At 47.9% G+C, this 121,896-nt stretch overlaps 6 protein-coding genes across 25 annotated transcripts; 4 read left to right on the top strand and 2 right to left on the bottom strand.

The window, feature by feature from the left end:
- The first annotated feature begins 1,359 nt into the window (after positions 1-1,359).
- On the top strand, positions 1,360-20,195 carry PLCD4 (phospholipase C delta 4). 3 transcript variants are annotated; one of them, XM_019445965.2, is made up of 15 exons: positions 1,360-1,426; positions 1,569-1,727; positions 3,016-3,244; positions 4,376-4,505; positions 5,334-5,565; positions 9,820-10,021; positions 11,558-11,702; positions 12,589-12,741; positions 15,493-15,687; positions 17,259-17,415; positions 17,756-17,872; positions 18,087-18,259; positions 18,797-18,932; positions 19,275-19,424; positions 19,503-20,195. In XM_019445965.2, the coding sequence occupies exons 1-15, from the start codon at positions 1,405-1,407 to the stop codon at positions 19,607-19,609; spliced, it is 2,307 nt and encodes a 768-aa protein (XP_019301510.1). In that variant the 5' UTR covers positions 1,360-1,404; the 3' UTR covers positions 19,610-20,195. The 3 variants fall into 3 exon arrangements, with proteins under 3 accessions (XP_019301510.1, XP_019301511.2, XP_053760815.1); XM_053904840.1 differs by lacking the exons at positions 1,360-1,426; positions 1,569-1,727; positions 3,016-3,244 and adding an exon at positions 17,022-17,117 and having other exon boundaries at positions 4,095-4,505; XM_019445966.2 differs by lacking the exons at positions 1,360-1,426; positions 1,569-1,727; positions 3,016-3,244 and adding an exon at positions 17,022-17,117 and having other exon boundaries at positions 4,093-4,505; positions 19,275-20,195.
- Positions 20,196-20,888: 693 nt separating this feature from the next.
- Positions 20,889-37,469, bottom strand: ZNF142 (zinc finger protein 142). 8 transcript variants are annotated; one of them, XM_053904805.1, is made up of 9 exons: positions 36,826-37,469; positions 34,952-35,264; positions 31,619-32,218; positions 30,609-30,803; positions 28,874-29,698; positions 27,037-27,214; positions 23,376-26,292; positions 22,725-22,830; positions 20,889-21,794 (listed from the first exon to the last, which is right to left on the bottom strand). In XM_053904805.1, the coding sequence occupies exons 2-9, from the start codon at positions 35,229-35,231 to the stop codon at positions 21,325-21,327; spliced, it is 5,571 nt and encodes a 1,856-aa protein (XP_053760780.1). In that variant the 5' UTR covers positions 35,232-35,264; positions 36,826-37,469; the 3' UTR covers positions 20,889-21,324. The 8 variants fall into 8 exon arrangements, with proteins under 8 accessions (XP_053760780.1, XP_019301494.2, XP_053760777.1 ...); XM_019445949.2 differs by having other exon boundaries at positions 36,853-37,469; XM_053904802.1 differs by having other exon boundaries at positions 34,952-36,977; positions 37,244-37,469.
- A 48-nt stretch (positions 37,470-37,517) lies between these two features.
- On the top strand, positions 37,518-41,359 carry LOC109265064 (mitochondrial chaperone BCS1). Of its 4 annotated transcripts, none has more exons than XM_019445970.2 (8): positions 37,518-37,617; positions 38,833-39,200; positions 39,305-39,444; positions 39,647-39,841; positions 40,104-40,167; positions 40,406-40,575; positions 40,790-40,907; positions 41,054-41,359. In XM_019445970.2, the coding sequence occupies exons 2-8, from the start codon at positions 38,881-38,883 to the stop codon at positions 41,304-41,306; spliced, it is 1,260 nt and encodes a 419-aa protein (XP_019301515.2). In that variant the 5' UTR covers positions 37,518-37,617; positions 38,833-38,880; the 3' UTR covers positions 41,307-41,359. The 4 variants fall into 4 exon arrangements, with proteins under 4 accessions (XP_019301515.2, XP_019301518.2, XP_019301516.2 ...); XM_019445971.2 differs by having other exon boundaries at positions 37,601-37,674; XM_019445972.2 differs by lacking the exon at positions 37,518-37,617 and adding an exon at positions 37,746-38,239.
- A 456-nt stretch (positions 41,360-41,815) lies between these two features.
- RNF25 (ring finger protein 25) lies at positions 41,816-48,310 on the bottom strand. 2 transcript variants are annotated; one of them, XM_019445968.2, is made up of 10 exons: positions 48,162-48,310; positions 45,834-45,908; positions 45,488-45,590; positions 45,328-45,395; positions 45,166-45,235; positions 43,945-44,016; positions 43,718-43,855; positions 43,271-43,363; positions 42,647-42,781; positions 41,816-42,454 (listed from the first exon to the last, which is right to left on the bottom strand). In XM_019445968.2, exons 1-10 carry the CDS (start codon positions 48,200-48,202, stop codon positions 41,876-41,878), a joined length of 1,374 nt encoding a protein of 457 aa, XP_019301513.1. In that variant the 5' UTR covers positions 48,203-48,310; the 3' UTR covers positions 41,816-41,875. The 2 variants fall into 2 exon arrangements, with proteins under 2 accessions (XP_019301513.1, XP_019301514.1); XM_019445969.2 differs by having other exon boundaries at positions 43,271-43,360.
- A 40-nt stretch (positions 48,311-48,350) lies between these two features.
- Positions 48,351-74,513, top strand: STK36 (serine/threonine kinase 36). 6 transcript variants are annotated; one of them, XM_019445958.2, is made up of 27 exons: positions 48,351-48,460; positions 49,052-49,226; positions 49,916-50,056; positions 50,167-50,244; positions 52,047-52,177; positions 52,408-52,657; positions 54,311-54,404; positions 54,804-54,973; positions 55,390-55,577; positions 56,090-56,189; positions 57,867-58,010; positions 61,979-62,158; positions 62,985-63,184; positions 63,573-63,678; positions 65,183-65,333; positions 65,525-65,652; positions 66,201-66,305; positions 66,653-66,751; positions 66,838-66,926; positions 67,206-67,269; positions 67,456-67,566; positions 69,189-69,263; positions 69,704-69,866; positions 70,083-70,230; positions 70,460-70,607; positions 71,170-71,916; positions 72,988-74,513. In XM_019445958.2, exons 2-27 carry the CDS (start codon positions 49,143-49,145, stop codon positions 73,129-73,131), a joined length of 4,038 nt encoding a protein of 1,345 aa, XP_019301503.2. In that variant the 5' UTR covers positions 48,351-48,460; positions 49,052-49,142; the 3' UTR covers positions 73,132-74,513. The 6 variants fall into 6 exon arrangements, with proteins under 6 accessions (XP_019301503.2, XP_019301500.2, XP_019301504.2 ...); XM_019445955.2 differs by lacking the exon at positions 48,351-48,460 and adding an exon at positions 48,542-48,644; XM_019445959.2 differs by lacking the exon at positions 48,351-48,460 and adding an exon at positions 48,551-48,670 and having other exon boundaries at positions 63,087-63,184.
- A 3,815-nt stretch (positions 74,514-78,328) lies between these two features.
- TTLL4 (tubulin tyrosine ligase like 4) lies at positions 78,329-116,263 on the top strand. 2 transcript variants are annotated; one of them, XM_053904797.1, is made up of 19 exons: positions 78,331-78,583; positions 96,996-98,640; positions 99,728-99,837; positions 100,194-100,257; positions 105,657-105,778; positions 106,214-106,324; positions 106,683-106,759; positions 107,458-107,649; positions 107,743-107,825; positions 108,050-108,178; positions 109,841-109,963; positions 110,263-110,361; positions 110,683-110,817; positions 111,241-111,378; positions 112,802-112,904; positions 113,579-113,789; positions 113,930-114,000; positions 114,403-114,488; positions 114,965-116,263. In XM_053904797.1, the coding sequence occupies exons 2-19, from the start codon at positions 97,094-97,096 to the stop codon at positions 115,221-115,223; spliced, it is 3,660 nt and encodes a 1,219-aa protein (XP_053760772.1). In that variant the 5' UTR covers positions 78,331-78,583; positions 96,996-97,093; the 3' UTR covers positions 115,224-116,263. The 2 variants fall into 2 exon arrangements, with proteins under 2 accessions (XP_053760774.1, XP_053760772.1); XM_053904799.1 differs by lacking the exons at positions 113,930-114,000; positions 114,403-114,488; positions 114,965-116,263 and adding an exon at positions 112,205-112,253 and having other exon boundaries at positions 78,329-78,583; positions 113,579-113,691.
- Positions 116,264-121,896: the final 5,633 nt, after the last annotated feature.

The raw sequence follows: 121,896 nt of genomic DNA, 5'->3' as shown, positions 1-121,896 counted from the left end.
CCAACTAAACAGAGATACGGCACTGATAGGCCATGTGACCTGAGACAAGTCACATCACATTTCTGGACTTCTGCTTTTCATTTATGAAATATAGGGAGTTGAACTTCACGATGTTTTAATGGAGCACTACCTGACTGATTTTAGAGATGCTTTTCAGGTTTTAGATACTCACCATTGTCAAAACTTTTAACTTATCAATTAAAAAACACAACAATTCTATTCAAGTGCAGCTCCTTTGCTTATACAAAGCATAGAGCTTTATGCTTCATGAACTTTGCCAGTTCCAGAAAGATTTCGTCAAGAGTTGATAATTTCTTATAGGGGCTACGTATCAAGTCTTCTAGTTCTTTTCAAGGGAAGTTTGTTGTTCCCTACCCAGGTCCTAAATTAGCATAGATCTTAAAGAAGGTTATCTTTTTTAGTAGGTAGAGAGGACTTGAAAACGCAGTTCTAGGACATCTGGGTGGCTCAGTCGGTTAGGCGTCTGACTTCAGCTCAGGTCATGATCTCACAGTCCTTGAGTTCGAGCCCCATGTCGGGATTTGTGCCAACAGCTCAGAGCCCGGAGCCTGCTTCAGATTCTATCTCTGTCTCTCTTTGCCCCTTCCCCACTCACGTTCTGTCTGTCTGTCTGTCTCTCTCTCTCTCTCTCTCAAAAATAAATAAACATTAAAAAAATGTAACAAAATGCAGTTCTGAGACTACATAACTTACCTGGTCCATTAAACTGAGAATAACTGTTAGGCCAAGGAGTATAAAATATGCTTTACTGTGTGAAGGCAGAAGGAGATGGCTTATTTTGCAAGTATGGCACTAAGTGTCACAGAAGAGACAAAAGAGATGCTCTGCCCTGGTCCCCAGGAGCTGGTTGATCTGTACAGGAGCGTGGAGAGGGCTCCCAAGATAGAGAAGCTGGGGTGATTCCATCTGGAGAAGAGAAGACTAGGATCTAGAGAGATTCCAGGTTCTTAAAGGGGGCAGCCAGCTTGATGGTAGTCCCTAATAATCAGGAGCTAAGAAGGATGATGCAGGTTACCCAGCGGAATACCCCCAGCGGGGTATTGGGCAGAAAGCTCTGGTGTAGCCCTCTCTGGAGCTGGCTATGGGAAACAGCAGAGGCTTTGGAATCAGACATATTTGGCTTTAAATTCTGAATCTTATGTGATCTGATGCAGGTTTCTTAGCCTCTCTAAGCCTCAGAGTCTAACAAACTCGAACTGGAAGTAAAAAGAGCTGAAGGGTCTGTAGATGAGGTACCTAGCACATAGTGGCCAGTCAGGGCACACTGGTTTCCTTCTCTTCCTCCTTTGATCTATTATTCTAAGACCACCAGTATTAACCCAAAGCTTTTTGTTCCTCCTTTCTCCTTTAGGTGACTGGCACCAGCTTGTGGAGCAGTAGGTGATGGTGTCCTTGATGCAAGGCCGTGAGTACCCCAGCAGGAGAGGAGGGCTTGGGGACACAGCCCAGGGAAGGGGAGGAGTCTGGACCCCTGTCCCAAGAGCTCCTCCTGGGCCCTCCACCCTCCCTGCCAGCTACCCACCCAGCCCCTTCTTCTCCTGGCCCAGGGCTGCCCATCAATCAAGATGTGCTGCTGATGCAGAAAGGCATGCTGGCGCGCAAGGTGAGGTCCAAAAGCTGGAAGAAACTAAGATACTTCAGACTTCAGGATGATGGCATGACAGTCTGGCATGCCCGGCAGGCGGGAGGCAAGGCCAAGCCCAGCTGTGAGTCACGTGGATAGCTAGGGGTGGGCGTGCTGGGTAGACAGGACTCTGAAGAGGCCAGCAGCTAGAAAGCAGGGGAGGGACCGGGATCCTACAATGTGTCCTTGTGCTGTCCCTCTTGTGTCTCTCTCCTAGCCTACAAAGTGGAAATTATAACAGCACTTGCCTCGTAAGGCTATTTATGAGGATTCAACCAGTTATTGCATGTAAAGGGCTTAGGAGAGCCCTAGCATATAATAAGGCTCAATAAATCACAGGTTATATTTTATTACTATTAAATTAAGGCATGATCTCAGGCATCGGGCTGCTTGGATTAAAACCCTTGCTCTGCAGCTTTCTAGCTGAGTGGACAAGTTACTTAAATTAAGCTTCAGTTTCCTCATCTGCAAAATAGGGATTAAACACTACCTGCCTAGATGGTTACAGGGACTAAATGAGTTCATGTATAAAGCACCTAGCATGGGACCTAAAGCCAGGATGCATTTAATGCATTAGCCACAATGATGAATATTTTTAAAAATCATAAATGCAACATAGCAGTGTGCATCCTATTGGCCAGAGATGCCTTATGAACCCTCTAAAAATCTGATCACAGGACACATCTAAGAGAGTCTGCTTTAGAGATATAATCAAAATTCACCAGCCACACCACCTCCAGCTGAGGAAAGGGGGTGGAAGAATTTCTCTGGCTCTCCCCTAGACATCTGGAAAGAGGAAGACCTCAAACCTGGAACAGGGGAATTGAATTTGGGCACATCACAATTCGGTGTAACTGCTACTATGTATACTTCAAGAGTGTTTCCTTCTGTCAGCCCTGACAGTCCTCCTGTGATGCCTCTACATGGGAGCTGAAATTCAGACAGGAGATAAGGCAGGATGTTGGTAAAGGGGGTTTAGAGCCCTGTCCCCTAGAGTCTAAGGACCTGAGACATTCTGTGGCCGGGCCACGGAAGGGACCACCCCTTATTTCAGATGAGAGCACAGAGGGGTTAAGTCATTTTGGTCTGTGTCACACTGCCAGCTGGTGGCCAAAAGCCAGGTCTTGCCACTCCCAACACAGGCCCCTTACCATGCTGCCTATGAAAATGGCCGTGACTCATGGGGAATCTTGAATCCCAGGGGTCTGCATCTCCCTGTACTAAGGATTCAGGGGTTTCATCCTGTGGAGGTTGGAGTTCCTCTTCCCTATGGCTTCACAGAGAGGAAGGGAGTAGTGGTCCTTGACCCTTAGCCCCTGCAATTTGGTGGATTCTCTTCCTCAGTGCCCCACTCGTTTCTTCTCCGGCAGTCTCAATCTCTGATGTGGAGACAGTGCGTGAGGGCCATGAGTCTGAGCTGTTGCGCAGCCTGGCAGAGGAGTTCCCCCTGGAGCAGGGCTTCACCATCGTCTTCCATGGCCGCCGTTCCAACCTGGACCTGGTGGCCAACAGCGTTGAGGAGGCCCAGATATGGATGCAGGGGCTCCAGCATTTGGTGGACTTTGTCACCAGCATGGATCAAAAGGAGCGGCTGGACCAGTATCAGCAGGATGGAGTCAGAGTGGGGACCAGGGGTCACTGAAGGAGCTGCAGGGCTAAGGATGGGGGGGTGGGTGCGGGGCATGTAGGGATAGGGGGGTCTAAGAGTCCAGTTGGGGTGGGCAAGGGCAGCTCAGGCCAATATGAGGCAGAGGATATTGGAGGAGTAATGGAGGCTTGGGACAGCAAAAAACAGCCAGGCAGAGAGTGGGCAGAAGTTAGGCCCTTCAGGATTGGGACAGTGAGAGGCAAAAGGCCAAACAAGGTACTGATCTTGAGAGCTGAACAGAAGATCCCAGTGGCATTAGCTGGCATAGGACTGGGAAGCGGCTTTAGTGGTGTTGACTGATTCAGGTTTCCTAGATTGTATTCACCTTCCATGCCAGTTCGTTCATTCATTTGCTCATTCATTCATTCATTCATTCATTTGCCATTTATTAAGCAGAAGGTGTCAGTCACTATACCACACTTTAGAAGTACAAAGATCAGTGAGACTCAGGCATTGTTTTGGTCGTTGGAAAAAAAATGGAATTGTGTAAGTAACCTAAGTATCTTAGAAGTGTTAGGGGACTTAGATTATTTGTGGGTGTTCAAAGGAAGGAGAAATACTTAATTCTAGCTAAGAGAGTTCTAAGAAAACGTTAGGCAGGAAGTTGCATTTGAGCCGAGCCTTGAAAAGGAGTAGAATTTGAACATAAAGAAGGAGGGAAAGGCTCTCCTGCCTGAGGGAATAGCATGAGTAAAGGCCCAGACATAGAACATTGAAGAGCAGGAGGGAGAGTGGGACATCAGAGAGTGGGGGGGTTGCTAAGTCTGGCCAAAGTACAGGGAGGATAGAGGTGTGGCGAGAAGATGGGTGGGGGCCAGCTCATGGGGGTGAAGACCTTCATCTATGTTAAGAAACTTGGGCTCCTTTCTGCAGGCAACAGGGAGGCCCCTGCAGGCACCTAAGCCATGCAAGGACAAGATAGATCTCTGGGGAGATTATTCTGGCAGCTAATGTGGAAAATGCATTGGCCATGGAGGAGAGACTGGGAAGATGATAGGGGAGAAGGTGTCAGTGGATGAACATGCACACTCATCTGCACACACAGACACACACATGGTGCTTTTGCCTTGACTCACACCTGGGTGGCTGAGTGACTGGTTCCAGCGTGGAGACAAGAACCAGGATGGTCGCATGAGTTTCCCAGAGGTCCAGCGGTTACTACACCTGATGAATGTGGAAATGGACCAGGAATATGCCTTGCAGCTTTTCCAAGTGAGTCTTTTGGGGAAGGGTTTTCAGAAGCCAGGCAAGGCCACATTCTCAGTTGGCCAGAAGTACTCTGGCCCCATCCAGCATCGCTCTTTGTTGAATCTCTCCTATGCACCCTACCACTATGCCAGGCTCGATGGAAAGTGTCGGGCATGCTTCTTACCCTTCGGTCTTCTTAGAAAGATGATTCATGGGGCACCTGGGTGGCTCAGTCAGTTAAGCATCTGTCTCTTGGTTTCAGCTCAGGTCATGATCTCACAGTTTGTGAGTTCGAGGCCTGCATCGGGCTCCACACTGACAGTGTAGAGCCTGCTTGGGATTCTCTCTCTCCCTCTCTCTCTTTCTCTCTCTGCCCTTTCCCTGCTCACACTCTGTCTCTCACAATAAATAAACTTTAAAAATCTTTTTTAATAAATTAATTTAAAAAAGGAAAGATGATTCATAATCTTATGAAAGGCAAACAATACATTACTATGTCGTAGCTCAAGGACCTCTCTGTCCATAGCCAGAATTTCACAGGTGCCTGGTATCAATGGAAAACTCCAACTGGAATGTGAGCAAATAGGAGGAGGGATCTTTTGACCTTGTTGGGGGGCATTTCACTCTTTCTAATTGAAGTTTTTCTCTAGTAGCAAATGGTGTGGCTGCCATTTTGCTTTTTACTTACCAAAGTGTCTTCTATGAACACTAAATGTCAGGAGTTCTGTGGGCATACTGTGGAAATGTGTTTGTATCCATCTGTCAGTAAGATTGCCCTTACAAGGCAAGTTGAAGCCATAAAATTTGCTCTTAAAAGGATTTGTCCACAGTCCTCTAAACCCTCTCTTGCAGGCAGCAGACACATCCCAGTCTGGGACTCTGGAAGGAGAAGAATTTGTAGAGTTCTATAAGGCGTTGACTAAGCGCCCTGAGGTGCAGGAAGTGTTTGAAAACTTTTCAGCTGATGGGCAGAAGCTGACCCTGTTGGAATTTGTGGATTTCCTCCGAGAGGAGCAGAAAGAAGGAGAAAGAGCTTCAGATCTTGCTCTGGAACTCATCGACCGCTATGAGCCTTCAGATAGCGGTAAGAGGGCCAGAGGGTGGAGAGGCACCGGTCATGGGGCGGGGAGGGGGACCAGGATTACAAAGGTCCAGAGCCAAGCTGCCTTCTGCCTAGCTCAGGGAAGGCTGAGTCTACCCGTATGCCAGTCCCTGTGCTATCATTTTCCTCTCATTCAACCACTCCCTGGGAAGGAGAGCAGCGATTTCCTTCCCAAGTAAGACAGGAGTCTCCCATCGTGCTGGATCTCTCCAGAGGAAGACCCTTCCTTAAGTCCCCTCTCTTCCACTCTGCTCCTGCTTCACTTTCAGAATAAGTTCTTCCTGGTATCAACGTTTGTCCCCAGGGGAAAAGGGAGATCCTTGGTCCTCTTGCCTTGGCTTCTCCTCTAGCACATATGATTCCTCTTCCTCTAGCTCCTTCATGGTCCCTGTTTGTTGTTTCTTTAAGTGCTGGGTCTCTGCCCTTTCCTGAGCTCTCCAAATTCTCCGAGTGGTTCTTGAGTCGCTAAGCCCCTGGGGAAGGAAGCTAGCCAGTCCCTGGCTGAGGGGGCGTGATGAGGAGGCCAGTCACCTAGCTTTTAGTAAGCACCACTAACATACGCCCTCTCTGCCTTCAGACCTTTCTCCCTGCCCCTTCAGTGGACATCTCCCTGCCCTCCATGCCCTTCAGAATAGCAGGAACTGACATTAATAATAGGTGATTTACAAGGCACTTTCACATCACTTGCTTCATTTAGTCCTCCCTACAACCTTGTAAATCAAAAGCATAATCTTTATTCAGCTTCTGCTAAGTATCCCGTCATGTGCCAACATTGCTACATGCCTTTTCTCTCCTCATCCTTCCAATGGCCTGTTGAAGTGGGTTCTGTTACTAAGTCAGTTGTGCGAAAGAAGAGAACTAGAGTTTAGAAAGATCAAATGAGCTGCTCAAAGCCAACAGCTAATGAGAGGAAGAATCAGGATTCAAACCCGAGTCACTTGACCCTTTCCTCATACCTCTGTGGAACATGAGGATTAGAGACGAGATGAACGAGAGCTGGACAAGGGACCCACATTTCCAGGTCTCAACTCCCAACGCCCTTTCATTCATTCGTTCACTCACTACGTCAGCCAATGCTTATTGAGCACCTGTCATGGGCCAGGACCTAGGCTCAGGACCAGAAATACAGCAGGAGGAGGTTGGACAAGGACACTGCCCTCATGGAACTTAGAGTCAAACAGAAAGGTCTGGAATCGCTGATTCCAGATACCTGTTCATGCTCAGAGAAGAAAGGGGGCTATAAAGAAATCATTTCAGAAAACTAAACAGAAGAAGAATGCCAAGGCTTTAGAAGTGGGATCTTCCCTTTCCAGTGCAGGATCTGGTAGACATCAGTTACATTTATTCTACTGCCGGTCCTTCTGGATGTTCCCTCCCCTGCATTCACCTGGCAGTTACTATACTCTGGCTGCAGAGCATCGTATCAGCCAGGAGACCTGGGCTCAATTCCCCACTGTACTTCTTTTTTTTTTTCTTTTTCCTTTTTAAAAATTATTTATTTATTTTTAAATTTACATTCAAGTTAGTTAGCATATAGTACAATAATAATTTCAGGAGTAGAGTCCAGTGATTCATACCCTACATATAACATCCAGTGCTCATCCCAACAAGTGTCCTCCTTAATGCCCCTTGCCCGTTTAGCCCATGCCCCCACCCACAGCCCCTCCAGCAACCCTCAGTTTGTTCTCTATATTTAAGAACCTCTTATGTTTTGTCCCCCTCCCTGTTTTTATATTATTTTTGCTTTCCTTCCCTTATGTTCATCTGTTTTGTATCTTAAATTCTACATATGAGTGATATGATATTTGTCTTTCTCTGACTGACTTGTTTCACTTAGCATAGTACCCTCTGGTTCCATCCACGTTGTTACAAATGGCAAGATTGCATTCTTTTTGATTGCTGAGTAATACTCCATTGGATATATAAACCACATCTTCTTTGTCCATTCATCCATTGATGGACATTTGGGCTCTTGCCATACTTTGGCTATTGTCGATACTGCTGCTATAAACATGGGGGTGCATGTGTCCCTTCGAAACAGCACACCTGTATCCCTTGGATAAATGCCTAGTAGTGCAATTGCTGGGTCATAGGGTAGTTCTATTTTTAGTTTTTTGAGGAACCTCCATACTGTTTTCCAGAGTGGCTGCACCAGCTTGCATTCCCACCAACAATGTAAAAGAGATCCACATCCTCGCCAATATCTGTCATCATCTGAGTTAATTTTAGCCATTCTGACAGGTGTGAGGTGGTATCTCATTGTGGTTTTGATTTGTATTTCCCTGATGATGAGTGATGTGGAGCATTTTTCATGTGTCAGTTGGCCATCTGGATGTCTTCTTTGGACAAGTGTCTATTCATGTCTTTTGCCCATTTCTTCACTGGATTGTTTGATAAGTTCTTTTTAGATTTTGGATACTAACCCTTTATCTGATATGTTGTTAGCAAATATCTTCTCCCATTCTGTCAGTTGCCTTTGAGTTTTGCTGATTGTTTCTCTCACCATGTAGAAGCTTTTTATCTTAATGAGGTCCCAATAGTTCATTTTTGCTTTTGTTTCCCTTGCCTCCAGAGACATGTTGAGTTAGAAGTTGCTGCAGCCGAGGTCAGAGAGGTTTTTGCCTGCTTTCTCCTCTTCCCCACCGTACTTCTTACTAACTGAGTAGCCCTGGGCAAAGTGAGACATGGTTTGCTCATTTGTAAAATAATTGGTTACCGAATGAAATGATGAACATGAGAAGTATCTGGCAACTGTGGATTTACCCTCATGATTTAAGTTATTACTGTCAAGAAGAAAACTTCCTGCCTGACTTCCTGCCACTGCTTTTCTCCATCTCTAGGCCTTGTCAAAGCTGGAGCAAGGAAGCTGGGCATTAGAGTCAAGTTGTTTGGCCTCCCAAGAGAACCCCCCCTGCAGTGTTGTTAACCTCAGTGAGATGGCATAGCCCAGTGATATGGGTGTGGCTCAGACACCTGGCTGCCTGGGTTCAAATCCCAGCTCCTTCACTTACTAGTTATGTTACCTAACCTCTCAGGGCGGGTTATATTATATCTGCCTCATCATGTCGGTGAGAGCATTAAGAGAGATGCTGCATGGAACGTCCCAGGTATAAGTGCTCAGTATTAGTTGTCATTGTTGGTATTGTATGAAGCCCATGCTGAGATGGGTGAGGGCTATGGAAGGAGTGACAGGACCCTACCATCAAAGAAAGTGTAGTGTAAGGTGATATTGGACAAATACTTTTCAAAATACCATCTAAGAATTGATGATAGGAAGAAACCCTCAGGTCATGGTCGGCAGCAGCTACGCAGCCCAGGGAATAAACCACAGGTACCTCGGTCATGCCACTGAGTCTTTGACTTTGTTTCTCTCTGGTCCTCAGCTTCCCCATCTATAAAATTAACCCTTTGCACTGAATACTATGCTGTCCATTATGGTAACCATGAGCTCTGTGTGACTATTTACATTTAGATTAACTAAAATCAGGGTGCCTGGCTGGCTCAGTTGGAAGAGCATGGGACTCTTAATCTCGGGGTCATGAGTTCAAGCCCCACACTGGGTGTAGACATTACTTAAAAGAATAAATAAATTAAAACTTAAAAAATAATAATTAGCTAAAATCAAAATTTTAAATTCAGTTCTTCAGTCACACAACCACATTTCAGGTGCTCGGTAGCCATATGTGTTTAGAAGCTACCATACTGGATGGCACAGAATAGAACATTTCCATCATTGCAGAAAGTTCTATTGGATAGCACTGGATTAGAATGATTAAAATGATTTGTTTTTAACTAATACTTTTTTTTTTAAGCTTATATATTTTTGAGAGAGACAGAGAGACCATGAGTGGGGGAGGGGCAGAGAGAGAAGGAGAGAGAATCCCAAGCAGGCTCCCAGCTCAGCACAGAGCCCGACGTGGGGCTCAATCCCACAACTGTGAGATTGTGATCGGAGCCGAAATTAGGAGTTGGATGCTCAACCACCTGAGCCACCCAGGCACTGCTGGACTAGAATGATCTTAATGTTTCTCCTTGTAGCTTTAACTTTCTCTGAGGGTGGCGATGATCGAAGTGACAGTGGGTGGGGCACATTTTGGGATCTAGAGGCTGGGAGTGGACACCATCTATAAGTCAGGACTCTGGAAGAGGGGGTGGGGTGAAAGACGGGCTGGGGTTGTGCTGGGATGCTCTCACTCAGAGCTTCTCACTCTGGCATTCCCCTGCTCCCCACCTTAGGCAAAGTGCGACATGTGCTGAGCTTGGATGGCTTCCTCAGCTACCTCTGCTCGAAGGATGGCGATGTCTTCAACCCAGCCTGCCTCCCCATCTACCAGGATATGACTCAACCCCTGAACCACTATTATATCAACTCCTCTCACAACACCTACCTAGTGGGGGACCAGCTTTGTGGCCAGAGCAGCGTCGAAGGATATATACGGTGCAGCGGGAAGGGCTCCAGCTCATGAGAAGGGGCCATCTGTGCTCTCAGTAGCTAACAGGGATTGAGAAGATGTCCTGGGGGTGGGGGGGGGGGGGGGGCTTGGGGCTGAGGATCCATGGATCCCTGGGAGACTTGAAGGACATGTTGAAGACTGACAGGAGACTAGTATTGAAACTCTATGGGTATATAGAGCTGCTTTCTTTTTCATAAGCTGTGAAATGCTCCTGGAACCCAGAGGTCCTGACAGGTTTATTTTGAACAAATAAAGTAAATGTTACACAAAAGCAGTAGTGCATAGAAGTTAGAAACGTATGTTCTGGAGTCGGACCATTTGAGGTCAAATCCTAGCTCTCTCAGAGCTTGGTACTCTGATTCTAAGTACTTAACCCCTCTGTACTTCAGTTTCCCCTTCTATGAAATAGGGATGATAACAATGCCTATTCTGAGTTGTGAGGACTTTTAAAAATGTTTATTTATTTATTTTTGAGTGGGGCAGGGGCAGGGGCAGGGCAGAGAGAAGAAGACAGAGAATCCCAAGCATGCTCCACGTTGTCAGCACAGAGCCCGATGTGGGGCTCGATCTCACGAACCTCAGATCATGCATGACCTGAGCTGAAATCAAGAGTTGGACACTTAACCGACTGAGCCACCCCGGCTCCCCCTGAGTTGTGAGGATTAAATGAGATAATCCATGTGTTAATAGCTAATAAGTGGTATCTGCTTTTATTGTGATTATCTGTGGTTAGATTGAATAGTCAAGATATCTTGACTTACAGTGCCAGCAACTGAACTAGCAGCTTCAGGGTATACAAAGATTAGTGAAATATATTGTTTCTGCCCCAGGACATTCAGTAGAGAAAATAAAGTATAAATTTACTGAGAGTTTGAGGGGTGCTTGGCTGGCACAGTTGGTAGAACATGCAACTCTTGATCTTGGGGTCGTGAGTTCAAGCCCTATGTTGGGCATAGAGCTTACTTTAAAAACAAACAAATAGGGGTGCCTGGGTGGCTCAGTTGGGTTAAACATCCGACTTTGGCTCACGTCATGATCTCGCAGTTTGTGAGTTCCAGCCCCACGTCAGGCTCTGTGCTGACAGCTCAGAACCTGGAGCCTGCTTTGGATTCTGTGTCTCCTTCTCTCTCTGCCCCTCCCCCACCTGTGCTCTGTCTCTCTCTGTCTCTCAACAATAAATAAATGTAAAAACAAACAAACAAATTTCCTAAGAGTTTAAATAACTCAGGGGCTGCAGAACGGTACACAACCAGAACACCAGAAGCATCATGAGGCAATATGTGATGACTTGCTGAAGGCAGCCTGTGAGTTAGGTGGGCTGGGGGTGGGGGGGTGGGTGGAGGTGGTGAGAGCTGTCACAGTGTTCCAGTGGACAGAGAAAGGCCCACGGAGATGTAGCATGAAAGGGTCTTAACAGATAAGTGCCACCGAGCACTGTTCTCTCCAGAGTGGGTAAGGGTCCCTAGTCGGAAGAGGAGACCTTGACCTCTCTGTCTCTTGGCGTTTGGGGTTTTTTGCAGGGCCCTGAAGAGGGGGTGCCGCTGTGTGGAGGTGGATATATGGGACGGACCTAGTGGGGAGCCTATCGTTTACCATGGACACACCCTGACCTCCCGCATCCCGTTCAAAGATGTCGTGGCCACTGTAGCACAGTACGCCTTCCAGGTAGGAGCCCCGGGATGAGCATACTGGTGAGGGAAGATGATCTGAGGGAGGAGCGGCTGGCTCTGGATCTGCAGAGGGTAGAGGGATCCAGGGGAGGTCATATCAAATAGCATATATGTGTAACTGAAACATCGGGCGAATGTTAAGGGATTATGAATAAGGGTTGGGTATGTCATCAGTAATTAGTAGTCAGAGAGGCTATTGCTAGAGATTAGTAACTAGTACCTTGAATAACTGTCACCTATTTGGGAGAGGGTGGATAAGGAAGCAGAGAAGATGGTGGGTAGGGCTGGGGGACAAGAGGAATCGGGAGATGAGAGTGTCACATGAGCACATAGTTAGGGGAATGGCCTAGCCTTCCCACTCTGAGGCTAAACACTCAAAGGTCCCAGAGGGACCTGGGTCAGACCTGGTACAAGTCTCAGATTTGGGATCCCAAGAATGACTTTTTAATTTTTCTTCTTATTTATTTATTTATTTATTTTTATTTTTATTTTTATTTTTATTTTTTTGAGAGAGAGAAAGAGCATGCACAAGTAGCAGGGAGGCAGAAGAGGGGCGGGGAGAGAATTCCAAGCAGGTTCCAGACTATTAGCCTGGAGCCTGACACTGGGCTTGAACTCACCAACCGTGAGATCATGACCTGAGCCGAAATTAAGAGTCGGGCACTTAACCGACTCTGCCACCCAGGCGCTCCCCCAACAGTGACTTTTAAACATGGGGTGGGCCCCAGACCCAGAAAGACCTCCTTGACACCTGGAATCGGGTCAGAGGAGTTTAGCCATCAGGGTACTCCGCTGAGTGAGTCACCAGGGGAGGCCTGGAGATGCAAGGAAGTTACAGGCTATAGAACTCTGGCTCCAGCGTCCCCTCCCTTCCCTATCAGACATCAGACTACCCAGTCATCTTGTCCCTGGAGAACCACTGCACGTGGGAGCAGCAGCAGGTCATGGCGCTTCATCTGACTGAGATCTTGGGGGAGCAATTGCTGAGCACAACCTTGGACGGGCTGCTGCCCACTCAACTGCCCTCGCCTGAGGTAGGCGCCCTGTTCCCCGAGCCCGGGCTCTACCGTGGCTTCCATACCCTCCCCATCTCGGCTCCTTCCTCCATGCCCCTCCTTTCCCTTCTCCTCACCCTCAGATGGATTATCCTTCTCTTTAATATCTTGGAGACAACTTTTTTTTAATTAAAAAATTTTTATTTTAGAGAGGGAAAGAACATGAGCAGGGGAGAGGGACAGAAGGAGAGAGAGAGAGAGAGAGAGAGAGAGAGAGAGAGAGAGAGAGAGAGAATCCCAAGCAATCTCCACACTCACGTGGAGCCCAGTGTGGGGCTCAATACCATGACCCGATGTCCCAACAATTTTAATTTTTAAAAAATACAATTGAATACAGAATTGTTTATAGTTCTCTAAATTTTAAATCAATTATTTACTTATTTCTTTTTTCAATGGAAATATCTTTTTTTTCCTGATAGTTCATAATTATTGTAGACTATACAAATAATATACAGAAAGGGAAGTCCCCCACCATAATCTCAGCCTCTCCCAAAACAGCTGTCAATAGATTTTTAAGGTTCATTTATTTTGAGAGAGATAGAGAGAGAGAGAGAGAGAGAGAGAGTGAATATGAGTGGAGGAGGGACAGAGAAAGAGGGAGAGAAAATCCCAAGCAGACTCTACGCTCCACAGTAAGCCTGATCCGAGGTCGATCTCACGACCCTGAGATCATGACCTGAGCTGAAATCAAGAGCTGGAAAGCTTAGCCGACTAAGCCACCCAGGTGCCCTGTCAATAGTTTTTTTTTAATGCTTATATAAACATGTGTGTGTATATATATTTATGTTTTTAAAAACGTGCATGGGGTCCTTTTCTATATCCCTTTTATATTTCACATACCGTATATATCATGGATGTCTTTTCATGTATAATTTTGCTCCTTCTAATAGCTATTCTATTTCCTATGTGGTATTCTATTTTCTGTTATGAACCATCGTTTATTCAACCAGTAAATGGTAATCATTCAGGTTGTTGCTAAGTTTTCATTTTTACATACAGCTTTGTCCATTTATTCTTTCTGTGAGATGGGTTTCTAGAAGTAAAATTGCTGGGTTGGAGAGTTTGCATGTTGATATTTTGGTAATTATTACCAAGTTGCCCCCGGAGGAAAAAAACCAAATTGCATTCCAACCAACAGTGTAAGATAATGACTACAAACAACTCCAGTAGTGAGATGATTCAGAGTGGCAAATGTGGAAAAAAAAAAAAAAAGAAAGAAAGAAAAGTTCAAGTTTTTAAAAAAGAAAGGTCTATATTTTCTTCTTTTGGATTAATTTATATTATTTACCCACTTTTATTGGGGTTTATAATCTTTTTTTAAATTTTATTTTAGATAGAGCTCATACAGGGTAGGGAGGGGCAGAGGGAGAGAGAGAGAGAGAGAGAGAGAGAGAGAGAGAGAGAGAGAGAGAATCTTAAGCAGACTCATGCTCAGCATGGAGTCTGACTTGGGGCTCAATCCCATGACCCAAGCCAAAATCAAGAGTTAGACACTCAACTGACTGAGCTACCCAGGAACCCCAGGTCACCCTGGGTTTGTAATCTTTGTTGATACATAACAAATTTGTTTGTTTTACAGAGATGATTCCTAAGCAAGAAACTGTAGTTGCGGTTTTATTTATTTATTTACTTACTTACTATTTATTTATTTATTTATTTAGGAGAGACAGAGGGAGAGAGAGCATCAGCAGGGGAGGGGCAGAGAGAGAGGGAGTCACAGAATCCGAAGTGAGCTGCAGGCTCTGAGCTGTCAGCACAGAGCCCAATGTGGGGCTCGAACACTTGAACCATGAGATCATGACCTGAGCCAAAGTCTGATGCTTAACTGACTGAGCCACCCAGGCGTCCCTGTTTGTTTGTTTGTTTTATTATTTTTAAGTAGGCTCCATGCCCAATGTGGGGCTTGAACTCACGACCCTGAGATGAAGAGTCCCCTGCTCTCCCAACAGAGCCGGTCAGGTGCCCCTATAACAAGTTTTTAAATGTTAAAGATATAAATGCTTTGGAAAATATCTGTTTTTGCAGTCTTTGCTTTTGGACTATTGCATCTTCTGCCTTATTGGGGATTTTGTTTTTAATGTTTATTTATTTTTGACAGAGAGAGAGAGAGAGACAGAGCACAAATGGGGGAGGGGCAGAGAGAGAGGGAGACACAGAATCCGAAGCAGGCTCCAGGCTCTGAGCTGTCAGCCCGACGCAGGGCTCGAACCCACAAATTGTGTGATCATGACCTGAGCCGAAGTCGGACGCTCAACCGACTGAGCCACCCAGGCGCCCCATGCCCTATTGGGGATTTGAAGCTTTATGTAGTCAAATCTGCCAGTCTTTTTTATGTCTTCTGAGTTTTCATCTCCTGTTTTTTTTTCTTCTTTTTTCCACTTCCTGTTTCTAAAGGCTTTCCCACTGAAAGATTATTCAAAAAGATTCTCTATTTTTTTCTGATACTCTTAGTTCTTTACATTTAAATCTTTAATCTGGGAGAAATCTTCAAATGTGAGGTAGGGGTCCCATGTATTGTTTTCCAAATGGATAGGGATGTTACAAATTGGCTTAAGGATAGGGAATCCCTACTGTATGTATCATGCAGCGCCCCGCCCCCCACCATGGGCACTCCTGACCACCCACTTCCCCTGTCTTTGAGGTGGTCCCATCAGAGCAGTGGGCACTGCATGGTCCCCAGGAGGGGCCCAGAGCAGACAAGTAAACAAGTCCCTTCATTTCCACCCCCAGGAACTTAGGAGGAAGATCCTGGTGAAGGGGAAGAAGCTACAGACCCTTGAGGAGGACCTCGAGGAAGAGGAAGAGGAGGAAGTGCTGGAGTCTCAACTGGAGGGAGAGCAGGAGGCTAAGCCAGAGCTGGAGGCCCAGTTTGAGTCTGAGCCCCAGGAGCTGAGCCCCCGCAGTAAGGACAAAAAGAAGGACAAGGTGGGCCAGGAGGGTGGTCTTTCCGCTCTAGCACTGGGTCGGTCTGTACCATAAGCTGAGTTCGTGTGTGGAGAGACTAGAGCCAAGCAAGGTGGAGAGCCAAGGAGCAAAACGCCCCTTACCCCCAGAAAACGAGGTGTAGGGATGGCACCACTATATATGGTCAGAGAGAGAGAGAGAGAGAGAGAGAGAGAGAGAGAGAGAGATTGCAGTGGCTTTCCAACTTCTTTGGGCCATGAAATCTTTTTCGAATGAAATCTTATACGGGTGCTCCGTATACAAAAGAGATAAATGTGGAGCTGTCCTAGGTGGAGCACCTATTTGGCTCTCTCCTGGGTCCCCCCGCTGACTCCTGAGATATCTTTTTAAAATAACCATTTTTTAATGTTCATTTTTTGAGAGCAAGCAAGCTCAGGTCGGGGAGGGGCAAAAGAGAAAGACACAGAATCCAAAGCAGGCTTCAGGCTTTGAGCCATCAGAACAGAGCCTGACATGGGGCTTGACCCCACGAACCAAGAAATCATGACTTGAGCTGAAGTCAGATGCTTGACCGAGTCATCCAGGCGCCCCTCCTGAGACATCTTTGTACTAATTCTCAATCTTCTTAAAGGCCAGATTGAAAACCACTGGTGTGGGGAGAGCAGGGAGAGGAGAAGGAGGGAGGGAGGAAAGGAGGGAGGGAGGGAGAGAAAGAGGACAAAAACACGCTCTACTGTATTGGGTAAGTAGGGCTTAGTGGAGGGACGCCTGTGGCCTCATCTAAAATGAGCTTAGAGAAAGCTTCTTGGAAAAGGTGACTCTGAGAAGGGGCCGGAAATGACCAAAAAGAAGGAACAGAAAGTCAGGGAAGGTGAAAGCTTCAAGAAGGCTGTGCCAAGGTGGTCCAACTCCCTGTGGGGAAGGGGTGCCATTGGTGGGTCCGCCAAGATCCTGGTTTGAAGCCTGCATTTCCTTCTCATGCGCTTCCTTGACTTAGCTGACTAACTGCTGGCTTACCCTGTCCTCTCTGGGGCTGTGGTGTCTAACCTGCTACCATGTCCAGGGAAGGAAATGGGAATTCAGGAGACAAATGTAACGCTATTACTCTGGGACCCTCACATCCTTCCAGGTGTGACTTCCATGCCCATTTGCATACCTTGCATCTGTCTGGGTTTGACCAAAATTCACTATTGTTTTAAAAGATGAGAGGTAGGGAGGATGACACCCCTCTGCTTAAAAATCATTACAAACCTGTTGCCCAGAAAGTAACAGTAGAGCAGACCCTTTAAGCCCAGAAGCTGAAACCAGTCCCATCAGTGTATGTAGACTGCCTTTATTCCCATTCCCATCCCCAGGTTGTGATGTGTCCGCCGTTTTGTATGCCTATCTGTTGTCAGATTATGGTTCAGGCTCCTAGTTCCAAGCATGAGTCCCTTCTCTTTCCCAAGCAGGTGAGGCAGGAGGGGGAATGCAATGGGGAGGCAGTGGGCAGAGGCTCAGGCTGGGTGGGGAAATTCAGATCCTGGCCACCGGCCCCTTCCTCTCAGATCGCTGAGGGTTCAATTTCATCTTCCTATTTTCTCCTTTTCCAGAAATGCAAACCCATCATGTGTCCATCCCTCTCTGCCCTGGTTGTCTACTTGAAGGCCGTCTCATTCCACAGCTTCACTCACTCGAGGGAGCACTACCGCTTCTATGAGACATCATCTTTCTCTGAAACCAAGGCCAAGAGCCTCATCAAAGAGGCTGGTCAGGACCGAAAGGAAGGGCCAGGGAGGGAATTGGGATGAGTAGGGTCAGGCTGCTGGGCAGGCAGATGAGTCCCAAGAAAGAGGACAAAGGGACAAAGGAGAGACGAGGGAGCTACGAAACTCCTCAGAGTAGGCACAGGGACAGGAGTTATGAGTAGTGGGCTCATGGCTCCAGGGATAGGGAACCTGGGGAGACGGGTCAGGATGGAACAGAGAGTCATGGTGAAGCCTTCCGGAGCTGGCCTTGCGAGGTGCTGGGCACAAGAGTGAAGTACCTGGGGCCAGGGAAGTGGTGGAATCCACTCCATTGCCATCTCCCTACTATATCCCTTTTGCAGGCAATGCGTTTGTGCAGCACAACGCCTGGCAGTTAAGCCGTGTGTATCCCAGTGGCCTGAGGACAGATTCGTCCAACTACAACCCCCAGGAACTCTGGAATGCGGGTTGCCAGATGGGTGAGGGGGCAGCAGGGACAAGGAGGAGGGAGGGGAAGGGCCACAGGTGGCAAGAGGGCCGGGGAATGCTTGAAGTGTGCTAGGCTGAGAAAGATGCTAAGGGGGTGTTCCCAGCAGGCCCTCTTCTACCCAACACATTTCCTTACTCCCCTGAAAGAGGGCCTAGATGGTTCCTGAGATACATCCTTCCTTCCTATTCTCCTGGGGCTCTCAGTGGCTATGAATGTGCAGACTGCGGGGCTGGAGATGGACATCTGTGATGGGCTCTTCCGCCAGAACGGTGGCTGTGGCTATGTGCTGAAGCCAGACTTCCTGCGTGACACCCAGAGTTCCTTCCACCCAGAGAGGCCCATCAGCCCTTTCAAAGCCCAGACCCTCCTAATCCAGGTACCTTGGAGAGGAGAAACTGTCAGGCAGAGCCTAGGGTAGCTGGGATAGAAGCAGGGGGAGGAGATGGCTGGGCCTGGTGGGAGCGTGATGGGTGAATTCCTCACGAGGCGGCACAGCCCAACTGTGAACAGTGTGGTCTTTGGGGCCAGTTGCCTCGGTTCAAGTCCGTTCACGGGCTGTGTACCTCTGGGCAGGTTCCTTAACCTCTGGCTCCTCACCTGCAGAATGGGGGTATGATACCACCCACCTCACAGGGTTGTTGTGATTAACATAAAGTGCCTACAACAATGTCTGGTGCAGAGTAAATGCAGGAAAGGGGTTGCTGACGTTAACATACCTGCTTCCAAACCTTGTTAAATTTCTACTTGGATGCATTTTAAATTGCAGGTAGATTACTAGAAGAGAATGTATTACCCAAATCCAGAAGCCGTAGCGCAAGGTCCTGTGTATCCCCGCCCCCCTCCCCTGGGTGTAAGAGTGAGCTGGAGCGGGGCTGGGAACAGGAACTATTGAGGTTCCAAGTCCTGCTTACAGGTGATCAGTGGTCAGCAACTCCCCAAGGAGGACATGACTAAAGAGAGGTCCATTGTGGATCCACTGGTGAGAGTTGAAATCTTCGGTGTCCGCCCAGACACAACCCGGCAAGAGACGAACTATGTGGAGAACAATGGTGAGACTGGGCAGTGCTGGGGGGAGAGGAGGAACATGGCCGTTTTCCTACCATGCTGCCCTCCATGAAGCACAGTCCTGGTCACCACCCCTCTCCCACCCCCAAGAGGAGCAGTGTAGAACGGGACAAAGAAGGGCTCGGACATCTTGGGTCTGAGTCCTGGCCCCTTACTTATAAGCTCCGACAGTGTGGGCAAATTGCTCACCCACTCTGGGCCTCCATTGCCTCACCTCGACTCCCTCACACTGATCGCTCTGAAAATCACAGTGGCCCGGGATGGGGTTAAAGAAAACTGCCAATGATCTGTCCCTTCACTCCCACCGTCTTTCACCCCCTCTTCAGGTTTTAATCCATACTGGGGGCAGACACTATGCTTCCAGGTCCTGGTGCCTGAACTGGCCCTGCTGCGTTTTGTGGTAAATGATTACAACTGGAAAACCCGACACGACTTTATTGGGCAGTACACACTTCCTTGGACCTGCATGCAACAAGGTGGGCCGGTCCCCCAAGCCCTGGCCAGCGGTCCAGCTCCGGCTCCCTTCCTAATGCTGTCCTCCTGCCCCTTTCCAGGCTACCGCCACATACACCTACTCTCCAAGGACGGCACCAGCCTCCATCCAGCCTCCATCTTTGTGCATATCTGCATCCGGGAAGGACTAGAGGGGGATGAATCCTAAGGCGGGCACTTCTTGGGAAGGGTGGGTGCGCTGGCTTGAGACGGTAAGAAAAACCTGGAAGGATGCTCCAGAAGGCAAACAGAGGTGGTAAAAACCAGGTTTTGGGTTGTGCATTCCTAAGCACAAAATTACCTCACCTTTCCTAACAAGCAAATCTAGGACCTGATCTTTCACTCTCTCTCTCTTCCCTTTCTTCGTTTTTCCACCTGTGGTATCTTTTCTGCCCCTTTCTTCGCATACTCTCCGCTGGACTTCCTTCCTCTTGCCACAGCCTCAATCCCATACCTCAGTCCCAAAGGATGAATCTCTTTCATCAACCCTGGCTCAAACGATGGTTGCCACCAGAAACCCAGAGAGGGGCTTGGAGCAGAGAAACACCAAGAGGCATTATCCCCTCCACACTAACTTCCTTAAAGCTCAGAGCCAAGGAAAGGATAGACCAATCCTCCAGATTCCCCAGGCAAAGGCTGGGGAAGGAGACCTGACCCCAAGACTACACGGACTCTTAAGAGAACACTGCACAGCCGAGTCCCCACTGGACTGCTCTTCCCTAGTCCCACTTGTATAAACAGAGCTTTTCTCCCCAGTTGTGCTTGAGTATGGTCTGTCACTGTCGGGCAAGAGGAAGTATGAAGGTTGGGAGACATTCAGGTAGACAGGTGGGCTAGGGAAAGGGTAGGAAAATAAGAAATTTCCAGGGGCCCCTGCATGTGCTACATAATGTAGAAAGGTTCATTAGTATAGCTTCTAAGGGCAAAAGGAGGAGACAAAGGGTATGTGATCCCAACCCTGCTGAGGTTTATAACTGGAATCATCCTGGTTTACATCTGTTGTCCCAGCATAATTACTAAAAGTACCCTTTCATTTTCCCAGTGTGTCCCAGTGTAGATGATTAATCATCCAGTCATTGTAAGGTCTGGATTAGAGATTCACACCAGCCCCCATTCCCCCAAGTCATCTGCATTTCACACTACCTTGTACTTTAACTCTAGTGTCGCTGCTGAGCCAGGCTGAGGACAGATGCTGAAATAAACCTGCTTCTAGGAACAGGCTTAGTGGGGGGCAGTCCTCCCTCTATAGGTAGACCAAGGGACTTGGCAAGAAGGAGCAAGGTAGAGGCCAAGACAGGTTCAAGGACAGAGAGAAAACAGACCTGGCCCATTTCAGAATCACACAGTGAAAATGGAAGGAGACAAAGGAGAGGCAGAGGTCTGAGAGGGAACAGGGCAGATCAAGAGGACAACCTGGAAATGGTAAGTCAGGGACGTGGACGAGTCTATAAGCTAGTAATCACTCTGTTTAACATGCTTTAGAGAGCATCAGGCACAACAGCACATGCAGGTAGATACAACTGTTTTGAGGGCATTGAAAGAAAACAGACTTGACAGCAAGAAGAAAGGGGATGACAGAATGGGTAAAACCAGCATCTTAGAGCCAGGGACTTTGGGGGAGGGATGGTGAAGAAAGCAGGAACTCATGGGTTAAAAACACAGTGTGCCGCAACAGGAAATCAATTTGTGGTCCATGTTGCTCTTTTATATATATGGCCATCAACTTCAAAGTATTAGAGCCTGAGTCCCAGGAGGCCTGCAGCCCCCTCCCCGGGCGCCTCGAAGCTAGGCCCTCCTCTGGCCCTGAGCTCCAGGCTCGCTCTGCCTCCAGTCAGTCTGCACTGCACGTCTTGGACCACACCCTCCAAGAGGTGAGGTAGGCTCTCAGCCCTCTGGTCCAGTTGGAGAAGCAGCAGGAGCAGGGGGGCTGGGGTCCTCCAACTGCACGTCATGCAGGTGCACTGTGGGGGTGGTGGGGTCTTTGCCCACTCCTTGGTTTGGGTCGGCCTGGTCGGGGTGGTGCCTGCGCACATGCTTAACCACCTGGAACTTCTGCTTGGCCTTGTAGCTGCAGAGGCGGCAGAAGAAGGGGTGGCGGTCGGTGTGGGTGAGGGCGTGATGGCGCAGGCCGGCAGCCCAGCGGAAAGCACGGTGGCACACATTGCACACATAGGGTTTGGCCTCGCTGTGCTTGCGGAGGTGGGTGCGCAGTAGGAAGCGGGTCTTGAAGGCCTTGCCACACTGCTCGCACATGAAGGCCCGGGCTTCCCGGTGTCGCGTCTCCTGGTGCACACGCAGCGCATCAGCCCGGTTGGTACAGTATTCACACTCGGGACACTGGTATGGCTTCAGTCCTGGGGGACAGGGCGAGGACAAGGAACAAATTACTGCTGAAGGGAGTCGAACAATGCTCAGTGCGCCGGAAGAGTCGCCGTGATCCCAGGACACAAAGAACACAAGCAGCATGGTGACTAACGACTGCATCTTTGGAATGTTCCAGTCTCCTCTGACATTTCTATGCCCTTCTCCCAAAACAGCCCCTTGTATACAGCGGGTGCTCAATGGATGCTGATAACTGATTCCCAAGTAGCCACCTGACAGCAACGAATATTCACTCAAATATGACAGCGTTTCCAAATGGGAGATTCTAACCCCCTTTTGATCATGGGGTCCTCATGCAACTTGGAAATCCATTTAAATACAACTCCTTGCCCAACCCAAACAGGAAAATAAAATGTTTAAGAAGGAAGAGCTAGAGGCAAAAGAAGTGTCATTCATAGATGCAGAGTGCCTTGAAATGCATCTGGTTACTTCCTTTACATGAGGGGATCATACACAGTAATCACAAGCACGGCATCATTAAGTCTTTCCTGAGAAGCCATAGTTCATGCACTCCGTACCCAGAAGAAAAAAAAGAAGTTAAAACAAGTGAACCCTTCACATTCTCTTTGTTACCCATGACAGCCCATCGTGTCTGCAGGAACCAAGGAGACCTCCTTCAGTCACATGTTTGAGTTCTCAATGGGAGGTGGGTAACCTAGGGCCATGAAGCTTTTACACAGTGCAGACGCATAGGCTCCCAGGTTCACCTCTCTTCCGATTCTGATAGGTCTTCAGTGGGCAGGGAAGCTATTCTGGCCATTCAGCCTCCCTCCCTCCTACCACCAATGTGAAAAACTGATGTGCGCCCTGAACCTGACTAAGGACACCCACAACCTCAAGGAGGCTGGGTGTGCCAGAGAATGGGGGAACCCCTTGGGCCTGTGGAAACCGCACAGACTCACCTGTGTGCTTGGTCATGTGGTACTTGAGCTGGTTGACCCACTTGCACTTGTAGCCACAGTCAGGGCACAGATACTTGCGTTCTTCCTTGTGGATCCGCATATGGTACTGGAGGAGGGAAGAGCAGAGTGTGCCCAGAAAATGCGTACCCTTGACACTCAAAGGATGTGCTCCCATCCCGGCCATACTTCTGTTACCAAGCAGGCTCCCCAGTCTGGCCATGTGGACACCAACCTAACCCACTGGGCCTACCTCTTGGTCTGCCCTATCTCAGCTCTGCCACTTGCTACCTGTGTCTTTGGGGGCTTAACCTCTACCTCACAGTTTATTAACCTGTGAGATAAACTGCAGAAGAAATAGCAAAAGCAACTCTATCTTGTGTTTTGGAAGGACTAAAATTAGTATCCAGCATACAATAAGTGCTCAATAAATGTTAGCCATTATCACGGAGATTACCACCCAACTATTACCTGCCTTCATCACATACCAAGCACGTGTGACGGAATTTTATCTCTGTAACAACTCTGTGAAGTATTCTCTTCCTTTTACACCTGAGGAATCTCAGGCTTGGAGAAGTTAGGGGGCTTCACGAAAGTCCCAGAGCTCATAGCTGCGAGTTGGGATCAGGGAAGTCCCCAGGGCCCCAACCTTACCTTGAGTCGAGAAGGGTCAGCACAGGCATAGGGACAGAGGTGACAGCGGTAGGGCTTTTCCCCGGTGTGGATGCGGCTGTGCCAGGTGATCTTCTGCCGGTTCTTGGTGCTGTAAGCACAGTCGGTGCACTTGTAGAGCCGGGTACCCCCGTGGCCTTTCACGTGGTGGTCCAGCACGAGCTGATGGCGGCACGTAAAGTCACAAAAGGGGCAGCGCAGCGGGGGCTGGCTGGCACCTGCACCGCCCTCCGAGGCCGCTGCCGCCTCATGCTGTTCCAAGTAGTGCTTCACCAGGCCCGCCCGCTCCCGGGCAGCGAAGTCACAAAGCTGGCAGCGGTGGCTGAAATGCTGCTGTCTCCGGTGCTCATCCAGTGCCGGCCGGCTGGGGAAGGCCTCCTGGCAGGCCCCGCACTCCAGCCGCGGATGCTGTTTCCGGGTGTGTCCTCGCAGGCTGGCGGGGCTGGGGCACAGCAACCCACAGCGGGAGCAGTGCAGGGGGCCCTCGGTGGCCTCCGCAGGAGAGCCGGGGGCGGGGGGCGCAGGTTCAGGATGTCGGCGCAGGGCATGCTGCTTGAGTGCCGTCTCGGAACTGAACTGGGCCTCACACCGGGGGCAGGCAAAGGCAGGAGTGCCCCGGTGGCAACTGTTGACGTGGCGAGTGATATCATGGCGGAGGTAGCCACTGTAGTCACAGAGGGGACAGAAGTGGGTGGGTGTTTTGTCATGTACCCTTAGCCGGTGCAAGCGCAGTTTTGAGTTGGTACCAAATGTCTGGGGACAGGAGCTGCAGGGGATGCGGCCAACACCTGTGTGTCGCGACTGGTGCGCCTCCAACCGGTACCGTCTGGTGGTGGAAAAGTCACAGAAGGGGCACTGGTGCGGCTTCACTCCCTCGTGCTTGAGCCGCCGGTGCTGCTGTAGGCACCGGCCCTGCTTGCAGGTGAAGCCACAGTCCCCGCACTGCAGAGGGGGCCGGGGCCCGCGGGCGGGAGCCGTGCTAGGGTGCCTCCGCTTCTGGTGTAGCCTCAGGGCGGCAGCGGCGGCAGTGGTGAACGTGCAGAGGCCGCAGTGCAGCTCGCCGGACCCCTCGAGGGGGCAGCCCCGGGTCTGGTGAGTCCTCAGAGCCCGCTCCTGCTGGCAGCTGAAGGGACACGTGGGGCAGGAGAAGCGCGCCCCCTTCTGCTTTGGCACCGCAGTCGTGTCCCCATTCCCAGGGCTGCGCTCTGTGCTGCCACTGTTTAGGGGAGCGGAGCCTCCATCGCTCAGGAGGGATGCAACGGGCTGGGTCTGGGCGGCCCCCCGCTTTCCTCCCCCGCCACGTCCCCCCCGGCAGCCTTCGGCCACGTGAGAGGTAATGGAGGAGAGCCGAGAACAGAGGAACGTGCAGGAGTTGCAGTGAAACTTGCCCTGCTCGAAGTGGAACTTCTCAGGCGTCTCTGCGGGTGAGGGGTTTCCTGCAGGAGGGACTGCAGGGACACACAGTGTGCCAGGAGGCTCCTCTACTTCCGGCTCCCTGGGAGGCACAGAGGGAGCATCTTTTGGGAGCACCAGCTCTACTTCTAATGGCGCAGGTGGGGGCTTCCCACCTTCCGCATCCCCTGAGTCCTGGGTGCCCGGGGGCGGAGGACGCAGAGGGACGGGTGAACTTGGTCTGGGTAAGCCCTTGTTCTTTCTGAGCAGAACAGGGCACTTCTTCAGCAGGTGGGTGCTGAGGCCACGCTGTTGCTTGAAGCTAGCCCCACACTCAGGGCACAGCAGGGGCTCTCGGCGGCCCTGGCACCCAGTCCTGGAGTGCACACTCAGGGCCTTCTCCCGGCGGGTGATAAAAGGGCAGTGCGGGCAGCGGAAGGCCCGCCCCTCTCCCTGTATCACAACCATCTGAACCCGCCCCTCCAGCACCAGAGCCTCTGCTTGCTCTTTGTCCTGTCTCCGCAGGGCCTTGAGTAAGGACTCTGACTCCGGGAACTGGGGGAGGGGAGCGGTCTCAGCAGGCAGAGCTGCCTTGAAGGTTCCCACCCAGCTGTCAGGGGGCTCCTCTGAGGAAGGGGGGTTTCTGGGGCTTTCAGGGGCTGGCTTTTCCAGAACGGGCTCTTCTTCAGCATCCAAACCAGACGTCCCAGCACCTTCAAAGGTAGACAGCTCTGTCAAAGTTGCACCTGGCCCTTCCAGTCTCAGGGGCCCCGAGGGGTCCAGGGGCCTGAACTCCGCAGGGGCGGGTTCAGTGATCTCCTCAAGGGGCGGCTCAGCCACGGGCTCCAGCTCTACCCCCAGGGCCTCGAGGTGCAGCGTGCAGCCACCTTCATCTGCCTCGGCCGGACTGGGGCTGCTACCCAGGTCGTCCCCCCGCGGAACCTCGCTGCCAGCCGGTCTCCCGGCGCGGTCCTCCTCACCGGGCTCCGGCGGGGCCCGGTCCACGTTGGGGTCCACCACAGTCCCGGGGTCACGGTCTGGCGCCTCAGGCTGGGCAGACAGCTGGCTCGAGGGCTCTGAGTCTGGCGGGGGTGTCGGGCACTGCCTGGCCCCCTCCGGCTCCTGGCTGGCAGAGCGGAGCTGCCACACCTGGTCCCCGGGCACGTAGCCGTGGGCCTTGCGCTTGTGGAAGAAGAGGGTGGTGTTGCTGAAGGTGCGGTAGTCGCAGAGGGCACAGCGGAACTCCCGGAGGCGGGTGTGCTTGCAGTTCTCGTGGCTCAGCAGGGCCTGCTTGTGGCGGCTCTGGTAGCTGCAGTAGCGGCAGGGATAGAGCGGGGCCGGCGCGCCCGGGTGGTGCTGGGAGGCCATGTGCTTCTGCAGCTCATACTTCCGCTTGCAAGCGAAAGCACACACCTCACACATCAGGGACTTGCCCTGGTGGCGCAGCTTGTGGCTGCTCAGCTGGTCAGCCCGGTGGCAGCGGTACGAGCACTGGTTGCACTGGTATCTGGCGAGGAGGACAGGGGTGGGGGTGGGGGGCAAAATCACAATTATCGATCTCCCTTGACAGGTAAACGAGCACTTACTGTGGACAAGGCTCTACACTCGGTACTGTACACGCATCATTTATTCTTTTTTTCCACTGCCCTGTGACGTAGGTATCTATTTGCAAGTGAGGTCACTAAAGCACGGAAATTAATAACTTGCCTAAGGTTAAAAAGGAAGTGAAGGGCAGGGACAGCCTAGCTTCAGGGCCTGTGTTCCAACCCCTCCTCTGTATCGCTTCCCAAAGGGAAGAGAGCATAAATCAGCAACCCGCCGTGGACTCCGAAGGAGCTGACAGGGCTACAGCCTCATGGGGCAGGTTTCTGTGCCTAGGTCCCATTCGCCCGTGGAGGCATGGAAGCTAGGAGAAACCCCCTGGCCATCTGTGCCACAGCTCAGCGGGAAACATGCCTGGGTTGGGGTCACAGGTGCAGCCTCCCTACTTTCCCAGGACCGGACTCAGAACCCAAGGGACACTTTCGTGTGTAGGCCTGCGCTCCCTCCCCTGAGCCCAGACAGCTCTCACCATGCACACTGGGCCACAGGCACAGAGGCCAGCTACAGGCAATGGAGCTGAGGCGAGAGGAGCAGAGAGGGACAATAGGAGGAGTCGCTCTGGGGCCAGGAGAGCAAGGTGAGTTCAAGAGGAGGCTAGCCTGGCATAAGGTCCTTGGGAACAGGGACGGAGGCATGCGTGTGCTCATACCTGAGGTCCCCTGCATGTTTCCGCATGTGCACACTGAGGTAGTGCTTCCACTTGGTGACATAGCCACACTCGGTGCACATATAATCCTTGGTGTTGGAGTGGGTCAGCATGTGCTTGGACAGGTAGCTCACGTCTCGGCACGTGAAGTCACACAGCTCACACTTGTGAGGTTTCTCGCCTTATGGGGGAGTGGGGGTGGGAGAGGGGAGAGGACACAGGTCAGACATGGACCGAGCGAGCACAGACCATCTTCCCCAGCAAGCTTGCCCTGATGCCAAGCAGAACGAAAGCTTCACGCGCGGCCCGCGGCGTGGCTCACAAGTCAGTGCTGCTCCCCAGCCCTCGCAGACGATTTCTCCACTCTGACACGGAGCAAGCCCCGGAGGAAAGTGAAGACCATGCTTTCCAAAACCAGCTTGGAAGTCTACCCTTGATTTGTTGTGGAGCTTGTTGGCACTGGCTCCACTTACCCTAGTTCCTTCCAGTTTTGTGGAAGAGGAGAAAAAAATCAGGCAATACAAGAAGTAGTTAAGAATTTGAACTCTGAAATCCGACACAGTAACAAAGACGTCAATAGCCAACATGTATAGAATGCTCATTATGTACCAGGTCCCCTCGTACTGACTCCTCCCAACAGCCCCCGGAGGAGGACTGCCCCATTTTACAGAAAAAGAAGCCAAGGCAGAGAGAAACCACAGAGCTATCAAGTGGTGGTTCAGATCCCAGCTTACTACCGTATGGCTTTGGAGAGGTCATTTAACCCCTCCAAGTCTCAGTTTCCTTGGCTCCAAAGAGGGAGCAACAAAAATACTGACTGCTCATGGTTGACAGAAGATTAAATGAGATGTCCCAAAGTCCTCAGCAGTGCCCAGCAAGGACTCAAGGAAGAGCTGTCTGTGTAGTTGGTCAAGACCAGGTCCTTCAGGACCCTTCCCTGTGATCCCTGCCTACCCGCTCAGCCCATTTCCCCGCGGACAAAAGCAAGCAACGTGGTGGTCTGGCTCTGGTTCTGATACTAGCTGTGTGATCCTGAAACAGGCCATTTAAGTGTTCAGTTTCTCTTTTTCACCTGTCTTCCTTACAAGATTGTTATTATGAGTTAAATGAAGTAATCTATCTAAAAGAACTCTAAACTATAAAGCACCGTAGAGATGAAGATTTTAGGAAAGGCCGCAGAAAAACGAGGCTTGGTGACCAAAGCATGCGTAGAAATGACCTGTTCCAAGGAAACAATGGCTTTACCCCAAGCTACCTAAAAGCTGGCCTCCCAAAAATCTTTGATGAGATTTTTTTAATATCTTGTCAACCCACTGATGCTTGCCTAGAGAGCACAAATGGGGTGATGCTGTAGGAGGAAGCCTGATGTGGCTGTGTCACTCAAAGCATCAGCAATGCTGGTAACCAATTTAGACTCTGAGTCGGCTGCCAAGGCTACAACATATGTAGATGGTTCAGTCCCCTCGCCCCATCTCTCATAGCACACCTCAAAACTCAAATTGCAAAGGAAGGTATCTCCCCCCCGTCTGGGTTTCTTCGCTCTAATAGGCTGGGTACTGACCCAGGCAAGCCTGACGAAGGGCAAGCAGAACTGGACGGGGCCTTAACGGTGAGACACAGCAGCACAGCAGTGAGAGCACAGTCTTTGGCTCAGTGGCTTAACCACCGTACTAGCTGAGTGACACTCGGCTTAAGGCTTGATTTGTATCTAGGAAGACTGGGTCCAACAAGACAATGCACGCAAGGCCCTTCCTGTGTCTTGTACACAGTAAAAGCTCACTTCTGCCGCCCCCTCCTCATCGCCACCCTTACGTTATGGGAAGCAGGGAAGCCAGCTCACCGGTGTGCAGCAGCATGTGGCGGATGAGCACCCTCTTGTGGGCGGTGGCAAAGCTGCACTCAGGGCACTGGTGGATCTTCTCGTGGGCGTGCATCTTGCCCACGTGGTCCTGGTAGGCCACCGGGTTGAAGGTGGCAAAGGGGCAGAAGGTGCAGCGCAGCTCTTCACTGCCGGGGTGGCCCTGCTTCTTGTGTTTGCGGAACAGGTGCTTGTTGGAGCAGGCAAAGTCGCAGTGTGGGCAGTGGAAGGCATAGTGGCTTTTGTGATGGGCCTCCATGGCTTCGGCCGTGGCGAAGAGCATGGGACAAGAGTGATGGCGGCACTCCACGGCCCGCACACCATGGGTCTCCTTCAGGTGCTTTATGAAGGCCTTGCGGTCAGGGGCCGTGTAGCCACAGCCTTCCTGAAAGCAGCGGAGGGGCAGCGGCTCTGCCGCCGCTGCCGCCGTGTGGCTCTTGAGGTGCTCTTTGAGGGCCTGGCTGAGGCGGAACTCCTCGCGGCACACGGGACAGGTGTAGGTGTCTGAGTAGAAGTTGGAGATGTCCTCGTGCATGCTGGCCATGTGGCGGTTGAGCGCGTTCCTCTCCACCGCACTGTAGTGGCACAGCGGGCAGCGGTGGGCTTTCTGGCCCAGCTCCCGCAGCAGATGGGTCTTGAGCTTGCTCTTGCTGGTGAAGAACTTCTGGCAGTTGGGGCACTGGAGGCTGGGGTCCGGGAAGTGGAGATGCAGGTGCTCCACCAGATGGGTCCGCTTCTTAAAGCAGCGCTTGCATTCTGGACACATGTGGGTCTTGAAGAGGGACTCGGTGCCAGAAGCCACATCCCCTGGGAGAGGGAAAGGCACAGAAGGTAGCTCAGCGGCTGGCCAGATAATGGGAGAACCACAATCTGCCCAGACACAAACATCGTGTGGCCTTTCCCGTTTCTCTCCAGGAAACCGAAACAGTAGCACTTCAAACACTGTGGTCTCAAAGAAGAGACGAGAAATTCAAGTATTGAAAGAAGCAATATCACAAGGATTTCTCAAGCCTTGTGGCAAACCTATTTGAAGTGCTTCACCCAGCCACCTACTGTTCCTAAGCCTTTGTCTAGAGCTGCTCGAGAGAACAATCCGGATGGACCATTCTTGTTCTTCCTTGTCCTCGTTCATGGAGGTAGGCAGTGGGATCAGCAGGGTTGGTTGGAAGGAAAAAAACCCCATGGAGTGTGGAGAAGGGAAGTGAAGAAGGTAAAGCACTCCCACTTCCTAACACTGGTTCACTGAGTTCTAGATCATAGAGAACTGGTCATAAATACAACCAGATCTTTTCTATTCCCTTGACAATAAATGTGCTCCCTGTGGGCTGGATGGGTTTCAAATGTTCTAGTGAGTTAGAAAACTGGGAAGTAGGGTTTCGGAAACAAAATCTCAGTGGGCCCAATGCCAGACATGTCAGGCTGCTGATCAATAACCTCTAGCATCTTTGTATGATGAACATCACCCTCTCCTTCCCTGCAAAAAAGCTTTCTGCCCAAGGAAAACCAGCCCAGGAGAGCAAACTCTATTTACCCCGGCTCTGTTTCTACAGTCTTTACTCATTTATCATTTTCCCACTAGACATGTCAAAGTGGAAGGGTAGGAACAAAGGGATATGAGTCAAAGCCCAGGAAACCAAACCCCAGAGCCTCAATGCCAGGCTCCCCTCAATCCATTCCGCCCCACCACCAGGAGGTTCAAGCCTAACCATGTCATTACCTTCTAACTGCTGAGCCCCCTGGGCTTTCTCTGGGGCTTTCTGGGAGTCCTTTAAGGTGCCACTCCCCTCTTCTTCCTCTACGTCCTCCTCGTCAGCTGACTCTCGCCTGGGCAAGGGCGTATCTGCTTGTTCTGAAGGCTCTCCCTCTCTACTGGGCAGTTTCGGAGCTGGAGACACATAACATTCGATGATGTCTATAGAAGCCAATGCCAGCAGTGAAGGCTTGGACTGCTCCTCTTACTGGCTGGCAGAATCACCCCCTCCCCATTTAGTGTAAGAGATCTCGGATTCTAAGTCTATACATTTATTATCACTCAAGACAAGGATAGGAAGACCAAGAGCTAAGCTGTCATTAATGCTCCAACCTAGAGTAAATCAAACCTCAGATAACACCATCCTCAGACCCCTGAAAGGTAAGAGCTTTGAGATCACTGCAGTGGGGGTAGGGGACTGAGAGGGACAGAATGGGTACAGAGCCCTTCCCTGGCTTGGGTTCCCAGGGCTAACGGCTGGTGGCTCAACGCAGGGTAACATAGTCTGTCCTCTTAACTGCTCTACTGAGAAGCCTAATCAGCAAGACAGGGTCACACCAATCCAGCCCTTCTATCCCTCAACAAAGGGAGATGCCTCAGGAAGGCAAAGATACAAGACTATTTCCCAGGAAAAAGGGGTCTTCTCTTTGGGAACAAAGCACCAACAGGTCTTAGCAAGCCTGAAATGGATCAAGAAAAGGATACTGGTTAAGTAACTTCAAGGCCACAGCACAGCTAAAGCCAAATATCACTCACTGTCATGGACAAAGACTTGCTCCTTGTCTTATATATTCTGACTGGTCCAGGGTTTCTAGATGCCTTCCACTGTCAGTCAGTAATACTGGCCTCCTGAGCCACTGCTCCACGATCCCTTGCATTCACATATGCATTCATGGCACTGGAATCAACGGCCTGTCCTGTAAGACTGACCGTGGCTGCATTCCAGGCAAGGCACTGCTGGGCCTTTGGCCTCATACCTGGCAGCAGCTCCTGGGATGGAAGACCCTGAAGGGCAGACAGTTCTCCCTGTGTCCCGGCCCCATGGCTCCGCTGATGCTGCCGGAAGAGTTTGACGTTGGAGCCCACGAAGCTGCAATGGTTGCAGTGGAAAGGGTAGTGGGCCTGCCGGTGCAGCTCCATGCCCTGCTGGCTCCCAAAGAGCAGGGGGCAGCCCCGGAAAGAACAGGGCACGGGAACCGTGGCGTGGGCCTGCCTCAGGTGGTGCTGCAGACCCTTGCGATCTTCAGCGGAGAACACACAGCCAGACTCTGGACAGGAGAAGATGTCGGGAGTGGCCCGGTGAATCTTGAAGTGGCTCTTCAGGGCCTGGGGTTGGGCAAACTCCTGTCTACACACAGGGCATGGCAGGGGGCTATCTGGTGGGCCCTGGCCCTGCAGAGGGCCAGAGAGAATGAGGTTGCCGGGGGTCAGCTCTACAGAGCATGGAAGGCTAGAGAGGCCCTGCATAGGCTGTATAAGGGTCTCAGTACACTGGTGCAGGGCCAGCAGAGTGGGCTCTGCGAAGCTCTGCTCACAGCGCTCACAGAAGTACACCTCCACCACCTTTACCAGGACACCTGCAGGCAGAGGACCGACAGAGAAAGGCACAGAATCAGATGGAATGAGACTCACAGGAGTTAGCTACTAGTAGAAAATGTAGGTGAATCTTTTAATATTAGTAGAGTGGAGATGGACCTTAAGTCTGGTTCTATCCCTGGACAGTAAGCTCCATAAGGTCAGGGACAGTCTATTTATTTGCACATACATTTGGATTCCCACTATCAAGTGCTCGCTTCGGCAGCACATATACTAAAGTTGGATTCCGAGTATCTGGCCCAATATTTGGCACAAAATAGGTATTTAATATTTGCTAAATAAATACAACAAGCATTAACCAATAAGGAAAGCATAGGAAAAGGCAATACATTTTGCCCAAATGAAAAATTACGAACTTCCAAGAGAAGTAAACGACAATCTGCGGATAACATGTACAGTATAAATGACAAAGTATTACTTTCACATTCTGTAAAGAGATTTTTCAAAGGCACAGTAATTTACAAAATGGAAAATATCTGTTTCCAAAAGACCCAAATCACGTTCACAGTAATCACTGCCATTTCTTAAGCAACGGGCAGGACCTTGACAAAGGTGTAGGAAACACTCACTTGGTGCTCCAGTTGCCCTACGAGAAGAGGGGCCTGGAGTTCTAAGGTTAAGGCCATGGTGCCTGTTAATGGTGGAACCAGGACTCAAGCCCAGGTCTGTGCCACGTCTACCCTGGGAATCCTTTTTTTTTTTTTTTTTATCATTTCTTTAAATAAAAGTTCAGTGTGACAACTCAAATAACATAGATGTATATAAAGAAAAAATAACCCCCCCACACTCTCACACAAAATTTGGTGTATATTCTTATTCTTTCAGGCCTTTTTCAGTCATTTCTCTGCAATTTGCTTCCCTCCCCGCCCCCGCCCCACCGCTTGCTATATATATCAGATACTTTTTTTTCTGAGTACCTTTAGCTCTACCTTGTATTTTTTTTTTTTGTCCAGTCCAGAGTACTTCCTGGCATGAACAAGTCAAAATGAAGTCTTGCCCTTACTGATGGACATTTGGGTTATTTGCAATCATTATAAATAAAGCTGCTCGGGACATCCTTTTACCCCTGTCTCCTTGTGCATGTGTGTGAGTTTTCTATAGGACAGAGGCCTAGAAATGGGAATGACTGGGTCAGTTTAAAGTTTGTTATATAGGGGTGCCTGGGTGGCTCAGTCGGTTAAGCATCTTTAAATAACATTTATTTAAAGTAAATACACATTAAAAAAAATTAAAGTTCATTATATAAAATGACCTTCAAAAGATTATGCTAATTTATACACTCTATAAGCTATAAGGCAGTTACCTGTTTTCCTACCAACACTAAGTATTATAAAAAACATTTAATTTTTGCCATAGTTGAGAAGCAATATGGGCATTTCATAAATGTTATTATTTTTTTTTAAGTTTTTTTTGTTTTTTTTTTTTTGGTTTTTTTTTTTTTGTTTTTTAGTAATTTCTACACCCGACGTGGGGCTCAAACTCATGACCCCGATATCAAGAGTCACATGCTCTGGGGCACCAGGTGGCTCAATCAGTTGAACGTCTGATTCTTGATTTAGGCTCAGGTCATGATCTCACTGTTTGTGGGTTCAAACCCCACATCAGTCTCTGCACAGAGCCTGCTTGGGATTCTTTCCCTCCCTCTCTGCCCTTCCCCCCATAGGATCGCTCTCTCCCTCTCAATAAATAAATACACTTAAAAAGAAAAAAAAAAGTCATCTGCTCTTCTGACTGAGCCAGCCAGGCACCCCTCATAATTATTTTTAACTGGAACTTATTTGTGTGTTAGTAAGATTATGCATCCTTATGGTTATTGACTATTTTTACTCTTCCTTATTGAAGTGCCTGTAGGTTTCTTTTTCCCTTTCTAAAAAAAACAAAACAAAACAAAAAAAAAACCCCAAAAAACACCGTTTCTTTTTCTTATTTCATAGCTCTTTGAATTTTAAAGATATTAACTCTTCCTCATGTATTGCAAATGTTTTTCCCAGGTTTGTTCTTTGCCTATTACTTGTTTCATTACACAGAAGGTTAGAAATACTCTACGATCAAATTAGCTAATCTTTCCCAGTAGTTGCTGTCACTATACTACACTGCCAAGGGAAGTTGTGACAGCCATAGCTGGAGGATGGCAGTTAACAGCAGGGAAGTTACCTAAAAATAAGAAGTTGTAGATATGGGAAGAATAGAGGGGAGAGTCTTTTTTCTAGAATAAATATAAACGTTCAACTCCCACTCTTGACAACATGCCTCGGATGAGTTAAGTATGTTATACACAAGAAACTAGGGCAAGGAAATACCAGATTACCTCTGGGAAGCCCTGCCAAGCCCAGGGTGGTGGAGGCGCTGGGCCTGTTGCCTAATCCCTGGCTGCAGTTCCCGAGTGGGAGGGTCAATATGGGGGAAAAACTCCCCGAGGGCTATAGGAGTAAGGATTGGGCAGAGGTGTCAGAAAGGTCTTCCCTTCTGGACTGCTGCCTAGCAGACTTGAAGCCCTCACAGGGATAGACTCTGCCAAGAGCTCAGTACCAGGTTGTGAACCACCCTGCCAGCCTTCAATCAACATTCACCAACTGCAAATCATATTACAACATCTCTAAGAATAAAAATGTTACCTTGTGTTCTCATCACATTTATATAGAAGGGTCAAAAATAGCACAGACAAAACCTCAGGGCTGACTGTCCCACTGGCCTGGTAGCAACTATGTTTGTACCTGGGGGCTCTCCAGGAGCACCTGGGGACAGGTTTCCAGCTACTGCTTCCACAATGATCTCCATGTTCCCTGTGTCCTCTTCAGTTGCTGTGGACTCTACCAGCAGGCAGCCTGGGTCAGCAGGCAAAGGTGTGGGATTACCAGCAGGACAGGGGCTCTGGACAGGCTCCAGGATTCCACGGTTAGACAGAGATGGGGGGATCAGCAATAGCTCAGGGCACAGTCCATCCATCTCCCCAGTGCTGTCGGTTGGCTGTGGGTCCAACACGGGGTCTGTCATCACCACTGACCGGTGTCCTGTGGTTTTTATGTGCTGATAAGCCAATCAGAAGAGAACCCAAACAAAATATAGTTAGAGATCTCACTCACTTTCTTCCCAGCTGATGTGGGTGCACGGCCCAGTGCCTGCCCACTTAGGCATTTCCTTGCATGGCAGCATGCCACACCTAGTTAACCTAGAAGTTTTTACAACAATGTTCAGAACGAGAAGTATACAAATGTTAATAGGGATCAATATTAGAAGAGAGCCAACAAGTTTTGGCCAATATACTAAAGACTGAAGGTTAAGTTTCTTGGATCTAAGTAACCCTGGTGAAATCATAAAGCAATCTGGGTCCCAGTTTTCTTATCTGCAACAAAACTTGGGCCAAGGGATCTCAGATGTCCCTTCCCCGCTTAACATGTTATGATCTCACTACTCCTCTGTATGGGTATAAGGCCCTTCCTTCATGACCTGGCCCCTGCTGACCTCTCCAGACTCATCTACCACCTCTCCCCTCAACAGATCTCTGATCCAGTCATACCAATGAGTTGCCATTCTCCAGGCTCAACAACTTCTCTTTTGCTCCCATACCCTCACACATGCTTCTCTCTCTCTCTCTCTCTCTGGGCTTGATGGGCCATTTCCCCTTCTCCATCTCTCGTCTGGCTAACCAACTCTTCACTGTCCTTAAGAATCTGCACAAATGTCACTTCTGCTGTGAAGACTTCCTGACACTGTTTATGTAAGTTACTCTCTCTGGGGTCCTCAGGGCCTTGTACCTTGTACCTAACTCTATCAGAAACTGTCACACTGCACTGTTGTTTAGCTATCAGTCTCCCTCCCTAGACTTAGAGCTTTCTGAGTGCAACTGACTGACTTATCACTTCACTGAACACAAACCACAACAATCTATGCAAGTAAGACAAATGAGATTCTAGTGGAGAACCGCAGACATGGAGATGCATCAGAGGGAAGCTAGGTCTGCTACAAAGATAAACCAGTGGTTCCTTACATATGAAGGAACACACCTGGAGAAATTTCAAACTCATTGACTATGGCCTCATATTGAAAACACTAGAACACAACTGAGAAATGAATACCAACTAAATTGCATATCCTGTTACACATGGCTAAAATTAGCGTAAGGTGAAGAATAAGTAATGTATGACAGTAATTACTCCATGAAATTGAGTCATGGAGGTCAAGTAAGGGCCTTAGGGATAGGAAATCAGGTTGCAGGTGTGAATCCTGCAACTCAAAACCTCAGATAGGGGGATTCGGAAGGTAGCTGGGAAGTGCATTTCCACGGTCAGAGGATTCTCTGGAAACCACAGCCTCCGCTCACAGAATTTTATCGCTGCTCTGCGGGGAGCCAAGGAGGACACAGTGCCTTCTAGATCAAGAACCTGAAAACCTGAACCTTCAGCGGCTGGAAAGCGGGTGAGGTGGGAGAGAGGCGGGCACAAGAGGAGAAATGAGCACATCTTTGGGGCAGAGGCAGTGAGCAAGAAAAGGGACAAATTAATGCAGAGAGAAGGGCTGGGGAAAGAATGTGACCCGGCGTGGGGACAAAGGCACCCGGGTTTCCATGTTTCTTTGGGCTCTGACTCACCGCGTGGCCTCTGACAGATACAGTCACCTCGCTTCCCAGGGCCTCAGCTTTCCTATCTGTAAAGTGGAGGTGATGACAGCGTCCACATCGTTGGGCGGGAGCGGCAATCACAAGAGCCAGCAAATGGGAAAGCCGTTTTGTGACCTGCAAAGCTTGGGATGGAGCATCGTCATGATTATGGTCCTGAGGAGAGGCAGCGGGCAACCGGGTGGGATCCAAAGCAGTGACGCGGCTGAGGCACCGGGACGGCTGCTGTGATGCGCCGGGGCCCCGACCGTCGGCGTGCTTCTTTCAGCACCTCCTCCAGGGGATTCCCACCGCCCAGGCCCACCCTCATCCTGGGGTTCGAGAAACTTTTGCCTCCGGCCCGCTCCACAAACACTCCCTACTAGTTTCCGCCCTGCAGCCACTAACTCACCTCCCGGGCCAAGGCCGGCAGGAGCTGTGTCTCTCTATGGTCCACCAGCTGCTGGAGCGGCCTCCCGGGACTCCTTTTGTGCGACCGCCTCCGGCCCAGCCGCCTCTAGGACTTCGGGCCGATGGAGGCCGCTCTCTCTTCCTCTCGTCGGCTGGCGGTGTACTCTATGGTTTTCTCCGGCGTTTTCCCTTTGCCCCTTTTCCCAGCCGTGCAGCCCAAGGAGTACCATCGAGAGTTGTGGGGCAGAGTGGCACGGCCCGCTAGGTGGGTGTGGCGGGAAGTAGGTGAAGGAACGCCGGGGCGGGGCCGAGCGGCGCGTCCCTGGAGTGCCGGGGGCTGAAACCATCGAGAGGGAGGGCCAGAGAGTCATGGCGGTAAGGGGGCGGAGTGAGGGGTTACTCTGAGCCACGCTGCTGGAGGCGCGAGCTGGGGTGTGGAAAGGGTTCGGGAAGGGGCTCCTGGGCGTCAGACAAGGGCCGGGAGGGGGAAGGGCTTTGTCTGTGGCCTTCCACGCATAAGTATTTTGGCATTCTGGATTCTACTCTGAGCCTCAGCCGTGGTCTCGGCTGTCAGTTCACCGTCCCGCGTGCCTCGCGCACAGCAAAGTGGCAGGGGTCGGGAAGGTGTGCTAGAAACGATGTGACTTCCAATCCCTCGGGACCTTACAATCTAAAATTAGACTGGGTCACGTTTTATTGGGGGAGAATTCGGGGAAAATGTCCGTGGAGGAAGCAGCAAATGGACAGGTGTTAAATTGGGGGAGAAGGAAGAGTCAATTAGAATGGGCATTCCGAGTAGAGAAGACCTGCCTGAGCAGAATTATACAACAGAGATTATTAGGCGCTAAGCAATGAAAGATAGGTAGGCCCTGTGTTGTGAAGGGTTTTGAGTGCCAGGCAGAGGAGTTTTTACCTAATTCAGAGATGTGTTCAGAACAAGCCATTGGATTGAAGCAGACTGTATGAAGAAAGATCTGGATCCCTGTGTAGCAATTTGGTACGCCAAAGCCAGAGGTGGAGGCCCATTAAGATGACGTTTTAAGAACTAAAATTAATTTTAAAGAGACAGTTTAGTCGTGAGGTAATAAAGGCTAACTAAACAGGACATTAGGAACTGAGCGTGTAAAGGAGAGGATATTTGAAGGGTATTACTCATGGTGGTAAGGCATGGGGTTACTGACAGGTCGGTGGAAGAGAGTAGCTTCATCCTCTGTTAACTCTGGGCAGTGGGCCCCTTTCTATCTCAGCTAGTCCCAGGGACCACAAAAATTCTGCCCGTTATCCTGATGAGAAGATGGTTACATTGTTCTCTCATGTTTAAGGAATCTTTAGACCTCGTCCTCTGGCAGGAAATTGAACTATGAACAGGATAATGAAGGGCAAAATGGGAAGAGGGGCCTGAAGTCTCAGCCCTTGCATTCCAGCAGGACCTCCATCCCACAAAGGGAGGATATGGAAACACACAGTAGAACTGACCTGTCCTTCCTGCACCTGGCCTCTGTGGGAAGAAGGGATGAGGGTGACGAGGAATTGCAGAGTCCTTTCTAAACTAATCTGCTTTGTCCCATCTCCACTGCTCTCCACCCCCAGGTTTGAAAATGCGTCAGAGCCTGTAAGGTTCAGTGTTTCCCTCTCAAGATGCCCCTTTCAGACTTTATTCTGGCCCTGAAGGACAATCCCTACTTTGGGGCTGGATTTGGGCTTGTGGGTGTGGGCACAGCCCTGGCCCTGGCCCGGAAGGGTGCCCAGCTGGGCTTGGTGGCATTCCGGCGCCATTACATGATCACACTGGAAGTCCCTGCTCGAGACCGAAGCTATGCCTGGTTGCTTAGCTGGCTCACCCGCCACAGTACCCGTACTCAGCATCTCAGTGTTGAGACTTCATACCTTCAGCATGAGAGTGGGCGCATCTCCACTAAGTTTGAATTTGTCCCCAGCCCTGGAAACCACTTTATCTGGTAAGGTTGGGAGCCAGGGAGGGCTCTAAGAGTAGAAAAGGAGAATGAGGGGAGCTGGATTTGACCCCCCATTCATTCACCTCATTGTGACCATTTTTATTCAGGTACCAAGGGAAATGGATCCGAGTGGAACGAAGCCGAGAGATGCAGATGATAGACCTGCAGACAGGGACTCCTTGGGAATCTGTCACCTTCACGGCTCTGGGCACTGACCGAAAGGTTTTCTTCAACATCCTGGAGGAAGGTGTGGGATAGCACGGGCTGCCTTTATGGCGAGGGGGGTGGGGGGGCAAGTTGCAAGAATAGGGGCATATGACGTCAGAGGAAGAGAAGCTTGGAGAGGAGGATCTTAGCCCATGGGACCAGAGGGAAGCTGTTTTGGCACAGGTCTGCCTAATAGCATGGCAAAGACGAATTACTGGCTTCGTCTTATTTCCCCCTCTTAGCTCGAGAGCTAGCCTTGCAGCAGGAGGAAGGGAAGACGGTGATGTACACAGCCATGGGCTCCGAATGGCGCCCTTTTGGCTATCCACGCCGACGGCGGCCACTGAGTTCTGTGGTTCTAGAACAGGGTCTGGCTAACCGAATCGTCCGAGACATCCGGGAATTCATCGATAACCCCAAGTGGTACACTGACAGAGGTGAGAAGCCGCTGGGGTCTTGGCCAGGCTGTTTTTGATGTGGTGCTATAGTAAGGGAAAACAGGCTGGTCTCTGTGGTCATATGGGGTGACTATGAAGCTCTAGCTTAATTCCCAGAGATGAAAGTTGGCCCCTAGGGTTAATTTCTTCCAGTACTGAGGTCATCAGGCCACTAGGGGGCAGGGTTGGTAATGAATGTGGACATTTGAAGTAGAGTACTTGAATTCATTTTAGGTCCTGATCATCTTGGCTGTATTCCTAGGCATTCCCTACAGACGTGGCTACCTGCTTTATGGGCCCCCTGGTTGCGGAAAAAGCAGTTTTATGTGAGTAGGGTCACATTTTCTCTTAATCCTTAAACTGGAGAAAAACTGAGCTGTGGGGTTGGAAAGGGAATTAAATGTGGAGACGCGGGAATATGATACACGTGGGACATGAGATGCCTTAAGATGGGGTGATAGAAGGGTTAGGTCTCTGAGACCCCACCCGTTATGGGGAGGACAAGTATTTGGGCCCAAGGACTGATTCCAGGTTGCCTGCCTGCTGTCATCCTGTCCTCCATAGCACAGCCCTGGCCGGGGAACTGGAGCACAGCATCTGCCTGCTGAGTCTCACGGACTCCAGCCTCTCCGATGACCGGCTCAACCACCTGCTGAGCGTGGCCCCGCAGCAGAGCCTGGTGCTCCTGGAAGATGTGGATGCAGCCTTTCTTAGCCGGGACCTAGCTGCGGAGAGTAAGTGAGGGGAGCTGAGGAAATGGGGAGCATTTCTAAGGGACGGTAAATGAGGTACAGGAGTGAGGAGCAGTGGAAGAAAGTGGAAATCCAGAGGGCTGATGGAGGACGCCTGAGTTGGCAACGAGTTCACAAGAGTCACTGATAAGTAGGGGAACGTGGTGGGGAGTAGAAGGTTTGAGTAGGGTTATGATCATCCTCTGCCTTCCTCTAGACCCAGTCAAGTACCAAGGTCTAGGTCGTCTCACCTTCAGTGGACTACTCAATGCCTTGGATGGTGTGGCTTCCACTGAGGCACGCATTGTGTTCATGACCACCAACCATGTTGACAGGTAAGAAGGGATAAGGCAATCTGAGACTGTGAGGCAGGACTCCCTGCCCCCTCGGTGCCTTGGGAGATCAGGAGGTTCGGAGAAACCATCATTTTAGGGGGTAGCAGTGGTACTTGTGCCTGTGATCCTGCTTTTGCTGCTCTTAGGCTGGACCCTGCACTGATCCGCCCTGGACGAGTAGACATGAAGGAGTACGTGGGCTACTGCTCACACTGGCAGCTGACTCAGATGTTCCAGAGGTTCTATCCAGGGCAAGCACCTTCCCTGGCCGAGGCGTTTGCAGAACGCGTCCTTCAAGTTACAACTCAGATCAGTCCTGCCCAGGTCCAGGGCTACTTCATGCTGTATAAAAATGACCCTGCAGGGGCAGTTCATAATGCCGAGTCTCTGAGGACGTGACAGGCTGGCCATGCTCAGCTCTTCTCTAGCTCAATAAACACCTGCCACACCGCTCTGGTCTCTGACCCCCTTCCTACCTCCCTGTATTGGTACTTGAATAAAAAGCAAGGACCTTCAGGCATCCAGCATACACAAGTGTTGGGGCATAAGCTAGAGCAAAGCAGAAAGAAAAGATACTATGGCAATCAGGGAAGTAGAGTCTTCCATTTAAAAGGCATTCAATTAAAAAGAATGCATATGCATAAAAATGTGTGTGTGTGTGTGTGTGTGTACGTAGTATATATATGTTATGTTCCCATATATTCTGCTTAAATGCTGGCTGGCCTCTACTAGTTTTCCTGAAGCTCACACTAGCGGAGACGTCAGACCTGCCTTTACTCAGACCCTGATCTCTTGGGAAAACAGACTTTAGAGCAAAGTTAGGGCTATTCTGTCACACTCCAGTCTTGCCAGGAAGTCAGAAAAAGCCATACTGCACAAGCTAGGCGCTACTAAACAAAGAAGCCAAACAAGGCCAGATCTCTTTATTGCCCCCTGCCGCCCCAAATCCCTGTCCCCCCACAGTACTGCTAGGAACCATCCTCAGACTCCAGGCTCAGGGGCTCCCTTCGAGTACCAGGACGATAGGCTCCCCGACCCCGAGGCAGGCGGGGGTAGGAAGAGCCCGGAGTCCGACCCTTGGAGCGCTCCCAGCGAGCACAGTCCCGAGTCCTGCGGGGTGGGGGACCCTGCCAAGTGCCAGGCCCCTTCTCTTGGGGAGGACCTTCAACCCCTTGGCTACAGGGTTCTGGCTTTAGGTCCATGGGCTCCTTGAGGGGCCCCTCGGGAGGTGGCAGTTCCTGGGTGTCATTGGTACCTTTGTGGGCATTGCACTCCCCTCCCTTTAGGTGCCTCCGTTCAGGCTGTCTCCAGGGGCCTCGACCGGCCCGGGGAGGATCTAGCATAGTTTTCGGGGTCTCGCCCAACCTTTGCTGATTTGGCCCAGCCCCTGGAATCTTCTCACACGTGTGCTGGGAGGCCACAGGCAGAGGAGCTGATAGGTTGGGTTGGGCAGTTGATGAGGTGGACAGTTCTGTGTCAAGGGCACTGGGTGGGTGGGATCCTCTGGAGGCATCTACAGCTGACTCTGGTTCCAAAGGGGCAGGAGGCTAGAAAGAAGTGAGCAGATACAGTGAGGGAGATGCAGTTCCCCAAAGCAGGGAACTGCAGGCCCCTTGCTCACTACTGGAGCTGACCACCATCAGGGTAGAAGAGAGCTCACCCTCAGGGCCACTGTGGCAGACGCGTGCTGGTGGGAAGGTAGGTGGCATTAAGTGAGGAATGAGAAAGCCTTTCCTCACCTGCTGGAGGCTGATGAAGTACCGATTACGCTCAGCCTCAAGGTCGATGATACCCCCCCGCTCCTGCTGCCTTTGGTAGAGCCGCTTGCGCTCTTCTTGCTGGCGCAAGCTCTCTGCGTTAGGCTGGTACAGCTCCTAGATGGAAGCGAGCAGAATGACAAGGAGGAAAAAATAAACAGTAGAAGGCAGACTTGAACCCCTGCTCTTTCAGGATTGCCTTAGGAAATCTGCACAAGGTTCCTTTTTTCTCTGAGAGATAGAGGGGATGCGAGCTAGAGAGAGGCAGAGAGGATCCCAAGCAGGCTCCACACTCAATGCAGTGCCCTGATTAAGGGCTCAATCCCATGACCCTGGGACCATGACCTGAGCTGAAATCAGGAGCCAGGTGCTCAACCGGCTGAGCCTGTTGCCGAGCCTGTTGCACCCCCTGTAGAAGGTTCTTGGGCTTGTCGCTCAGATGGGGCTCCCAAAGTCTTAGCCTAGTGGGGGCTACGGCTCTGCAGAGAGGTCCCAGGCTGGTCAAGCCCAATTCCCAAGATCCCATTCGAAGCAGACAAGATGCCATCCCTCCCTCCTTGGAGAATGCCATTATTTCTGGCTCAGATAAGAAGGGGGTTCCCTTACCATGGGCTGTTGAGGTTCAGGGGCTGCTTTCAGTGAGGCAAGATCATACACGAGGGGCTCCCTGCACACCGGACACTGCACACCGACTGCCTTCTAAAAACAGAGGAGCAATCAGAGCCCTGCTTCACAGCCCATGGTGCTCGCCAGCTGCCTAACCCAGTCAGCCAGCCTAATCCACACGGGGCTGGGACCAAGGGCAGAGGTACACCGTTCAGTAGAGAAGGATAGGACAGGAGTCGTCTCCCCAGATGGAGATGTGGGAACTCTCTGAAACTATAGCAGTACATTGATATGTTTAAAAGAATGCCCTTTTTTTCTGGACAGAGGTGAGCTTTCATTAATCTCAAAGGTATCTGTGACCCTAAAAAGGTGAAGAGCCCCTGGAGTGGAGAGACAGAAAGGGTGTGACGTGGGGGGTCAGGTGGGAGCAGGGGCTGGGGAGCTGACCTGCTTGGTTGCGGTATGCTGTCGTTCCTGCTCTTGTCCTTGTGCCTGGAGCTCATGCTCCATGTGCTGGATATACCGAGCAAGGCAGTGGCAGTGGAAGTAGTGGTAACAGGGGGTTTTGGTAAAGGCCTCCTTCTCCTGAAGGCAGGACAGACATCCAGCATGACATCAGAGCTCTCATGAGCCCTCCACTGCCCGTCCCAAGCAGACCCCAGAGAGAAACCCACCTGGAAACCGTACAGGCAGATGACACACTGGCCATGGGGGATGTTGTTATCTGTGAGAATTTCCTTCCCTTTCTGAAAGGAGAGAAGACACTGTTCAAACAGGGAGGCAGGGGCAAGAACTGTGAACAAAGCCCGTCTATTATTCCCAGGAGTGACTGGAGGGACTGTCTCCTACCAAGTCAATGTTACTTTGTGTTCATGCGTTTCTGTCTTGGTGAGGAAGGGAGGATTCACCAAGGGAGGAATCAATCCTCCGTGGCCCCGCCCATCCCCCAGAATCTACCCAGCTGCAAAATCCAATTTCATTATTTTTCCACTCATTAAATCACTTTTAATATGTCTCGGGGATGAAAGTAATACACCTTCAGAGAACAAAATGTTCAATTAAAACGTATCTTCTGGGAGGTGTTCCTAGGTTAAACCCCTCTGAGTATCACTCCCACCCAAAAGTCTGTTCTGGAGTCAGCCTTCGGAAAGAAAGTCAAAGCATGGACAACCCAAACAGACAGAGAACTCAGGCATCAAGTTAGGCAATGAACTAACACATCTGCACTGCTGTCTGAATAGCTAATACTCTGGAATTCTGCAAAGTTCAAAGTGGCATTGTGGAGGCCGGGCTCAGGAGCGCTACAATGGTCTAAGCCCACTCTCTGACTCTGGGCCGCCCACCTTCATTCTCTTCTAAACATTTTTTCTCAAAACTCGAAGTTAAGGAAAACAAGACTGTACTTATTGTGTGTTTTTAATCTCAAGCAACAGAAATTATCTGTGTATGTGAACGTGTAGCTCTATGTGTTCCCTGTGTGTTGTTAATTTCATCGGGGTAGAAACTCTGAACCATGATTTACTCAGTCAGTTCCAAGGGTAGGTGAGCCTTCAAATGTTCATTTGTGGCTAGATCCTCTAAGCAAGGCCCCTATCTCTTGCTACTTTCAGCCACCAATGCCAAGCGAATGCACTGAAATGGAATAAAAAAATCCAAGTTAAAGAGAAAAAGTAATTTTCAAGATACTGGCATAGGCAACTTGGGGAAGCTACAGAACTGTCGTTTTTTTGGGGGGGGGTATTCTCAGAAACAGAAGAAAACCTTATTTTTCTGGATTTAGGCCTTACCTAAACAAGGACTAAATTAATGACCCCAGACATATTTAAGATTCTAGGCCCGTTACCTCCCTTGAGAGAAACTGCTCTAGCAGTTTCCCAAGCCAGCACACCTCTTACCTCGATGAGTTCATAGAGCATAGCAGTACCCAGCCCAGCATTGGCCACATGGCTCAGTGCCTGCGAAATCCTAAAAAGGGCAAAGCAAACATTAGGCCTGCCCCTTCCCCTCACCAGACTGAGCTGTATCTCCTTTTCCCTCCTCTGAACTGTCCAACTTACTTGTGGATCTGTTCATCTGAGAGTCCTCGGGGGTTACGGATAGAGATCTGTGGCACCTCATTGGGGTACTAGTGGGAGAGAATAACAAGTTACTGCTAAAGCACTCCACCTCAGGGTCTCTCCCCTTCCTCTCTTTGCTACCATAAAGTAGGGGCCTCACCTGTGCTGGGACCTGAAGCACCAGAGTGAAGCAGACATACTGTGAATCCTGATCTTCTGCCGTGGCAGGGTGCAGGGTAATGTAGATTTCCCATGGTGAAGATCTGCAAATGGATAAAGTGGGGACCTGGGATGTGACTAGGCAGGAGTTTGAGGACTGGGGAAAATGGAGGTGAGACAGTAAAGTGGGTGGAGGAAGTGAGCACTGGGCTCTTTCTTTTGGAGATTAAAGGAATAGTCTTTGTCTCCAGGAGAGCAACATTTTCTCTGGATCAAGGCTCACGGATTCTCCACGGAATCCTCTCACTACTAAGGGGACTCCTGCCCACCTCTAGTTGAATACGTACCTTCCATTTCCTTTAACCACCTGTAGTTCATCCAGATAGATAGACTCTAACACCTCGACTTCAGAGGGAAGTACCCTAGAGAGACAGGGGGAGATTGACTCACCATTACAGCTCTCCCCGTTAAAGCCTGCTAAAGCCAATGAAGGCTGGCTTTGTAGAAAACTGGCACTCTACCTGAGTGCATTCTCTTGCTAACCTCCATAAAAATGGGGGAAATATATTTTAAGCTGTCAAGTGGCCAGAAAGGAAGCATGGAAGTTATCCTGTCAACAGTTGAGGAAATGGATTCCCAGGAAGGTGAAATAACTAGCTCAAATATCAAAGTTTAACAGAGGCAGAACTAGAACCAGAGCCAGGTTCCCTGACCTCCTTTTTAAGTTCCATCGCACTGTTGATTGGCCATCTATCTGACCCAGAAATATCACATCCATTGATTACCAATACCGCTCCTGGATTTCCCTACACCACTGTTCACATGGGTCCCAGTGTCTACACATACTGCCAGTATCAGTCACCCTAAGCCTATTCAAAAAGAGATACCAAGAAAAAGAGATAAAGGCCATGATACAAAAGAGCCACCAACTTTGGAGTAACAGGTACCAGTCACTTACCAGTTACATGATCTGAGTAATTATCTCTGTAAGCTTGAGTCAACCTACCGTATATAATACCACCTACTCTCTAGGGTTAGAGAATAAAAGGTTATTTATGTAAAGTATGTAATAATATTTTGGCCACAGTAGCTAGTCTATGTCCTCTTTTCTCCTATTGGTATATAACTTTCTCCCTTAAAAGGAAAGAAGGAAGGATGTAGTTAATATTCAATGTATTCATGACCCTTGTTGTTTGGCTGATCTAGATCAACCTGTTTAGGTCAGGATCTGGTGGTCAAATGTAAATGAGAGGACATACATATTTAATCCTAGAAACAGCAGTTGAAATGCCATTGAAGATGAGTGGCTGGGTTGAGTCCGTAGCTCTACCCAGGCAATGCATGTAAAAATGCATTCTTGGTTTCCTTTCTATAGTTATTGTTCCCTCTTCATCAAGAGCAGGTCTGCCCTAGCATGACCTATATATTACTGGCTCTCAAACTTTCTTTTTAAGTCTTAGAGGCCTCAAAATACAAAATAGGTAACAGTGGAGTACTTTGGTTGACATGAGTGTGGGAGTCTCAGAGCATCACAAGCCAGCTGTGCAACCACTGCTACCCTTTCCATGGCTCAAAGTGTCTCCTCCAAATCTTAAAGTTCTCCTGAAGAGGGTTGAAAAACCATGAGCCTAGATGGTCTCAATAAAGGCCAACACAGGCTGGGCTCCCTGAACCAATGAAACACTGACGTGTAACCTCCATTAAGAGGCCCTTCGATAATACTTCACCCCACCATAGCTGTGACTTGCCCTGGATGTGAGGGATGGGATGGGATGGTGGTAAGGTGGTGGCCAAAAAAAGGGCAGGGAGATTATAAGAGTGCTAGTCCTAAAAACATAAGATTTGGAGTCAGATAACTTGGATTCCTAGTCATAACTATGTACCTTTTTAGCAAATCGATTTGCCTCTTCAGGCCTCATCTAGTCCCACTAGATGCCCCATCTAGTGCCCACACCTCAGTTATTAATGAAAAGAATCCTCTCAACTATTCTATGAGGTAGATGCCACACCCACTTTTTTTACATCTGAGGACACTGACTCACAGAAGCTAGGTGGCCTGGTTAGCATCACCCAGCTAATAAAATGTGGAGTGAACCCACATTTATCTTATTTCCAAATCCCAGAGTCCTTCCAGGTTTTGGTCTCTTGTTGAGAACGTTTGAGAGAGAGAAGGACTAGGAGAGCATTTTGTGAGGTGTAAAGCTTTATTCAGACAATAGTCCTCATTAGTGCTGGCGGGGAGGGAGAAGGTCGAGGAAAGCCTCGGCGGAACTAGGCTGATCCAAGGGGAAAGAGGGACGTGAGCTGGAGGACATCATTCTGGGAAGTAAAAAGCGGCGGGGTGTGTGTGTGTGTGTGTGTGTGTGTGTGCTGATAAACAGGCATCCTCCGGGACCCTGGGCAAATCCACTTCAGGGGAGAAGAGGGGATCGAGCCAGACAAGGCGCAGCCCGAGCTGGCCTGGGCGGCGCAGATCCTGTCTCCTCTCCATCAGATCAGCGCCCCTCCACCCTCCCGCTCCCCAGTGCAGAAGCTCTCTGAGACATGTCAGCGTCTCTGCCATCCCTTATCCCTCTCTCCGCCCCACGCGCCCGCCATACGGACCGTCCGCGGCCACTGCCAGTCCCCCGGACCGGATCCAGGCAGCCAGCCAAAGCCCATGCCCCAAAAGTTACCAGTCCTCCTCCCCGGCAGCTGCCGACGCAGACGCCGCCATGTCTTCTCCGGCCCACAGCCGGAACCGGAAATACTCTCGGGGAAGTCGGAGGCGGCAAGTTAAGGGAGGGAACGAGGGAGGGTGGCTGCGGGCCGTTTCTAGGCAACCATAGACTCCAGGTCCTTAGTGGGTCCTGATGGCCAAGAGAGGGATCGGAAGTGACCTAGAAAGTGCCTATGGGTGGTCCGACGACTCTCCAATACTTCTGAACGCCTTTGTCCTCTGAACCTCTCTGACCAGTTCCAGCGAGCACATGTGGTAACAGTGGGAGTCTAAAGAGAAAGGCAGCGGGGGTGGAGAAGAATTATAAGTCAGGCAAAATCCACAGGCAGCCGGAAGGGGCGGGGCTGAAGGCCAGGGCCTGCATCCCTCGGCCTGAGGAGCTTGAAGCGCCTAGGCTGGGGGTGAGAGTGGGGCTCCGGTCTGCGAAGCGCGCGGGCAGGTGGCACTGGCGGGGGTATTGAGGAGGTTGGCGGTGGCAGGAACCTGGGGAGACTGGAAGGGGCGGGGTCGGTAGGCGAGGCTGGATGGAAGGGGCGGGGTCGGGTGGGCGAGGCGGGACGGAGGGGGCGGGGCCGAGGGGAGAAGCTGGATTGAAGAACAGGGGGAGCGGTCGAGTGGGTGGAGCTGCGTGGAGAGGGGCGTGGGGCACGGGTTTCGGTGGGAACGAGGTTGGGTTGGGGGCCAGGGAGGAGGTTGAAAAGGAGGGAGAACAAGAGGCGCTCTGTTTGCTCCCAAGATCTCATCTTTCCATCCACTCCACCCTACCATGTTTTTGAGGCCTGGATTATTATGAAAAAGGAAAAGGCAAGGTGGCTAACATAAACCTTTCTTTTATGCCCAACCCAGGCCTCCTAGATGTGTGGAGCTGTCCCTGGAGCTGTAGCCCTTCACCACCATCTCTACCTCCTTCCATCTGAAGGATCCTGAAACCTCTGTCATGGAGAAGTACCACGTGTTGGAGATGATCGGAGAAGGCTCTTTTGGGAGGGTGTACAAGGGTCGAAGAAAATACAGTGCTCAGGTGGTGAACAAGGAGGGATATCTCTTGGGTGGGATTCTACAGGGACCAGAATACGGACCTGTATTCCAAAGGCATTGATTCGGTCATTCCTCTTGTGGAGTGTGTGCTCTAATATTGGATTACTAGGTTCAGACCCTAGATCCACCATTTCTAGCCTTAGAACTGTGGATAAGTTACTTAAACTCTCAATGTCTCAGTTTCCTCATCTGTAGAATGAAGATAAGAACAGTATCTGATTGATGGGGCTTGAGGATTAAATATGATTCATGCTGAATCACTACATTAGTATAGTGTCTGGCACCTAGTAAACAATAAATTTTATTTTTATTATTGTTATTGTCTATCATACCACGCAGGAAGAGATAAACCACCTTAACTTTATTCTTCCTTCTTCATTTTTTTCTTCCTTCTCTTTCCCCTAAATCTCTTAAATTTTTACCCAGAGTTCTTTACCCAGATCAGAACACCTCTCCCAGATTCCACCAAAGGGATCTGTCTGGCAGAGGCTGTTTTCTCCTAGGGCAAGAGGTGGGGGGAGTCTGGATAAGGCCAGGGTACTGTAAGGAAGAGGAGTAGGAGACTAGCAGGTAATGAGAATTTGCCCAAACAATCTGAAGCCTGAGTTCTGGAGCTCTGAGGTGAATGTTTCAATAGCATGGTTAGGCCTTGACTCTTCTTACCACTGACAGGTGGTGGCCCTGAAGTTCATTCCAAAACTGGGACGTTCAGAGAAGGAGCTGAGGAATCTGCAACGAGAGATTGAAATCATGCGGGGTCTGCGGCATCCCAACATTGTGCATATGCTTGACAGCTTTGAAACTGACAAAGAGGTGCACTTCAGTTTTGGGTCACCTCTCCCCAGGAAGAAAGGTCCCCCAAATTTCCCAGCCTCAGAATGCATAAATCTGGAGCCATCAGTACCATTGCCTTCTCCCTGCAGGTGGTGGTGGTGACAGACTATGCTGAGGGAGAGCTCTTTCAGATCTTGGAAGATGATGGAAAACTTCCAGAAGACCAGGTATGTTTCCTGGCTCAAACTTGTCCCCTACCCTGACCTCTTTTCAGATTAAGGACTGGAAGCAAAAGCTGAGGGCACTGAGTTCTCCATTTTGAAAACTCCTGAGGAAACTATAAGAGTCTAGGTATATATAGAGACAGTGTGGCATGTCAGTAAAGTAGGTGAGCACTGGAGCCAAAATCTCTGAGTACAAAGTTGTCTCTGCCACTTTCTAGCTGGATCCTTTTGGGCGAGTTACCTTAACTTCTTAGCACTCAGTTTCCTCATTTAAAAATGGATGTCATCGGGGTGCCTGGGTGGCTCAGTCGGTTAAGCGTCCGACTTCAGCTCAGCTCATGGTCTCGCGGTCCGTGAGTTCGAGCCCCGCATCGGGCTCTGGGCTGATGGCTCAGAGCCTGGAGCCTGCTTCCCATTCTGTGTCTCCCTCTCTCTCTGCCCCTCCCCCATTCATGCTCTGTCTTTCTCTGTCTCAAAAATAAATAAACGTTAAAAATATTAAAAAAATTAAAAAAAAATAAAATAAAAATGGATGTCATTTTAATGTCTGTCTCATGAGACTATTGTGAAGATTAATGAATTCATGTAAAGCATTTAAATCTTTAAAAAAAATTTTTTTTATTTTTGAGGGAGAGAGAAAGCTTGAGCATGGGAGAGGCAGAGAGAGAAGGAGAGAGAGAGAATCCCAAGTAGGCTCTGCACCATCAGCATGGACCCCGATGTGGGGCTCAAACCCATGAACTGTGAGATCATGCCCTGAGCCAAAGTTGGATGCTTAACTGACTGAAACACCCAGGCACCCCTCATATAAAGCATTTAAAAGAGTGCCTGATGCACAGTATTCAACATTGCTGTTATTAATGCTTCTGCTGTCACCAGATAGCACATGTGGTGGTACCAGAGAGGGCAGGAAGGGAATAAGAGTTGTTGTTAAGGCAGAATTCACCACCAAGATCTGCTGGTTGGCAGTGGGATTTGGTGGAACACATTCTCCAGCCACACTCATTCTAGGGATTTCTCTGTACTCTAACAAGTAGCCCCCCTCCCCAGGACTTCCTGTTGTAGCAATCCATTTCTTTCTAAGCATTGTCATTTGTAAGTCATCATCGTACTTATTTTGTCTGTCTTATTTATTGTCTGATTACTTGTCTTGAGAAAAAAGACTTTGTCTTGTTTAATAACAGCTAATGTAGAGGCACCTGGGTGGCTCAGTCAGTTGAGCATCTGACTTCGGCTCAGGTCATGATCTCCCGGTCTGTGAGTTCGAGCCCTACGTCAGGATCTGTGCTGATGGCTCAGAGCCTGGAGTCTGTTTCTGATTCTGTGTCTCCCCCTCTCTCTGCCCCTCCACCACTTGTGGTCCGTCTGTCTCTCTCAAAAACTAAATAAACCAAAAAAAATTTTTTTTTTTTTTTAGTAACAGCTAATGTATATTGAAGGCTTACTAAATGCCAGGCACCATTCTGAGCATGGCATGCTTTGACTTGTTTAATCCTCACAATAGTCCTATAAAGGAGGTGGTATTATTATCATGAGCTTACAGATGATGCGTATGAGAGGCACGAGATAATTTGCTCATCCCAGGTCACAGCTAGTGAGACTCGATACATTTTCCTTGAACGAGTGAATGAACAAATGAAAGAATGAGTGAATGGGAGTCAAGAGCTAAGGAAGATGTGGGAAGCTCTGGAAGAAAGAGCAAGAAGAGAAGATCTCATCAGTAATTTAGGGAAATGTCTTTGGGCTCGTCAGTAGGCTCCTTCCTCTGGCCTCTCCTTTCCTTCCCCTGCCTGTTTGACCCCTAGGTTCAGGCCATTGCTGCCCAGTTGGTGTCCGCTCTGTACTATCTGCATTCCCACCGCATTCTCCACCGTGACATGAAACCTCAGAACATCCTCCTTGCCAAGGGTGGTGGCATCAAGCTCTGTGACTTTGGGTGAGGACCCTGACCTTCTGTCTCAGCTTCCAGTTCTGCAAGGAGTCTTCGACCATATGCCTAACTTACCTGGACCTCATTTTACAACCCGAGCTAAAAGACTGGGGGTTCCCGTTGGGTCTTTGGAAGGTGTTCTCTGTTTGAGTTGGGGATATCTCACACCATGATAGGCCTTGTTTTTACTGAATATGTTTTTTCTCTTCCCAACTCTGTTCCCTCATCTCCTGCAGATTTGCCCGGGCAATGAGCACCAACACAATGGTGCTGACATCCATCAAAGGCACACCACTTTATATGTCTCCAGAGCTGGTGGAAGAGCGACCGTACGACCACACCGCAGACCTCTGGTCTGTGGGCTGCATACTGTATGAGCTGGCTGTGGGCACCCCTCCCTTCTACACTACCAGCATCTTTCAGTTGGTCAGCCTCATTCTCAAGGACCCTGTGCGCTGGCCGACCACCATTAGTCCTTGCTTCAAGGTAATGAACGTCGAAAGGGAGATTACTTTTGCATTAGAAACCTGTCTTCCTCTGCCCTGGTTCCCTTTTCCAAAATCTGGGGCAAGACTCTGCAGTTACTGAACTAATGTGGGAGCTGGGCCAAGCTGCGTTGCTTTTCTGCTGCAGGGGCTTATTCTGGGAGGCTGTTCTAAACTCTGCAGAATTTGGGAATACCAGCCAGCCCCTCCTTGGGGCGGGCTATTCATATACATAGTGGGCTATTCATATGTATGTGTGTGTGTATATATGTGTATATATATTCGTATGTATGTATGTGTGTATATATGTGTGTGTTTTTTTAAGTCTATTTATTTGTTTTAAGAGAAAGCACGTACGCGCGGTGGGGAGGGACAGAGAGAGAGGGGAGAGAGAGAATCCCAAGCAGGCTCTGCTCTAGTGCAGAGCCCAATGTGGGGCTTGAACTCACGAACCTGTGAGATCATGACCTGAGCTGAAATCAAGAGTTAGATGCTTACCCCACCTAGCCACCCAGGTGCCCCCGGGGCAGGCTATTCTTTATCACAACGGTAAGGTAGTTTCAAGCCACCAGAGACAGAAACTGTCCTTTTACACATCCTCTCTTCCACTTACTTCCTATCAGATGCAAAGTCCTCATGATATCTAGATTTGCCCACAGACTTCTTAGTCTTCTTCCTGAAAGAAGGAATCTTCAGAAATCCAAATGGCCAGAGCTAGTGGGGCTAGATCAGCGATTAGGGGCAGATGATAGAAGTGGTATCTGTTGATTGCAGCTAAGTCTCAGGAGGTGAGGGAGGGAGGGAGAATAAAGAGTTGACCCTTTTTATTTCTTATCTAGGGCAAAATTTGGGCCCTCAATGGAATTTAAGTGCAACCTTTTCCCAGAGTGCAGTCTCATTATAACTTTCCCTTGGCCTGTCTAAGATGAAAAGGGACAAGTTTCTCCCTAACCTATTTAGTTGGGGAGGCTCAAATAATTATCAAAAAGAATCTAAGCAAAAGAAATTTAAGTGGGTGATCTACGTAGGATATTCATTCTCCCTTAGAGCAGACAGGCAGGCATCTTCAGCAAGAGCCACAATATACTAATCACCTTGTTTTAGAACCGTGGTCATAGTCGACCGGTACCTTCTATCCCTATTTTAGGCCCAACTGGGGATTTTCCCAAGGATACACCATAACAGATACACCGTTTTCAGAGGCAGTCTCCCTTCCCTTCTACCATCTCAAGACTTGCTGAAAGATTTCTGTTTTTCTGTGCTCCCAAACACATCTTTACACAATGACTTGTGTGTGAGTGTGCTTTTAACCACCAATGCTTCTGGTCCTACCCAGCTGCAAACAAACCCGCAATCAAAGGGAGGGCAAAGTGAGCAATTCGGACTCTTTTGAATGTTTGCTTTCTGAAGATGATTGTGAAGGTGACAGTAAGTCTCTGGACAGGAATTGGGGCTCTGCAGGAGGTGAGGCAGAGAAGTCTGTCTCTGAAGCCAGCTAAATGAGGCCTAAGGATAGGATTAGAGAGGGCATGATCAAGACCAGCTAGTTTGCTCATGGAACGGACTCAGGAGTCTTGGTTTCCTAGTTCTGCTGGTGAGTTAGAGGGAGTCTGTAGGAAAGCGATGACCCATGGGGTATTTTTTCTCTCCACAGAACTTCCTGCAGGGACTGCTCACCAAGGACCCTAGGCAGCGTCTGTCCTGGCCAGATCTCTTACATCACCCCTTTATAGCTGGTCGCGTCACCAGTGAGTCATTGGGATTCCCAGGGCTTTTACACTTCCCTGGTGCTCTTTCCAATCTACCCCCTTCCCCCAGTGTCTGGATGTAACATGTCTGATTTACCCTACCAGCTGGAACTTTCTTCCTAACCTTTTGCCTAACCTTTGGCACTTCTCTTGCAACCCCACTCCCTCTTTGTCACATTGTCAAAACGGCCTCCTTCCACAGAAGCCTGAGGACACTGAGCCTCCTTCCACAAAGCCTAACCTTTGGCACTTCTCTTGCAACCCCACTCCCTCTTTGTCACATTGTCAAAATGGCCTCCTTCCACAGAAGCCTGAGGACAACTGAAGTTGTCTCTGGCCAAGTGGAGATGGTGGTGCAGCCCCAGTGTGATCACATATTCTCCCTCTTCTTCCCTACAGTAATAACTGAACCAGCAGGCCCAGATTTGGGTACCCCATTCACCAGTCGCCTACCCCCAGAACTTCAGGTCCTAAAGGACCAACAGGCACACCAGCTGGCCCCCAAGGGCAATCGTTCTCGAATCTTGCGACAAGCCTGTAAACGCATGGCTGAGGAGGCCAAGCAGAAGGTATGTGGACAGAAGGGAATATGTGACATGACCAGCCTAGTGACTGAGAGAATTGGAGAAGGAAGGTTGAGAAAGGGCCATGAATAGGTTTCATTCTGCCCTCTGAGTAGGTACCATTCATACCTATGAATGATTTTGTTTTGTTTTTAAAGTTATTCATTTTGAGAAAGGGCATGCGCAGGGGAGGGGCAGAGAGAGAGAGAGAGAGAGAGAGAGAGAGAGAGAGAGAGAGAGAATCCCAAGCCGGCTCCACACTGTCAGCTCAGAGCCTGATGCAGGGCTCAAACTCAGGAACCACAAGATCATGACCTGAGCCAAAACCAAGAGTCAGATGCTTAACCCACTGAGCCACCCAGGCAGCCCACCCCACAACCAAATAGTTTTGATTCAGTGTGTCTCCTGCCCATTTCCCACAGAAACACCAGAACACAGGACCTGCCCTTGAGCAAGAGGACAGGACCAGCAAGATGGCTTCTGGCACAGCCCCTCTGCCCAGACCAAGAGCCACTCCTCAGGAACCAGGCCTCTTGGCTGGGATCTTGGCCTCAGAAATGAAGAACAGCTGGGCTGAGTGGGGGGCTGGAGAGGCCCCCCCTGTACCTCGGTGAGGAGGGGCTAGCCAAGGGTTTATAGATGGAGGTCCCTTGAAGATCTTTGGTTTTAGTCAAAACAAATACAAAATGGTGCCTATCACTAGCCACCACCTAAGTATGGACAGGGCCCTCGGAATCCAGGTCCTGTGTTCTTGAATTCCGATTCTGGATACTTTCCTGATTCATCAGTGGTAATGGGAATTTTCCTTTCTTTATGCCTCAGTTGTACATTAACTGAGAAGGAAAGAATTGTCTCCATGTAAAAGGGAAGATATTTGAGTTGAGAACTACAGGTGAAAACTGCCAAGGTAGGCTTGAGAGTAAGGTTCAAAGTGGAAGGGCAGTCAAGGATATGTGTAGTGGTCAACATCCTGTCCTGCCATATCCTAGAAGAAAGCTCTCTTTTATCCAGTCCTATGTGGCTCGTTTTTCATTCGTATCTTGGGCCTAGAGAGAGGAATATGTAGATGAACCCTAAGCCTCACAGGTCTGGAACTCTTCCTGTTCCCTGTTCCTCTGGCAGGGAAAACCAGATCAGCCAGGATTCTGAACCAGCTGTCCTAGAGCTGAGGCCAGAGGTGGTGAGCCAGCGGAGCATTGATGCAGTGGACCTAGAAAATGAGGTGAGCTGTGGGGGCCCCTCTTGGCCTTGACCTTGCCATCAGATGTTGGGTCTGGGTACATGTTTTTCTAGAACAGTGATTCCCAACCATCCAAGAACAAGCTCCCCTGGTGTTAAAAATTGCTTTCTTACTATTAATTTGTAGATTTTTAATTGCACAGTATAAACATGTAATTATCAAAAATTGGAACACATGGGTAGAAATGAAAGTCCTTCTTGCGTCTTACCCCAGTTCCAGAGGTGTCTGCCATTATTAGTTTAGTCTTTCTTTTTCCAAACGTTTGCACTTCTACATGTATGTATACGCATACATAGAAATCTGTAGTTTGACTATTTTAATGTTATTGAGTTCACACTACATGTACTGTTTTACATCATGCCTCTCTTACCAGATGATTCATTTTGGAGGTCTTTCTACATCTTAGCATATAATTCTACCTTAATCTTTTCTGGCTTTTTTTTTTGGGGGGGGTAGTTAACTTTTTATTTTGAAATAGTTTCAAGCTTCAAGAATAATTGTGAGGATACCACAAAGAATTCCTGTATGCCCTTCATCCAGATTCACCAACTCTTCAAATTCTGCCACAGTGGCTTTATGAGTTTCTCTCTGTATATGTCTGCTTATATAAGGGTGTATCCTCTTTCTTGAGTCCTTTTAGGGTAAGATGCAATCATGTCCCTTTACCCCTAAGCACTTTAGTGCACATTGGTTAAGAACAAGATCCTTGACCTACACTACTACAGTACAATTACAGAAGCCAGAAATTTAACATTGATATAATTCTGCTACTTGATCTATAATCCATATTCAAAGTTTGCCGATTGGTCCAGTACTATTCCTTATAGCAAAAAAAAATTTTTTCCTGGTCCATGATCCAATCCAGGGTTATGCATTGCTTTCATTGTTATAGCTCATTAGTTTCCTTTAATCTGGAAAGTTCCTAGTCTTTCTTTGTCTTTCATGACTGACAGTTTTGGGGTATACAGGCCAGTAATTTTGGAGAATGTTCCTCAAATTGATACTTTCTCATGATTAAATTCATTTATGCAGTTTTGGTCAGAATACTACATTAGTGATGTGTCCTCAGTACTATAATCTTTTTTTTTCTTTTTTTTTTTTTTGTTTTTTTTATTTTATATTTGAGAGAGAGAGACAGACAGAGCATGAGGAGGGGAGAGGCAGAGAGACAGAGACAGAATCCGAAGCAGGGTCCAGGCTCTGAGCTGTCAGCACAGAGCCTGACATGGGGCTTGAACCCACGAACCATGAGGTCATGACCTGAGCCGAAGTCGGACGCTCGGATAGTTAACCGACTGAGCCACCCAGGCGCCCCAGTACTATAATCTTTTTAATAACTTCATCATATTTCTTAATATGGATGTGCCATGATTTATTATTCCCTTACTGATTGCCTTTATGACATTGCCAATTTTTTTAAATTATAAATGGACGTATTGTAGGTACCTCTTTATGAACACATGCCAGTGTTCTCCAAGAGACTTTTCAAGACCCCTCACATACTGCCAAACTATACCTTTTTAAACCGGCGGTTGAAGCAAATACATCTGTGTTGAAGGATTCCCTGGTTCTTGCATTTACTCCATGATTCTGCAGGTTGAGGGCTACTACCCTTGAACCTTACACACTTCTGACCTTGTTCGTTCCCCTATGCCTCAGGAGCCCGACAGTGATGATGAGTGGCAGCACCTGCTAGAGACCGCTGACCCTGTGCCTGTCCAGCTGAAGGCCCCCCTCACTCTGCTGTGCAATCCTGACTTCTGCCAGCGCATCCAGGGTCAGCTGCGTGAGGCAGGAGGGCAGGTAACGGGCAGAAGGATACTGTGGATGGGATTAGACTATTTTAATCACAGATGAGGTATTAAAAAAACATAAGGAGAAAAAGAAAGCTTGTCCCTTTCCAATTCTCTTGCAATCATCCATCTATTTAATTCAAGATTTGCTAACCTCCTTTAGTGACACAGAAAGAACAGGCCTTAGGTTTCTCTTTCTTTCTTTTTTTTTTTAATGTTTATTTATTTTTGAGAGAGAGAGTGCAAGTGGGGGAGGGGCAGAGAAAGGGAGATATAGAACTCGAAGCAGGCTCTAGGCTCTGAGCTATCAACACAGAGCCTGACGTGGGGCTCAAACTCACGAACCATGAGGTCATGACCTGAGCCGAAGTCAGATGCTTAACCAGCTGAGCCACCCGGGTGCCCCATTGGGTTCTCTTTCGGAAGGGAAGAGCATTCACCTAGAGCAGGGGTCAGCAGACTGATGGTAAACGTTTTAGGCATTGAAGAGCAAGAGGCAAAAATGGAGGGTATTATTTAGTACTTCCATAGTGAGAGAAAGCGCTTTTCCACGAAATCTTTCCTGATTAAATTTAAAATCTTAATTAAATCAGAAAATTTTAAAAAGTTTAAATAAGTTAAAAATAAGTATACAATATTTTCTAGTATAGTATACTAATGAGAAGAATGAGATTCTTTTTTAAGGAATAATATTTTGCTTAATTGGTATTCATAGTGTTCTCTCTTACAAAGCCTTTCCTTTTTTTTAATTTTAATTTTAATTTTTTTTAATATGAAATTTATTGTCAAATTGGTTTCCATACAACACCCAGTGCTCATCCCAACAGGTGCCCTCCTCAATGCCCATCCCCCGCTTTCCCTTCCCTCTCACCCCCCCCATCAACCCTCAGTTTGTTCTCAGTTTTTTAAGAGTCTCTTATGTTTTGGCTCCCTCCGTCTCTAACCTTTTTTTTTTCCTTCCCCTCCCCCATGGTCTTCTGTTAAGTTTCTCAGGATCCACATAGGAGTGAAAACATATGGTATCTGTCTTTCTCTGTATGACTTATTTCACTTAGCATAACACTCTCCAGTTCCATCCACGTTGCTACAAAAGGCCATATTTCATTCTTTCTCATTGCCACGTAGTATTCCATTGTGTATATAAACCACAATTTCTTTATCCATTCATCAGTTGATGGACATTTAGGCTCTTTCCATAATTTAAGCCTCTCGTTTTCTGAAACACCATGATCTTCCTTCCTGGGAACTCGCCAGAATGTTGCCTGCATTTCTTTCCTTTTATTTTCTTTAAAGTTTTTTTTAATGTTTTTTTTTTTTTTTAATTTATTTTTAAGACAGAGCATGAGTGGGGGAGGGGCAGAGATAGAGGGAGACACAGAATCTGAAGCAGGTTCCAGGCTCTGAGCCATCAGCACAGAGCCCGACATGGGGCTCGAACTCACAAACTGTGAGATCATGACCTGAGCTGAAGTCGGACGCTCAACTGACTGAGCCACCCGGGCGCCGTTTTTTTTTTTTTTTTTTTTAATGATTTTTAGGAAATTTACCAAGTTATGAAACCATCACTATAATCTAGTTTTAGAACATTTTCATCTCCCCAGTAAGATCCCTCATACCCATTTACAAGTCATTATCATTCCCAAAGCCCTGGTCCCAGGCAACCCCTAATCTACTTTCTGTCTCATATATTTGCCTGTTTCAGGTAGTTCACATAAATGTAATCATACAGTACACAGTTTTGTTTTTTCTTTGTTGTTTTTTTAATGTTTATTTCTGAGAGAGAGAGCGAGAGAGCACATGCACGCACCAGCGGGGGAAGGGCAGGGAGAGGGAGACAGAGAATCCAAAGTGGGCTCCACACTGACTGCAGAGAGCCCAGTGTGGGGCCCAAACTCACGGAACCACAAGATCACAACCTGGGCCAAAGTTGCACACTCAACTGACTGAGCCACTCAAGCACCCCAATACCCAATTTTTACATCTGGTTCCTTCCACTTAGCGGAACATTTTTGAGGTTCCTTCTTCTTGTGACATATCAATACTTCATTCCTTTTTATTGCTCATTCTCATTAGAATTCTGTCATATGGCTATATCACATTTCGTTTCTTCATTCATCAGTTGATGGGCATTTGAATTGTCTCCACTTTTTGGCTTTTATGAATAATAATGCAATGAACATTCTTATGGAAGTATTTTTGTGGATATATGTTTTCATTTTTCTTCTGTGGATACCTAGGATTGCCGGGTTGGATGGTAATTTATATTCAACATTTTAAGAAACTACTAAACTATTTTCCAAAGTGGCTGCATCATTTAACATTCCCGCCAGCAAATGTATGAGGGGCCCCATTTCTCCACATTCTTGCCAGCTTGTATTATTGTCTTTTTATCACTGCCACTCTAGTGAGTGTGAAATAATGGCTTATTGTCATTTTAATTTGCACTTTGCTAATGACTAATGTGGAGTGTCTTTTCATGTGCTTATTAGCCATTTGTGTATCTTCTTTGGTGAAATAGCTCTTCAGTACTTTCGCTCATTTTTAAATTGGGTTCTGTCTTCTTGAGTTATAAGAATTCTTTGTATATTCTGGATAAGAGACCCTTATCAGATATGTGATTTGCAAAAATTTTTTCCAGTCTATGATTTGTCTTTTTATTTTCATAAGAGTGTCTTTTGAAGCACAAAGGTTTTGAATTTTGATGACATTCAATTACCATTTTTTCTTTTTGTGTATTATGCTTTTGGTGTTATGTGGAAGACATCTTTTCCAAACCCAGAGTCAGAAAGATTTCCTCCTATGTTTTTTCTAAAAGTTCTTTTTTGATGCTTATTTATTTATTTTGAAAGAGAGAGAGAGAGGGAAAGCACTAGTGGGGGGAGGGGCAGAGAGACGGAGAGAGAGAGAATCCCAAGCAGCCTCTGCGCTGTGCTGTCAGCACGGAGGCAGATACAGGGCTCCATCCCACGAACTGTGAGATCATGACCTGAGCCAAAATTGAGAGTCAGACACAACCGGCTGAGCCACCCAGGCGCCCCCATCTGAACTACTCTTTAGCTGTGTGATTATTGACTCCTTACTTAACCTATCTAGAAGCTTTAGTGCAAAATGGTTAATTGCATTTCCTGCACAGGGTTATTGTAAAGAGTAAATGAGCAAATAAGTGAAAAGATTTAGAAACACTGAATGGCATATGATAAAGCACTTGATGTAAACAATACTCTCTTTTGAAGAGTATCCTTTTATTTTTTAGAAATTTTTAATTTATTTTTGAGGTGGGGGGACAGAGAGACGAGAGAGAGAGAGAATCCCAAGCAAGCTCCGCGCTGTCAGCACAGAACCCGACACGGGGCTCAATCTCACGAAACTGAGATCATGCATGCCCTGAGCCGAAATCAAGAATCGGATGTTTAACTGACGAGCCACCCAGGCGCCCCTAAAGAGTAACCTTTTAAAGAATAGCCATTTCAAAGTATCATACTGACCCTACTTTGTAGGCTATATGAAAATAAGTGGCAGGCTAGATTTGGCCTGTAGGTCATACGTAGTTAGTCAAGTCCTGATCTAGAGTTGGATGATATTGCTTTATCTGTCTGGAGTTGAATGACACTGTTTTGCGTCCATTGTTTTTAATCTTTGGAAGTGCGTGTGGGCACGTACATATGTTTTTTAAAGTTAAAGGCTGGAGAAGGGAGGGAGGAGATAGGAATGGCACTGGGCCTGACAGATTCTGAGGGAGGTCCCCTGTCCCTTGGTCACCACTGTTGTAAGTCAAGTGACCTGACCATCTATATCTATATTCTTCTTCCTTGTTACTGCTTCCCTTTTTTTCTCTTCTCCTTCTTTGGGTTTTAGAGTCCCGAAGAAAGGAATGAGAACATTGGTCTGCTTTGCCAACTCCTTGGGGACAATTAGTATTTGTGACTCCTTTTCCCTCTGATAAGATCGATTACTCTCTCTTTCCCTCGTGTCGCCCAGATCCTGAAAGGCATGCTGGAGGGTGCTTCCCACATCCTTCCTGCACTCCGGATCTTGAGCAGTCTTCTGTCCAGCTGCAGTGACTCTGTTCTCTTGTACTCCTTCTGTCGTGAGGCAGGGCTCCCCGGGCTGCTGCTCAGCCTGCTCAGACACAGCCAGGACAGCAACAGTATCCAGCAGGTAAGCAGTAGGCCAGGAGCCTTGAAAGACTTCCAGGACTTTCTGCTCCTTGGATTTCTCTTCTTCAAAGTGCCGTATCTATTCGGCCCACTGCCTTTTCTTTTCTTTCCTCCTCTCTGGTTAGTAGACCACGAGTTGCATACCCCACTGCCTTCTGATATCAGGCAGATCCCGTCAGTCAGGGAGGTAGACTCTGTGTGACTGTATGAGAGTAGTGGGGAAGACGACAGACCGGAGATCTCGTGCCCAGTCTGAATGGGACATGCCCTCAGCTTCAGCTCACTGTTGCCACATGAGAACACGGGCCCCGTGTTGCCAGATCTTCCAGTTTTCCAAGAGAAGCTAGAAATCCAGATTTTTATGCTCAATTTCCCAATATTTAGAGCACTGTGGTTTGGAATATTAAATCCTAGGTTTTAATTGACCTGCTTTTATAGAACAGAGTACTGAAATTCAGGGATTAATCAACTTATACACCAGCATTAGCTTGTAAATGGCCACAGGGACAATAAATGGAGGAGGTAGGATAAACAGAGGAGGTAGGCATGAGGCTCAGGGTGTCTGAGGCCAGATCTGTGCTACCCCACGCTGCATTCTGCTGTGGCTGAGCTGAGAGGACAGAACACTGAAATGTTTAACGGGAAGCTGCATCCTGCTGGTGAGTGTTAACCTTGAATGTTTCTAAGGAATTTAGAAAGGAATTTGAGCTATTTGAAAAATAGAGCCTCCTGAACTCCTAAATGCTATTCTGGCCAAGCAAGATACAGGCTGTTTACAGCCCCCTGGCTGCCCCTTTGTTACCTCTAGGTTTCCTCTTTCTGTCCAGAAGCCTCCCTGTTTGGTCAGCCTGACTGGATATCTGACACCTTTTTCACTGTCTTTTCTCTTCGTCTACCTTGCCCTTATTCTCCGTCCTCTTCCCTGGCAGCAATGTTGGTATGGGACCTTCTTACGGCACCTGATGGCTGTGATTCAGGCCTATTTTGCCTGCACCTTCAATCTGGAGAGGAGCCAGACAGGTGACAGGTGGGATGAGAGCCAGCTTTGCTCTGTTGGCCACTTCGGCTTCAATTTCTACCCCCAATTCTTCCTTCCTCTGTTAGGAAGAGGCTAAGTAAGGAGAAAGCAACAGGTTAGGGATCCCCTGATTCTCTTAAGGACCGAGACCACTCTAAGTTCACCCCAAGACTTTGAGGTTCTAAGGGTCACCATACACTAAATGGAAGGGTCACAATTTAAATAACGTAGAGAAAATGGCAAAGAAAGGTCTTGGAGGGTATGTAAGACTCTGTGTGTGTTTAGTGGGGGGAGGGGAAGGAGCATTCTGATATATTCCTTTGCACAGATTCTCCTACCTGCAGAACTGACGTTTACCACACGTGGGCTTTTAGAGAGATGGGCTATTTTTTCCCAGCCTACAGGTGTTTCAGGAGGCCGCCAACCTCTTTTTGGACCTGTTGGGGAAACTGCTGGCCCAACCAGATGACTCTGAGCAGACTCTAAGGAGGGATAGCCTTATGGTAATCTGCTCCCTTGTCCAGATTTCTGTCTCTGATATCTTTCCATGTTTCTCCCTTTCCCTTTCTTATAACTATAGAGGGTTAGATCAAAGTAATAGAACAAACATTTATTGAATACCGACTGTGTGCCTTATGCCACTTGAGTACGAGAAGGTCCCCATTGTCAAGGGACTAGTAGTCTAGTAGGAGAGATGAAAAATGATCAAGGACAACAGCATGAAAAGTACATTAGAACTTGTATAAAACTTGTATAAAGTACAGAAGCACCACTGAAGAAGATATGATTAATATTACTTGGGGAGTCATAGAAGAAATCTCAAAGGAAATCATCTTTGCTAGGATTCGAAGAATGCATAGAAGTTTGCCGGGTGGGTGAGACAGAAAGTAGGGAAGACATTCTAAGCAGAAAGAGCAGCATTTACAAAGGCCCAGAGGCATTAAGGACTGTGGCCTGTTTCAGGGAACCACAAATAGAAGTATTTCTTCTTTTTTTTTTAAATTTTTTTAATGCTTTTTAAATTCATTTTTGAGAGACAGAGAGACAGAGCATGAGTGGGGGAGGCGCAGAGAGAGAGAGGGAGACACAGAATCTCAAGCAGGCTCCAAGCTCTGAGCCGTCAGCACAGAGCCCAATGAGGGGCTTGAACCCACGGACCATGAGATCATGACCTGAGCCAAAGTCGGATGCTTAACTGACTGAGCCACCCAGGCGCCCCTAGAAGTATTTCTTTTTGAAGAGACTTGCAGATGGACTAGTATTTCCCAAATGTATTTGCCCTACGACTAGCAAGCTAGTGTGTTCTCGCCCCTGGACTCTGGAAATGAGGGACAGGAGAATAGAAGATTGAATGAGAAGATAGCGGAGTTCTGACTGATCTCCAAGGAGACACTTAGGGAGGAACATGAGCAAGGAAATAAACAGTTGCCTAGCCATTGTTCAGACTGGCAATTGGGAACACAGATCTGGGCTGCATTTCTGCCTCCAGCGAGCAGTCCATTCGAACTCTTCTAGTCTGAGAGCCTATTTTAACCTCCCTCATCCTTTCAAGTCAGGAAGCTTTCAACGTCTAACCTAAACTTTGGCCATCAGTGACTCACATTATTGGCCAGCATTTGTCATATGTCACTGTGCAGTGAGTGTATAGGAAGTTTGGAATGAACACCCCACCTCCTGAAATTCTGAATCAGTAAGACTGGGTTGGAAGGGACCCAGGAATCCCCAGGAATTCTCATACTCATGGACTACAGATAACACTTTGAGAAACATCATCTAGGAAGCAGCTGATCAGAGAATAGGATTGATAACCTAAAATTGCCATCCTTGAAATGTGAAGGCAATTAATTATAATGCATTTTCTGTGTGAGGAATACTTAGAATGCCACAGCTGGTCCCCCTGGGTTTTCTCCTTTATTCTCAGGTTTTCTGGGGGGATTCTTGCTCCTTACCCTAAACCCAGTCAGTTTTCTGCTGCCCTAATGTTAATGCCGCCCTTGTCTCCCTTAGTGCTTTACTGTTCTGTGTGAAGCCATGGATGGGAACAGCCGGACCATCTCCAAAGCCTTTTACTCCAGCCTGCTGACTACCCAGCGGGCTGTGCTGGATGGGCTCCTTCATGGCCTGACAGTTCCCCAGCTCCCTTTCCACACACCCCCAGGTAACCAGAGTAGGGAGCGGAGGTTCTCTTGCCTTCTGAGTAACTCCGGCTGTGCCCTCCCGACTGCCATTGCCTCGAAGAGTGCCTGGCATTTAGTAAGGGCTCAGCAACTAACTATGCACTGAGAGAATGAATGGGGATCCGAGACAAACAATCAGACCCCACCCTGCGTTCTTTGCTTTTCTCCATAGGAGCCCCCCAAGTGAGCCAGCCACTACGGGAGCAGAGTGAGGACCTGCCTGGAGCCATGTCCTCTGCACTGGCAGCCATATGCACTGCTCCTGTGGGGCTGCCCAGCTGCTGGGAAGCCAAGGAGCAGGTCTGAGCTGCAGTTTCTGATTTCCTCTCATCCATGTTGCTGGAGATGAGGCTGGCCTCAGCTTCTCAGAAAGGCAGAAAAACAAGCATTTTTGCTTCCCCTTACTCTGTACTTCCAGAAACAGATGCTTCCACCTGGGTCTGGTAATCTGGCCACTTGTTGAACACGATGTCGCCAAAATCCCAAAACCCTTGGCCAGCTGGCTAGAGAGCTCATTGACAAACTGCCCATGTGGTAGGGTAGCTGACCCGAAGCCACCTGTGATGCTGCCTCAAGGGCTCAGGATTTAGATTTCCTGCTCCCTTTTGGCCAGCAACACTTTCCTCTATACCTGTCTCTACTAGGGCTAAACTAGGCCATGACTTTTGGTTCTTCTTTGGCATTCTTCTTTGGCCATGAAGACTGGGAATAGAATGGGATCTGAGGTTCCTGGTGAACCTGAGGAAGAGTGGCTAGCAAGGGGTTGAGAACCCTGAGTAGTTGGAGATATGAGAGGAACAGGATTGGAATATGGGAATGGGGTTGAGGCTTCAAGTATGTCCCTACAGATCTCTCAGCATTTGGCGAATCAGCTCACCAAGGACAACAACCAACTGAGACCGTCCCTTATCTCTGGCTTGCGGCATCCCATCCTGTGCCTACACCTTCTCAAGGTACTGCCTGTCCAGAACTCTTGGGACTTCAGATTTCTTTTTAACCCCCAAGACCAAGAGAGAAAGACACTGAGAGAGACAAGAAACCCCAGAGGGTCCCTTTCTGCTTTTCAGTCTGTTCAACCTGAGATGACCCCACTGTTGGCCAGTCCTCACTAGAATAGAGCAGTAGCCCTATCTCACCGTCTTATAGCAAGAAGAGGCGGAAGTTGGCCTAAACTTCTCGAATTGCCCCGGTGTGGACACTAGATCTGCGGAGAGGCTAGCCTGCTTCTCAGCTGAGCCTTCTGATCCAGGAACCCAGGGGCTGCTCGGCTTCACTGACAGACTCCTTCCCACTCCTTTAGGTTCTCTACTCATGCTGCCATGTCAGTGAGCGCCTGTGCCATCTGCTAGGGCAAGAGCCCCTGGCCTTGGAGTCACTGTTGATGCTGGTCCAGGGCAAGGTAGGCCAGGAACACAGGCAGGTATATCGTGGTGGCCCTACTGTCTCAATCAGAAGTTGCTCTGATATCTTTGGTTTCCTTTGTAGGTAAAGGTAGTAGATTGGGAAGAGTCTACTGAGGTGGCACTCTACCTCCTCTCCCTTCTTGTCCTTCGGCTGCAAGATCTGCCGTCTGGGTAAGCCTGAAGTAGGGTCTCTCGTCTGGAATCTTCCCTCCCGATAGCTCACCCTGATGTAGAATATGGGGAATGGCACCTTACAGCCTATCCTCAGAAGGGATGGGGATAGAAGGGATGGGGATGTTCTCTACACAGAACAGACCTAGATTCCTACCAACTTTGTGCCTTGGGGCAATGGTCATGCAGCCGTGTGGAGAGTGCCATCCAGCGGGGAGGGAGGCCACTCCCTAGCCTCCTTTCATTTGGTGCATCCTTTGATGAATCTTCTTTTTCCAGAATGGAGAAGCTAGGCAATGAGATTGCTACTCTCTTTACCCATTCACACGTTGTCTCTCTCGTGGTGAGTTTTCAGTTTTCCCCTTCTTCCCCTTTTCACCCTGCCACCCAGGCCTGCGGGGTGCACGGGCATCACTCTCATCAAGAGGTGGTTATGAGGCATTCTTCTGGGCCAGAGACATAAATCTTCTCTGCCTGTCGTGACTACTGTGCAGATTCAGACATTCCTTCTCTTCCTCTAATTCCCCAGAGTGCAGCAGCCTGCCTGTTGGGTCAACTTGGTCAGCAAGGGGTGACCTTTGACCTCCAGCCTGTGGAGTGGATTGCCGCAGCCTCACACGCTCTGTCTGCCCCTGCAGAGGTGAGGTATACCGGAGAGGGCACAGACAACATTTTCACTGAGTCAGACCCAGGACTCCACTTGGGGGCAAGACTGAAGCGCCAGCATGGCTGGGGCAAACTAAGCAGTCGTTCCTTTCCTCCCTGTCTGCCCCCAGATGACAGCTTCTCTGAGCCCAGACTGGGCTGGCACTTCCAAAGAGGGACAGAGGGAGGGGGGACCTGAGTTACCTACTGGAGGATGAGATCTTCCTGCCTACTTTAGTCTCCTCCCGCAGAAGCTCCTGCTCCTGTTGTTAGGGTCATTTCAAAAGCTTAATCTCTTCCCCTCTGACTACAGTTTGGCTTCCCTGTCCCCCCTCCTTCTCCTTAACTGAAATGGAAAAGGTGGCTGGCATCCTGAGAACTCTTGAGGAATCCAGTCCATTGGGTAGCCTCCTTTCTGCTTTCTCCTTTTCCGGGCCTTCCCCCCGCCCCCTCCCTCTCCTTTTTAGGTACTTTGGAACCCCTATTTCTTTCATTTTGATATAAGGATAGACTTCATATTCAAATGATCATCATCCTTATAGATGCAGAATTCTTTATAATTTGGAAAGCACCTCACATCTTATCTTACAACACACTTGAAAGAGAGACGCATGAAATGTAATGAGACTCACCTGCTTTTTCTAGATAAAGTTGAACTTCAGAGAGGTGGTACCAGTTGTGATGACACTCACATTCATCTAGGAGCCCCAGTCAGAAATCTGGGAGTCATCATAGACTGTGTTCTCTGCTCCATTATTCCCCCATCTAGATGGTTCCCCCAGGTCCCGTGTGTTCCGCCTTCCTGTTGTGTCAGATCTTTTTTTACCTGGCACCATCACTGCCCTGCCTTAGTTTGTGTGCACACCATCTATCTTGCACTGTGGCACTTGCCCGCTGAAGGATCTCTATTCTAGGCTCTCTCCTCTCCAGTCTATTCTCTTCACTGCCACCAGGGTGAGCTTTCTTAAAAGTCTAGTCATTTGTTCAAGTATTTAGCACAGAAGTATCTATTGAGTACCGAACACTATTCTGGGTTCTGAGACTACAGCAGTGAATAACAGAGATGAAAATCTTGCCCACGTGGAGCTTGTGGAGCTCAGTGGCTTCCCATTGCTTCCAGGATAAAGTCCAGACTCCTTTACCTTCTCCTCAAAGCTCATCTGTTACCTCTGGGCTCTATAATCCTGCTATACCAGGAGTTACCACTTCCAAAATTCACTATCATTTTTCATGACCTGCCTTTATTTATGCTACAAGGAATGCTGTCCCTTCCTGCCACCTCCTTCTCTTGACTGCTTTTTGAACTTTTAATTCATCGGTGTTCTACCTCCAGAAGGCAGAGTTAGGCACTCTCAACTGTGTCTCCACCCCCACCCCAACCCCAGCCTCTTGTGTGGCAAGTGTCTTCCGACCCTACCAGATGATGTGTCTTTAGAGCAGAGGTAGTCATTGAATGAATAGTCAGGAACCAGAACTTGTGTAAGTCCAGGAGAGCTTTCCCCACTACACCAGGCAGAGGACAAGCTCTTTCTGCCTGACCAGGAGTTGCAGGCATGGGTTTGTGAGGCCCCTTCATCTCTCTTGGGGATCTGCATTCTTCCTGCCTCTCTCTGTCAGGTCCGGCTGACTCCACCAGGTGGCTGTGGATTCTATGACGGCCTCCTCATCCTGCTGCTGCAGCTTCTCACCCAGGTACAGGTGCATCCTAGGTTGGATGGGAAGGCAGGAGAGACAAACTAGGCATTTTGATGAACCGCTAGACGATAGGAATGAAGAAGCAACCCACACTTGCCTCTTCTGTCAAATAAGGTGGCTGTGATTACGTTCAAAAGGGCCCCCCCTGCCCTCATCGTGGACCCTTTCTGGGGAATCCCAGCTGCATCCCAGGATTCAGTGGGGAGAAGAGCTGTAATTCCCTGGTTTCTAGCAGACACTTGGGTTAAGATGTGATAAGAAAGGCAACTAAGACAACAGGGAAATCCCACATTGTTGGGAAAATGGAGGAATTATTTCTGGGACTCCCTTTCCTTAGAGGTCAGGGATAAGAGTGAAAAAAAAGAAAAGAAAAGAAAAAGGCATTTTGATACCTGACTTTGACTTCCCTACCCACCCTCCTTCAATTTCATCTCCAGCCAGGGAAGGGTAGCCTGATAAAGGACATGGCTAGCTCAGAAATGTGGACCATTCTATGGCACCGCTTCTCCATGGCTCTAAGGCTCCCCGAGGAGGTGTCTCCACAGGAATCACAGCCATCACAAAGCCCAGAGCCAGACTGGACGCTGATCTCACCCCAAGGTATCTTTCCATAAGCATGGCCTCCTTTGATCCTTTTCAAGAGGAGGCAGCCTAGAACTGGGTTAGCCCACAGAGATTGCAGCCGCTGCCCCCTGGGGAGAGGATGGCACAGACTGCGCTGGATGGGAAGGGGACTAAATAGGTGGGGGCCCTGGAGAAGCTGGAGCATCCGGGGCCCTTCCTGCACCACTGGGTCTCCATTCTCGGTGTTTCCAGGCATGGCAGCCCTGCTGAGCCTGGCCGTGGCCACCTTCACCCAGGAGCCCCAGTTATGCCTGAGCCACCTGTCTCAACGTGGAAGTATCCTCATGACCACCCTGAAGCACCTGCTTTCCCCCAGCTTCCTGCGTCAGCTGGGCCGGGCGTGAGTTCGAGCTAGAGGAGGGAGACCAGACTATCCAGACAGTCTGCAGTGTGGCGGTGGGGAGGGGTGGGCAGGAGAGCCGTAGCTGACAGCTTGAGCTATGAGGCCAGAAATAGGACTGGTGAGGTTGGAGAAGGGGCGCTGGACTCGGGGATTTGAGAAGGGGGCAGAGAATAATAAAGGGTGGGTGAGTAAAACCGAGTAAATCCTTCCACGCTGCCCTCCTTAGGCCTCACGGGTCTGGGTTTCTGCCCGTCGTGGTGCTCTCTGTCTGCCAGCTCCTCTGCTTCCCCTTCGCCCTGGATGTGGATGCCGACCTCCTTGGAGGTGTGTTAGCTGACTTCGTGGACTCAGAAGTCACAGCCCGCCTGCTGCAGGTATTTGGGAAAGCCACCAGGCGTGAAGGTGGAGGAGGAAGATGGCCAACCTCGTGTATTGTAATTCACTTCCCAACAGCTCCAGGGCTCCCTTGAGCCCCTGGAAGAGTGGAGCATCTGGCTTGATGTAAGCGTTGGAGTGGAGAAAGCATTCAGGCCTGAGCAGAAGCACTGGTTGGAGCTGGGGCTGGCGCCTCCCGTCTCCATCTGTCCCTCATCTGGATCTGTTGAAGCTCTGCGGGGAGGACATCCCAGTCTGGGCAGGGAGACTCAGCTCCTCAGCCAGGAGTCACTTCTGTGCAATCCTTGGCATTCAGCAGTGGGTTTTTGAAGGCAGAGAGCCTGAGTCCTTGCAGAGCAAGGAATGATCCTGCACCTGTTCTCTTGGGCTCCACAGTCTCACGTGGAGGGCTCGGGTCAGGTCTTCCAGCTCTCTGTGGTATTTCTCAGCATAGCTTGGCTTTTCTCTTGGCCAGAGCTTGGGCCCCTTCTAGCTACCTCGCTGCGGTGAATTCTTCCTCTCCCTGAACCACTTTGCCTGCTCCTCTATCCCTTCTCCCAGGTCTGCTGCCACCATCTTCCGTTGACGCAAGTTGAGTTGCCGGTCAGCCTCCTCACACACCTGGCCCTCACGGATTCCACCTCTCTCAACCAGTTTGTGAACACAGTGGCTGCCTCCCCTAGAACCATCATCTCCTTCCTCTCAGTTGCCCTCTTGGGTGACCAGCCGCTGCTGACCTCTGACATTCTCTCCTTGCTGGCCCACACAGCCCGAGTACTGTCCCCCAGCCACTTGTCCTTCATCCAAGAACTCCTGGCTGGCTCTGATGAATCCTATCGGCCCCTGCGCAGCCTCCTGGGCCACCCAGAGAATTCTGTGCGGGCCCGCACTTACGGGCTCCTGGGCCACCTGCTGCAATACAGCATGGCTGTGCGTGGGGCACTGCAGAGCCAGGCTGGGCTGCTCAACCTTCTGCTGCTGGGGCTTAGAGACAAGGACCCTGCCGTGCGGCGCGGTGCCAGCTTTGCTGTGGGCAACGCAGCCTACCAAGCTGGTCCCCTGGGACCTGCCTTGGCAGCCGCGATACCCAGTGTGACCCAGCTACTTGGAGATCCTCAGGCTGGTGTCCGGCGCAATGCCGCGTCAGCTCTGGGCAACTTGGGCCCTGAGGGGTTGGGGGAGGAGCTGTTACAGTGCCAAGTACCCCAGCGGCTCCTAGAGATGGCCTGTGGAGACCCCCAGCTAAACGTGAAGGAGGCCGCCCTCATTGCCCTCCGGAGCCTTCGACAGGAGCCCTGCATCCATCAGGTACACCCCTGGGGACTTCCGGACCATGACGATGGGGTTGTATTTCATGACATTTTTCTGAGATAGCTTTAAGGAATTGGGATGCTGCGAAACCCATGGGCGGTGTCTTGGAGATGGGTGTGCCGTCTACCATCTCCCACCCCGGCAAAGGGAAGGAATGTGGGAGAGGGCTCTGATGAGTGGCAAATTCCCAGGATCTCCAAGCCCAGGGGTTCTCTCTTCTTGAGGCTATGTGGGAAGGAGGTGAGGCCAGATGAGGTGATGTTGAGGTCTAGAGGGATTTCATTCTGGGGGCTGGGAAGGGGCTATCTTTTTTCTTTTTTTTTTTTTTTAGCACTTACCATGTGAAAAGCACCATGCTAAGCATTTTACCTTTATTACCTGGTTTAAGCTATTATATTCCTCATTTTGCAGGTGAGGAAACTGAGGCACTAAGGATTTAATAACGTGCCCAAGTTACAAAGCTAGTTTGGGGGACTGGACTTCTGAGTTCAAGGGTCTGAGTCCTGAGCCCATACCTTAACCACTGCTTTATTCTGCTTTTTCTGCTTGTGACATAAGTAGCCTAATGGGAATCACACATCTACCTATGATAAGGCTAAACCTCCAAATTATAATAAAGCAGTGTGGGAACATTGGCTGGTTCATGCAGAACAGAAATTTTGACGGGATGGTGATGATGTAAATTATGGGATTTTCTGGCAATCCATATGGGGAAATAATATAAGAGACTCTTGGTGGTACTTAGGTTAAGACCCATTGGTCAAGATTCATGACCAGGAATCACACTTTTTGACTTACTGTCACTGCTGCATTTATGACCCCTTCCTGGGACAAATGCATGGATCCCTCGGTGCCTCAGTTTCATGGTGTGTAACCGAAGAGAATGGCAGTAGACCTCCGGTCTCGGTCTCGATGAGCCCTCTCTCCAAAGTTTCTCTTTCTCCGCAGAATGTATATTGATTCCCCAGGGGCCCATTGTCTTTTTCTTTCTTTACTAGAGTGGGAATTGCCGGGCCAAATGAGAGTCCTCTGCATGTCCTATTCTGTCATCTGCTCTCTGTCTCACAGGTGCTGGTGTCCCTGGGGGCCAGTGAGCGATTAGCCATGCTATCTCTGGGGAATCAGCTCCTGCCGCATAGCAGCCCCAGGCCTGCCTCTGCCAAACACTGCAGGAAACTCATTCACCTCCTGAGGCCAACCCACAGCACGTGATCTCAGATTCCTACGGTCCATCCACCCACTTTCGTTACCCCTCTATTGCCAACCTTTTTCTACTATTCAAGCCACCAACTCAACCAAGAACTAAAAAGAGACTAAAAAAAGAGATAAGCTACAAGTCAAATGATTTAAGAACGAGAAACTAGAAGAGATTTATGTATAAAGCTCCCTCCTTTCCCCAGACTCAGGATGATTTCAATCAGTAAACTTCATTGCTGTTGGTGCCAGAGAAGATTCCTTCCTTTTCTACATGCAGGGGTCCTTCTCCAATAATGTGCCTTTAACCCCAGGAGCATACCTCCCAGACCTCAGGGAGGTACCTTCTACCTGAGAGGCCGCTTCCTTTCTAGAGCTTGTATAATCCTCCCAACAGGTTCTTGCTTTTGTGCACTGGCCCTAGGACAGTGATGAAGACTGAGCCCATCTCAGCTCTAGGCTATGGGGATAAATGCTGCTGTGGATGGTTTCCTGACCCATAGCCCACATTCCCATCCATGGGTTATGGTAGAGAGTCTTTTCTTTTTTCTTTCTACTTTCCCCTTTCTCCCCTCCCCTTTCCTCTCCTTTCCTTTATTTCTTTAACTTTCTCCTTTCTTTCTTTTTCTTTCTTTCTTTCTTTTTCTTTCTTTCTTTCTTTCTTTCTTTCTTTCTTTCTTTCTTTCTTTTTCTTTCTTGTTTTTCCTTTCTTTCTTTTCTCCCCTTCCTTCCTTCCTTCCTTCCTTCCTTCCTTCCTTCCTTCCTTCCTCCCATCCACCCATCTTTTCTATGTAAACTCCTGTAGTAAAAGGTATACCTCACCTTACTTGGAGATGCCAGGGTAAGAGCTTGGGTGGGGGGTCAGCTCCTCTCTTGGCTGCTGGTTGGTGCTGCAGCTCTTGTGTCCCGTTCACACAAGACCATGGTTTGGGACCTTATTTATTTATATCTGTTCCTGCCTTCCAGCTTCCTGCATCTCAGCTGAGCTACATGTGGTCACCTACTTCCAAGCCAAGACCAGTGGAGCTGAAATAGGGAGAGATAGGATTAAACAGAGCCGTACATTGGATTGCTTTGTGATCTCAGGCTTAGTGATGAGTTTTGATGTTTGATGGAGTTTCAATGTATAGGGAAGCCCAATTGCTTGAGAAGGGCAGCTGTTTAGCACATCGTGCATTTCACCAGAAAGAGATGTTTGGCAGACCCATTAGAGTTGAGATCCAGCTGGAAACATACTACAAAGTTTCAACCCTGACTCACCGGATGGCTTGCGACAAGCTTCCCGGAGCCTTCCTTGGTTTCTCCATCCATAAAATGGGGGTATTACTTTTTGTCCTTCCTTAAATTCCAATTGTTTTTTGAAATGAAAGATGAATAAAGTGCCTTAGTTTTATAAGGAATTTTATTTAGCATTCATCTTCATTGTCTGTGTTTATATTTTAGCAAAAATAACATTTTTTTCTAGAGACCACTGGAATTTCCTCCTGTCCAGATTATGGCAGTTCAGTTCAACATTGAGTTCTTTCTCTGTGCGAGATACTGTTGTAGGCACTGGAGATAAAGCAGTGTTTGTTTGTCGTAGAGTTTCCATTCTAGCTGCGGAGTCAATGAACTTACCAAAATAAGTGAATTCTGTGCAGGATGTAGAGAGGTGATAAAGCTCTGGAGAACAATGAAGCAGAGAAAGAGGATGAGGAGTGCTGAGTTGGATGGTTAAGGTAGGCCTCACTGGGATGACCTTCGAGCGAAGACTTGATGGAGATGAGGGAAATGAGCAGTGTAGCTATCTGAGGGCAAAGTGAGGCAGAGAGAATAATCACTTCAAAGGTCCGGAGATGGAAGCTTGCCTGGTGAGCTTGAGGAGCTATGATGAGGCCAGTGTGGATGGCAGAAGTGAAGAAGGGGGAGAATAGTAGGAAATGAGGACAGGAAGGTAGTGAGGACCAGATGTAAGCCTGTAGTAGACCTTGTACTTCGAGTAAAGTAGGGATATATTGGAGAGTTTTGACAGAGAAGTGATGAAATCTACTTATGTTCTGAAAGATTACTCTCCATTCTGGTGTTGTGCATGGACTGTGAGGAGTGGGGGAGGCTGGGAAGCAGGGTGAGGGCTTAGGAGGCTGTGGTGGTACCAATGGAATGGTGAAAAGTAGTCAGATTCTGAATATATTTTGCACATGAAGCAAGTAACATTTCTTACCTGATTGGATGTGAGGGTGTGAACGAAGGAAAGCAGACAAGGATATTACTCCAAGGTTTTTGGCCTAAGCAATTGGAAGAATGGAATTGCCATTAACTCAAATGGGGGAGGCTATTAGTGGAGTGGTTAGTTCAGTGAATTCCATTACTGTTCCAATAGCTACCATATCTATTCTTTTTCTATTCAAGTATTTTAAAACACATCTTGGGAAATATATAATGTAACCCATATTACCTTGGTGTTTATCTTTAACAGATCAGAACTTCTGTTTTTGTTTTTAACAAAGCCACAGCTGGGGCACCTGATTTCGGCTTAGGTCATGATCCCAGGGTCATGGGATGGAGCCCCTTGTCAGGCTCCGTGCTGAGCGGGAGAGATTCTCTCTCCTTCTGCCCCTCTCCCCAACTTGAGCTCTCTCCAAAAAAAAAAAAAAAGAAAAAAAATTAAAAAACAAAAACAGAAACGCACAAAGCCACAGTATACTTCACTAAGACTTGTCTGGATTTAGACAAATAAGTATTGTGTTTTAAAATCTAGATTTTTTCCCCCCTAAAAGATAAACTAGAAAGAATTACCTTGGGAAAGAATTATTCTTTTTATTTTTTTTTTTAATTTTTTTTTCAACGTTTTTTATTTATTTTTGAGACAGAGAGAGACAGAGCATGAACAGGGGAGGGGCAGAGAGAGAGGGAGACACAGAATCGGAAACAGGCTCCAGGCTCCGAGCCATCAGCCCAGAGCCTGACGCGGGGCTCGAACTCACGGACCGCGAGATCGTGACCTGGCTGAAGTCGGACGCTTAACCGACTGCGCCACCCAGGCGCCCCTATTTTTTTAATGTTTATTTATTTTTGAGAGAGAGACACACACAGAGTGCTAGCGGAGAAGGGTCAGAGAAAGAGGGAGACACAGAATCCAGAGCAGGTTCCAGGCTCTGAGTTGTTAGCACAGAGCCCAACACAGAGCTCAAACTCACAAACCGTGAGATCATGACCTAAACTGAAGTCGGACGCTTAACCGACTGAGCCACCTAGGCGCCCAGGAAAGAAGTATTCTTTAGGAAACAATTATTCCTTCCCCCCCCCCCCCCAAATAATTCATTAAATACTAGCTAGAGATACCATGCTTGTCTGGCATATAAAACACTTGATGTAGAGAAATTAAATATACAGACTTTTTAGGTTATCACATAAAGCAATAGTTAATCATTTTATGAGGAAGCATAATAAGAAAACATATTTCCATCCTTGTGAGCATACAATCTAGGGGATTAAAAATCTATAAACAATCTTACACCATTTTATATCATTGCACAAAGTGCTGAGAGGATTAGAAGTGAGTGCTGTGAGAAGTGTCTGGAATTCACAGAACGTCTGGAAGGTTTGAGCACTTGTGCCTGTGTTTCATTTTGCGTATGTATGAGTGCATGTCTGCTTTAACTCTTTTGGTGGGAGAGGCAAGTTAACGTTTTCAAACATAAAAATAGAATAGCATAATAAGCTCCCAAACTCTGATCTCACAGATTCAGCTATTATAAACATTTTGCCACACTGGTTCTACCCATTTCATTTAAAAAAAAATTTTTTTAACGTTTATTTAGAGAGAGAGTGAGAGAAAGCACAAGCCAGGGAGGGGCAGAGAGAGAGAGACACACACAGAATCTGAAGCAGGACACTTAACCAACAGAGCCACCCAGGCACCCCAATAATGGTTTCCTAACATCTGTCTTTGTTCTTAATGTCCCCAGCCCATATTCAGATTTCTCCACTGTCTCAAAAATATCTTTTACAGTTGGTTTGTTTGACTCAGGATCCAAACAAGTTCCACTCATTGCATTTGATAATGTCTCTTAAGTCTCCTACAATCTAGAACACCTTTTTTTAATACTCTGAAGTCGTTGAAGAAATGAGGTCATTTGTCTGTACATTGGCCCACCTTCTGGATTTGTCGGATTGCTTTCTTGCAGTGTCATTATTTCTCTTTACTGGAAGTTGGAGACAAAAGCTTGATTAGATTCAGATTCAACTTTTAAAAAAATGTTTGTTTATTTTGAGAGAGAGAGAGCATGAGCAGGGGAGGGTCAGAGAAAGAGAATCCCAAGTGGGCTCCATGCTGACTTGGGCTTGATCTCATGACACATGAGATCATGACCTGAGCCAAAATTGAGAGTCTGATGCTCAACCGACTGAGCCACCCAGGCACCCCAGATTCAACAATTTTTTGACAAAAATTCACTACTTCCTAAATATTGTGTAGTTTAAATTGCATCACATTAGGAAACATAATTATAGCTGTCCCACAATACACGATCTAAGATTGGTTAAAATCTATAGGGGATCCCCCAATCAGTCCTCTAATGGTTTTAGCATCTGTCATACTGTTGCTGAAATCAATGATTTACTACGCATCCTTCCTCTGGTCCAGATTGTTTTCATTAGGTTAGTCTCACCTTTTATTGTTCCCTTTATTTCTGTAGCCTACTGTTTAGAAAAGATCTTTTCACCCTCCAGCTCTCTTTCGATTTTCAAATCCATTAAGTCTAGGGTCATTTGGGACTGAGGACATCTCGGGCACCGTCTGTCTTGCCTAGGGAGATAATGAATTGGAGTCAGTGTTTCCTAAAGTTCATACCTGAAGCTCATAAAGCAGGAGGTTGTAATAGTACTCTGAGTGGAATGGAGTTAGGGGAAAGTGGGTTGGAGGGAAACAAGGGATGTGGCCGCGTGTCCTTTACTGGAGTCAAACTCAAAAGGCTTTTGCTGAGAAATAAGAAAATTCTTCAATAAAGCCTTAATTCCTTGATTTTAGAGGAGCGAATTAAGGCACGGCCCAAGTGAGTCCATAGAGGTGAGGTGGAATCAGGGCCCAGAAAAGGAGAGAATCCTGGAATCCCAGAATATAGTCTTTCAGGGACTCAATCTCGGGACTACAACTCCCAGAATTCTGCTCTCCGGGTCTCACGCGCACTGAAGCGACTGCGCTTGCGCGAGGCTGGTGACGGCCGGCCTTCCCAGGTCCCACAACCCCCGAGATTCCGCGCGCCAGCCCTCCTCCCTCCCTGCCGAGATAGCCCCTTCCAGGCCCTCTGTCCGTCCGCTGGGGGCGCGCGCAGTGCGTGGCAGGCGGCCGCGGCGCCGGCGGCTGGGAGCGCGGGTCGCGTGGTGGTGTGTGGTTGCTAGGGGCGTCCGAGGCCGCCCGCTCGCCCCAGCAGGCCGAGGGAGGAAGCAGCGCGGAGCCGGCGCTGAGCCGGGGCGAAGCTCGGTCCGCTAGGTGAGTGTGGCGGTGAAGCCGGGGGAACGACCCGCCGCCGGCCCGACTCTCTTGCCCCTCCCTCTGCTCCAGTTCTTTCGCGCGGGTCCCCAAGCTCTCCGGCGGCTCCCGCCCCAGCCCTGCTTCCTGCCCGCCAGCTCTCCATCTCCGGGTAGGCGAGGGGGCTGCGGCCTTCCACCGGGCCGGGTCTTCGCGCGTCCTGGGGACCCTTCTCCCCCTCCGCCACGCCCCGTGAACTTAGTCAGCCCCGCCTCTGGGCGCCCGGACCCTGCAGCATCCCCTCACCCTGGGCCTCCGTGCCTCCTCTTTCCCGCCGCGCTGCGGTTTAAATTCTCCTCGCCTGTGTGAGCCCAAGCTACCTCTCAGGCTTCATAGGTGAAGTGAACACGGATATCCACTTTTTTAGTTCCCCACCTTCAGTAGGTGTAGAGAGATACTATTCCCAAACTGTAGTTTCAAATAGGGTTTGAGATCCTGTAAACGTTAACTCTTCATTTGTCCATCCCTTTATTTAATCATTCATTCAACAGTGTTTTACAAATATCGACAAAGATTTAATGAGCCAGGGACTGTGGAAGGCGCTGGAAGGGGGAATGGTGAACAAGGCAGGCATGTCTTCGCGGAGCTTGTAGTCTAGAGATTTTCATCAAGTAAACTAGCATTTGCCATACTGTGTGGTGTGTGCTCCGATAGAACGTTAGATATTTAACCCAGCCTTGCTCGGAAAATTATACCATCCCCGTTCCCTGGTCTTCACATTCTCTTTCTGGATGTTGGAAATGTTTGACTCCTTCCTCCTTTATTGAGTAATCCTTGCTCCCCCAGATACTGCAGATCACAACTTCATCATCTGTTGGTTTAGCTAATCAACAAATAGCTGGGGGACCCTTTGGGACAGTGTTCCCCCCCGTCCTTCATTTCTTGCAGTAAATATTGAGCCACTGTTTGCATAAAACCCACCCCCTTAGTGCCCGGAAGGCAACCAGCTGCTTATTGATTGGTGGAATGGAACCTTGAAAAGTTATCAAGTGTTTTCTGGGAATAAAGAAGTGAGAACACATTCCAGGTACAAAGTAACTTTAGAGAAAATACAGCAAGGCCTAAAAAGAGAACTGGAAGCAGTTTGACACGCCTGAGGTGCATTTGGAGGTAGCTATCCAGTGACAAGTAGGAAAAGGAAAATTAATAGGGGTTAGATCACAAAGGGCCTTGGATGTTTTGTTAAAGAGAACAGTATCCTCAAGAGCAGTGGTTTTTCAAGCAGGGTAATTGGGGCCCAAGACTACCAAGGGATACACCTGCGTATATAGCTTTAGAAGGCTCCGTTTCCAGATCCTCAGCTTTCAAATGAACTCTTCTGAAACTGACTTTACAAGAAAAGGCCGGTGGAGGGGGGCCTGGGGAGGGATGTTATATCCTTCGCACTTCCCTGTATTATCCCAAGTGTAAAAACCTCGGGTTGCCAAACAAAGCATTTGGAAATACTGATTTCAGGAAGGCCTCCTTTGGTGATTAAATTACTTTGAAAACCCAGAAGGCTTCCTCTCCCCCTAATACAGATTTGTGTTAGGGTGAAGTCTGTGATATGCTGAATTCAGAAGAACGCCACAGTTAAATGTGATTAGAATGTTTTTTGGGACCACGGGTTTTTCAAGCTATAGGATCAAACTTGGATGAAAAGCTTTTAAAGAGATTTCTTTTAATTTAGGTGTGTGTTATTCAATAAGATAGCTAAAAATTATTTTATTAAATCATGAAATGCTTATTCCAATTACGGTTAACTTAGTTCTTTTTATAAAATGTTTAGTAGTTTCTACCTCCTTTTTTTTTTTTTTAAGTTTAGTTATTTATTTTGAGAGAGAATCCCAAGCAGTCTTCTTACTGTCAGCGCAGAGCCCGATGCACCCAGCTCTATTCCATGAACTGCGAGGTCATGACCCGAGGCTATGCCAAGAATTGGAAGGCTAACCTACTGAGCCACCCAGGTGCCCCTCTGTCTCCTTTTAACAGAAGAATAAACTTGTTTAAACTTGTGATGAAAAATTTTAGAATTAAACTTTATTTATTTTTTAAATGTTTATTTATGTTTTTTTTTTTAACCTTTTTTTTTTTTTATTTATTTTTGAGACAGGGAGAGACAGAACATGAACAGGGGAGGGTCAGAGAGAGGGAGACACAGAATCTGAAACAGGCTCCAGGCTCCGAGCGGTCAGCACAGAGCCCGACGCGGGGCTCGAACTCACGGACCGTGAGATCATGACCCGAGCTGAAGTCGGCCGCTCAACCGACTGAGCCACCCAGGCGCCCCTATTTATGTATTTTTAAGAGAGACAGAGCACGAGCAGGGGAGGGGAAGAAGAGGGAGACAGAATCCAAAGCAGGCTCCGGGCTCTGAGCTGTCAGCCCAGAGCCCGATGTGGGGCTTAAACTCACAGCCGTGAGTTCATGACCTCAGCTGAAATGAATGCTTAACCGACTGAGCCACCCAGGTGCCACAAAGAACTTTGTCCTTGGGAGCCCTCGGGGGTGTTCTGGACAGACAGTGGTATTCTAGACCAGAGTGCTCAGACTTACTACTCTTAGGACTTCTTTATACACTTCAAAAGCTCTTTGGGATCTTCAATATATTTTTTAATTGGGATACATAATCTTGATAGTTACTGTATTAGAAATTGAAATATATATTAATTCATTTAGAAATAAAAAAGCCATTACAAGTTAATGTAGAATTTTTAAAATGAAAAATGATATTGTTTCAAAAAGATTAGAAGAGTGACATTTTTTCAAATCTCTTTAATGTCTGGCTTAATAGAAGACAGCTGGATTTTCATATCTCTTTCTGTGTTCAGTCAGATTTGTTGTTTTGGTTGAATTATTAAGAAAATCCAGCCTCACACGGACATTTAGTTGGAAGAGTATTTTTAATAGCCTTTTCAGATAATTGTGGATATTCTTCTTTGGTGTTACACACAAGTTAACAAGGGATGGTTTTATGAAAGTTATTACAGTGTGGTATCTGAAATGATACCAGTGAACTTTTCATACTTTGTTACATTAAAATCCATTGGTCTCTCATTTTGACTGCGTCTTTTACCCAGAGAGGATTCTGTAGCATTGTGTGATAGGTATCTGGAAAATACTGGTTTCACTGAGTTACGTGGCTCTTCCAAACGTTGACACATTTTATTAACAGTGTCAGAAAAATCATATCACCACACTCTCATCAGAAAAAGGGTTAAGTGTTGGGAAGCTGTCAAGCTCATGGCGGCAGATACAGTTTTGCCAAAATTCTAATTTTCTCTCGGAAGCTCAAATTTTATCATTGGCAACAAATACTGTCAGTTTTTTTCTTGAGTTGCCAGTCTCACTTTGTTGTATTTTCTAGAAAATGTTTGCCAAATGCCAAAGTCTGAATAACCCATCGCTTTTGTGTCATTTATTCTTCCAAGTGAGCATGATGTTCCACAGAAAAATTTTGCAATTCATACGCACAGTGCTTTCCTTAGAGGTAGCCATCACCTTCTGTATGCCACATAGGTGTTTTATATGTGCTTCTTGTTTTGTCACACAGAATATTAAAAAGATGCCCTCCAGAATTGAGCTTTAATAGAATTTTGACTCTGCCATCAAGGACATTCTTGGGTAAAGCTGGCATTCTTTCACTGTGTGGTGAGGAAGCGTGTGGTGGCGAAGGATCTAACTTGGCGTGCCATTGTCTCCCTTCTTGCTTCGGCACCAAATGTTGACCCACCATTGCTTTTGTACCGTCAGTGGGAAGGCCAGCACAGTTAAAAAGGCGAATCCCATCTTAGTTTTGTTAGGAAAATAGTTTCGGCAGCAGAACCTGTGGACTATCCCCAGAGGACCACCGTCCACCCTCAGGAGGAGGAAAGAGGTTGCTTTCTGGTGATAAAAGCGAAGGCTTTAGGAGAGCTAGTCACCCAATTATGTTAAGCCTCCAGCAGTTTTCACTCTTCAGTAATTTGTAGATTTACCTCCCTCAGCTCTAGGTGCTGTAAGCTAGATTTTTCTCTCAGGTTGGCCAACTCCTTTTGCATTACTGAACTGTGTTCTGTAAAAGCTGGCTTTCTTAACTTGTGGTATTGGCCCTCCCTTCTCATAGGGCTACAGTATTGACCTTCCTTTCTCAGGAGGCCTTCAGGAAGTTCATTGCTCCGCCACATTTTTTGAGGGAGACATAGCTTGGGATTTATCTCATAAGAGAAATTGAGTCTGATTCCTATATTCCTCCCCATTCAGCTTGGTTCCAGATAAGACAGTTCTATCTTCTAACATATCTACTGAGCAATTAAAGCAGTCTCATTAGAGAGCTTTCGAATTGTAGACTCTGAGCCATTTCTGATGTCCTGAGTTCCCCCTGGTGATGGTGAGAGACAACCTAGGTGGAGGAGGAAAAGGGAAGTGCAGGTCCCAAGGGCCACACCCACTTCTGTAATATAGGAGAGTGATTTGATCAGTGGGTAATGAATAATTGCTTTCTGTAGAAATTGATACCTTGTCCAAGTTGGTCTGGCCCTGGCCCTGGCCCCTGGAGACTTGATGGTTTGAAACAACAGCCATAGATTTTCTAGCGTAGGTTGCTCATCACTCACTCACTCTCAACTAAGGAGAAAACTTGAGGCAAAATTACATCTCAAAGCGTGGAAGGCGGAATGAAACGGGCAGTTTGTGGATGCCGGATAAAGATGACAAAGCAGATTGGTGTGCTTCCTGAGACTGCTTGCTCTAGAAGAGCAGAGGCTGCAGCCCCGGATGGCAGTTGGGGATCTACTGCAAGAGCCCTGCGTTTGGTGAGGTGGGTGGGTGGGTGGAGGGGGTAGATATTGGGCTAAGCTAGCTCTGTAAACAGAAAGAAAGGGATGTTTGAAGTCATTTTGTTTAAGAATGTTTTGCAGTTCTTTATCCTTTTTATTTTTTAAATTAATTAATGTTTTTATTTATTTTTGAGAGAGAGAGACAGAGTGTGATCAGGGGAGGGGCGGAGAGAGAGGGAGATGCAGAATCCGAAGCAGGCTCCAGGCTCTGAGCTGTCAGCACAGGGCCTGATGTGGGGCTGGAACTCACTAGCTATGAGATCATGATCTGAGCCAAAGTCAGTTGCTTAACCGGCTGAGCCATGCAGGCGCCCCCTATCCTCCTTTCTTATCCGTTTAGTCAAGTTTTTTTGTTTTATTTTTAACAGCTTTTTTTTTTTTTAATGTTTGTTTATTTATTTTGAGAGAGTGCAGGGGAAGGGCAGAGAGGGAGGGAGAGAAAGAATCCCAGACAGGCTGGGGACATCAACTGTGAGATCATGAACTGAGCCAAAATCAAGAGCTGGATGCTTAACCTACTGAGCCACTGAGGCTCACCTATTTTTTTTTAATTTTTTTAATGTTTATTTATTTCTGAGACAGAGACAGAGCATGAGTGGGGGAGGGGCAGAGAGAGAGGGAGACACAGAATCCGAAGCAGGCTCCAGGCTCTGAGCTGTCCAGCCCCGACGCGGGGCTCGAACATACTGACTGCGAGATCATGACCTGAGCGGAAGCTGGCTGCTCAACCGACTGAGCCACCCAGGCGCCCCTGAGGCTCACCTGTTTTTAACAGCTTTGTGGATGTATGAGTGACATTGAATGTACTCATCACCCCCAAGTCCATGGTTTTCGAAACCTTGTTCTAGGGAGCCTGGTGCCGGTGAGGTTGTTTGGGGAGGAGATGTGGGAGGCATTGCTGAGGAGGAGGTCAAACTAGGGCAGTGATCTGCCCCCTTCTGCCAGATTAGCTTTGCATTTGTCTGTTATAGGTACACCGGGATTCCCTATGAAGACCATCATGGAGCTTGTGAGGTATATCCAGGTGAAAAGAGAATAGTGTTGAGAGTAGCCTTTGCAAAGTATCACGTTAGAGGAATAAATACGCAAGAGATATTTATGGAGAGAGTGGGGCTTGAGTTGTGCCTGGAAAAGGTAAATAAAATATAAGGATTCAGAAGGAAGAGGCTTAGTGGAGTAAAGGCCTGCAGACAAGTTTGGAAGGTTTATTCCAGGAGTTTAGTGTTAAGACCAGCACAGTTCATACGGCAGTTCAAGGTAGAAGGAAATGGAAATAAGCCTTTCAAACCCAAGCTGAGAAATCTGGATTTTATTTATTGACTCATGTGAGAATCATCTGGAATGTTAAAAATGCAGATTCCTGGGTGGCTCAGTTGGTTAAGCCTCTGACTTGTGCTCTCAGCTCAAGGATTTGATCTCGGGGTCGTGAGTTCAAGCCCTGTGTTGGGCTGGATGTGAAGCCTACTTTAAAAAAAAAAAAAAAAAGCACAGATTCCTGGTCCTACCGAATCCTCTCTGAAGATGGGATTCAGGAATCTGCACCCCATGTTATTCTGATGCGGATGGTTGTTGGGCTACTGTGGTATTTAATGAGGACTCCTAGAAAATGTTTGAATCAGGAGTAACCCATTGAAGTAAAATCAAGCAAAGTGAATCTGGAGGCTGCCTGGAGGATGGAATTCAGAAGGGCAGGCCCTGGGAACACAGACTTCAGTCTGGATGTTATTGCAATGGTCCAGAACTGGGGTAGGGGTGGGGAAATGAAGCCTGCTAAGGAAGAGAATCTCTTAAATTTTATCACTGGTTTGGCCATGGAGAATAAGGGAAAGGATGAAGTCCGAGGTGACTGACATATTCTTAGGTGACTGAGAGAAAGAAAGTTCCACTGAAAGAAATTGAAGGACAAGTGAGCAGGGCTGGCTTAACAAGCTGGATTGAAGTGATTGGAGACGCATGATGAAAAGGTAGAACAGACAGTTGGTGACGAGGACATGAAGCTTGAGAGAGGTCAGGTCTGAAGAGTGGCTCTTCTGTAACTAATAGTTGAAATTGCAAGAGCAGATTGGTTGGATGTGAGGGAGGGGATAAAAGAGGAACTTGGAGGACTTTGGAGGGGGCTTCATGGGGAGAAAAGGCACTGGGGAGGAGTTGGGTGTGGCTGTGGCCTGGTTCCTGCACTGAGTAAAGAAGTAGCAACAAGGAGATGGTGGTAGGAGCACCTGTGTGACCTGAAGAGAGTAAACTCGTGGCTGTGCTGGTTTTAGCTGTTGTAGATACATTTGAATATTCAGCAAATATTAAATGAGCCCCGATTACATTTCCAGGGCTCGTCATAACACTATGTAAACAAGGTCCCAGTTCTCAAAGAGCTTTCATTCTGGAAGGGAAAATAGACAACAAAGGAATGCATAAATAATTGAAGTTTTTGTTTTAAAAATAAGGAATATGGTTTTTGACTACGTGATTCATTTTTATAGCCAGAAATTAAAATGATGGAAAAGATAGGTAAGTCTCACACCCCATTGGTAAACTTTAAAAAAAAGAAATCAGTTCCTATTTATTTTTCCACTATTTCTTTAGGCAGTTACAAGGAAATATTAACATCCAATTATTTCAGTTAGTGGAGGAGTGAGACTAAAACGAGGTAGTGTGATAGGGAAGGATCGGGGGTACTGCATCAGCGTAGACAGGCTTTTTGAGGTGGTGATATTTGCTGACCTCTAAAGATCTGAGTGTTTCAGAGAGAACAGTGGAGCCTCTGGGAACACAGGTGGGAACACATCTAGTGAGGAGGAAGAATGGCTCTCATAGGGTCAGAGATACAGGAGTCAGATCATGTAGGCCTTGGAACCACCAGATGGCTTTAAGCTACATTTTATTTTTTTATTTTTATTTAAAAAAATTTTTTTTAACGTTTATTTATTTTTGAGACAGAGAGAGACAGAGCATGAACAGGGGAGGGGCAGAGAGAGAGGGAGACACAGAATCTGAAACAGGCTCCAGGCTCTGAGCGGTCAGCACAGAGCCTGACACGGGGCTCGAACTCACGGACCGTGAGATCATGACCTGAGCCAAGGTCGGACGCTTAACCGACCGAGCCACACAGGCGCCCCTAAGCTACATTTTAAAAAGGGCACCATGACCACAGTCTGGAGAATTGATTATAAAGAAGGCATAAGAGTTAGAAGCAGGAAAACCAGCAGGTGAGAAGTGATAGTGGTGTGGACTAAGGTAATGGTAGAATTGGAGAATAGATGGCTCCAAGGGCATACATTTGAAGCTGGAAAGACTTGATGGTGGATTGAGTGAGTGGGAGTGAAGATCTGAGGTCAGGGTGAAATCATTGCCACAGGGCACGTTGGGAGTGTTGGTGTTGCATGAATACCAAAGGGACTTAGCCCCTTCTGCCTGGATGTTTTTTTTACTGAAGTCTTTTTGTGCATTTGAAGCTTATTTACTGCCTCTGATTCTATAAGGTCTCTAAAGGTGAGTCGGTTAAGTGAGGAATAGGATTGAAATGATTGATGGCATTCTGTTTTTTTTTTTTTTTTTTTTTTTGAATGTTTATTTTTGAGAGAGAGAGAGAGAGAGAGAGCGCGCGCGCGCATCATGAGCAGGGGCGGGGCAGAGAGAGAGGGAGACAAAGAATCCAAAGCAGGCTCCAGGCTCTGAGCTGTCAGCATAGAGCCCGACATAGAGCCTGGTGCTGGAACTCACAACTGCAAGATCCTGACCTGAGCCGATGTTGGATGCTTAGCAGACTGAGCCACCCAGGCACCCCTGATTGATACATTCTTATCTCAGCCCCGCTCCCATTGTCCTTAGCACGACTTCACTGAAATCTGACATTCCCATCTAGTTTCAAGAAGATTAACAGAAAACATGTTCCCTTCTTGAGTAACAGTGGTTATAGGAAAAAACAAGAACAAAAAACCTTAAGCTTCCCATTGTCCCCGTGGTCCTTCGACCCTAGCCAGCCCTTATCTCAGCCTCTAGGTTCTTGTTTCTCAACTGGTGCTGACAGCAGCTGCTTTTCAGTTGAAGTCGGGACCAGGCCTTGTGTTTTGTTGGACAATGAGGTTTTGCTTAGAATCAGGTTTAAACAGCATTTCTACCCTAAAAATCAGAGACCTCCCCCTACATGGTGTGTTGATGGGCCCCAGAGAAAGTGCTGTTGAACTTTATCTGCCAGGCTCCCGTGTTTGCCTTCTTCCTCTTACTCCCCTTTAAGCCAGGGTTGGCAAATTCCCTGGCAGGTTAGAGCAGAGTATGCTGGGTGACTAGTTCATATTAAGGTGGCTACCAGTGGCTACACTGAAAAGACTTATATACTGGGAGGCCCTTCTTTAAGGCATGTAACCTCAGTTCTTGCACCTTAGTGATGGATCCCCAGTCAAGCCTGCTTCAGGTAATGGAGCAATGAGTGAGTCTTACTTCATTGGCTGGAATCATTCACTGGTAAAATTCATTCCTGCCAGTCTAATTTCAAACAAAAATTGAAGTTGATTGTGCACTGCCTACCTCCTGGTCTGAGGACAACCAAGCTTCCCTTTAAGTAGTAATAACCTTTTTTTTTTTTAAGTTTATTTATTTTGAGAGACACAGAGAGAGAGAGAGAGAGAGAGAGAGTGTGTGTGTGTGTGTGTGTGTGTGTGTGTGTGCGCGCGCGTGCACGTGTGTGCAAGCAGGGGCAGAGAGAAGGGGAGAGAGAGAATCCTAAGCAAGCTCCGTGCTCTCAGCTTGGAGTCTGATGTGTAATGTGGGGTTTGAACTCGCCATGAGATCATGACCTGAGTTGAAATCAAGAGTCAGACACTAGGGGCGCCTGGGTGGCTCAGTCGGTTGAGCATCCGACTTCGGCTCAGGTCATGATCTCACAGTTCGTGGCTCCAAGCCCCGCGTTTGGCTCTGTGCTGACAGCTCAGAGCCTGCAGCCTGTTTCAGATTCTGTGTCTCCCTCTCTCTCTCCGCCCCTCCCCAACTCGTGCTCTGTCTCTGTCTCAAAAATAAACATTAAAAGAATTAAAAAAAAAAAGAGCCAGACACTCAACCAGTTGAGCTACCCAGGTGCCCCCAGATGTTTTGCCTATTTTTAAAATTGCCTATTTAAAAAATTTTAAATTGGGTTCGTTTTCATCTTTTTTTTTTATTATTTATTTTGAGAGACAGGAAGGAAGAGTGCATATGCACACACGCATGAGCGAGCAAAGGAGGGGCGGAGGGACAGGGAGAATCCCAAACGGGTTCCATCCTGTCAGCTCAGAGCCCCACTCAGGACTTTATCCTATAAACTGTGAGATCATGATCTGAGCTGAAATCAAGAGTCGGAAGCTTAACCAACTGAGCCACCCAGGTGCCCTTCATCTTGTGAGAATTCTTAGTATATTCTGAATACAAGTCCTTTATAATTGCAGCTATTTCCTCCCTGTTCATAGATTTTTATTTTTCATTCTCTCAGTAGTGTTTTTCTAAGTTCTTTTTTTTATATATGTGTGTGTAGCTTTTTTTTTTTTTTTTTTAACTTTATGTGTTTATTTTGAGAGAGAGTGTGGGTGACCGAGAAAGGGAGAGAGAGAATCCCAGGCAGGCTCTGTGCTGTCAGCACACAGCCCAACATGGGGCTCGATCTCACAAATTGTGAGATCATGACCTGAGTCAAAACCAAGAGTTGGACACTTAACTGAGCCACCCAGGTGCCCCTTTCTAAGTTCTTAATTATGATATAATCCAGCTAACAGCTGGACTGTTAACCATACTTTCCTTTAAAAATTTTCAGTCACGATTTTTGTATCATATCTAATAAATCTTTGCCTTGCCCAAGGTCATAAACATTTTCTCTTGTTTTTTTTTTACCAGAAGTGTTATAGTTTTGGTTCTTACATTTAGCTCTATGATCCATTTTGAGTCAATTATGGTCTAAAGTAAGAGTCTGAGTTCATGTTTTGTACATGGATACCCACTGTTCCAAAGTCATTTGTTAAAGATTATCCTTTTCCTCATTAAGTTGCATAGGCAACCTTATTGAAAATTAATTGACCGTAAATGTAAGGGTTTATGTCTGGACTCTGTTTGGTTCCGTTCATCTGTATGTTTATTATGCCAATACTTACATTGCCTTGATTACTGTAATTTTATACTAAGTTTCTAAATCAGGTAGTGTAAGTTCAACTTTTTTTTTTTTCCCCTCTTTTAATTGTTTTTGGCTGTTCTGGGTCTTTTTCATTTCTGTATAAATTTTAGGATCAGCTTGTCAGTTTCTCCAGAAAAGCCTGCTGGGATTTTGATAGGAATTGCGTTTACTCCATAGATCAGTTTGGGAAGAATCGCCATCTTAACAATGCTGAGTCTTCCAGTTTATGAACATGTTATATGTCTCCATTTATTTAATTTTAAATATCTCTTGGCAGTGTTTTGTAGTTTTCAATGTACTTCTTTTGTTAAGTTTATTTTAAAAAAATTTTTTTTTTAATGTTTATTTTTGAGAGGGAGAGAGACACCATGAGCAGGGGAGGGGCAGAGAAAGAGGGAGACAAAGAATCCGAAACAGGCTCAGGCTCTGAGCTGTCAGCACAGAGTCTGACGTGGGCCAGAACTCATGAACTGTGAGCTTAAGACCTGAGCTGAAGTCGGACATTTAACTGACTGAGCCACCCAGGTGTCCTAAGTTTATTATTATTTTTTTTAATATTCATTTATGTTGAGAGAGAGAGCACACACATGTGCATGCACAAGTTGGGGAGGGGCAGAGAGAGAGGGAGAGTGAATACCAAGCATGCTCCACGTTCAGCACAGAGCACAGTGTGGGGCTGGATCTCATGACTGAGATCGTGACCTGAACCGAAACCAAGAGCTGGATGCTTAACTGAGTGAGCCACCCAGGCACCTGTTGTTAAGTTTATTCTTAAGGATTTTATTTTTTCTAATGCTATTGTGAATGGATGTGTTTCTTTTATTTCATTTTTTCTTGTTAGTATATAGAAGTAAATCAATTGTTATATTTGATCTTGTATCCTATTATCTTACTAAATTTGCTTATTTAGAAGTTTTTTTTGTAGATTTCTTAGCATTTTCAATGTACAAGATTATGTCTCCTGCAAATAAGTATAGTTTTATTTCTTCCTTTGCAATCTACGTACGCTTAATTTTTTTTTCTTGCCTTATTGCACTGGTTAGAATTTCCAATGCAGTGTTGACTAGAAATGAGGAAAGTAGACATCCTTGTCTTATTCTCAATCTTAGAGGGAAAGCATCTAGTGTTTTACTATTAAGTGTGATATGAGCTGTTTCTGTGATCTTACGATGCCTCTATCAAATTTTGAATGTTTCCTTAGTTTTTGCAGCATAAGAGATAGTCTGGGCTCATCTGATGCTTTTCCTGTCCCAACTATTTTCCAAAGAGCTCTAGTTCCTTTGTTCTTTTTATTGACAAATGGTATGTAGTGATCAGGGTCTGGGCACTAAGTGAGTAACAATCACTTTTTAACTCTTCACCCAGTGTTTTCAGAAATCCCAACCATCTAGTTATATAAAAACTGTAAGGGTATATCCCAAAGCATTTTTTTTTTTTTAAGCTTATTTATTTATTTTGAGAGAGAGAGGAGAGAGAGAATCCTAAGCAGGCTCCACACTGAGTGTGGAGTCCGACACGGGTCAAACTCACGAACTATGAGATCATGACCAGAGACAAAATCGAGAGTCAGAAGCTTAACTGGCTGAGCCACCCAGGCACCGCCCTTCCCCCCCGACAAAAGCACTTTTCAATTGTTTTTTAGTGCCAAGTCACACCTGCAGGTGAAGAACCTAGTTACCAGTAATATAATAAATTGCACAGAAGTTTCCCAAATGACCAGACTACTATGTCTTTTTATACAAACATTATTTGTACTAGCTGAAATTTTGCAACGGAATACTTGTTGTGCTGCCTTCTCCATGTGTGTTTCCCCCTTCTGACCCCTCCCCCCCCCCCCCCCCCCTTCATTGATACTTGAGAAAAGAGCTGAGGGAAGAAGGTTTGACCATACGGTGCCAGTAATGAGCATGATAACTGCCACCCACCCCTTGAATGTTTAGTGTGGACTGTGCTTTATGTGAATTTTCCAATTTGATCTCACTGCTACCCAGTGGGGGTTATGATACTTCTTCTCTTGTCTTTTCTCAAACATTCCAGTTGTGTGAATTCACTATTCATCAGAGCTCTGTTTGATGTGAGTTATGAAGGGATGGTAACTGCTGACCCAGCATGTCTGTGAGGGATCATAGTGCCCTGGAGACTCTTGGAATACTTCCCACAAGTAACATGTGGTTGGTTGTTGTTGTTGTTTTGAAGGATTAGACAATACAGATGCCCATGAAGTAAACTGGAAAAATGTCCCCCTCCCTTCCCCTCCCTTGCCCCATCCTTCATTCCACTCTTCTCCCCAAGATACTTACCATGATAGTTTAGTGTATATTCTTCCAGCCCTTTGTTTTTGCTTAAACACATTCAAATGTCCTGAGAGCTGTTTCAAAGGGGCTTTTATTCCCAAGAACACGCTCCTCAGCTGATCTGCCCTAAACTAACCTTTCTTTTCAGCTGGGCGTGTTCCTGTTTGGATCTTGACTGAGCAACTTAATCAGAAACAGGCTTGTTTGCTTCTAAACTTGAACGCTTCTGGCAATAGCATAGTGTTTGTATCCCCTGTTCACCCCTTGAGTTCTCCTATTCCCCAGGGATAATCTGTAGGAGCAAGAAAGGTGTAAGATTAGTAGCTCTGTGAAATGTGTTAGATTGTTCAAAATCTAACAGATGAGGTCAGTTTATTGGTTCCTAAAGTAAGTTCCTCACAAGCTCTTGGTTGGAGGGTCAACTAATGGCGGACCCTTGAGAGAGAGTAAGTATGAGTGCCTTTACTTGTCTTTAAGTAGTGGATATATATGTGGCTAAAAAAATGTATGTAAATTGAATGAAAATAATGGGACTTGTGAATCCTTTTAATTTATATAATCACCAATTACTCTAAGTTTAGACTTGCTTGGGTTGGGTGTTCTTGTGTTTTGTTGTTGTTGTAGAAACAGACTCTTTTTCTTTTAATGTTTGTTTTTTCTGAGAGAGAGCACACACACGAGAGCACACGAGGGACAGAGAGAGAGGGAGAGAGAATCCCAAGCAGGCTCTGATGCTGGGGGTGGGGGTGGGGGGGGGGTGGTTTCATCTCAGGAACTGTGAGATCATGACCTGAGCCGAAAGCAAGAGTCGGATGCTTAGCCGACTGAGCCACCCAGGCGCCACCAGTTGGGCGTTTTTGAAACAAGGCTTTCATCAGTAGCCTTTGTGAGGCTTCCTACGTGTATAAATACCTTTCCTTCTTATTCTTGCCTTCGATGTCTCATCCTATAACGTTTCCTGGGAGATGGGCAGCCTGTTTCTGAGATTCTAAAGACACACATAGACACACCAGTGTGTATCATCACAGTGTGCTTAGGAATCTGAGGGAGTTGGGGCGGGGTGGGTGGTGTACATTGTGTCAGGAGCCCAGGGTATACTACAAGGGACAGGTTTTATGACCTCGTGGGAAAATGGCCTTCTGAGTATATGCTTTCTCTGGGGTCTGGGTACCAGACACTATTTGTCCATCTAGGCTTTGACTTTATGGCAGAAACCACTATTGCAATGTGTTAGATTTTGAAACTATTTCCTCACTTCCTCTACTTTTTTTTTTAAATGTTTTTATTTATTTTTGAGAGAGAGGGAGAGAGAGAACAAGCAGGGGAGGGGCAGAGAGAGAGAGGGAGACACAGAATCCGAAGCAGGCTCCAGGCTCTGAGCTGTCAGCACAGAGCCCGACGCAGGGCTTGAACTCATGAGCCACAAGATCCATGACCTGAGCCGAAGTCGGACGCTCAACCGACTGAGCCACCCAGGAGCCCCTTACTTCCTGTACTTATATTTAAGCCTTCAAAGGCGTTTTTTTATTTTTTGTTTGTTTTATGTTTATTTATTTTGAGAGACAGAGTGGAGAAGGAGCAGAGAGAGAGGGAGACACAGAATCTGAACCAGGCTCCAGGAGCCGTCAGCACAGAGCCTAATGCGGGACTTAAACTCACAAACTGCAATATCATGACCTGAGCTAAAGTTGGCCATTTAACTGACTGAGCTACCCTGAAGCCCCTGGAAGGTTTTTTAAAGTTTGTCACTTCTCATTCCTATAGTCAGATGAAGTCATTCTTTGGTACTAGAGTGGCAGTGCTACTGAGGGTAGCATATGGAAAAGGTGATCCATGGCCAGGAGTCAAAGGTCCCTGGGACCCAGGTTGCCTGAATTTTCTAGCTAGGTCTCTATTCCCCATCACATGGGGTTTTGATTTCATTAATGATCTCTAAAGAGAAAGAAGGTTGCTTTTAGCAACCATTATTTCCTGGTCTAAACCAGACACTACTTCTGAACCAAAAACTATGATACCAGGTCAGAACATTTGTACGTGGTACTGTTATGAGTGATACTGTTTACTTCATGTTCTTGAAGCTACTCTGTGTAGGTTATCTGACATGCCAGATCGGTTTTGCTTGGCAGTTCCTGACACCGTCATCTTCGCCAACCCTGGTTATCTCTTACTAGCTCTGGAGCTGTTTCCCAGAAAGGGATGTGCGGAACCATCTTCTCATCTGTTTGACCCCTGTGTCCGGATAATGTGTCCTTACAAAGACAGGTGGCTCATTTCTAAGTTGCCATCCTACACATCATGGGGACTACGAGAGGAAACAAGGAGTGGGAAACAGCCATTGCAAAGACATAGGAGATCTGGAATCCTGTTAGAGGAGAACCCACTTTACTCTGGCGCATGCCCAGCTGGCCTGCTTCACACTGTGCCTGGGAGCAGGCCACCCGCAGCCTCTGAAGAGGGCAGAAGTATATTCTTTGCTCCTTCTTCCTCATTCGGATTCGAAGTCAAGTCAGCCAGATGCCAGGCCACTTGGTTCAGTATTCCTGGCACTGAGGATTCATGTGACACGATGCAGAGAGGCAAACATTGCGTGGTGTGGGCAGAAGGGAGGAAGAAGGGTTCTCTTCACCCAGCCCTGAGGCAGCAGGCAGTGGGCATCCATGGCTACAGGGGGAAAACGGGATTGGCCGCGGTTCTGAGACGAGCACATGCTTTTACAAGCTTCGTCCACGAACGGACTCAATATAAACAGTGGGAGAGTGTTTCCAACCTGGGTTTTCTCTTGAACCTGAAGCTTAAGGATAATTGAGGGGACAGGGAATGAGTGTGTGTTTCATTCCTGTTTAAGAGCCATTTAGAGTCAGACAAACTCTAGTTTTAATCTAGACACCACTCATTATCGGTTGTTTAATTATAGAAGAGTTACTTAGCTTTTCTGATTTTCAGATTCATCACCAGTAAATTGAATATAAGGTTTTTGTGAGGATTAAATAAGATAATAGAGGTAAAATGCCTAGCACACTACCTGGCATTTGTTAGATGCCCAAATTAGTCTTCATCACTGCTAGCGTGTTCCCCTTCATTTACTGAACTTTTTCAGTGTATTCATTCATTCAGCAGAATATTGAGCACTTAACTATGTTCCAGACATAAGTGAGGACATGGGCTAAAGGAAAACATGCTTGTCGCTTCTGGTCAGATGAGTGGTCCAGTAGACCGTCATTAAAGTTCAGCATAATAGAAACAGTGACGGTGGCATGCACACAGATGAGGCATCCTTTGCAAAGCGGAGAGTCCAGGAAGGCTCCCAGGAGAAGGGGGTATTCGAGCTGATTACTTTTCAGTCTGGTGAAAAGAAGGAAAAGGCTCCAGGGAGTGGCACTTGCAAAGCCGTGAAGGTCTGAGATAGTGCAGTGCCCACGAGGAGCCACAAGTGGGACATTTTTCAGGCATACCAGTGACATTTCATTTCCTTAGCCCTTTTCTCCAGTCACTTTGGTGTGTCTGTCGGGTCGCATTGGTAGGGCAAGACGTGAGGACTACGTGAGTTGGGACTGTGAATCTGTTGAGTGTACACAACGCACACGTGTGTGGTCTTGTAAAGTCCACAGCAGGCTTTGATATTCCCTCGTGTCTGCTTCTGTACCATAAGTGCATACTGTGTGATTGTCCCCGGCAGTATTTCCATAGTTTGGACTTGGTGGAGGTCCATTTTCTGTCTCCTTAATATGAGGCTACTGGCATCAAAATCTAGTTTTAGAACTTAGGCTGTTTTTAGCCCACTGCCATTTTGAATGTTGGCAGTAATGAGTTGTGGTTTTTGTACTCTCTCTCCTTGAGAAAGAATTCACATAGGTCAGCCTTTGCAGGAAAAGAGGGCGATGTCATGTGGCTTCTGCAGGCTTTCTGTTGTTAGACAACACCAACAGTTCCTATAGATGTAGATAGGAATAGTGGGTCTTCCTTGGCCATTAGTCTCTTATCAAAATACAAGGACCTCTCCCCGTTGAAGTTTGTGTTTTAGAAGTAACTTGAGCCAAAAAATTCTCTGCTAATTCTTTCCCTCTTGCCATTGCAAAAACACTTCCTTGGTAAGGATGCCAGGATTCCATTCAGAATTATCCCAGATGAATGACTTCTTATAGAAGGGTCTTATTTTTTTCCCCTTTGGATGCTGTCATTTGTGAAAATTGGAGATTATTTTGTGACTTTGATTTAGAAAGTAAGTGACCATGCTTAACAGACTGTTTGGAACTGAGAATTACTGGCTGGTTTAGAGGTTTTGCCTTAGAGGAAACATTGAATGAGGGAACGTCTGAGACAGGCCCTCCCTCCCTGAGATCAATCCCCAACTGATTCCTGGGGTTTGATGTAAGGAAAGCTCTCCTACTTCTTCCTCTATATTCTGCCCCCTTGAACTCTCCTGTCCCACTGTGGCTGCTGGAAATGAGGTCACTTGAAGTAAAAATACCGTTGGTGTCCAGTTCCATTTTGTTTCTACTTTTTCCCACCAACAGCTGGCATGGGATTTAAGTCTATATAGTTGGCAAGACGCTTGAAGAGATGAAATCACTGTCTCAGCTTCTGAGCGAACTGCAGAGGTCAGCCCGGGAATTCTCTGCTTATATCTCAACTTGTCACACTTAACTATAAAATGCAGGCCACGCCAGGGGTGACTGAACGTTGGTCAGGGACTCCTAGATGTAAAATCTGTTTCTCAAGTGACCTTTGATCTTTCAGAATTGGTTGGTGAAGAGGAAGATACTGGCTGGTTTCTCTGCCACCCCCAGACTTGCCTTATTCCTTGCCACACTGGGGGTTAGGCGAGGGAAGGAAGCCACTCAGTGAAGTGGATGGTGACACAGAGAGATGTATTTTGCTTTGGAGAGAGAGGAAAGATCTCCCTGAGGGTGTGGGAACACGTGAGCAGACTCACTGGTGGAGTCTTAAAGTCCGTGTCCTTGATGAAGCCGGCTTTGATTGCATGAGGGTAGCAGGAAGACCACTGGAAGCACCCTAGGACTCTCGTGCTCTTCTCTCGGGGTTCTAAATGACAGCCACGGCCGGGTGCCCAGGAAGAACCGAAGGGGGGCTCTGTTGCCCGGGGTCTGTCCTTCTGGGACTGTGACGTTCCCTATGGCTTCTCTCCCCTTCAGGCTGACGGACTTCAAGGATGCAGCCACTACTACTGGAGGTGTGTGGCACCTTTTCCGAGTTGGGCCATGAGGCCACGTGGCCATGATGTGGGCCCCTCATGGCCTCAGCAGGAACAGAGCACTACAGCATTGGCCTCCGCCAGAGAAACAGCTTCAAGCAGAGTGGCCCCTCGGGCACAGTGCCCGCCCCGCCACCGGAGAAACCCTCCGAGGGCAAAGCCTGGGCTCAGGCCCATCAGCAGGTGAAGCCAATCTGGAAACTGGAGAGGAAGCACGTGGGGACACTTTCAGCAGGGTTGGGCCCAGGCCTCTTGGGGGTCCCACCCCCGCCAGCATACTTCTTTTGCCCCAGCACTTTATGTAGCTCAGGGCGCACGGCCGTCATTGCAGGCCACAGCACCTCCTGTTACCTGCACACCCTCCCAGACCTGTTCGGCGGCACCCTCCTGTACCGCCGCTCCGGCTGCAGGCACAAACCGTACCAGCAACTGGAGTCTTTCTGCTTGCGCTCGAGCCTGCCCGGAAAAACACCTTTTTCTCTCCCTCAGAAGAGCCTCCCTGTCAGACTCACTGCCAACAAGGCCCCTTCTTACACAGTCTCCCCCATGGCTCAGCCCATGGCATCCTCATCTACAGATCCATACCTCTCACTGGGAGCGGCTGGGGACAATCCTTCGGGGAAGAGCCTGGCCTCTGCCATCTCAGGGAAGATCCCTTCTCCATTCTCCTCCCCCTCCCCCTCCCCCTCCTCCCCCTCCTCCCCGTCCTCCCCGTCCTCCCCCTCCTCCCCCTCCAAGCCCACGCTAAATAACAACTCCTTCATGCGGCCAAATAGCACTAAAGTGCCTTTACTGCAGGCCACAGAGGGCCTGAAGCCAGTATCCTCACCCAAGATCCATCTTGTCTCCTGGCATCATTCGGGGGGTACTGGAGACTGTGCAGTGCAGCCTATTGAACACAAGGTCCCCAAGAGTACCGGCACTGTCCTAGATGATGCCCCTGCCTCTAGCACCCTGTCTGCCCCCAGCTCCTTAGACATGTCCACCACCAGTGTTGCCTCTCCCCAGTATAACCGGAGTAACTTAACCACAAGAGCAGAGCCACATCCCTGTGGCCTGGATGGCGACTTTGTTTCTCAGGCTCTGACTAAGGAGGTTCGGTTCACTGAGGCCGTGAGGAAGTTGACTGCAAGAGGCTTTGAGAAGAAGCCAAGGCAAGGCTGCCGGTTTGAACAGTCTTGTTTCATGAACTCCAGCTTGCAGTGCGATCTCCTCAACAAGAACAGGCTGTGGAAACCTCCCTCAGTAGGCCAGCAGTTCCCTCAGGAGGATGCTGGAGCAAACAGCAGGATCCTCCCTAGAGCCCGGGACACGTTGGAGTTGGACAGCACAGTCTTCTGTACCAAACGCATCAGCATTCACCTCCTTGCCTCACATGCCAATGCGCTCAGCCACAGCCCTGCCTGTGGGTCTACGATCGACTCCCCACCACTGGGAGAAGACAAAACTCCCATTCTGCCTTCTCCTTCTCAGCCCCTTGGCGTAGCTGATGTGGCCACCCGTCTCTCTTCCATCCATCTGGGCCAGCTTGGGACGGAGGGGCCTAAGGAAGCCAGGGAGCTGGACTCACCTGCTAGGGATATCGGGTAAGTTGGGGGACGTTTTTGATTGATTTAGAGCAGGAGAATGTATACAGCATAATTTAATGACACTGACCTTATGTCTTTGAAGGTGGTTTTATTTTTTGGCTGCCCCAGAATTTTGGTTTTCACTTTAGGGCAGAGGTTGGCAAACTAGACCAGTAGGTGGGCCAAATCTTGCCCACTGTCTGCTTTTATAAATAAAGCTTTATTGGAACACAGCCTTCCCCATTCATTAACTGCTGTGTATGGCTGCTTTCCTGTTACAATGGTAGGTTTGAGTAGTTGCAACAAACTGTATGGCCCACAAAACTGAAAAGATTTACTCTCTGGTCCTTCAGAGGAAGCGTTTGTTTTAGATTAAAACCAGGGAGAATAATACCAAACATCTTGTGTTGGGGCCTGTGACTTTTCTACTTAATTCCAAACCAGATCAGGCTCTTTGTCATTCCTGGTATGATAGCCATTAAAAAAAATTTTTTTTAATGTTTGTTTATTTCTGAGACAGAGAGAGACAGAGCATGTGTGGGGGAGGGACAGAGAGAGAGGGAGACACAGAATCAGAAACAGGCTCCAGGCTCTGAGCTGTCAGCACATAGCCTGATGTGGGGCTCGAACTCACAAACCGTGAGATCATGACCTGAGCCGAAGTCAGACGCTCAACCAGCTGAGCCACCCACGCGCCCCAATGCAGCCATTTTAGAGTTAGGGTATACACATGCTTGGCTTCTTCTCTTGTGCTTTGTTACCTCTCTGGAATCTTGGTCTACCAAATCCTTGTTCTGAATTCCCAGAAGTCTAGCGACCTTTGAAGTCAGTCACCAGGCATTCGTTGATGGTGTTTTTGTGTGCAGAATTGTGTACTTACGTGCTATGAGGGACTTCAGAGAAGATAGGAGACAGGGTAGCTGTCTACACCACAGGGGCTGTGGGCTTGAGGAACTGTGGCTAGACCTAAGTTCTGAGGGCAAGAGAAATGAGCAAGAGACAGCAGGTTGGTGAGTGGAGAGAAACACTGGGACATGATCAAGGAATGAGGATCTAACTGTGACCTGTCTTACTGACTGGGCTGGGGCATGATTCTTTCTTACAGTTCAGCTACACACCTCCAGGTAGACCTGGGTGAGGCTGAAGATCTAGAAGAAGAGCTGGTAGATGGTTTGGAAGACTGCTGCAGCCATGATGAGAATGAAGAAGAGGAGGGTAAAGGACCCTCTTACCTCCCACTGGGAAGTGGTCACCACCTGCAAGGGAAGGGGGCTGACAGCTGTATGCTGGCTCCTTGACTCCCTTTATCACCTACAGTAATCATTTGCTTCGTGGGTCTAAGGGTGGTAGTGGCTTCTGGGGAATGGGTTTCCTAGCCCTCCCATCCCACCAGTCTTGCTTTCTCTGTGCTGCTGCCCAGCTCACAAAAGGCCGTGCAAGGCAGCAGGGTGGTGTTCGTGGCTCTGCGGGAAGGCTGAGCCAACGTGTCCAAGGAAGAGCTGCCTAGGCTTGGTGAGTTTGTGTAGCAGCCTCTCCTAGTGGAACTTCTCTCTTTGCCCCACCCCCCCCAGGAGACTCAGAGTGCTCCTCATTCAGTGCTGTCTCCACCAGCGAGTCGGTAGCAGTGATCTCTAGGTGAGTATTATGTTGATCATTGGCAGAGGCTCATTTGCTGTCTCTTTAAGATTATAAGGAGATTAATTACCTACGTCATTAATGGCCCCGTTAACTGTAACTCATTTTTACCAGAGTTTTACATTTGCGATTTTAGTTTTCAAACAAGGACCAGAAGCATATTGTATCATTTAGGCTTAAAAATAGTACCATGTTTCTTAGCCTACAGTTTGGTCTTAATTTCCAAGAAATTGTTCAAGTAAAAAAATGATTTCAAGAAGTGCTTAGAAAATTGGGCTACCTGGGTGTCTTAGTCAAGTGTCTGACTCTTGATTTCAGCTCAGGTCATGATCTGATGGTCGTGGGATCAAGCCCCAAGTTTGGCTCATGGAGCCTGCTTAAGATTCTCTTTCTCCCTCTGCCCCTCCCCCACTTGCATATGCGCATGCTCTCTTTCCCCCCCAAAAGGAAAAAAATCTTCTAGCTTAAATCTAGGTTATTTTATTGACTACCCTTGGTAGAGTCTGAGAAATATCCATGTCTAACCAGGGAACCAAAAAGTCAGTCTCTTCATGTAGGCTCTTCTTTTACAAAACAGGTTGTTGGAGGATGCTGCGTAACTGAGATGGGGAACCCAGGGGAAGGAAGGAACGCAGGACTGTGAGGAAGTTATTATAAATGAGGGCAGTCATTCTGCTGAAGGTCTTTCAAGGACTTGCTGAAGGGTCACATATGCTGCCTTTCTGGGTAGAAAGTTAACACCTTCAACATAACCTTACTTGTTCCCCTCACCACTTACAACTTTGCCTTATTACATTGTTTTATTAAATATTATTTAAAAAATATTATAAAGAACCCCCCCGCCCCAAAGTACTAATTTCTTTTTTTTTTTTTAATGTTTATTTTTGAGAGAGACAGAGTGCGAGAGGGGGAGGGGCAGAGAAAGAGGGAGACACAATCCAAAGCAGGCTCCAGGCTCTGTCAACACAGAGCCCAGTGCAGGGCTCGAACTCACTAAATGGAAGATTGTGACCTTAGCCAAAGTCGGACACTTAACTGATCGAGCCACCCAGGCGCCCCTAGAGTGTTTTTCTTTTTAAAAATAACTTCTGGGGCGCCTGGGTGGCTCAGCTGGTTAAGCGTCTGACTTCGCCTCGGGTTGTGATCTTGCAGTTCAGGAGTTCGAGTCCCGCATCCGGCACTGCGCTGACAGTTCAGAGCCTGAGTCTGCTCCGGATTCTGTCTTCCGCTCTCTCTGCCCCTCCCCTGCTCATGCACTCTCTCTCTCTCTCCCAAAAATAAACAAACATTAAAAAAATTTTTTTAGAAAAATAACTTCTACTGAAAATGTAAAAGGAACAAAATACAAGTATTGACAGTTGGTGTTTTGTTTTTTGTGTAAAATTTCTCTGCTAATTTTAATGAAAATCAAGCCACGTGTCAAGGCTAACATATACCTACTGTACAGAGCGCCCACACTCAGCTTGCTTTTGTCTGTGTCAGCTGTGCCTCAAATGAAGCAAAGAAGACAAGGAGCCTTCCATGCCTTGGTTGGTGCAGACCAGGCAGGCTGCAGCTCTGTGAGTGCGATGGTGGCAACGCCAGCACCAGTTTTGAAGCCCCAAACTAGCAAGGGGAGAGAACTGTTTGGAAAGAGAAGACACAGAACTAGAACTTTCTGTGAAGATGGATAGAAATCCTGTCCTAGGTAACCCTGAGTCTAGTGTTACTCAAAGCCTAACTGGTCCTCCTTCCAGAAAAACAAAGCCACGTCTGGATGTTGACTTGAGGACCTCTGCTCTCCATAAGAGGAGGATAATTGACTTGGAGTCCCACCTTTTCCGTACTTAAGGGTGACCTGGGTTTGTCTTCAGGCCTACTTTGAGACAGCTGCACAGCCCTTTACTTAACCTTTCTGAATCATATACTGTAAAATTCACAAAAACAGTTTGCTCATAATTTGTTCACTGGTTAATTTAACTTCTACAAGATGTACAGACCTTCTTATCTATACAGGCTTAAAACATAGATTTTCAAACACATGGAGGTTGATGAATTCCAAACCACTTTGCATTTTAAGGATGACTAAAATCAGAAATACTTTGGGACTAGCTAAAATCATTTTTTCTGAATTGTGAGAGATTTATATATTTTATCTTATAGAAAAGTTGACAGTCATAGAAAGGTCATTGAAGACGCTGTCTCTGTTTCTCTACCTAGCAATAGTTAGTTTATTGCCTTTTCTGTTTCATATTCTTTTTTGAAGAATCACTTAATTTAATATTTTTTTAATGTCCATTTATTTATTTTGAGAGCAAGAGAGCGTGAGTGGGGGGAAGAGCAGAGAGAGGAGAAAGAGAGAATCCCAAGCAGGCTTTGCACTCTCAGTGTAGAGCCCAACATGGGGCCCAATCCCACAAACTACAAGACCATGACCTGAGCTGTAATCAAGAGACAGACACCCAACTGACTGAGCCACTCAGGTGCCACAAGAATCACTTAATTAAAAAAAAAAAAATTGGGGGGGCACCCGGGTGGCTCAGTCGGTTAAGTATCCAACTTCAGCTCAGGTCATGATCCACAGCTAGTGAGTTTGAGCCCCACGTCAGGCTCTGTGCTGAGAGCTCACTTGCTAGCTCGCTCTCTCTTTCAAAAAAAATGAGTACATGTTAAAAAAAAAATTTTTTTTAATTTGTTTTTTTAACGTGTATTTATTTTTGAGAGAGAGAGGCAGACTGCAAATGGGGGAGGAGCAGAAAGGGAAAGACACAATCGGAAGCAGGCTTCAGGCTTTGAGCTGTCAGCACAGAGCCTGATGTGGGGCTCGAACCCACAAACTGCAAGATCATGACCTGAGCCGAAGACGGATGCTTAACTGATTGAGCCACCCAGGCTCTCCAAGAATCACTTAATTTTAGAGCTGGAGGTCATTAAGAGTCCAGTGTGTGTATGTGTCTCTCTCTCTCTCTCTCTCTTTTTAATGTTTATTTATTTTTGAGAGAGGGAGAGACAGTGGAAGCAGGAGAGGAGCAGAAAGGGGGAGACACAGAATCTGAAGCAGGCTCCAGGCTCTGAGCTGTCAGCACAGAGCCCGACACGGGGCTCGAACCCGCAAAGTGTGAGATCATAACCTGAGCCGAAGTCGGATGCTTAACCTACTGAACCCCTCCGGTTTTTTTTTCAGATGTGAATATTGAGGACAGAGAAGTAACTGTTGCAGCGGCATAGTTTACTGCTAGCTCAGAAGCCAGGCCTCTTGAGGAGGCAGCTAACAAAGATTTTCTACCTTTTTTTTTTTTAATTAAACTTTTGATTTGGGGACAATTATAGATGCACATGCAGTTGTAAGAAATAATACAGAGAGATCCCCTGAACTCTTTACTCAGTTTTCCCCAGTGGTAATATTTGGCAAAGCTAGTACCATAGAGTACAATCAAGATATTAACCTTAGTGAAGATACAAGTATTTCCATCACTGCAGAAATCCCTCCTGTTGCCCTAATAGCCATACCTCCCTCCCTCCTGTGCCTGTTTCCTCCTTAATGCTTGGCAACCACTAATTTGTTCTATAACTTTTTCACAAGTTGATTTCATCTTGATTTCATCAAGAGTATCATAAAAATAAGATGATTGCCACATGTAACTTTTTGGGATGGGCTTTTTTTTTTTTTTTTAACTCCGCATATTCTCTGCAGATTTATCCAGGTTGTTGCATGCATCGAGGTTGTTCATTCCTTTTTATTGCTGAGTAGTGTTCCATGGTGAGGATATGCCACAGTACATTTACCTGCTGAAGGATATTTGTACTTGGGTTATTTCCAGTTTGGGCTATTGGGAATAAAGCTTCTGTAAACCATCACATACATCTATTTTTTAAATTATTTATTTATTTTAAAAACGTTTATTTGTTGGGGCACCTGGGTTTTCAACAATCCTAAATTCTGATACTCAGTAAATTCAAAGCCTTTCAAGTAGACTGTTTTGGAAATGGGGAATTAAGAGTTGAGTTCAGTGACATTATTTCCTTGAGAATTAGTATTTAACGTGACCCAATAACATTCTTTAAAAATTCTTGATTTAAAACGCTGAAGTGGGGGCGCCTGGGTGGCGCAGTCGGTTAAGCGTCCGACTTCAGCCAGGTCACGATCTCGCGGTCCGTGAGTTCGAGCCCCGCGTCAGGCTCTGGGCTGATGGCTCGGAGCCTGGAGCCTGTTTCCGATTCTGTGTCTCCCTCTCTCTCTGCCCCTCCCCCGTTCATGCTCTGTCTCTCTCTGTCCCAAAAATAAATAAAAAACGTTGAAAAAAAAAAAATTTAAAACGCTGAAGTGTTTTACGTATAGTGCCGATTTCTGGTGTGCTGTAAAATAACAGATAGAATGGCTGTTTAGAATGTAAAGGTTAATCTTAAATAGTAATGTTTGTGGATCATACCAACTCAGCAGAGAGAGTAATAACTATTTTTTCCACCCCCAATGCTATTTAAAGAAATGGTCTGCGTGTGTCAGCTTGTACCCAATACATAGTTGAGGTGTTCATTTATTTGAGATCCCTTGAGATAGCCTTGGCTATCTTGGCTAGCCACTGTTGGAACAACAGTAGGGACTCAATAGCCCACTGCCCCAGATTCCCAGACCTGTGTTACCATACTGTTACATAAAAATCTGATACCACAAATCATTCCCAAAATGGAGAAAAGCATTAATTATCTGTGTATCTTCAGATTTAACCTACATATAAAATGTGCTAGAAGTATCACTCTTTTCTTTCGCTTTTTTTTTCCTTTTTCTTTTTAAAACTCTGTTCCTCTTAGGTCTTTTCTGCTCTTCCTCCTTTTTAATTATTATCAATTTTTTTCTCTCTTCTTTGTCTCTGTGTAGCATATTCCTCTTGCACGCACCCAGACCCATTACCCACTTGCAGAGCCACTCTTCAGGGGCTTCCCCTGCCTGTGACCTGTCACTAGAAATTTTGGAGCTGAATCACAGAAGGAAGTATTGGAAAATTTGGTCTTTAGGTGACATTTAATAGTGTGGCTTATGGGTTAGCCCTAGCACTTTATGGATTACTATTTGCAAAATAATTACTGAGCACTTGTCTTTGTAGAATCACAATTTAAAAGACAGCATCCCCAGGGCTCCTGGGTGGCTCAGTTGGTTAAGCATCTGACTCTTGATTTTGGCTCAGGTCATGATCTCACAGTTGGTGAGATCGAGACCTGCATTGGGCTGCATGCCTCAAGCACAGAGTCTGCTTGGGATTCTCTCTCTCTCTCTCTCTCTCTGCCCCTCCTCTGCCTGTGCACTCTCTCACTCTCTCAAAATTAATAAAGACAGCACCCCGAAAGAAAGTATATGTCATCGTAACAGCACTCCACGGTTGTGTACTTCCCTTTCTCTACCATGTGTCTGTTTTTCATCCTAGGAGCTGTGCAGAGATTCTGACCAAACCCCTTTCCAATGAGAAAGTTGTCCGACCAGCTCTCATCTACAGTCTCTTTCCCAATGTGCCCCCTACCATCTATTTTGGCACCCGGGATGAGAGAGGTAAACCTGGCCAAGTGGCTAAGTCCATAAGTACCCCCAGGAGAAGGATGCTAGCAAAGTTAGGAGGAGGTGGCAATAAGGTAGCAAGGGTTTTCCAGAGTGGCTTTTTTTGGCGCTCGGTACCTCACCTGGTTCACCAGTCTGATATGGGGAACTTTTCCTTGTCTGTCCTGAGCTGACCATTGTCAGCCCCATAATCTCATGCCCCATTCTTGCCCTCTAGCCTTGTTTCTTCTCCCTTGCAATCTCCCTCCTTTCTGTGTTCCTCAACCCTGTGCAGCCCCCCTTACTCCACAAAGGACTTCTCCTTTGAAACTTTGGCCTGGAACAATACTTAGTGGCTTGTCTACCTAGGTGAAATTGAGCAACAGTGCCACCTTTTTCCTCTTCTCATCCTGACTCGTGTTCTTCCTCACCCCCATCCCTTTTCCCCAGTGGAGAAACTTCCCTGGGAGCAGAGGAAGCTGCTCCGGTGGAAGATGAGCACAGTGACCCCCAACATTGTCAAGCAGACCATTGGACGGTCCCACTTCAAAATCAGCAAAAGTGAGTCACCTGCCTTAATGCAAGCCTGTTCTTTGCCCCAACAGATGGTCTTAGGTAGGAGGAGAGCCCTAGTTACCTCCTGATATGTGGGGACCCTGTCCTGAAGTTTCCAACCTCAGAGGAAGACCTAGCTCTGAACTCCTTCTGGGCTGGAGCCTGTTCCTCAAAATTAGAAGACAAGGAGCCGTTGTTCTATTCCTGACCCCAGAGCCTCGTGTAGGACAGCTCCATGGCGACTCTCAGAAAACTGGGTCTGGGAGCTGTGCCCAGGCCCAGTGGTATTTCTGGGGCCTCTGAGCCTCTCCATCCCAAGGACTGAGCTGCTAACAGAACTGACTCCCCGATGTGCCCTCTGTAGGAAACGATGACTGGCTGGGCTGCTGGGGTCATCACATGAAGTCTCCTAGTTTCCGATCCATTCGGGAGCATCAGAAGGTAGGGGTCCTTTCTGGGGAGCAGGCGGGAGGAGGTCAGTGTTGGGAACAAGGAAAGAGGGGGGTGGCCGTGGAGAAGCCAGGAAGGTGTCTAGAGGAGCAGAGGCAGTGCTGGAGGAGGGTGCGGTGGGACCCTCACAGACCGCGCACCTCTAGCGGTGCAGGGGCGGTGTTCCAGGCAGTTTTAGACTGCCCGAGACACTTTTCCCTCTAATGTGTCTGGAGGTGCAGCACCTGTTTCCATTGATCATGTTTCTCCTGTAACTGCTGCGCGTCACCTCCACTCCCCCAAGCTGAATATGCATAAAGAGGGTGCTGGTCTAATGTTGAAACAAAGGAGTCCCTTGCCCCCAGACTTAATGAAGGCCATGTGCTTTCCTGTCTTTGTCCTACAGGCTGTCATGGCAAAAGACTTAAAACACCTTTTTCTTTGCACTTATCTGACTTAATCACTATTGTGCGGCCGTTCGTGAACTATCAACTCCTTGAGAGCACTACATTTTGGTGTGTTTTGTGTGTGCTTTCGTCATCTTTTGGTACTTATGTAACTGAGTACTTACCATTAGATGGTGATGGTAAGATGGATCAAGGGCTCATGCTGTCATTTAAGGAAATTGGAACGGTACCATGAGTCTTGCTCTCTTCCTCGTGGCCTCACCAGGGCCATCCCCCTGCTCTCACCCTTTGTCCCTTCTGTAGCTAAACCACTTCCCAGGTTCATTCCAGATTGGGCGAAAGGACCGACTGTGGCGGAACCTGTCTCGCATGCAGAGCCGCTTTGGCAAGAAGGAGTTCAGCTTCTTCCCCCAGTCCTTCATCCTGCCTCAGGATGCCAAGCTCCTGCGCAAAGCTTGGGAGAGCAGCAGCCGCCAAAAGTGGATTGTTAAGCCGGTGAGTGGATCACAGTGGGTGGTAGGAAAAAATGGGGAACAGTGGTGTATTGGGCCGGGAGCACATCTCGTCTCCTTTCCACTTGATTTCTAGCCAGCGTCAGCTCGAGGCATCGGCATCCAGGTCATTCACAAGTGGAGTCAGCTCCCCAAGCGAAGGCCTCTCCTGGTACAGAGGTGAGCCTGTCTCTAGCTCACATCTGGCTCCCCATTCTCCCATCTCCTCAACCTGGAGATTCCCTGTTTATAGTGTTCTTCTGTCCTGTGTCCTCCCAGCCAAAGACCTCCTTCGCCAAATGTTTTAAGGTCTTTATCCCAGGGACTGTTCGCTGGCTTTTGCCATTTTATCCTGAGCCCTGTCTCATTGGTCATGTCCCTGAAGCTGGCCTTTCCTCATGTAGGTATCTACACAAACCCTACCTCATCAGCGGCAGCAAGTTTGATCTGCGAATCTATGTTTACGTCACCTCCTACGATCCTCTGCGGATTTACCTCTTTTCAGATGGACTCGTCCGCTTCGCCAGTTGCAAGTATGTGGTAGTGGTGAGGCCTCATCCTGACTCCTCTGGGGGGTTTGTTTTCCTGAAAGAGAGGAAAAACTGGAGGATGCTGAGCAGAAAAAACACACTTTGGTAGTTTGGGTTAACAAGAGAGAAGGAGGAGGGTATTTGGAAAACCCAGTCTTCTTTTCCTTCCTTGTGTCTCCTTTTACATGGAATGCTTCATTTCTTTTTTTCTTTTTTCTTTTTTTTTAAATTTTAATGTTTATTTTCAAGAGAGGGAGAGAGAGAGACAGAGCATGAGCAGGGGAGGGGCAGGCAGAGAGAGGGGACACAGAATCTGAAGCAGGCTCCAGGCTCCGAGCGGTCAGCACAGAGCCCAACATGGGGCTTGAACTCACAAACTGTGAGATCATGACCTGAGCTGAAGTCAGATGCTTTACCGACGGAGCCACCCAGGCGCCCCATGGAATGCTTCATTTCTGACACTTCTGGTCACGAAATGCATTGGGGCTTTTTCTAAACCACATGAGGCAGTTCTCTGAGACACTGGCTGGGTACCTGCAATTTAACTCTTGCCACTGTCCAGCCCCCAGAGCATCCAGTCCCCAGAGCATCCAGTCCTCCAGGTTGGGGCTCATTCTCACAAGGTTGCCTCTTCCTCCTCCTTCAGACACCAGTCATAAGTCCATGTGCCACCTATGCATCTGACAACCGGTGTGCTATTAGAGGTTCCTGGGACCCCCTTCTCAGGTTCCATTAATTTGCCAGAGAAGCTTACCATAAAAGGAGATGGTAAAGTTTGATTATAGATTAATATCCAGACAAAGCAAGGTGTCAGAGGAGACAAGGCACAGAGCTTCCCTGCCTCTCTGGATACCAATCTCCCAGCACGCCCCACGTGCTTACCCACCCAGAACCTGAACCCCTTACTTATAGAGTTTTTATGGGGGCTTCATCACATACACATGATTGATCATCAGTTCTGTTTTTAGCCTTTCTCCCTCTTAAGAGAATGGGGGGCGGGGTCGAAGATTTCAAGCTTTGGTCTGTCTGGTGATCAGACCCTATCCAGGAACCCACCCAAAGTCACCTCATTAGAACAAAAGACCCTTTTGTCGCCTAGGAAATTACAAGGGTTTCAGGAGGTATGTGTCAGGAACTGGGGTCAAAGACCATATATGAGAACAAAAGATGCTTCTAGTGCTCTTATTACTGAGGAATTCTTAAGGGTTTTGGTAGCTCTGTGCCAGGAACCAGGGGCAGGGACACAGAGGTCAGTTTCTTATAAATCGTGTTGCCACTTGGGGACTAGGAAATGAGAAAGTTCTCTACCTCATTGAATGTGGGTTGGGTCTTCCTGCAGGACCAAGGTGGGGATGAAGGAGAGGAGTCCCACATCCCTTGCCCTATACTTCTCTTCCACTTGGCTGTTCATCTGTATCCCTTGTCATCTCCTTTTATAAGAAACTAGTCAACATAAGTAAAAGTTTTCCTGAGTTTTGTGAGCTGCTCATGATAAAAGAGCTGTGGTATTTTAGAAACCTTACTGACGGATATACTTCTCAGACTCTCATGCATCTGAAAAGATCTGTCCACTTGTCCTTTACCTCCTCAGGATTTGGGAAATGTTTGGACCCTTGTCTGCCTGCCATCTCTCTATCTTACCTCTGCCTTTTTCCTCACTCCCAGGTATTCCCCTTCCATGAAGAGCCTTGGCAACAAGTTCATGCACCTGACCAACTACAGTGTCAATAAGAAGAATGCCGAGTACCAGGCCAATGCAGATGAAACGGCCTGCCAGGGCCACAAATGGTACCCAGGCTGGGCCCCCATGAAGTGGAGGCCTAGAGGGGCACAAGGTTCTAGCCTTTGGGGAGGTTCAAGGGGATGGTGAGCGGAGTATTGATGTAAAGCCCAAAGGTTACTTAAACACTGGGCAGTTCAGAATTGGTCTGTTTGCATCTATGCTCCTTTCTTTCTTAATTGAAAACCTCAAAAGAAGAGATGTGGAGAAGACACCTTTGGACCTCTTACTCCTTTTTCTTTTTCTTTCCTTGATCACTCATTCATCGAATATAACCCCAAATACTACCCCCGTCCCACCCTTGCAGGGCACTGAAGGCCTTATGGAACTACCTGAGCCAGAAGGGAATCAATAGCGATGCCATCTGGGAGAAGATAAAGGATGTTGTTGTCAAAACCATCATCTCGTGAGTCACACTGCCACCCTGGGTGCAAGGCCTGCCACTGGATCCCCTTTTCTTATGGGCCTCCACGCTGCTGTGTCCTAGACATTGACCACGCTGTGTGTCAGTTTCTGAGGACGGGCAGTAGGAGGGAGTGGATAGAGTTCTGCTCTTCTACTGAACTTCCTCTCCAGAAGCTGGCGCTGGATCAGAGGCGTCTCTTGGGAGCTGCTTTTCCTGGGTTACTTCTGTTCTCCCATCTCTGGGCAACTCCCCTGGCAGGGCGGCCTGTGTAGGGCCCTCTGGGAAGAGCTGGGCTGAATACTTGCTCTTCCCTGTGACCAGGTCGGAACCCTATGTGACCAGCCTGCTGAAGATGTACGTGCGGCGGCCCTATAGCTGCCACGAGCTCTTTGGTTTTGACATCATGCTGGATGAGAACCTCAAGCCCTGGGTCCTAGAGGTCAACATTTCCCCAAGGTAAGTGGGATTCTCAGGGCCCTGAGTAGAACTCTTCCTGTAGCTCCGTGATCCTCTACCCCTTTGCCCCCCATGCCTTGCTGACTTTGGGAAGACCTCTCCTTCACTAGAATTTGTGTTTTCCCTTCATGGTCTGTTTTTCTCATTCACTCATTCTTTGCCATTATCTCAAGAGTCTTTGAGGATGGAGAGAGATTGTTAAAAGTTACTCTTTTCAACTTGATCCCTACTGCATGCTTTTGCCCTAGCGGATGAAGGTCATGGCCAGGAACCCCCCCGAGTGAGGTTATTCACTATCTGTGGGGCAAGAAGTCCCCCATGATGATGCACATGAGTTGGGGAGGCAGTGAGTAAATGGGGCTAGCCCTAACTTGGGTGCATAACCAGAAACAGTTTTACTGCTCTTTGTACCCTTTCCCAAAGCCTCCACTCCAACTCTCCATTGGACATCAGCATCAAAGGCCAGATGATCCGTGACCTTCTGAACCTGGCAGGCTTTGTTCTGCCCAACACAGAGGATATGGTTTCCAGCTCCAGCAGCTCTAGCAGCTCCAGCACCAGGTCAGCCTCCCTGCTTGGCTGTGGCTTGCCTGGCAGCATGAACAGCCCCATGGTGACTGTGGGAAGGGATGATGTCTGGGCGCCCCCTCCTGACGGTCTCCTTTGCGACTCAGTCTGCCCCCACAGTCTATCCACACACCTTTCCCACGTCAGTGCCCCTCAAAAGCATGTCTGGTTATCTTGTTCCCAGCTCAGGAATCTCCAACAGGGTGTGGGGAATCAGCTTTGAACTCCTCACAGGCACATTGGAGGCCACAGCCTCCTTTTCCCAGGTGCCCCTCCCTCTACTCCTCCCCCTGGCTCCTGTGCTCTGACAAATCAATCGCTCATAGGACCTCAAAGTTGGAAGGATCCTTAAGGATCAGTGAATTGAGTCTCCCCCCTGCAATGTATATGGCTTCTCGCTGTCCTCCCATAGTATCCCCTCCTCCGCTCATTGGGATTCTTCCTCCTGAAGTTCCCCTCAGTCAGACCTCCCTGTTGTGACCTCAGCCATCCATGAGAGCCTAGCTGAAGACAGAATCTTCATGAAGCCAGCCCTACATGGGCTTTCTCCACCATAGCCCTACACCACTTGGAACCACTCTTGAGGAAAGGGAGCCAGTATTTAGTTGGTACCTGCTGTGTGTAAGGAGAATCCTGTAACTTATCTCCACAACAACCCCATGAGGTTGGTATTAAGTATCCTCAGTTTACAGATGAGGAAACTGAAAATCACTGGGGTTAAGTAGCCCACCCATGGTTATTCAGCTACAAAGTGGTAGAGCTGGGATTCCAATCCTGATTTGCTAGGAACAAAACTTGCTTCCCCCACCATGCCTTGCAGACTCCTGTTTGGCTCTGTGCTGTGGTTGTCATTTGACACCTGCCGTCTTGTGAGTATTTTGGAGGCTATCTTTGTGTCTCTCAGCAGTAATCATAGTAATGTGGATGAGGAAACTGTGGTACAGGGAGGTCATGTGATTTGCCCAGGATAACACAGCCAGTAGGGCTGAGCTGGGTACTTAGGAAGTGTCCACCAAATGAAACCGAAGTATCCAACAATTATTTGGGGGGGAGGGGGGGGGTCCTCTTTTTTTTTTTTTTTTTTTTTTTTTTTTGTTTACTGAAATGCAACCTATTGAGGTACCTTATACTCTTTCAGTTTTCCATGGTAATTGATCTTTGGACGCCCAGACAGGGCATTGTGGTGTGATCTATTCAAGTAACAAATATTTCTCTAAACTTCTTTGTCTTCTCTTGAGAAGGGTGTGACTCCATCCAACAAACCACTTAACCTTGGTGCCCTAGTGAGTCCCCTGACCAAGAGTATCTTCCTTCTCCAGTTAAGCTAAAGGTCCTGGGATGGACCCTCTCTCCTCATGTCTTCAGGATGTGAAGCTGCTGACCTTACCCTTTGCTTCTTTTCCATCCATTGCCTTAGCCTGCCCAGCTCCCCCAGGGACAAATGTCGAATGACCCCAGAACATTTCACTGCACAGAAGATGAAGAAAGCCTATTATCTGACCCAGAAAATTCCTGATCAGGTAGGAGATTACACACACACACACACACACACACACACACCGAGTGCCAACAGAAAGTTTCCTCAGTCAAATATTTGGGACCCTAAGGCGACCGGTTTTCCCTTTCCCTAGGACAGGGTTTCCTAACCCTGGTCCATGATCTCTTGGTGTGCAGAGATCTGCTGGCTTATGTGTCGTTCCAGGAGAGAGTTGATGGCCTCTATCCCATGGTCAAGAACCACTGCTCTTAGCAAAATGCTATACTAGCCATCCCTTGTTGTCAGAGCCATAGATCCTTTGGGTTTCTTTCCTTGAGGTGCGTTGAGCCCCTAGGAGGGTTGACATCTTCTCAGAGCAGATGAGGGAGCCAAATATGACAGTAGCAGACAAAAGGCTGCTACCAAATCAGAGTTGTTGGATTCTGCTCTTGACTCCAGCCAGCAAACCTCTTAAAATCTCTGTGTCCCAGAGGCTCCCCTACCTGGACCAATGGCGTCTTCCCCAGACAGCAAAGCTCAGTAGGCTTGGGAATAGACGAGTTCCAGAGATGACCCACTAGTCGGTCTTGGTGCTGCCTTGGGAGTCCTGGAGCCTAGGACCTCAGAACTGTGCTCACTGTCCCCAGCTTCTGGATTCTCTGCCTCCAGCTCACACTCTCTGTCACGCCCTCTTCCTCTCTGTTCTTTGGGCCTTAGGACTTTTATGCGTCTGTGCTGGATGTCCTGACACCAGATGATGTTCGGGTTCTGGTTGAGATGGAAGATGAGTTTTCTCGCCGCGGTCAATTTGAACGAATTTTTCCTTCTCGAATCTCCTCTCGCTATCTCCGCTTTTTTGAGCAGCCACGATATTTCAACATTCTCACCACCCAGTGGGAACAGAAGTACCATGGCAACAAGCTCAAAGGTGATGTGTCCTCCCTACCCACAGGAGGCCATGTTTAGTGAGTGATTAAATCTCAGTAGACCAAGAAATGGGCCTCCCTGGCAAGAATTGACCAGTTGATTCCACCCTCTTAAGTCCCACCCCTGCTAATCTTGTCCTAGGAGTAGATCTGCTTCGGAGTTGGTGCTACAAAGGGTTCCACACAGGAGTTGTCTCTGATTCTGCTCCAGTGGTGAGTGACACCGTTGTGGGGGAGGAGACAAATTCAGTCAGTCCCTCACTCCACCTGAAGAGTGCAGCGAGAGTTGGATGGAGATCTAGACCTTCTCACTTCTCCCCTAGGCCTTGTCTCTGTGTCTCATGACTCTTCCTTCCAAGGGAGTAATGGCCTCCGGGACTCCCTGGATGCCTTTCTTTCAAGGGCCAAGAGTGCTTTGTAGCGTCAACTTCTTGCCTGAATCTGGAAAGAACAGAGATTTTTGTCCCAGATGGGCCCATGCTTGAAGGGTAGGGAAGAGGAGAGCCCCATGGTCACTCAGTGCTCCATAGAGCTGGGAAAGAGTCCCAAGACCCCAAACACTCCCTCCTGACTTCTGCCTAGCCCTTTTGACCTCACTGCTTCCTTTGCTTTTAGTGGTCTCTCCCAACATCACTTCTGACTGTCCCAAAGGGTGATGTGGCGCTCAGTGCTTTCAACAAATCAGAGACTGGCAAGCTGGGGTGAGTGCTGTCTGAGCAAGGGAACGGTGTTGGATGTGAGTTCAAGGAGTTTTCTTCTTCCTCCCTTCCCAGATTATGAGAAGATCAGCATTCTCCAACTGGGGGTTGGTGGGATATGCAGCCACGTATGGGATATGCGTATCACAATAGGCAGCCAGTGTTCTCTGCCTGGTGACTCCCCTTCTGCCCAGCAAAGCTGAGCTGGAGCATGGGGTTACCTGCAGACACAGCCCCTCTTAGCCGTGCTCACTAGCTGTGGGCTCCTTGAACCTTCCTTCTCTCACACATTCATGTTTGCACCAAGCTCTCTAGCCTTCAGATAAAGAAGGTGTATTTTACCATTATTTGTATCTTCGTATAATCATGGTCTGTAGCGCCATAGTGTTGTGAATGTCTGGTCCAGACTCTAAAGACAAATCGTAGGCTGAAGTCTCAGCCACATAGCCATCTCTTTCTTTTCCCACCTGCTTCTTCAGAAAACACAGCTTCTCTGAGGGAAGCATACCACTCTCTGAAGATGGGACCATGCCCAAGCCCAAGAAGACCCAAGCTGGCCATTCTTCTCTTCCCAGAAAACCCAGTTCTTCCAGGGACAGTGAGGATACCAGCAAAGAGCCCAGCCTCTCCACCCAGATGTTGCCTCTGATCAAGTACTCTGGGCAGACTTTGAGACTCTCTGCTTCCCCCACCTCCCAGTCAACCGGTGACTCACTCCTGGCTGCTGTGAGCCCATGACTGGCCTCTCTCCATTAGCCCCTGCCTAGGAGCACCGGTGTTAGCTACCTCATGGGAATTGGCTGGCTGGCCAGCCAGCCTGAGCCCCGGCCCCTTCCTCAAAGTATTTTTTTGAAGTGGTTGAATTGCAGAAATGGGTTTCTGAAGGGCTGGAGGGGTGGTGGGAATGGGGAGAAGGTGAGGAAGGTTCACTGGCTGGTACCTCATATCCCAGCAGAGAAGCCACTGATGGCCACTCAGCCTTATAAAGCAGGGTTTGGTTTCTAACTTCAGAGAGCCACGTGTGGTTTGTGTGAGGCCTTGGTGCTGTGAATGAGTTACAGCTCTGGAGGAAAAAACACATCGAACATATTTGGGCCTGAAGTCCTTTGCCTGTAATTGAGGAGGTCCCTCCGAAGGTCCTTATCTCCTCAGGTCTCCCCACCACCCTCTTCCCCACACTGTGCCCCGAGGAGCCACTTTGAGAAACCTTCTGACCTCCTCAGTAGACAGGCAGGGAGAGGCCATACGTGATGAACCCATTTCCTGTCATCCTAGTCTTTAGGGGCTTCATATTTCCTTTCATATACCCACCAGCCAATAGCCCTGAGTCTGTTCTGACCTCACATCACTACCTGTTCAACCTTTTAGACTTCTTTGTCATGAATGTTAGCTCTTCGCTATCTGTGAGGTGAGAGGTCTTGAGCTTTGTGAATTTCCTGTGGCCCCAGTGAAGGAGCCCAGGTAATCCCAGTTGCTGTTGTCTGTGTCTACACATCAAAAGACACAACCCAGGGGCCGGGCGGAAGGAGCTGCGATTTCCCCACAACACACAGGAAGTTGTGGGTTCTTACCTCCTTCATTGATTAGCGGGGTCTAGCTCACAGGCCACCAGGCAAGCAGAGTCTGGGGGCATGGCCGGTGGGTTGCAGGAGCAGTCACCATTGTAGAATGGCCTTCTAGTCAGACCGCTGACGAAACTCTTGTACTCTTCACTGAATCTACCTCCCTCCCCAAGACTCCGTAAACAGCGAGTGTTCAATAAACGTTGACTGAGCGAACTGTGAATACAAAGAACACGAACACCTGAACCAGAAGTACTCCTCTCTGTGCTGGGGCCCAGTGATGCCCAGGGGAAGCACGCGGTGGGATAGTGGATCAGAAAGGTGGTTTTCACTTGAACTATGGTTTCTCCTCAACTCAACCCAGCACTTACTGGTAGCTGCTCACTCCTACCTGGGCCCTGTGGTCTCTTCACTTCAGTTGTCTAGCAGCTGTGCCCAACATGAATCCACCTGGCCCCAGGCTCTTTGCCTTTATTCTCTCTGAATTTCATAAGGATGATTACCCTGCTTCATGGCTTACGGAGTTCTAAGTGGTGAGTTGGGATGGAGCCATGGAAAAGTCACTGAGAGGCCTGACTGGGTTCAAGGCCATGCAATAGATGGCTGCGCTGGTCAGTCTGAAGGCCATGTTGACAATTGTGAAGAAAGCTTTGTGACAAAGTCCTGAGATAATTACCTCCTGCTCAGTAGCAAGGACTTCAAAGTCAGGCCCAGCAGGAGAGGCCCTGGCAGTCCTTAAATCTGTTCTGATAGAATTGAAGCCAGCTCTGTCCTGTGCCACCTTAGTGCAGTACTCCACTGCAGTGTCAAAACCTTGTGATGAGGGCAGTCAGCAGCCTTCCTAAGAAAACTGGCCACCTGCGTAAGTACTTTTGTGGTGGCTGGTCTGGTGCAAGGGCTTGGCTGTGGAGGCCTGGCTGAGCTGGTTTATTCTTTGGAAACTAGCTTCAGTTCTGTGGCCTGCCAGCTGAGAATCCCCAGAAGGCATAACCAATGCACTGACATCCCTGTAACTGGAGAGGGGACCAGCATTGCAGCATCATGGGATAAGGAGTGGGAGGGGAGCTTACTAAGTTAAATAGGTAATGAAAATAAGTGTCCGTAATAGTTTAAAACGTGTTTATGCATACATTATTTTTTTTTAATGTTTTTACTTTTGAGGGAGAGAGAGAAAGCATGAGTGGGGGAGAGGCCGAGAGAGAGGGAGACACAGAATCTGAAGCCAGCTCCCGGCTCTGAGCTGTCAGCACGGAGCCCAACGCAGAGCTCCACCTCATGAACAGTAAGATCATGACCGAACCGAAGTCGGATGCTTAACTGACTGAGCCACACAGGCACCCTTATACATACATTATTTTTAGTTTCCATCCTATTACAATCTCTGAAGGTGTGGTGTTTTGCCACATGGGACAAAGGAACGGGGATTATAATCCCCCATCACCCTTGAGAGAAAAAAAATCTTGCTTAAGCATTCAGCATACATGTTTGGCAATGAACACCTGTGTTAAGGTATTCAGCTCAATAAGGACTTTGGGAGAAGTAAGATTTGTTGAACGCTTAAATCTGGAGGTGTAGTAGGATAAATGTCAGAACATGTCCGCTGCTTTTTTTAAATTGATAAGTCCCTGTTTGGAGACGGAATGGAATGTTCCGTAGTCAAGAAATGAAGTACAAGATATTTCTGGATCAGTGGAGTAGGGATTTGGGGTGGGGGCATAGAAGGTAGTCACTATTCCTGTTTACTTCAGATTCACTCAGGATTGATCAGAAACTGATTTAGAATGAATACCAATGAAGAATAGTGGTGTTGTGATAGGAAGAGAGCATGGACCTTGTAATCTGACCTTGGGTTCTTTTTTTTTTTTTTTCTTAAGTTTATTTTTGAGAGGGAGCACGAGCAGGGGAGGGGCAGAGAGAGAATACCAAGCAGGCTATGCACTGTCAGCACGGAGCCCATTGCAGGGCTCAAACTCATGAACTGTGAGATCATGACCTGAGCTGAAATTGAGTTGGACACTTAACCAACTGAGCTATCCAGGCACCCCTGACGTTGGGTTCTAATTTCAGTTCTGCTGTGTGACCTTGGGCATGTCATCTAACCTTTTAAAGTCAGGGTTTTTTTAATAATTTTTTTCATGTTTACTTTTTTTACATTTATTTTTGAGAGAGGGAGCACAAGTGGGGGAGGGGCAGAGAGGGAGACAATCCTAAGCAGGCTCCAGGCTCTGATCTGTCAGCACAGAGCCCAATGCGGGGCTCGAACCCACAAACCGTGAGATCATGACCTGAGCCGAAGCCAGATGCTTCACTTCAGCCCACTTCAGATTCTGTGTCTCCCTCTCTCTGCCCCTCCCCGCTCACGTTCTGTCTCTCAAAAATAAACATTAGAAAATAAATAATACGAAAATAATACCTACATTAAGCATTACAAATATGTGAAGTATTCAGTCCTATCCCAAGAGAAACTAATTAAAAAGGGACAGCAAAGGGTGCCTGGGTGGCTCAGTTGGTTAAGCGTCCATCTCTTGATCTCAGCTCAGGTCTTGATCTCAGCATCATGAGTTCAAAGCCCCACGTTGGGCTTTGCCCTGGGCATGAAGCCTATTTTTAAAAAGAGCAAGGGAGCAATGGGGACCTGGTGGATGGAAAGGGGAAGGAGCAGGGTACAGAGAGTAGGAGACCTTGAACTGGAGCCAAAGAGCAGGTGCACCAACCCAACAGCTGTGCCAAGAGACTGTTGTTACAGGTGCATTCTTCTGCTTTTATGCTATTTACTTGTTGATGGTGATTGTCCCTGTCATGATAGCCTAACAACACACTCAGTTGCGCTCTGGGGCCATCCATCCACTGGGCCAGTGGAGGCAGGGGATAATCCGGCACATGGTATTGCCATGCCCCTCTCAGCTGAATTAGTTGTACAACGAAGGTGGTCACCACAGACAACTGGGGGACCTCCCCTCCTTGTTTTCTTTAGAATTGTCCTTTAAGAGTTTTAAGTTTTAGCTGTGTACTTGGTGAATCCCCCAACTGTTTTGAGACTTAGAAACATTGGCAGTTTCAGAGATGTATAGCTGAGGGACCCCATTTCATGCCACTTGTGATTCTGATCCAGCCTCTCAAGCCTTGGCCTTTTAGACAACCCTCTCCACCACAGAGTTTGCACCTTCATTAATGTCCAGGGATCAACAGATGCTCTTTTTAAAATTTTTTTTTAATGTTCTTATTTACTTTTGAAGGAGAGAGAGAGAGAGCATGAGTGGGGGAGGAGCAGAGAGAGAGGGAGACACAGAATTCGAAGCAGGCTCCAGGCTCTAAGCTGTCAGCACAGAGCCCGATGGGGGGCTTGAACCCACAAACTGTGAGATCATGACCTGAGCCGAAGCCAGACGCTCAACCGTCTGAGCCACCCAAGCACCCCGATAGATGCTCTTTTGACCTGACCTTTCATCAGTTTTGGAGCAATGAAAGCTGCAAGCGATCTTACATTGCTCTTGACAGATTTTTCACGTAAATGAAAGAATACAAGAAGGATCAATAGTTATTTTCTAAAGCCCATTTGTGCCTTTATTGTAATGGACTAGGGCACAATGCTAGGGACTAATTTTGAAAAGATACAAGTTTCAATCAGTGAAGTGAGGAGACCAAAGCATACCTCATATAGTAGTTACGAGGTTTAAATGAGGGGAAAATGTATGTAAAACACTTGGCAAAGTGATAGCATATATAGTGCAGATTTCAAATGGATTCTAGGGGCACCTGGGTAGCTCAGTTGAGTGTCTGACTTTGGCTCAGGTCATGATCTCGCTATTCATGAGTTCGGGCCCCACATCAGGCTTGCTGCTCTCAGTGGAGAGCCTGGATCTCTGTCCCTTCCCTGCTTGCACTCTCTCTCTCAAATATAAACGTTAAAAAGTAATAAAATGGATTCTAAAATAACACCACCAAAAAAAATTCCTTCCATAAAGTAATAGTAATCTAGCATGTTACTATTTCAATATTTTACAATACTATTACAATAGTGTGTGTCTATTACAAAACTGATTAAAATATACTTTGATTCTATCCGTGGGATACCAAACCTGATTACTTAATCAAGATAATTAGCTTGGAAAGATTGGACCCCCTAACATTAGTTGTCAGGGAAGTACATTTAAAACTAGAATGATGCAGATTCAGATTTGTGTATATGCTTGAATGAGGGCGAAGCTACCATCTGTAGATTATGACTGAATCTCTAAGTCAGAATTCTGTCAAGGCCAAATGATAGGGCAGTGTGTGGCTGGGCCTCCGTTCACCCATTCTCCCAGGTGCCTGCTACAGGGGCACACCGGGCGGCATCCTGAGCGAGAGCCGCTCCTCCTGAGACACGGATGCGTCTGGAAAGGCAGCCGAGTCCTAGCACGCAAGGCACATTTATAGAGAACCTGGTGTTAAGCTGTTTGTAGAGCACTCGCTTCTGGGTCTGGGTTGCTGCGTAGCAGAGCAGTTCCCTCACTGGGGTCTAAGGGGTTGGGGTGGGGGTGGGGGGAGGGGGCAAAACAAAAGAAAACCAAAATAAGAGACAAACTACAAGGATGCCCACTTTCAAAGCAGGATGGCTCAAAGGAAAAAGCTTGCAAATCCCACGTGTCAGTGAGGATGCGCAGCAAGTGGAACATGCATTGCTGGTGGGAGTGCAGAATGGTCCATTGGAAACCAGCTTGGTAGTTTCTTGTAAAATGAAACGTACCCCTAACATATCACCCAGCAATTCACTCTGCATGCAAATGTTCATAGCAGCTTTATTCATAATAGCAAACACTTGGAAACAACCCAAATATCCAACAACTACTGAAAGAACAAACTGTGATGTATCTACTCAATACGACTTAGGGATAAACTGATACATGCACCAATGTGGATGAATCACGAGAGCCTTGTACTCAAGCCAAAAACAAAGGACTACATACTTTGTGATTCCACTTACATAACATTCTAGAAAACATTCTAGAAAAGGCAAATTGCAGCAACAGCATATCAGTGGTTGCCAGAGGCTGTAGATGAGGGAGGGGATTGACTGTTTAGGGGCACGTTGGAAATATTCTGTATCTTGATTGTGGTAGTGGTTACATGACTGTACATTTGTTGAAAGTAGTCAAATTCTACACTTCAGATGGGTGAGCTGTGTAGTATGTAAGTAAATAAAGCTAACTTTTTAAAAAGAACAAGGCAAAGATACCATTTCCTGATGCATATGCAAATTAAAGGGACAATGAGATAAAACTAGAATAATTAAAATTTAAAAGGCAATCAAGGGGCACCTGGGTGGCTTAGTCAGTTAAGGTTCTGACTTTGGCTTAGGTCATGATCTCATGGTTCATGGGTTCAAGCCCTGCCTCAGGCTCTGTGCTGACAACTCAGAGTCTGGAACCTGCTTCCGGTTCTGTGTCTCCCTCTCTCTCTGCCCCTCCTCCACTAGTGTTCTCTCTCTGTCTTTCAAAAATAAATGTTAAAAAAATTAAAAGGCAATCAAGAACAAATGTTGGAGAGGTGCTACAACTGGGGCTTTCACATACGGAGTGTAAAATGGTGCGACCATGTTGGAACACCAGGAGTTACTTGTGAGTTAACATTTATCTACTTATGAGTCCGCAATCCCACCCCTAGATAGTCCTCCTCCCAATAAAATAAGATGCCCAACAAAAATGGTTTTTGTTTTTAACTTTTTAGAATATTTTATTTATTTTTGAGAGACAGAGCATGAGCAGGGGAGAGGCAGAGAGGGAGACACAGAATCTGAAGCAGTCTCCAGGCTCAGAGCTGCCAGAGCCCGACGTGGGACTGGAACTCATGAACCGTGAGCTCAAGAC

Source organism: Panthera pardus, unplaced genomic scaffold (assembly GCF_024362965.1).
Source record: "Panthera pardus isolate Hobbes unplaced genomic scaffold, ASM2436296v1 HiC_scaffold_10, whole genome shotgun sequence".
In the NCBI taxonomy this organism is placed as follows: domain Eukaryota; kingdom Metazoa; phylum Chordata; class Mammalia; order Carnivora; family Felidae; genus Panthera; species Panthera pardus.
This window is presented reverse-complemented; position numbering and strand designations above follow the sequence as displayed.

Bases quoted from the DNA above. Each gene is read 5' to 3' on its own strand.
- PLCD4 (XM_019445965.2), top strand. From the start codon at position 1,405: ATGGTGTCCTTGATGCAAGGCC. The intron at 1,728-3,015 runs GTGAGTCACGTG...CTTCTCCGGCAG, and splicing joins AGGCAAGGCCAAGCCCAGCT to TCTCAATCTCTGATGTGGAG. The intron at 19,425-19,502 runs GTGGGCCGGTCC...GCCCCTTTCCAG, and splicing joins TTGGACCTGCATGCAACAAG to GCTACCGCCACATACACCTA.
- STK36 (XM_019445958.2), top strand. From the start codon at position 49,143: ATGGAGAAGTACCACGTGTTGGAGATGATCGGAGAAGGCTCTTTTGGG. The intron at 58,011-61,978 runs GTAACGGGCAGA...CGTGTCGCCCAG, and splicing joins TGCGTGAGGCAGGAGGGCAG to ATCCTGAAAGGCATGCTGGA. The intron at 66,752-66,837 runs GTAGGCCAGGAA...TTTCCTTTGTAG, and splicing joins TGATGCTGGTCCAGGGCAAG to GTAAAGGTAGTAGATTGGGA.
- ZNF142 (XM_053904801.1), bottom strand. From the start codon at position 35,231: ATGACAGACCCCGTGTTGGACCCACAGCCAACCGACAGCACTGGGGAG. The intron at 29,699-30,608 runs GTAATGACATGG...TCCCTCTCCCAG, and splicing joins GGGGGCTCAGCAGTTAGAAG to GGGATGTGGCTTCTGGCACC. The intron at 21,795-22,724 runs GTGAGTCTGTGC...CCTGTCCCCCAG, and splicing joins CCACATGACCAAGCACACAG to GACTGAAGCCATACCAGTGT.
- RNF25 (XM_019445968.2), bottom strand. From the start codon at position 48,202: ATGGCGGCGTCTGCGTCGGCAGCTGCCGGGGAGGAGGACTG. The intron at 45,396-45,487 runs GTGAGGCCCCTA...CTCTCCCACTAG, and splicing joins TGCTTCAGGTCCCAGCACAG to TACCCCAATGAGGTGCCACA. The intron at 42,455-42,646 runs GTGAGGAAAGGC...ACTTCTTTCTAG, and splicing joins ACTTCATCAGCCTCCAGCAG to CCTCCTGCCCCTTTGGAACC.
- TTLL4 (XM_053904797.1), top strand. From the start codon at position 97,094: ATGGCCTCAGCAGGAACAGAGCACTACAGCATTGGCCTCCGCCAGAGA. The intron at 105,779-106,213 runs GTAAACCTGGCC...CCTTTTCCCCAG, and splicing joins TGGCACCCGGGATGAGAGAG to TGGAGAAACTTCCCTGGGAG. The intron at 108,179-109,840 runs GTATGTGGTAGT...CCTCACTCCCAG, and splicing joins GTCCGCTTCGCCAGTTGCAA to GTATTCCCCTTCCATGAAGA.
- LOC109265064 (XM_019445970.2), top strand. From the start codon at position 38,881: ATGCCCCTTTCAGACTTTATTCTGGCCCTGAAGGACAATCCCTACTTT. The intron at 39,445-39,646 runs GTGTGGGATAGC...TCCCCCTCTTAG, and splicing joins CTTCAACATCCTGGAGGAAG to CTCGAGAGCTAGCCTTGCAG. The intron at 40,576-40,789 runs GTAAGTGAGGGG...GCCTTCCTCTAG, and splicing joins CCGGGACCTAGCTGCGGAGA to ACCCAGTCAAGTACCAAGGT.